Source organism: Enoplosus armatus, chromosome 1 (assembly GCF_043641665.1).
Source record: "Enoplosus armatus isolate fEnoArm2 chromosome 1, fEnoArm2.hap1, whole genome shotgun sequence".
NCBI classification, from domain to species: Eukaryota; Metazoa; Chordata; class Actinopteri; order Centrarchiformes; family Enoplosidae; genus Enoplosus; species Enoplosus armatus.
The window spans coordinates 13,425,246-13,569,424 of record NC_092180.1 but is presented as its reverse complement, the minus strand read 5'-3'; the positions used below and the strand labels follow the sequence as shown (position 1 = coordinate 13,569,424).

At 39.7% G+C, this 144,179-nt stretch overlaps 5 protein-coding genes across 6 annotated transcripts; 2 read left to right on the top strand and 3 right to left on the bottom strand.

Annotated features, from left to right (window-relative positions):
* Positions 1–10,071: 10,071 nt before the first annotated feature.
* ric3a (RIC3 acetylcholine receptor chaperone a) lies at positions 10,072–15,415 on the top strand. The gene is made up of 6 exons (XM_070910876.1): positions 10,072–10,189; positions 12,727–12,944; positions 13,196–13,271; positions 13,671–13,767; positions 14,320–14,477; positions 14,664–15,415. The coding sequence occupies exons 1-6, from the start codon at positions 10,072–10,074 to the stop codon at positions 15,413–15,415; spliced, it is 1,419 nt and encodes a 472-aa protein (XP_070766977.1).
* Positions 15,416–19,757: 4,342 nt separating this feature from the next.
* tub (TUB bipartite transcription factor) lies at positions 19,758–38,115 on the bottom strand. Its single transcript, XM_070906934.1, has 12 exons — positions 38,078–38,115; positions 32,283–32,334; positions 29,567–29,729; positions 28,643–28,780; positions 26,578–26,733; positions 25,540–25,661; positions 24,396–24,587; positions 23,977–24,089; positions 21,695–21,809; positions 20,860–20,958; positions 20,571–20,742; positions 19,758–19,891 (listed from the first exon to the last, which is right to left on the bottom strand). The coding sequence occupies exons 1-12, from the start codon at positions 38,113–38,115 to the stop codon at positions 19,758–19,760; spliced, it is 1,494 nt and encodes a 497-aa protein (XP_070763035.1).
* Positions 38,116–60,819: 22,704 nt separating this feature from the next.
* Positions 60,820–88,782, bottom strand: rras2 (RAS related 2). The gene is made up of 6 exons (XM_070907913.1): positions 88,416–88,782; positions 67,165–67,252; positions 66,877–66,979; positions 65,191–65,299; positions 63,686–63,804; positions 60,820–62,907 (listed from the first exon to the last, which is right to left on the bottom strand). The coding sequence occupies exons 1-6, from the start codon at positions 88,515–88,517 to the stop codon at positions 62,820–62,822; spliced, it is 609 nt and encodes a 202-aa protein (XP_070764014.1). The 5' UTR covers positions 88,518–88,782; the 3' UTR covers positions 60,820–62,819.
* A 2,951-nt stretch (positions 88,783–91,733) lies between these two features.
* Positions 91,734–101,189, bottom strand: copb1 (COPI coat complex subunit beta 1). Its single transcript, XM_070921622.1, has 22 exons — positions 101,077–101,189; positions 99,135–99,290; positions 98,744–98,973; positions 98,174–98,343; positions 97,968–98,082; positions 97,766–97,858; positions 97,507–97,644; positions 97,242–97,361; positions 96,739–96,846; positions 96,449–96,595; positions 96,162–96,307; positions 95,446–95,542; positions 95,176–95,336; positions 94,937–95,057; positions 94,610–94,837; positions 94,040–94,219; positions 93,538–93,682; positions 93,321–93,440; positions 93,071–93,216; positions 92,747–92,836; positions 92,295–92,450; positions 91,734–92,027 (listed from the first exon to the last, which is right to left on the bottom strand). Exons 2-22 carry the CDS (start codon positions 99,223–99,225, stop codon positions 91,968–91,970), a joined length of 2,862 nt encoding a protein of 953 aa, XP_070777723.1. The 5' UTR covers positions 99,226–99,290; positions 101,077–101,189; the 3' UTR covers positions 91,734–91,967.
* Positions 101,190–104,956: 3,767 nt separating this feature from the next.
* On the top strand, positions 104,957–143,882 carry pde3b (phosphodiesterase 3B). 2 transcript variants are annotated; one of them, XM_070917170.1, is made up of 16 exons: positions 104,957–105,915; positions 133,383–133,433; positions 134,368–134,616; positions 135,288–135,439; positions 136,981–137,081; positions 137,195–137,426; positions 137,520–137,611; positions 138,068–138,228; positions 138,599–138,733; positions 139,278–139,389; positions 139,553–139,666; positions 140,253–140,452; positions 142,085–142,288; positions 142,481–142,642; positions 143,118–143,376; positions 143,478–143,882. In XM_070917170.1, exons 1-16 carry the CDS (start codon positions 105,028–105,030, stop codon positions 143,690–143,692), a joined length of 3,327 nt encoding a protein of 1,108 aa, XP_070773271.1. In that variant the 5' UTR covers positions 104,957–105,027; the 3' UTR covers positions 143,693–143,882. The 2 variants fall into 2 exon arrangements, with proteins under 2 accessions (XP_070773271.1, XP_070773191.1); XM_070917090.1 differs by having other exon boundaries at positions 138,065–138,228.
* The last annotated feature ends 297 nt before the right edge of the window (positions 143,883–144,179 follow it).

The following is a 144,179-nucleotide window of genomic DNA, read 5'->3' as shown; positions in this document are numbered from 1 at the left end:
CGGAGTGCCTCGCGTTTTTGCAGGAGCACTCTGAACGCCTCGAGTTGAACTCGAAGCAGAAAAGCGCCCAGCGTCATTTGCGTTTATTAGGCTAAGGACAGGTGATTTGGTGGTTGCCTAGCAACAATAAAAAAAACTCAGCAAGCTGCTCTTTTTTTAAATTGTAGGCTTCAACAAAAAAGGCAGTGTCACAAATCTGAGTTTGATTTCTTTTGTTCATATAGTTTCCTAAATGTGAAAATAAAGTGTAAAAGAAGATGGATTTGTACGAAAGATGTAGCACTACTAGTAAAAACAGAAGGTTACAGGTTACACAATCCTGAACAAGAGACAATGCAGAGGACAGATGGCAGGAGAGGACACAGAAGCCATTCAGTATCACAAGACCTCCATTATACAGGATAAGACACTGAAGTACCCAGGACAAAGTATAGGCCAGGACACAAACTGTTCCAACCATCTAGTGGCCAAGCCAGTGAAAAAGTCCAAATGTACTTTCCTCCTGTTCTTGGACTCGGTGGTTGTTCATAATACAACTGTTGAGACAGGTCAACAGCAGGCTCCGTGGATGTATACACTCGATTATAAGCGGTTTGTTGGTCCCCACAAATACTCCTGAACCTATAGTTGAAAGGTTGCCATTGGACTACCTATTTTTTTTTTGTAGCCAACACGCACATTACCCTAGTGCGCTTTATCTATTCAGACCTGTGGGTCTCCTGTAACATAACCTGCAAGAGTGAAGGAGGGGTATTTAAGGCCGTATCACCACCACAAAAAGAGCCGCTTGTTAACAAGAACGAGACAAGCACATTACGTTCAAACAATGCAGCACTGCCTCCAATCCTGTGCTCTCTTTCACTCACTACAACCCACCCCCTCGGGGTTAGCAGACCTTCCTTCATGTTCAAAGATTATCTGTTAATCCAAAATGTGCAGGAGCATGAGACGGCAGGAAAGGGACCAATACTCTGGGGGGGTGGGAGGGATGCGTGGCTTTATTTGTTTGTTGGCTTTCATATTAATCCATTGGAACACAGTGCATTTTCCCTCTCTTTTCTGGGCATGTGTAAATGTTTTAGAGCCATTAAATGGAAGATGGAATTTTCAATGGATAGCATGTAAAAGTATTAATTGTAAAGACCATTATTTGGTGTCCATGAGGCTGAATCAGCTTAGCCACTCCATTCCCCCATTTGCATACAAAATGCTTTATTTTGGCAATCAATGAAAGTGCTCCACTGTATGTGTGGCTTATCACATGCTTGCAGGAAATGGATTCCTTAGCCATCTCGTTAAATTCTGTTGATGCAGAACAATTTGAAACATGGCACAGGCAGCAATGACATTTAAAGATGCCTCGGCTTAATTATATTTTGCAAACATTTGGGCTGTTTGTCCTCGGGGATAAAGTGCCTCCACTACAAAGTTAACTTGTTAATAATTCAAAATGAATCTCTCTTTTTGTTGAGCACCAATCATTATCTCCTATTAGTGCTGGTTAAGGGCATTCAAGGTGCCTGAAACACACAGGGGAGACATGCTGCTATTTAATACTTCAAATGAAGCACACACATGCAGCACGGTGAACTTTGTAAATTTCCACAGAAAAATTCAACCACTAATGTTCAACCTTTAAGACAGAGTAGCAAAAATAACTAATTGAATATATGTTTTAAATAAACACATATATACAGTACACACACATACAAAAATACAGGAAAAGGAGATGTTAGCAGACCTTATGTGACCTAGGCGCTAAAAGCCGGGGTATGTTTGAAACAAATTAGTTTGTATGATGCGTCAAAAGTGTTTATAACTGTTGCAAATGGCCACACTCAAAGGTAGAGCAAAAGCCGGCCGCCATAGAGAGGGACAGTGAGACACGATGAATCGTTCAATTGGGGATAACAATGCACAGTTTAGGACAGTCTCTGCTTGAAGGCATTCTTTTCATGTATGTAGACAGGAGACAATTATTCGATTAATTGATTGGTCGATTGAGAGAAAATTAATAGACCACTATTTTAATAATCAATTAATCATTTACACCATTGTTGTTTGAGCAAAAATTAAAAACATTAACTTGTGAGGATTTGCTGCTTTTCTTTGTCTCATGCTAACTGAACATCTTTGGATTTTGGACTGATAGTTGGACAAAACAAGACATTTGCTCTGAATGTATATTCTGTAGTGTTAAACAGTTTTTTGGGGTACAATTATCTGCTTCAATTTGGACAAACTATTAATCGGAAGGAAACAGTTGCAGTTCAGTATACTGTTTATGCTTCACCTACGACAACTTTAAGATAACAGAGAAAAGTACTACAAAGATTTGTTGAGCAGCAATGTACTCTTTAAACTGCCTACACACATTAAGAAAAATATGTTGCATACGTTGCAAAGGCTACAAGCTGTATATGGGTTTTCACAAGAAAGAGTCCACATTCAAGCTCTCCACAGAGAGAAGTGTGCATGTTTTGTTCATGATAGTTCATAAAAGCAACACAAATTTAAATTGCATCCCTTGGAGATAGTGTCTGTCCTTCTGATACTAATAAATTAAAGTGTGTAGACTGGCAGCCATACAACTAAAAGACAGTCAAGGTCTGGCCTATATTGTAAAGCATGTTCCGACTCCATTAATCCACCACCTTTTCACAACTGTCTTTCTTCCATGAATATACAGGATTCAAATTTGTGACAGTGTGTCCTTCATGACACTCAAAGCCAGGTGCATCCCCATCAATATCAGCAAAGAGAGGAAAAAAATTAAACCTTCTCAAAATACATACTGTGGGAGTGCATTGATTTAATATACTGCCATAAGCCCTTGCTCCTACACTCGACATGCAATTTGGAAATAAATTGACTGATTTAGATAGAGGCACAGGGAGGAGTGGGAAAAAAACCCTGATGTAAACCTGGTGCGCTACTATTGAGTAAGGTGACATTGCGCAACAAATCACTTGCATGAATAGAGAAAGAAAACGATTTCTATTTCTAAAAAGTAATTTTGTTTGGGGAAGGTGCGTTGATTGCCATGTATGTGAATCTATTCCTCCCTCGACTCTAGGAGCATGAACATTTTATAAAAGTCAATGTTATATTTTGCTGTTAGCATAATAATCAGAAAGGCCAGACTTTCATCCAAAGAATAACAGAATCTCATTTATTCCAAGTACATAATAGAAGGCCAACTGCAACAGCCTATCTCTCCCGTGCTTTGTGTACTGCTGTGCAGGAGCAGAAATAGTTGACTTTTGCAGCAGCAGAGTCCATTGTGTTTTAATTGAGCCCAATGAAGAATAATTAAGTAATTAAAGGCTTGATAAGAGAGAGGCACAGTAAACAGATAAAAGACAAGTGCTGGTATTAACAATATGGTACACTGCAGAGTGAATTGGACATACCTCCAGTATGGCATCACTAAAAGAAGACAAAGCATCAAAGGCACAACCCAAAATGGGCCAACAGTCTGTATGTCATTTCTTAAAAGAGCTTGTGGCTGTGAATGTGCACGTGGTCAGATTCAAAATTTAATACTTCCCAGCTGGATTTTTGGAATGGGAGTGCACTGTGATATTTTCACCACTCTGACATTAGCGGGTTTTATTTTTTGAGTAATTGCACGGCTTGATGTGTACTCAGGGGTTTCCATGAGAACGATGAAAGTCTTATTTCAACAATGCTGCAATTATGGGGAAATATGGGAATACATTTTGAGCCAGTTCACAGTTGAGTTGACTGGAATAATAGGAACAGAAAACAGAAACAGGGAGCAAGAGTGGAAATGGCAATTCAAAACTCAACTGTCTTTAAAATACCAGCCCGTTATGAAATAGAATCCTTACAGCTAAAATCTCTAATACCCTCTATGAGTCAAATACTGCAGCACGGCCGTATTACTTTGAAGTAGTTCATGGTGCCAAAATTTCCCAAACAGTGGTATCTGCTTTATTCAACATACAGCAGCCATAATCTCTGTTGGCATCATATGCTGGTTGGCAGTGATAATCTATAATCCATTCATCCAGAGAGGGTACACAAATGCATATTTGTTTCCTAGGATTAAAAGCTTATAGAGGGTGTATGGCATGGCCAATAATGTTCATCCATGCCAGCTACGACAGAATTTACAGCTGTATTGTGGATACAGGGGTTTTCTTTTTAAGTCACAAGGCAGTATCCCAAGTATTTGAACACAAAGTACAGACTAAAATGTTCCAATATTATTAGGGTGGGACAATCAAATGTAAATATTCTGCCATGACAATATCTGTTTTAATGATCATTTTTCTATTCTGCAGAAAGCAAAAGTGATCATTTTGAAACAGTCACTTGATACCCCTGCCTGCCAGCCTGCCTTGTGGTCAACAAACGAAGCTGTCAAATGAAGGTCACCAGTTCATAGTCCAAGATGGAAAAGGTCTAAAACCATTGTTTGACTGAAATGAAACCCTACATCGCTGCAGAAATAAAATGCCAGTCAGAACACTGAAGAAAATGTGTCATTGACCAAAACACCAACTATAGTTTCAATACTAACAATGAAAAAATCATCATCATACTCATCAGTGTATCAAGTCTTCTTACTGTTTGAACAATTCAGTATCATCAATTGTTGTTGTCATCAATTTATTACTTTTTAATTTAATTTATGATCAAAAACTTCTGAAAAGTATAGCAAGGTAAGCATGATAATTCATTTCAACTATCCACCCTGGAGCAAATGATTTGGTGTGCCTTGACATTCTTCACTTAGCTTAAGTCTCCTTGATGTCTGTCTATAAGCACTACTTTGACTGAGAGATTTTCAATGTGTTTGAGAGGGGTAAACTAGAGTGTTTTTTAGTTTCCCTACATTCAAGAAAACTAAAGTTCACAATAATCCTAGTAATGACTACCAGCATATCACACATGAAAAAAGACTTAATTGTCAACACCATTTAATAAAGCCAAAGCACAATGTTATGAGAACAGTTTGCTGGTTATCCTTCATGAGAAAAAAAATAACTTTTAATAGATCATTAGACCATGCATGATTGCTGCTTTGTATAGTCACAGTAAGCGAATGAAGTGCTGTCCACTCCCTTAACAATTGAGCTAGACTAGAATAGTAGTTAACATGCATGTGGGTGTAATTTGAGTTCTATTTAACAAGTTCCACTGCTAGTTTGTTCCCTAAGGCTCAGTTTCAGGACAATTAAATAACTTGTAGCACTGACCACCCAATCAGATGGTGGCTTGTCCTATTTAAGAGCTGTACTCGACTCATTGAACTTTGTAGAGCAAGAGACCAATGGGCATGCTGTTAGAGGGCTACGTCTGTACTCACAGAATTGCAGTTACATCGAGGTAACTATTATTTTATATGAGTACAGACCTCCGCCCTTTGAAAGTGTTTGCTATTGGTGGAAAACCATGGCCAAAGTCTGTTAGGCAAGTAGTGTACTCAAAACAGGGCCTGACGATGCAACCACAACTTCCAGCCCAACTTCTTATGAAGCGGAAATGTTGGTAGTATGTTTTGGTAGTAGGGGATCAACCAACAAGGACTCTCACATCCCACAGCATCTTAAAGATAAAATAGACAGAGGTGCCCCAGGTACCCCTCCTCTCTCATCTTGCAGCACAAGCCAGCTGCAGGCCAGACAGCGCTCCTCTCTCTACAGCGGAAACCACTGGAAAAACAAAAGATCTGGAGGTCATAATCGTCAGATGCTACTGCACAAAAGTGAAGCCAGATTCCACCAGGGTACCAAGCAATAGACAGTAGGCCTCAGCCTCCAAAGCACCTCTTAATAATCATTTAATTAGCAGATGGCTTCTTGCTGTAAGGCATTCATAGCCTTCGTGGCCAGCTGAAATTGCTGCCACAAAACGTCTAACATGGGGAAACACAACCTTTCTAAAGCACTTCCTCAAGAGGTGTACTCGCTATATGGAGTCTATAATGCACTAAGAGCTTAAAAAAATCAATTCTACAGGTAGCTAATGACAGGATACAAGAATTTTAGTGTTCTCTTCATGCCAGATAAATGTTTAGCTGATGCATCTGCAACAAGAAAGAGGCAATAATGGATTTTTTTTTGCCAATTTCAGAATACAGAGCATTACAGTATGCTAGGTGAAATATGATACATACATAGATAACACATTCCATATTTCAAGATATGATTGTTTCAATCTTGAACACAACTGCATAACGCTTTTAACATGCTTGTCTAGGTGGGGGCTACTGAAAAAAACAATTAATATTTGATAACAATGTGTGTGCGTTACTTGATGAATTAATGACTTTGCATTTTCATAATAAATGACAAATATTTCAGTTTAATTTGCATCTAGTTGGAGGAAATATTGAGCCATCCACGTCTGAATGTCTCAGAGATGGTTATGATGACAGTCAAATCCCTGTAGGTTTGAGGATTGCATAATAGCTGGAGCTGTATATCATCTGCATAATGAAGAACACTGATGGTATGTCTATGCTATACATGGTCTAAAGATGACATAAATAGAGAACAGAACTGGACCGAGATATGACTCCTGGGGAACTCCACTACACCTTTTCAAAGCAATTGACAAGTAAACCCAATGCTTAAGAAGGATTGCATGATTAACAATGCCAAATACAGTATTGAGGTCAACAAACCAAATTACTTGGTGAGCCCTAAAACCTGACTGGACTGATTTAATAAAAGGATTATTTTCATTCATAGAAGCAATCTGCAATAAACATTCTCCAACGTGACAAGAAAAAGGAGATGGTCTATGAATCAAGATATTTGCATCTCAGAGCTTGTTCAAGGACATTGGACATTGGCATTTTATCTATGGGTGCTCTATCCATACATCAAACATTCAAGTACAAGTAAAGGGTAGTAATGTAACAAGCTAGTTTAAATGTGCTTGTTGAAATTAATCAGGCATACATAAAACCCATACAATTTTGCAATATCACAATTGCGATAACTGTGTAGGACCAAAGACAGAAACTATGTAGTGATAGTTGATAGTGGCACCATGAAGAAAACAAACAAATAGCAAAACATCAAAAGCCAATGAGAATCTGTACAAATGACGATTATCTGTACTGGAAAGTTAGTGATCTGTCGATGTTAAAATTGAGGTACATAAAATTTTTGTACAGTATATGTAGGTCAACCCCAAGGGGGTATTAACAAAGCCTTAACACATAGATGCATAGTTGAATTTTAAAGCAGGATTTATCAGCCTAAATCTAATAACAAGGACTTCAAAGGACATTCTGACAGGTTTGTAAACATATGTTATATATATATGTTTAATTCAGAAAACTTTGCATTTGCTTAGTTAACTCTACGCCTTCATTTTGCTCCACTTCTCTTCAGCCTTCAGCAGTCTCTAAAAATGTATGCCTAAAGTCTTTCTGAATCTGTTTGTGCAATTGGTTGTACTTCATCATTTTATCTGTGTTTTTAATGTTTTTTTTCCCCCTCGTGAATGCACAATGGCAGCTACTGATGATTGTTGCTTGTTTTCCACTCGACAGACAGATATGTAAGGTGAATTATACTCCTCTATCAAAGCAAGAACCATTAAGCCTAATCTTTGATCACATGTATACCATCAATTATACATCTGACCCCTGCACCAACTGGGTATTTCTGAGGCTTTAATACATTGATCACTGTTTCAAAAAAAACTTGATAAATATTCTGTGAAATATACACATGGGAGTCGTCATTCCTGCCATGGTCTTTCTGCTAATAAGTCCTCTAGGTCCCACCTGCTTGACCTTTGAGCACGTTGGTTTGAACTCAAGTGCTAAACTGGACTGCTGCATCTTTAAAATGGCAGGAATAAAGCCACACACAAAAAATACCATTACAATTTAAATCTCATGATAGTTAATCAAGTTAGCCTTGCTTTTATCTGATTTACATAGCGACATAAATGACTGACGGCAGCCGGAGAATCCAATACAACTATCACAGCAGAAAATAGGACTATTAAATCTATTACATTGCTGAATGTATAGCCTACTTATGCGTCTTTCACTAACTCAATTTTGAACTTGCCCCTTTCATATTTTTTCTGATGACTTTGTTTGTCCGCTATTAACTGTCCACATTCTGGACAATAAAGTTCAAAGCTAACTAAGTAACAAACTAACTTATAATAAAAAATAATTATTACAATGTTGCTATTATTGAGGGCCACACAGGCGTCCCAATGGTGATGGTGAAGTGACGCCATATTAGAGTGGACTAAAAAGAGAACTAATATTGTAGCAACGCACGAGCTGTACCATCTCTAGTGAGCTTCAAATGTGGTAAACCTGCACATGGTTTTGGGGAGAGAAAAACTAAACAAAACGGACTAGATTCTAAAATTGTTTGACAAATGTATTAAACACCATAAATTACAGTTACTTGACTGTTGGGACTCTTAGGTGATCTTCTGCCTCCCACGTGCCATACCTCTGTATCTGAGCCTGCACTGCCATCTGCTGCTCTTTGGTATGAAACACACGCCAGAGGATCTACAGACTGTTGGGTTGGTTGATAGGTCATGTGTTGCATTCAAGTGCTCATCGTAAATACCTAATTTGTAAATGTAAGTTAGGCATTCAAGGCATTTGCTTGGAAATAATTAATGAATCCTGTAATGTTTAGTGGCTGCTGTCACTAAAAAAACAAATCAATCAAATCAAACAGCACAAAGCTAGTTTGTCCTATAGCAAAGGAATGAACAGAAAGACTTACATATCTGGGGTGAAATCTCTTAATCTCTTTATAATAAAAACTACACTTAACTACAAGTATTGTCTTAATGTTAATGTTACAAAGCAAGCTTAGTTTTAGCATTTAGAAATAAAAAACACAGTGGAAAACAATAAAATGGCTTTTTCAGAAAAAAAAAAAAGTATCACTGCTCCTCACTTTTTCACTACCTCTCTATAGCACACCACAACTTGACACGATAAGTCCAATGAGAAATGTCAGCTAGCAGGAATAACAACGCTAACCCAGACTATTTACCAGATCAATATCAGATGAGACTGGCACACTTGTGAAAAACTTACAACCTCATGTCTGCTTGTGTTTCTCTGACAAATCACAAAGTGATGCACTTTCCATCCAAAGCCATCAGTCTGCCACTTTTATCAAAGCCCAAGATTCAAGTAGCTGGCTGGGAGCTGTCATGAAGTCGCACACTGGAATCCTACATTGACTCACATGTCAATCAGAAAAGCACGGATTGGCCCGACACCGAGCACTTCTCATTAAACCACCCATAACACACAGTAACACAGTGAGCTGCCTTACCTTAAACCAGGTATATTTTCCTCACCAGTCTCTGGGCAAAAGCATCCGTGGCTTTATTAAAATTCAGGGCTGTGACTGATTTTCCAGCTTCAGCATGTCACTGCGATGACCCTAGATGATGGCAAAATAATACAAAAAAAAGGGCAATCAATTTGGAGAGATGCACTTTCTGATCTTATGGAGCCTCCTAGGGGCAAAATATCCCCTGATTTAGCCAGGTCAAGTTAAATGGCTTGGTCAATCACGTTATTAAACTAATTTTGTGAAAAGTGGATCAAAATTGAATGCTAATTTAATTTGTGTTTGGGACAAATACTAATAGAGAATCTTGACTGAAATGGGGTTAGCATTCACAGAAACATGCGTCTTGACCCGAGGAAAAGGAATTTTGTTGGTGTTTGGCTCACATGTACTTGACCATAAAGTAAAAGTGGTGAGTTAATGCTGATTGTTGTGCCTAAGTAGTAGTCAACCCCATCTTTCTGTTAAATTAGGTTGCTGTAGGTGCTGTAGTTTCTGAAATCAAGGTATTTTTAGGGTATAATAATAATAATGATAATAATAGTGCATGGACTAGGCCAGTTGATTCGCTCTTTGGGGATTTGTAGTCAATATTTCAAACAGCACTTGAAGGCAGCTGCTCTAATCTGGTCTAATCTGGCCAGGAACGTCACCAGATGAGAGATGACATCTGTGGATACCAGCTTTACTGCTCAAGTGAAATAAACACACGGCTGTCATTTTCTGAGACAAAATGTCTATAACAACTTGCCAGAAGGTTACCCTGATATCATGCTCTGTTCTCTGTGTTTCTCTCTTCCTGCCCAGAATGCTTTTACCCAGAGGGAAGAAGGAGATGGGGCAGCCTGAGGGTAAGGCGGCTTATCAGATCATCATCCATCCGTCCGTCCATCTCCATCCTGCTCCATCTCCAGTGTCTTTTTTTTGTTGCTGCCGTTGTTGTTGTTGTTGCCAGCTGTTACTCTGACTATACAGAGTGCGTCAGGCCTAGAGTCCCATCATAGTGCACACATGTTCATCATAATGTTACACAATGTCATCACAGATATTGAAGGATATGTTCATGGTATATGTTCTAAAACTAAAAAAAATATTAACTGTATTTATACATGCACATGTTCAAATATGTTTAGGCCTATTCATTTATATTTTTAATATATGTCTACACTACATTTTAAATAGCCTACCTATATTAAACACAGTACTGTAAAACTGAAATGATTGTAGGGTTGTGTGTTATTGTTATTGTTTGACATTGATATTATTGATTAAGCTGCTGCGTCTGTTGATAAGTCAGACCTAAAGATGGAGGTGGACACAAATTTAGTCTATTCTAATGCCTCTGCTTGAACATTACATTTTTGAGTCTCCCATCATGTATCTGTAAATGTCTGCAGCATTAATAGATACTTTGCTTCTTTAAAATGGTTCTGTATTCCCCCTGAGAAGGTTTAACAGTTTAACATGGTGACATGCACATGACATGTCTGGAGGTGTTGTCAAAACCACTCAGTCATCACTATAGGGACACCTCTTGTCACATATATGATTTGTCACTTGACCAGGACCTCTGATGTTTCACCAAGGACTGTCTTTCAGCCTGTAGGTGGAACAACTCTGTATAAACAAAACAAATATAAGAAAAATGATACTTTTCATGTAAAACAGTGGTCTTATGTAAACAAACAATATTGAAGTCAAAACCAGAAAGATATTTGGATCAAGGATATTATAAAAAAAAACAAACAGGGAGACTCTTTTCTATATCACCTCATGTTGAAAATGCAATTTAGTTCACCTCTGAGTATTGGTTTGATTTCAGAAAGTAGAATACCGTTTCATTTTGTGAATTTTAATAAATACTTATTTTATAACAGCCTAGTAATAACTAGCCTATCATTTGCTGTAAGTTCACTGTTTGAAGGCTGATTCAGTTAAAAGCAACATGCTGGCTGCCACGCACAAATCATGCAGCGCTTTAGACTCCAATTTCAAAAATTATAATAGCATAGAATAGAATTCTATTATCTATTATCAATAATAGATGTATCTATTATCAACAATCCTCAAAAACTATAATGCTGATCCAACTACTAACAACACAAAGTAGCCTAACAGAAATAATCAATAACTACAAACAAACCAAGCAAACAACCAGCTATAAATGTCACACACACGCCTGAAAAAAAAACACTTGAAATGTCACTCCCTCCCAGTGTCACGGGGCTATTTCCAGACTGTGTTGTACTGAATGCTTTGTTTTTTGGAGTTGTAAAACTGAGCTGACAACCCAAACTACAATGATACATCTGTAAGAAACTAAGTATTGATCGCAGTTTCTTACCTTGTGACTCCAAACAGGGATAAGTCTCTCTTCTCTTCCGCCACGTCTCGTCGGTCCAAAGTTAAAGAAATGATGACTTTGCTTCTGTGTTTGGTAGCAATCCAATAGTTGTCCATGGTGGTCTATTTACGTCCATGTTAACTGACAGTGGTAGCATGCTAACATCCTCGCGACGCGTTTTCCTACCAGCAGATGGCGCGTTTTGATTGGTAATGTTGGAGTTATGAGCGATTGTTTGAGGTGTATCTCCCTACTATATAGTGATAACGACGGTTACTCAAACTTATAGCGACCATATTAAACTTTCTTTGCGGGCCAGTGCGCCAAACATGGTATGCAACGCTAACTTTACCGCACTGCAGTAGCCTGCCTACTTAACGGCTACGTCTGCGTGTTTATAAGGGCGTGAATGTAATTGGTCGAACAGACTGTCGATCATAAGCAACAGCATATGATTGGTGCAAAGAGGCGCTGAGGGCGGCAAAAACGACATATCAGGAAATATTAAGCTTTATCCTATTGCCCACTTTATCCATGTAAGTTCTCAATATTTAGCTAGAATATTAATATTGTTAAGACTAAAGTGCTAATATTTTCAAAGGACTCCCTAACATGTTATGAAATGTAGAATGCAGTAAAATAATGTCTCACATTTTCAAAACACGTACACCAAACAGTACTCACAGTAAACTACTGTAAGTTTCTTTAGTACTAACCCTAAGTTCTGAAACAGTGTCTTTCCTGACTGTTTAATCAGAAGCACCAAAATATTCCCAGATGTTGACCTGATACCAGTGAATGACTTAATTGGGCCAAATGGGAATTCTATATAATTGTGGGAAGTGCTGCCAAAGCAACACAAATAATTTCAAGGATGTGAGAGCCGATATACTCTCACTGCTTGTGTGATTAATTTCTCAAATGAGAAAAGAAGACACGTGTATTACTGGTCGAGGAAGAGATCACTGTGAGATATTTGCAGGGGGAAAAATGCTCTAATTATTGGTATTGATTGATTGACTGGCTGGTTTTTGTCTCCTCCAGTTGGGCCCGGGTTCTACCCTCCTGTGATGCATCAGCTGTCATTGCCAGCAGACCCAGAGCAGTGGGGTGTGGACCCTTCATACTCCATGACACACAGTGCTGAGGCCATGGCCAAAATAAAAGGCATTGGACGAGGCAAAAAATACAACCTGATGGCTCAAGCAATACCCATATATGGCTTTGGGATCCTTCTTTACATCTTCTATATTATATATAAGGTAATTACTATATGACTGGTTGGCAGGTTGTATGAGTATAAACTACTATATACACTTTGTATAGAGTACCGTGTATGAATATAAAGTTTCATCATGCAGCTTTACTACTATAATATGCGGCAGTATACTTAAATACAGCATAATGAGAAATATGGTGATCTCTGTGACAATACTGACTTTTTTTTTTAATAAACTACCATTATTATTGCTATGCTCTATTACTCTAATCAAAATCAGTTTTATGTTCACAGCTGACATGTAAGGGGAAGACTACTAAATCAGGAAACTACACTACAGTAACCAAGGAAAATATGGAGAATAAGATTAGTAAGTAGCCTTCAGTGATTGACAGTATTTGTATGTGTAATTCCAATTTTCTTGATACATTTTAACAGCCCTAGGGTTCCTAGTAATTGAATTTGATCTTGACTTGGCTTTTTGATATTTAATAATAATTAGTGGCATGAAGTTCTTCAGTGAAAGAATAGTCAAAGCCAAAAGTACAGTAGCAAAATACGTCAGTCATTGTAAAGGCAATTTGGTGTGTAAATGGCACTTTAGTATGTATCAGTACAAATCACAAAAACCACACATGCCTTAAAATATGCGTGTGTGTCAGTGTAATATATTTATACACAGCTGCATATAATTTGTACATGTACTGTTTACATAGAAATGCAATATATTATGATATTAAAACACTATGTTCTCTTACAAATCTTACAGTAACCGATTATGAGTTAGCCAGGCTTCAGGAGAGACTGCTGCGAACAGAAAAGATGATGGAGAGGATTGTCTCTGGAAAGAGTCGTGGTTCTGGGAGGTAAGACTTATTTTTCTCTCAACATCCTACATTTCACTGCCCATAGCACAGAAGAACCAGAAAAATTACTTCATACTTGGATAAATCAGCATAGACTTGGCATGGAAATGAAAGGGCTAAAAATTAAAAGAAAAAATATTCAAAGGCTGGTGAGGCCACTGGCATATTTTACTTAACAGCTACTGCCTCAACTTTTATAACTATTTAAAAAGTCATATGATAGCATAAATTGTCTAGAAAATGAATTTATGTGTAAGGAGAGGGGAAATTATCTAGTTGCTAGTTTGTTGGAAAATACTTGTGTCCCTTTTGGACACACTGATGCTGAATAATTCTTTTTAACAAGCAAATAAAAACTCACATTGAGACTCACAGACCCAGTAATGTAGTCGAAGTGACTTTTATTAGTCACAATTGACTGATATAGAAAACATCTCTAATCTGGGCATCATCTCACTCAGTAAGGGCTTTGAGAAATCAAGAAGAATCAGAGTGATGTACCATAGCCTTGCCGTCTTGCCTGACTGCTTCCATATCTGTGTTGCTCTCTAGTGGCAGAAGGAGGAAGAGTAAAACTACAACATCAAAGAAGGAGGAGAAATTACTCCGGCAACTTAGACAGATCACACAGCTGATGCAAGAGAGTCGGCTGGAGGGAGCCTCCCCAGAGATGGAGGCTGAGGAGGTCCCCTACACTGCAGACTGGGAAGGTACACATCTGAATCTCAATCTCCAAGCTCCTCACATCATTTCACAAGATGTATTTGTTGCATATTATAGTTGTAGATTTTGTCCCCAGAGCAATCAAATACATTTTTAATCATAAGAAGCTGTTTTATGCAACCAAACTCTCATACTGTTCATGAAATGATGTTTCTTTTTGAAAACCAATGCAGGCTACCCAGAGGAGACCTACCCAGTGTATGATGATAACTATGACCGATGCAGATTTGACACCATTATGCTGGAGGTACCTCCCAACCAGCCCACCGCCGAGGCCCTGGCAGAGAGGATGGAGCAAGAGGAGGAAGAGGTTATGGCAAGGAAGCTATCCATAGTGCAAGAGGAGGATGAAGAGGAAGAGGAGGAGGACGGAGCGCAAGAGGAGGAGGAAGATGAGGACATAGAGGAAGAAGTGGAGGAAGTGGAAGAAGACATAGAGGAGGAGGAGGAGGAAGAGGAAGAGGAAGCAGAAAAAAGGCTGTTGCTTAGTCTTCCTTCATTCCAGCCGGCTGCAGAAAGAAAGCAGGAGAGACTTGGTTTGGAGGTGAGCAAAGAGCTTCAGTGTCTCAATGGAGGGAAGAAGCAAATCAGCTTCAGTGACCACAGAGATGTGTTCCACTACCCTAAAGAGGATACTTATGAAGAGGAGGAAGAGGAGAAGGAAGATGAGGTGGAGGAAGAGGACGAGGGGACAGAGGTGGAAGAAGAGGAGGAGGAAGTGTATGAAGACGACCCAGTGATGGAGGCAGAGAGCCTGCAGTTCAGTTGCGAGGGCGGCCCCAACCCGGAGGAAGAAGCAGAGGAGGATGACGAAGAGTATTTGTTAATGTCAGCGCCTGTGGAGGGTGACGGTTCCATCCATGCAGACGTGCCCAAGGAAGTCGGGGTGAGTGGGCTGAGGATGCGGAACAGGAGGGAGACGTGAAGGACTTTTCCAATTACCTGAATTGAGTTTTTAAACATACAGTGAACTCAATGTTTCTCAAATTGTGCTTTGTTTATTACTGATCCCTTAAATGTGTAAAATGTAGAACATGAGCTTCTGGTGCTTGCTATGTATATTTTCATTTACAGTCTTTCTATTTCCAGTTTTGACTTGATATTGACAAACAAACGGTGAAAAGAAAGTTTCAGGCTCAAGGAGCATTTCAGCAATTACAATTGTATGTTTTCTTTATTTAGAGGGCTTCTCAAATTTCCTTTTTCTGGCATAACAGATTTGGAACAATAACTTTTTCTGATATACATCATGCTCAATGACCATGGTACACCCACACAGGTGTTTTTACTGAACATAATTCCGGGCAACGGTCCAATCACTCAGGTGAATTAAAAACACCTGTGTGTGTGTGTGTGTGTGCAGAGCCTTTAAAACTATTGAAAGAATTGAAAATTATTATAAAGTTAGCGACTGCTCATTTGCTTTTTTTTCTTTCATCGAGAAAGGCTCTCCAAATGTAGTAGTTTGGTGACCCACAGAATGTTTGCACTACTATTATAATCCTATAAGATGACTTTTACACGACACTATTGTTATTACATTTGAATCAGAAAATGTGTCTCATGTTCCACAGAAGCCATGAGTGCTCACAGCAGGTGCAGAGTGTGCAGTGCCTGAGACTGTCATGCAATATCTGGCTCCATCTGGTGGTGCAATGTGGTTCTACTCTTGGGGATGCTCCCTGTTGCGGTAATGCGGCATAACAGCTTAGAATACACGGCACCATGATGCATAACGTCCAGGGATCATTGCAAATAACCCCCCAGCAAGAATTATCATATCCAGGGTGCACACAAACTGAGTAGAAGTAAAGCATGTGGAGGCTGCAAATTGGTAGTTGTTGTAAATAGCAGCAAAGCTCCTGTCAATATACGGAGTAAACGTGAGCATGAAGATTTATGAATACAGATCAGTGCAGAAACATGGGAAGGATGTGGTAAGATAGATCTCAGGTGCCACAGCAGCACAGACTTTGACTTCAAGTGGCCGACATTAAGTCATTAGCTGCTTTTTGCATTGCTGCCTCTAGTGATTGATGTGATTAAGTTACACTATTAAACGCTTTAGGGAGATCCATCTTCTGCACTTGATCCATTCTAACTGTTTAGGAGCAGTGAGCTGTCACAGCACAAGGGCCAGGGACTAACTCTAGTAGTTGGGCAACTGTGTGCCATGGTCAAAGGTAATGAAGTGTTTCAATATTACTGAGAAATAGCACAAAATATCCCACTTGTAATGACATTATGACAGACAGTACAGTCTCAATCTTTCAATAGAAATGGAGGGTGATGTTAAAAGATTGTTTCTTTTAATATTTGTCACAACAGTTTGTCAGCATCAGTCCCATATCTTTCTCAACAGCCTCAGTATTCTTGCAGCTGACATCTCACTGTGGACATTAGATACACCTGTGCTTCTTCTAGTATGACAAGGCAAAATGTCAGCTGTATGAAAAGGTTTTTACTGACATTTGTAAGGAAAATTACTTTGCCATTTTAAAATGATTTTGAACTTTATATATATATATTTATATATATGGCCCTTTTTAGTTAAATATTTAGGATTACAGTTGTTACAAAATCCATTTTCTATTGTAATTATATTGTTCAGCAGGTTTTCTGGTTGTGACTTAAAAAAGATTATTTTTTGTTCAAGATGATCATAAAAGAAGGTGACAACTGAGCTGAATCTTCGTCTCAGAGGAATAGAGGTATTGATGAGTTGATGTAATGGTAAGATCAAGCAGCAACAACCATGGTCAGAGGTCTCTCTCTTACAGAAATACAAAGCAGAAAAAAAGGATCAGACAAGAAAGAAAGAAAGACAAAAAATATTGAAAAAAACAACAAGTGATGTGAAATGTAGCTTTAGCCATTCAGAAAAGGATGTAACATCTGTCTGTTTTTAATGCTTGATTATCATCCCAGACATCTCTGTAATGTTGGAACTGTTTTGTGTCGAGTGCCAGTGTAGCACTGAACAATGGATCCTGTTTGCACATCACACTGCCACCCCTGAAGTATTAGCTAGTAGGCAAGGTTGTAGGCAAACCAGTTACTGCAACGTATTGTAATTTAAAAGCCATGCAACCTTTTTCTGTTCACGCTGTTGTAAAAATACACACAATAAAGACAGCATTGCTTGTCAACTTCCAATACAATCTTTCTGGGTGCATTTTATGTTCTTCCACTTCACGCATCATGTGGGTGTTTGATTCTCCCCTCTATAAACAATCCACAGGACTTGGCGAAACGAACTGATACACCTTGCCACTGGATTTCAGCATTACTCTAAATGTTACATTAACTGGTCTAATTAGGAACCACAAGTGTAGTTCAGAAGAAGGTGACTGATACCTGAAAAGAGATGGTATGTTCACTGTTTGAAAGAGGAGCAAAAGGTAAAAGACTGCATCAAATTCATAAACATGTAACTCAAAAGAGTTCAGTAGTTTTGAACAGAACACATATTTTGACTTAAGTTTTATTTTTTTCCATGATCAAAGGACTGTGTCTATACCACCACAGTAAATTGTACACCATTTACTGTACATTACAACGAGAGCACTAAAAACAGAAAGTGAAAGAACCTTTGGTTCCTGGACACATGTATGAAAAGCAGACTTTACAGCAAGAGTATCAACAATTTTAAAATAGAAATTTAAAATAGTTAGAACACAATTGAGTACAAGAATAGCACATTTGATTTCCTCATAACCCACAGTAACAATATCGGTATCAGAGATTGTTCTTTGCCTTCATTCAGCATTTTTTAAAGGTCATAAAATACAAAATACTGTCATATATTTGAGAAAGGATACTTCCCCATAAGGAGCAAGAGGAATAATATTTTGAGTAAAAATGTGAACAGCAATAAACCACGTGATATAGAAACGTACAGCCAGTCAGATGAGGAATGTATCAAACTCCACCTCAGTGGAGCATAAAATTAATCAAAGTTGCAAAGAGCAGGAGATGAACTATGCAAGTGTAGAAGCTGTGGCAGATTCACACTGTTGCTATGTGTTTGTTGGCAGTAAGTCAATCTGTGTTCAGTTTATTTTTTACAGGTAGGAGACATCAGAAGATATGAGCACAACCTTAAGCCTGAGTGCCTTCGATATTATATCTGCTGCAACGTAAATAATTATTCACCTCTTTAGTGTAATGTGTTGTAGGCCTTACTGTAATTTAAATATATCTGGACAATTGCTAAAATGTTGTCCGATGATATGCACTTTGGATTATTATCTCCCGGAGGTTTCACAACTCCAGCTGTTTAATCAGTCTAAATTAACTCCGCACCAGACAACTGAATTCAAAGTAGCTACAGAGAAATATCTCCAATGCATGTGAAGACAGCAAGAACAGCAAAGACCAATTCAAGCTCAGCTCATTTTATGGCCAAAGCGTAACACTGGAATTAGTCTTCAAAGGCACAATAAAGTATGTACAGCTATATCTCATCCACTACAGACTTCAAAGTAAAGTGCACCATCATCCTATACATTCACATACATGACACTGTCACACGATTGTGTATATGGTACACAGCGCAGTGTAACATACCTTCGCCCTGTTCATGTACAAGTCGCTAATTGTTTTGCGTGGATACAAGAGATATTCCTTATTGTGATGCTAATTTATGTGCTTGCAGCTCCATGGAGCCAATACAGCCAAAATTGTTACAAATGATAACAGAAAACAAAATTAACATGTAATAAATACATAAATAACAAAATAAATATATCGTGACGTGCATGTTATTTTGAATTCAGTAACTATATAAGCAATATTCATGCTTGAGGAAGAGTGTGACATTGTGTTTTCTTTTTTTTTTTTACATAAAAAAAATCCAGTCAACTTTTAAAACTTACAGATGTGTAATTGTTAGTTATAATTTACAGATAAAGAAATGTTAAATTTCTCTAACTACTACATAAAGGAACAGTGTTTGTTTTTAGAATGCCATTACAGTACAAAAGGACTATAGTTATCAAAACAAATGAATTTGATTTTGAAAGTGGATCACTCTTTGTGCTTGTTTTCTTCCACTGACCAAGACCATCCCGAGGTGCCCCCCACCCAACCCCACCCCTCGACACACACATACACACAAAACTTGAGGCCCATAAAGCATTTTGGGATATGCAGGACTTCCAAGGTACTGGGTGATTTGGAGATCTCAGACCAGCCCCAGGGAACATTAACAGCCCTTGTTGAGAGGACAGATGGACCAGTTCTCCACTGAACTTCAGGCTGGGAATCTATTCACAGGCTAACTTGCTGTCAAAGCTGGAGAGGGCAATGGCAAAGGCTTGCAGGGCACACATTGGGTAGTTATAGTCCATGGTGAAGACATCTTCTGCCACACGGCCAAACTGCATCACAATGTAGTCAGCTGCAGGAGAGAAGAACCAGGAAACACATTTTGGTCAAGCTGCTTCGAAACAATATTCTCCCCTGCCTTTAATTTGTATTCTTAATTATGAAAACAAAGTTGTTATGAAACAAATAATTAATCCATAATGAATAAATGAAGGCTGTGTTTAGGACTTGAAATAATCATTTGTTGCTCTCTCTCTCTCTCTCCCCTCGTTTCCTGTCTGACTCTTTACTGTCCGCTATCCTAAAACTTTTAAAACCCCAGCCCAATATGAATGAATATTATGTTATGTGATTGGCTGTTAGTTCATTCAAACCGATCACCTGCCATCACATAATTGGCTCTGCCCTGTTTGTCTTGACTGAAAAATAAAGACTAAAAAGTGAGATCATGAAATAAAATTATTAGGATTATTATTGGGGAAAATGGTGTTTTATAATATTTTTACTGTGAGAAGAAGGAGGATGAAATAAAGTTTATGTAATGTCATATTCATTATTAGTCTGTACTTGTTCATATGATTGTGCATTTCACAATGTCTTCCTTGTTCATTTAATATTGAGCACTGTGGGTCTCCGCATGACTTACTACATGACAAACGTACAATGCAATCATGGCAAAATGTACAAAAACAGGGATCTGTTAGTTGTATTTAAAATGAAACCATGAAACAGTTTAGAGGTGTGGAACTCACGGTCATTGTCGTGAATGATTTGGAAATTCTTGACGGAGGCCTGAGTGACTCTGCCATGGAAGTTGAGCACATATGATTGTGTGTCATCGTTCCACACAGGCGTCTTGTTATGAAGTTCGATCACGCTCTCTGTGTTCTTGTTCTGCCACCTGGCCAGCAGTGACTCATGGTCCTGTAATGAAGAGTCGAGGACCGTCGGACATGGACACCAGATCAATTATGTATTAGTATTAGACGAGGTTGAATTGGTCAGCACAGATGTGGCCATTGAGAAATGAAGATAACATACATTTCGTGGGCGAATAGACACTCTCTCATGGTCCATGTTCATTCCAGGAATGATGACACTCATTTTGCGAGGTCCTTTGAATCCTAAGACATTGGTTTCCTAGATTGAAAAGATGATGAACTATACTGTAAGCATGTTCACCCAACAAGCTTGCTAAGCTTTAATAACATATGACAGAATATTTATATATCAAATATCCATTATGTCACATTATATCTGAAACTGCATTAAATACACAGCAAGAAACAAATGTACATGTATCCATCTGAAGAATTATACACTGCACTATCTACTTGGTGCAACGTAACATTTTCTACAAAGGATATATGTTCTTTGTTGAACTAATAGCTACCTCCTAATTAAGCAAAGGCTATGTTATTGTGGATTATTGAAAGTTATCTCTGTCTGCAATAAAAGTTAAGGCCGTTCTCCTTTATAAATACTTGAATGGATTTATACACGCATAGATGATAACTTGATTTCAACCTGATCATGGCAATGCCCTGACTCCTCCGTTCGTTGCATGAATGTCTTTATCTGACTGTCTGAGCCAAACTCTCTAAATGGAACTGTGCATTTCAAAGGCCACCAGACACATTAACCTGGATGTCGTATTTTCAAAGCAAATAAAATGACATATACCTCTGATATTAAATCATTCCAAGTAAAGTGGCTTCTTAGAAAAATGACATTACTTCAAACCATGTAAGCCCTAATCATGTATTGTATTTCTGTATATGTAATCACACTGAAATATCATGTTTCTTATTGCTCAACATTTGTGTTTAAAGATATGAGTACATCTTGGGCTTAAGGAGCATTTTGACCAACTCACATAGCAAATGGCTGCTAGCTCTTGACGCAGGTTGCTAGCTTCGAGGCTGGTGGTGCTCTTCATAGGGTTCAGTCCGCTGTCGTATACAGTGAACTTAGTTCCCATGAGGTTAGACCTGCAAAGAAAACATAACAGACTGAAGAGGTCTGATGGTTGGTGGTGTGTGTGTGTGTGTGTGTGTGTGTGTGTGTGTGTGTGTGTGTGTGTGTGTGTGTTTGTTTGTTGGCATGGTGGAGAGAAACAACACGTGAAGAGCATTGTACCCAGTGTGTCTCTGCATAACTCATGTGTATCCAGACTTTGCAATATGATAGTAATGGTTGCTCAGGTATAAATATGAACGGCTATGTTAAAGTACCAACCTTGTGATTATCTTGTGAAATCCCTGTTGATTGATTCCTCTCATTAATATTTTAAAGTGACAGTCAATAAAATAACAGTAAACAAAAGAAATGTTCTTCTGATCCTGTAACCTCAAATCCTTGACTTAAAATATCTAATACTGCCTCTAGTGGGGAAAACGCTGCACTGTAGCTCTGCTACTCTATGTACTGTACAAAGGCTGCATTAAAAGTATCACTATGACAGTCTCCAGTTGCTTTATGCACAGACATTATTAATTTTTGTACCTGTGTAAATTATTTCAGAACATACAGTACGTCATTTTATTAGTCGAAGATATGCTTTTTCAGTGCACAGAAGCTTCTAGAAGCCTTTACACGTCCTATGATTTCTCACTGTGCTACGTTACAGTATTTACTGGTCATTTCTATATTGTATAGTAAGTTTCATTTGTAGTTAATAGCAATCTACACACAAATGAGTCATTCAAAAGGTCATGATTCTCACATCATGACATCATTTCCAACATGTTTTGTATGTTAAAAGTAATTTGATTTGCAAAAATGTGTTGGAAATATTACAGAGTTAGCGACACTTTAAAAAAGCAGCATTACTGATATGTGATCTGCAGGATAAATATCATATCAACACAAATGGATATTCTGTTTTTTTTCTACACTTACACATACACCTGATATGAAATCATTCTTATTAACAATAATATTATAATATAATAATACTAATACAATAATTCTTATTCTAATTTTGCTCTGTTTGCGTTTCTCAGTTACATTCATATTAAGGCAGTGACTATGTGAACCCCACCACTGCAGCCTTCATCCTCTGACATCCTGACACATAGTCATAAAAACACACAACAGTGCAACCCAGAAGTTGACTGCAGTGGTTTACATTTATGTATGCATCGGAGGTAAGCAGTATGGTTTTGCAACAGTTTTTCACAGCCACAGCTTTAAACAGCTGACTGTGTACTTCTGATAGCCATACCTCATTTAGGCCAGCCACTTCAAGGACTCTTGAGAAGCACTAGATGAAAGGTCACTGTTCATTTAGATTTAGATCTCCATCTATCAAGTGGGATTATGATTGTAAAGGTTTGAGCAGTGCATCGACCAATGGTCAGGCCAGCTCTGAAGATTAAAGGCTACACAGAGCCATATTTGATTAAAATCCCCAGGAGTTTCCATGGAGCCACTAACGGTGCCTTGAGGCTGTCTCTAAGGATTGTGTCACTACTCACTTCCTATCGTACTGTGGCCCTGCTGGAGTTTACAGCTAATGTACATTTAAGAGGAAGGTATATACAAGACACTTTTACAAATGAGTGGTGAATTACAGAAGGTTCATACAATAATATAACAAATCTGTTTTTCTAAATTATACATGAGGTGAAGCTAAAACTGTACAGGACATTAAGTTCTTATACTAAATGGTGCCTAATGCTATATATGTGCATAATAATATAAAGGTACGGTTCTAGTACTACTTGTATAACTATTCATATATGAGCAGTTAGATCTTGATTTGTTCATGATTCATTCCATTCAAACTACAGTACGCACAGTTTTCAGAACTGTACTGTAAAGTGTTACTCGTACCATTTTGTCAAAGAATTTATAAATGAATTTATAAATGAAGGAATGGGGCCAGACTCCAAATTTATTTAAATTATTTACACATGAAAATGTATTCTAGTTGGATTAAATATCCCTTAAATATTCATACAAATTTGTATCAACACAAAATTCAAGGCATAAAACAAAGTTTTAAAAAATAGTATGGGATTAAACACGAATAGCAGTGACAGTTCAAAAGTTAAATAAGGAATCATGTACAACACTTTACATAATTTCTCAGTGTCTATAATTCCTGGTGTGGCGCACAGAAATGTTTCATCCAGCAAAGTCACTGACGCTTACCTCAGTTTACCAATGAAGCTCTCTCCACCTCGAGACAGATCAGTGGGATCAATGGAGATGAGGTAATTTGATGTTTTACTCTTTTTCCTCTTCCTGCCTGCTAACAGGAACACCTGTAACAAGCCAGAAATCAAAATAGTAAAACATGAGCTTCACTTGCTTGAGCTTGAAACTACGAAACAATCTCTTTTGAATATTTCATGTTATACAAACTGTTCAGCGGACGAAAAACAGTCTTAACGAAATGATTATATCCTACATGAAATGTCTGTTAACCTCGCAGAACCTGTGCTACTTATTGTGAGAAAATATTTAATCTTACAGAGTCTTCTTAGTGATGAATACTCCATAGGTGTTTGGATTAGTAAATTCTGTTGCTGTTTACAGTGACAACGTTTCCGCCCCCGGACCCTTCTCACCTTCTTGCCGTCCTCTCTCTCCAGGTGAAGGTAGTAGGTGGGATACATTCCTCTGTCCATGCCCTTCTTGTCTCTGGTGATTCTGCACTTCACTCGGACCCCCTGGGGTGCAGGTCGCAGAGAAAACTCTTCAAGGTCATCTACATCGACTGCGGGCTCATTGACTGGTGGAGTGGGTGCTGACGCCACCTCCTGTGGGTGAAAACAGCCCACAAAGGGCAAGACACCTCGTGAGATGGTGGACTGGTGAGTGATGCATTAGACTTGACTTTCATTACAACGGAGTAATGAGTCTGAAGATCAAATCGTCCGCAGGGGCTGAGAATGAGCACACTGTGTCTAAAATAAGTACCCGGTGTAGAGACAGAAGATTGAGTCAACCGAAGGGAAAGATTAGAGTGGAATGAGGAGCAAAGACAAATGATGGTTATCATAAGTACAATGCCAGCCGGGGTTTCGTTCTAAACGGAGTGTTGAGGCTGCAAAAGAGGCTGTGTTTTTAAAGAGGGTTACATGGTTATCGGACCTGAGTCATCCATTATCACGCCTAAAATGTGGAAAAACAGAACCTAAATTCCCTATCTGTAACCTCAAACACTAATGCAGATCCAAAGCTCGCTGACTTCAAGTGATCAGAAGTATACAAAATAAAAAGCAGCTTACTGACTGCCGAGAACAACACATATTTTCAAAATATTTATATAGTATGTTTGATTTCATGAATTGCACATTCATTCTTACAATGGCCCACCTGCGTTGTTGTACAGTTTGCAGTATGTTCCTTTCAAACTCCTAGAGGCACATAAGGTGTCTGTATGAGATTATTGTTCCACCACCTGCATACAGTGTCATCCGCACTGTAACATGCACAGCAAAATTACTTTGAGACAGCATCTGTGTGGCGATTAAGTAAATGACAGAAATAGCAAGAGCCCCAAATAAATCCAATGTTGTTTGTATAAGAAAAAGAAAAGCCTAAGGGCAAAAGCACTTTATCACATGAAGCCATAATGGTCTATCACTGTACTTTCAACTTAAATAGAGTTTCAAATAGAGTCCAGCTGAACGACTAAATTGAATCACTGGATAGAATGCACTGGTTGCTGGGCAGAATAAAGAGAGCACAGTGTGTGCTTCATTTTACCTTGCATGACTTCTTGCTAGTGGCGGAGCCTGGTCTCGTGTTGCTGTTGAGCTGCGAGGAACTGGAGCTAATTTCGTCTTCATCGTCCTCTTCTTCGTCAAAATTCATACTGCTGGATATACCTATACAAACAAAAAAACATGCAAAAATATATGTGCTAGTAGTTTAGTGAAATAATAAATGTGGCTTGTATCAGTTGAACAAACACTCCACAGTCCAGTCATCCACATTAAGGAGGCATAATGTTACTTATTTGGTGACTGAACACCAAATTTCAAGCTGGTCCACGTGAGGCTGTGTTTTCTTTTGAAATGTGGAAAGGAACAAATTCTGCTCATCTGGTGTTTAGTTACAAATTACACCCCTGCATAATAAGGAATATGGTTGTCGCAAGGTAAAAGCAATGTAATGACTCAAAAGACTGAACTACTGTGTCATTATAAGATAGTAACAATACTTAACATATCCAAGATGTCCCTATCATCCCTGACATTCAAGCCCAAAATCTAATAATTAGTGTCTAGTTTTGCAAAAACAAAACAAACAAAAACTGTAGCTGTGTCTGAAAATCACTCTCAACTTTGCGCACTATATTAACCCTGTGCCATTTTAATAGAGTGTCCAAATTGTAGAGTACAGTAAATGCACCAAATGGTTTCCTCAAAAATTGTCATACTTTGAATTTGAAAGATGTGTAAATTACAGTTACACAACACTATGATTTATAACTGTCCAAAATCACAATTTACTGCTCACGCAGGATGCATGAGTGTACTAGTAATCAGTGCATACAGTAACTCTCATATTTTTTTAACAAACAACCTTGACAGTGACAGAAAAATATGTCAGCATCATTCGCTGGGTCTTAAAGTGGCATTTCTATTTGCAGCTACAAGCTCTAACATGATTCAGTGTATTTCACCCTCCTACCAACACACCACAGCAGTGGACCAGAATGCCGTGGGTGTAAATTTGGACTCAAGGTTGTGCTATTATTTCAGATGCAGTGACAGAACCTTTCGTGAACGCTGGCAGTACCTTTCTTGAGCATGGTGACGCGCAGATCCTGTTTACTCTGTGACTGAGTGCAGCTCATGACAGGCTCTGCCTCGCCCTCCTCTGCAGTGGGGTGACCCACTGTCAGGATCTGGATCTGACCATCGTCCTGCTGGGAAGTCAGGCCATCGATCGCTGCTGAGTCACAATCCCACAAGAACAGACTCCATCAGAACGCAGCTGCACTACTGTTCAATGTCTCATGTTAACATACAGTAAATGACCAAATGAATCCCAGCAAAGGAAAATAAAGGCAGTGGTTGTCATCAAAATGTAACAACAAATCAGGTGTGTAGTCAAGGCTCGCCTGAGTCAATGTGATAACATTTAAACATCTCCCCTTTGATGAATGTGTGGATGTTTAGTGCTCTGTTCTTCTGTTTTAGTAATTGCTTCCCTAACTGTCTTTACTATTCAATTACCCTCTAATGTGTCAGAGGGAAGAACATTATGTCCGTGCTGCTCCAGGCATTCGAGCACAGTTCACTACAGTTTCAAAACAACTGACAAGCTCTTCTCTAATCATCCTTTTTTTCCCCCCTTACACAGTAGAAGTGCAAAAAAACAGATAAAGATGATGGGAAGGCTGAAACACTGCAAATGGACATTTTATAGAACTGTTTTAAATGGAGCGTTTTTTGTGGAAATCCCAGATTTGGTGCAGTGTTGTTGTGTATACTGAAAAATATTTTTGTTGAGTATTACAATTTTTAGCTAGTATAATCAATTGGCCACAGGTGCATAGGCAAATTGTAACTTTGACATATTTATGATTAGTCGATATCAATCCACAACTGCTGTATTTTATTCCATGATTAAAATAGCTGCTAAGGAGAGGTGAGCATGTAGGAGGCCAATCTGTATTTGTTTTGTTTTTAATCCCAGTTATTAGTATTTAACCAGTCTTTTATTAAACACTTAATTACAGATGTAGATTTGTTATTCATGGAGCAACTTGAATTGCTCCTTCTGAGTGAATTCAACAGCCTATACTCATCTATTCTGCAGCCTTGATGCAGCAGATGTTTTTAGTGAGTGTACAGTAGCTTTGGTAAAATAGCTCTCCTGAAAGTGTGCGCTCGTGCTTGAGAGAACCAGAGAGTGAGACAGACAGGGAGTGAGACGGGTCCATCAGTGGTGAGTTTGGCTCTACTGGCCTGATTAATCTCTAACCCCAGTGGAAATTCTATTATCTTTTTTCTTTTTTCTTTTCTGGGACAAAGTCAATCCAAAGATGAGCATCTACTGTACTGCGCTAGATCAGATGACAAACATCTGTAATGTTGCCTTCATAGTATGACTGTGCTTTTTGTATCAGTCCCTTATTGCTCTGCAAAGATGTCTTTGTGTTTAAATCTCATGGCAAATATTTTGACTACTGCACTGCATGGAGTTCAGTCTGTTGAATGTGAGAAGCAGAGACGCAAATAGAAACAATCAAAGCCTTGTAGTTGGAGTACACCATTTCAACACTCAGTTTTTCCTCTTCCATCTAAAGACTCATTTATGTCTCCACTTGTGGTGTGTCAGCAGGCTGACAGCACTCAGACTGTCATACATCATTACAGACAGTCGAGCTCTGACAAGCATGGCACCACAGCGGTGGCTAAGAGGGCAGCTTCACTGGCTGTGTTTGTTGCCAGATGTGGCGAACCTTGTGAGGATTGCAAAGAGGGCTTGAATAGGCAGTTACAGCTGCTGGATAATAAGGATTATTCCTCTTCTCTTTCATACTGTGGACTGCTTCTAATGACTGAATTTCATGTTTAAACATGAATCCGTAAAGACAAAGAACAATATGTTTAAAAGCAGTAGGCCTATCCTAATTTTGTAAAACATACATCTAAAAATGCCTTTGGTGTGTTTTTACTGTAAATATCTCCTGTTTATTTTGTATTTTTCAGTGTCTTTTACATTTTCTGACCCCCTTTCTAATTCATTCAGTCTGTCCATCTTTCTTGCGGCGCGCCTGTCCATGTATCTCAGTTATTATATCTCTTCATCACTCTGTCTGTTTACCCGTTTGTCTTAATACTGGCGGGCTGACCTTTGTGCTTCCCCCTCCTCTCCTTCTTGTCGCTGCCTGTCTGTGGAGTGGAGCTGGCCGATGCTTTGCCCTTTTTGGCTGAGCGAGGCGGCTGAGTGTCCGCTGTCACCTTGACCTCCTCCTGTTCAGCTTCTTGCACTAAACGCAGGGTCATCGGGGCAGATGGACAGATAAGGAGAGAAATGGAAAACAGGGTTGAGCACAGTTATAGTTACACTGACAAAAAAGAAATAAGAAATATTATGTTTATCAGATGATAAAATAAATATCATAGTATATAACAGTTAATACAGAGCAGTGTTGTTATATTAAAATAGAAATCCATAAATGTTAAGCCACAAATTATCCAAAATTGTCCAAAATATTACAATTAAAATAAACACAAGAGAATATGTAAATATGCGATATAACGCTGAACAGTGTATGGAGGTCAGATGATAAGGTTATTATTTCCCTTCTTTCCATCATATTATTCTAGTGCAGGATAACATTTTGTCAATATACAGTATTTTCTCCTCTCTCTGCAGGAAATGTGACTGTTCATGGCCTTGAGCCCAGAAACTGGCCCTCAGAACTGGGGATTAGATGGCTGTGTGTAGATAAGAAGACCTCATCAATCCCAGTCCTAACATTTCTGCTCTCGAGTGGATACATATGCTACACAGTGTAATAGATGGCAGAGTATGTTGTATTAGTTCTACAGGGGTCTAATTTAAAATGGTAGTACAGTTTTCTAGTTCTTTATGTGTTTGGCAGTTGTGCTACTTGTAGCTTACACTTCTAATTGAGAAAAGAAACAAAAACTGCATGAGAGTAAAATCTCCTTCAAGATCAAATACTTCCATCCAACAAGCAGTCTGACATCTTTAGCTGTGTCTCTTAAATTCTCTGTTTGAGCTCTCTGAATCAAGTGCTCTTACTCACCATGGTAGATGGTGCTGCTGTTGCTGCTGAGGTAGGATTCCACCAGCGGGGCCTGTTCCTCGCTCTGTTTGGTCCGACGAGTGCGAGATCTCCCGTCCACATTAGACTGGACCATCAGAGGCTCCTGCCTCTTCTTCTTCTGCTTCTGTTCAAGGAGCGCCCGCTGTTGTGGAGGATAGAAAGAAAGATAATGAAGGCACAGTGAAGTTACACCCTCCTATTACACATCATTATAAGGAATGAATTAAGTTAAAACTAAAATACAGTGGCACTGAGGTCACTGAAGTAAGCACCAATGATCAGAATTAAAGAATGTTTAACCTGACAGTCACCAAACATGAAATGTCTGAAAGGTTTTTGTACATGCGGTACTGCATGTGATAATCCAACACTGCCTCACTGAGGGATCATGTAATAATTTAGCTGCTAAATGTTTAAGACCATCTCAGTTTTGTTTAGTAAACCAATTAAACATCTTCAAGAGTCAAAGCTTTACTCTCCTCTTCCTGTGAAAAACACAACTCCTCACACATAATACAGAATACAAAACAGCTTTTCATTTTAAAAGAAACTTGTTTGTGATAATCACTTATGACACATCACAGATTCTTCTTGTAAGCTATCTTCGTACTGTAGGCAGAGGGTCACGTTTCAAAAGCAAGTGGCAGTAACACAGTCTCAGATAAATCTGTTAAGCCAGGAGAACAATCGGAAGATGTTTAAGGATGTGCTGCCTAAACCACTTTGACCTGAGGCTGGATATAGCTATTCATCTGGACTAACTGTCAGCTACATGCAAGTCTTCAAACCAGAGCTCATTAAATATTGAAGGTTTCTATTAGTGGAGAATTCAGGCTGGAGTTCTGCAGTATCCCCTCTAAAGCTCACATCTTTGCCAGCAGCCGCTTTACACAGTGCATGCATTTGATGGTTAAGGCTTTGACGTGCGAGTAAGGCACCCAACATAAACTTTGGAATAAAAGGTTTGAAATGCACAGCTACATGAGCTTCTCTCTCTTTGACTTCTATGTTTCTTATAAACAACGAGAAATATGTTTTGTTTTTACATCACACTGTTCTTTAAAATCTGTGAGTCTTCGAAAATAACAGGAACCAGTTGAGTGAAGAGGAAAATACATTTTCATGCCACAATAAGTCATTAATCTTTATTGTAATCACAAGACTATCAATCAATAATTTGTTTGATGATTTTTACGTGGCTAAAGTTAGGTTAAGTGAGTAACTAGGTTGGTATTCTTCATCATTTCAAGCATGGATGAAAAGCAGTTCAGTCGCATGTGAAACAGACCACCTGTAAGGGCTTCCCATTGATTGATTAGGAAAAGACTGCAGGAGCGTTTGATGCAGCTCCGACTGCAGAAGAGAACATGAACGTATTGAGTAGAGTACTCCACTCATATTACTCAGTTCAGGAAAAAGGCTAGACACCATAAACAGGAGATTACACTAGAAAATAACTAAAAATTGTTGAACTGCAGACGGGTCATGTCTGTTTTGTCTGGGTAAAGTGTTGCTGACAACAAACAATGACAACAGCAGCATCAGTGAGTGTGAAGCTGCCAGGCTTCAGTTTGACTGAATGATTTTGTACTCTATAACTCTAATGCATGATTTTCCAACAGTAGGTCTTTGAAATGTGTGTCATTAATGCAATGGAGGAAATACAAAATATATATTTAAAATAATTTTTAAAAAAATCATGTGCGCCCGCCCGGACATGTAAAGAGCAAGGTAACTTAACATTTGATCAAAATACACGCAGTGAGATGTTTGTCAGTGAGAACATCATGACATCACATCACGCATGAGTATAAATGCTGCTGCTGATCTCATTAAATTTGATGCCTGGTTTTTAACAAGATAATTGTTTTTTAGTTAGGTCAGTTTTACATTATTTTATCAACTTTATTTGGCTGCTAAAATATATTTAAGAAAAAAATTGTAATATATGCACATGCAAGGTAATCTCTTCAATATACAGTAACTGAGGTCATAGAGGATAAACTGCACCCCACTTCTGATGGAGCTATCTATGTAAATCATTTTTCAACCTGTATGATTAGCAATACTTTTCATCCAATGGACCTTAGAAAACTTGCATTTCGTGAGAATAGGGCTCAATCACAATATACAATCTATATATTATAATCTCCTAAATCTAGATTACCACAATGTCAAATGATTTGAAAGGCAGATAGCTCTGTCAGGTACTGATGGAGTAGTCTATTTTCATTTGTTTACTTTTATTAGCATGAAAGATTTATCCATTTTTCATCCAATGGACCTTATAGCATTTATAGTACATAACATAAAGGTCTAATCATTATATACTATACACTCTCAATATAATCTCAATATAATAATATCCTCGTTGTCACAATGTCTAATCATTTCAAAGACAACTTTGTAAGGCACTGCTTAAAAAATAAAAATCTGTTGTATTAGAATGCCAATGTACATTTAAAATGTTAATGCCGCTCAGCTTTAGGCTTTATACATGTTATTTACTGGACTTCAATCTGTCAGAGCCTTACACACCCTCTCATTAAAGCAGCGCTCAGGAAGATAACAAGTCCTAGCTGGCCATTTGTGGAGCAGCGGACGTTTGTGTCATGATGAAACTGCCCTGTTATAATTAATTTTGCCCGCGTGTTACTCTGTTATCAGAAATGCAGGAAGAACGGCAAAGACTTGCCTGTCTGTCCAGTTTCTGCTGTCGGAGGTTGGTGCCCTCGTCATCTAAAGTGCTGCAAAGACAAGAGCAAAGAAAGGTGTTAAAATGCTGCAGTGTGCTCCTCAGCTTTATGATGATGAGACTTTAATAAAGACATTTTCCAAACTGCTTTAGTTAATTCACTTGCTATACACGGCTGAACACTTGCAGTATCTGACTGTATTTTAGCTTCATTGCCTATAATTTAATAATATATATAACAGTGCATTTGTTTTCACATTGAGAACTAAATTACCCTCTTAACTACTGCGTACTCAAAATGCATTGAGTCATCATTCCCTGAAAAACTAAATCTAATAATTCATGGAAAGCAACCATTTGTATAAAAAAAAATTATAATAGCTTTGTGCATTCTTATCTTGAACTCTTTTACTACAAAGATGTTGGACGACAGAAGGATTTAAAGTATTAGGGAAGATTTTAATGTCTTTTATTTTGGGGTAAATAACATCCTGTATGTATGCACTTATCTGGTGCATGTTTTTGATACTTACAGTTGCTTATGCACTTAATGAATATACAATAGCCTGCCACAAGACTCACGGCAGAAAGTGTATAGCACATTACAACATTAGCTTCTCATACAAAGTCCAACAACAAAAATGCACCAGTCAGTTGCAGAACAAGTGTAAAAACGCGAGGCCACTGAGCTAACAGTGTCACAGCATCCTGGGTAAAGGTGTGTATATCTTCTGGGTGGCTCATCAAATAGGCGCTGAGGCGGTTTAATGAGAGCATGTGTACTTTGATAGATACAACCCTTAAAAGACTCCCCTTCAATAATTAGAAGGACTCTCACAAAGCTGTCAGTGAGCTTCTTCTCAGTACAACAGGAACATAACCAGAGGCATCACCTGAACAAGATGCTGTAAGTAATGTCAGGAAAAAAAACATATTATGAAGATGGCTCAGATCATTAGCGAGAGAAGAGGAACAGTTTGAGAGGAACCTTGGTTTCCATCGCTGAGTTAATTTATGGTTTTACCGGAAAAGTGCTACAGAGTTCTTTCTTCATCTCCCTGTCTGGATCCCTCTCCCCTTTTACTAAACAAACTCCTTTCATTGACACACTGCTTTTTTCCATTGAGACCCATAATTTGGTTTTAGGATGCATCTTGGTTTTCCCAGCAGTAGACAGATAATGAAATGCTAAATATTCCATTGTATTCTCTGTAAGTTCATTTGCATTTGCTTTAAATAGAGTTGCAGCTGAAATGATTTTGCAAAGGTAACAAGAAACCAAGACAGACTGTGACTGGAAGTACATGAAGATCTCCTCAACTCTGTCAACAGAGATTAAGTTGTACTGCAGCAAACAACATCGTCACTGTTTTCCTTTGAATCCATGGCTCACGCTTCAGAAACTGTACCAGTGAACATATGGACAGCAGCGTCAGTCACAAGAAAGGCAGAGACAGAGGGTCTCATGATAGCAGGTGGCGTATGCTGTACAGATTGCAAAGCCATTGGAGGCACGTTTATGATTCTGGCCTATATAAATAAAACTGACTTGAGTTGACTTGACATTCCTTCACACAGAGCTTTGAATGTTCACCCAGTGTTAGCAGAAAGGCAGCTGTTAAAGTTTATACTTCCTTCATTCGCTAAGAACAGCACCTGTGGTCAGCTTCACGGTAGCAACAGTTTTCACAAAGGAAAAAATATCTAAACATCTACAGAAACTTCTCAAACCCCTCTTGCTGCATGATCCACCTCTCTGCTGTCCACACGCTCAGTATGTTCCAATATGATCTCATTATAACCAACTGAACTGCAGCTGTTCACCTGCACACTTCACCTTTCAAGAGAGAGGATTAGATAGATGAAAGAGACTTTGTGTGTACAGCATCACCACAAACTAGATAAAGGGACTCCAATGTTAGCTCCTTGTAGTGTCTTTTACCAGGTTATCCTGTTGGTGATGCTACTACCTACGTGTACACTGATTGCTTTTTTTATATCTGTCAAACGCAGTCTTGTGTCCTCTGCGGACTCACTGATTGTTCCTGAAGCTTGTGTGGCTGGGCTTCTCAGAGACCCCTGAGAGACCTCAATGGTTCCTAATTAGAGGGCAACAAGAGGTTTTCTCCAGAAGAGATGGAGAGAACGAGCTACAGCAGATGAGAAAAGGATGAAAGATGGAGGGGGAGGGGTGTTTGCTGATGTGTGATGAAGGAGAAAATTATGTTGTTTTTCCAGCTTTCTTAACTATGACTGAAACTGCTTTGTTTTATAAGCATACTTTTTTTTTTTACAAGCAAATGCAGATTGTGACAAGGTGTTTCCTTACGCTGCTTATTCCATTTCATAAATTCTGCCTTTTAAAGGATATCGTTTTACTATGTGCAGCTTATGACACAGACACCTAATGATTTTTCTGCATTTTCTTAATTAATGCACAAACCATGTTTTACTCTCAACAATTCAAAACCTTTCATGCATACTGCCTGAACATGAATACGAATAATGTGACATCCAAATGATAAATGCCCATACAGATGACTAGTAATTGCAGGGATGATAGTTACAACATAATTGAAAGCAGAATGCATTTTCAACTTCAGTTACAAATGTTCAGTTTTTTACTTGTTCATTTGTTATCTCTCAACTTGATTAACGGAAACTGCGTCAAATCTCTTTTCATTTCCCATTGAGTCTTACTGGTGCATGATAAATAAAGGCAACAGGTGGTTTGTTAACGTGGCTGATGAGCATTTTTATACTCTTCATACCTGCATGTGGCAGTGACAGTGGATAGTCAGTCAGAGGCAGCTACAGCATGTAAGATCAGACAATGAATATTCAGTCTACCTGTATCTCTGCACTGCCGACTGTAAATGACGACAAAGGCCCACACAGATGCAATAAAAATGTATTTACCTCCCACTCTCTGTCAGACATACAGACAAACAAAGCACTCCATGTCTGCAATCAGGGTAATCAAGTGTGTGAATAGGCATCGGACAGGAATTTAATGACACAAACAGAGCTGCTCCAGTGGAGGTCAAACAGCTCATTATTGTGGAGAGTCTCTGGCCACTCTTGTCCTGCAACACACCGATGGTGAGGTTTACAGGAGCTTTTCTTCTATTTACTGTAATGCAGTACAATTCAAAACTGGTGGAAATGTCCTTTATAATGACCAGCTATAAGACTGAGGTTGAATTCCATCAACCATGACAACATTTGAAACTTCCCAATTAAATCCTGCTTCAGAAAACCTGAGTAACACGTCGACATTTTCAAAAATTCAGAATGTGTTGAGAAGATAACGACACTCACGAAACAACGCAAAGGGGCAAGATGGATGAAAACATGAAATATGAAGAAGGAAGGCTCTGCACACTGAGGTCCCATGAAGGTATTCATTGATAAAGCCTTGAAAGAAACATTATGAAAGCAGAAAATAAACTATTTGTATAGCTACATGTTTTGAATTTTGTTTCAGTTGTGCTGTAACATAAGCATTATATTTACAGTAAACTGTACCTTATACCATAAGTTTGAGACCGTTTACAAGCTGATGCTGTGAAATTTAGGACTGATTTCGATCTCTTCTTATCAGAGTGGCATTAAAATGCTGCCGGTTCTAAATGTAATCTTGTTCAACATAAGAAAATAAAAATAAATTGAATTGGTTCGGACTTGAAACTATTAAAATCTTGATTTGGAAACAAAATAGTGGATCTTTCATTAACTCAGGCAGCCACAAGTGAGTTTGGCACTCAGGGGAGGGAAGGATTCGACTATTATCAGTCACTGAGACTCCTCTTCACACTTTTAAAATAGTTTTATGTGCATCACCAGGTTTTATATGTGTGACAGTCATTGGCTGATGATTCTGCAGGAGCACCTGACAACGCTGGAGGACAATCCACACTAAAGCATATTTAATTTTCATTTGCATGGTGCAATGCATGAAATTTGATTGTGAGAAAATTAATCTGATGAGCACTACACAGACCCAAACTGACCTTGTAAGCAAAGTAAATAATAAAGCTGATATTGACACAATGTGACATTATAAGAACACTAATACAGATCATGGCATTAAACGCCCTATATTAAATTAAGCAACCTCAGATAAGATCTTCTGAAAAAGTCATGTGGAATGATTGTAAAAGCATTTTTGACAATATACCAATTGCACCATTTCTTTTGTCAAAGGCTCACAAGGTCTGCTCTCCTCCCTGGGTTCCCATGTCAGAGGAAAACAGAAGGAACAACTGCACAAGTCTTCCACTGCTGAAATGCTAATCTGGTGAGTTTTGCTCCCCACGGAGAAGAACTACTGTACAACTGCTGTTTCTTCGTGGATGTGTGTGTGATCGTGAGATATGTCTCCTTCATTTTGTCAGTTTCTGTGAATGCATGCGCTGTATATATCTAATGAGATGAGAGAGGCACACGGTGCAGCTGTCTCCTCCAAGTCTGCGCAGAGGCCCATGCATTTTTCATGGCAGCTTCACGGGATGAGAAAAACTGCTCATTGAGAAACCACCAATCTCTCGGCCCCCACCACCCTCTCTCACTGACACTCAAACGACATACTTCAAGAGACAATTTTGGATACTAATAGTGGTCAATGTCTTGTTTATACTATTTTGTTGTCCACCATTCAAAAGCAGCTTTTAACACATCTTTTCCAGAACAAAAAGTGAAAGGGTGAGAAGATTTGTTCTTTCCACTATACAGCATCAGTCCATCTTATGATTTCATACAATGCTTTTGTATTTGTAACTTAAACCTAAAGATCGGTGTCTCTGCAGTCTTTTTCCAGAAGTTTAAAATAAATTCCACACAGATCACTTCGTCGTCCTGATGCAGTCTCTTTCTGAAATTCGTGGATGGAATTGAATTGGCCACCGTAACTTATAGCAACCGTGAGCCAATAGCATCAAAGTAAGCAGGGAACCATGGCAATGGGTATTCAATCAGAGGAAAGAGCCAGCAGCATTAGTACTCCACTTGAAATGATGAAAGCAGATATAGGTTTTACAGCAAGAGCCTAAACACTCATAAATGCTCACCTATTTGTTGTTTACAAAAACAAATACTTTGCTACAAATGGCAGGATGATTATTCCCAGCATCATGCAACACAGATCATCTCTGCACACGTAAAACACACACATTCATCACACAAAGATGGGAAGTTCCTCAGTGATATTTAAAGTGAAAATGTGTACTACATGAATGTGATCCTCCATCCTACATTCATAATGACATTCCAAAGAGAAACTACTTTTGAATCCAATAAAGCAGCACTATTTCTGAATCAAATGACATGCAGTTTTACACATGAACAACAACAACAACAATAATGATAATAATAATAATAATAATAATAATAGTGTAAGGAAAGAGAATATTTTTCTGCCTGTGAACCAAATTGAGACTTCAATAGTTTATGCAGCTGAAATTCTGGGATTCACTTTTGCATAATTCAATTATTTTCTGTGGTACTCCTTTCAAAAACAGCCCCAGTCTAAAATACAAATACATATGAGCAACATTTTGTGATTAAACACATTCACCTTAGCGAAAACAAGAATATTATGCCACTAAAAGAAAATCCAGTTTGCATCCACAGTGTTTGCTTTTATTGTACCAATTCAATGTTACCGTTATCAGTCTGATCTCCTTGTCAGACACTCACATGACTGAACACCTGCTCAGACACACAACCATGCACACACTGCCTCAAAAGATGAACACTGTGCCCTTTCCTGTGTTCTCAGGAATGTGGTACAGTACCTGTAGGGAATCCAGTCGGAGGAGTGCTTGGAGCTCATTCTGTATCAATCACTCTGACTGCTGCTGCCTAACTGCGAGGCTAACGGCCTGCAACAGCACCAGTGCAAGTGGCTAGGGGGGTCTGAGGACAACGATCACAGCCAGAGAGCCCACATCCCCTGTTCATCCTCTGCACGCAGCCCTATATCCCAAGCCCGCCTGTGTGTTTCTTCGTATGTCCTCTAGCTGTGGGGCAGCAGATAACTAACAATCCAGACAGACAGCCGCACGCCTCACTCATGCACGCCGAGCACATGAAATAGCCGTTTTCTTCTTTCCCATGTGTACGCTTCCAGTCAATGCCTCTCCTCTTCTCTTCTCCCATCCACCGCCTCTGCTCCTGTTCTGTGCTGGCTCTCTTCCCTCGCTCTCACTCTGTAGGCTCTATCTAAATCTCCCTCCGTTTCTTGCCCTTTAAATCCCCCCCCCTCCCCTTCTCTCCCCTCTTTTCCTTCCTCTCTGTCCAAATCTCACTCTGTGCCTCTCTGCCCAATCTATCTCTCGTTATCTCTTGTACAGCATCATCTACAGCAGCAGTGCACAGCCTTAATCAAAAAAGGAAAAAAGGTGATAGAGAATCCCTTTTCTTTTGTCTTGCCTCTTTGATGTTCCTTCTACGCTATTTCTGTACAGTGCCACCCCCTCTCTATAATGGAACCGCACACACACTCTCTCTTTCCAACACTCTCTGTATCTTTCTTGCGCACTCTCTGTGTTGCATGAGGCATGTAAAACAGGGACTCAGATGTGTCTTCTGGACCATAATTTATTTATTCTCTCAGAGTAAGGGGGCATTAGCATATGACTGCGCAGACTAGTGTTAACAGCCTTTAATTCAACGCTCTCCACAGCCAGACAAAGGCACCCTGTGATAGTGCCACAGCTCTGAACCTCTCTCACACACATCTGCTTCCGCCCTCCGTCTGCCGGCCCTCACTGTCACCACACAAACACACATCACTCACTGTGCTCCCAGGGTTATTCAGGAGTCCATCTATAGACAGTTAAACCAAGCAGCTTCCTTGTGACAAAACTGCTTTACAAGGAGTCGATTCATGTCGACTCTATCAACACGCAAATATCTCAGTTTTAAGTGTGTGATCCATGCGTGTGATGTTTTTAAGAAAGTGAAATCATCTGAAACAATCGTGAGGATTATTTGGGGAAGAAAACCTATGTGGGTGCATCTACTGAATCCCTACAAACCAGCCTCAGGCAAACTTGTATTTGCTGTATTTCATCATCCGTGTGTTGCACCAATTCCTGTTATATATTCACATGTATGTAGGGCATTCAATGCGCCAAACCATTCCGAAATACACAGATGCATTCAAGTGCGCTCACACACACACGCACACATTTATTATTGCTGAGGCATTTGTAGCATGTTGAAGCTTTCAGAGCCAAGTTCATTCTCTCAAGGTCAGAGCTCATATCACGTGCTGATCAGATTAAACACACAGTGCAACATAATGAAGCTGTAATATAGCAAAATGTTATTTAAGCAAAGACGAGTCAAACAGTGGAGTCACTATTAAGGGCTTTCAAGAATCTTCCCTCAATTATTTATTGCACGCCTTAAAAAAAAGCATCACAGATAGAGTTCAGTGGTAGACTGCCAAGCTAAACAGTGCAGTCTACCAAACAGAGCAGTGAAGTCAGTATATATATATAGTCCATGTCAAAAAATATATTACAGATGTGAAGATTGATGTGTTAAAATAACGAGACCAAAGACAACAGAATTTGCCTGCATGATAAATGAATGACTTACATTTAATATTCCTTGAAAGCAGTGCTGGGCTTGTTAGTAGTAAGATTTCCCACTTTATATCTTATTTCATATTTCTTAACATATATTCTGTATCCCAAGGCATAGAGGTATTGTATAGTGATAGAAATCAAGAGATTTTCAATAGATTTTAATATATAGGTCAATATGTCACTTTTAAATTGCTTTCCACAAATATTGACAATCATGTTAACAGATAATGACAATCAGCCTGATATGAAAATGGACAAACAATGACAAATCTCCAGGTAAACTGGTCAACACACTTGATGTCCCATCCACAACTATACATAAGAAATATATGAGAAATATAGCCATAACTTGATTTTATTCTCCTCCAGAACCGACAGCGTCAAAGCCTTCTGCAACTGCTTTACTGAAAACATAATGAAACATTGATTGCATTCCCTAATAGTATGGCCTTTCAAAAATGTCAAGTCACAAAGGTGTTTCACTTCGACTCGAATAGAAAGAAAGTGTTGACAGAAAGGACAACGGTAAAATAAATCTGCTTTCATAAAATTCCAAACAGATCGATCCCTCACAGTGTTTCTCCCACCGTGTCACAGACCACCAGTGATTCTAAATAAAATGGAGGACTGGGGAGTCGAGTGGATTTTTTATATGAATTATATATACATGTATTTGGTCAATTTGGTGGTGACTTATTTAATACAAGTATGAAAATAACAAGTGTTAAGAAGAGTCAAACATGACTGTATTAAATTGCTGAGAAGCATGTTAAAAACAGTTACTATTTTACTGAAGTGGCCAGTAAAGTCAGTGATGTCCCTCCTACACAGCTCTGCTGCAGTTTGTGGAATCGTAATTCCACAACCCAAGACAAATCCTGGTCTTCCCCCATCAAACTCATACAGACTAAAAGAGAGATGCTGTAGTTTATGTGTCACAACCCAGGAGACATGTTATTTTGGGGTTTTGTAATTTATTCTGTAATGCCATTATTATGATGAGTAAAGAAGCATGAAGAAAAACAACCTGCATCATCAATCCTCCTAGGTGCAATTATCACCGTATTTCAGAAGCAGTACGGCACAGTAATTAGGGAGACATCTCATCTAACTGAGGATGCCAACAAGCATCAGCTCTGCCCATGTCCTTGAGCAAGGCACTGATAACCTTCCCCCTCTACCGCCATATGAAGTAATTCTACAGTACAGAGATTCATTAAGTATGGAATGAAGGCAGAGGACAGTCAATAGATGTCGCCTCTGTGGCTAATGTTGTGTATACCCTGCATACCAACTGGTGTGACATACGTGGAAGTAAATGGAACAAGCCACTCCACTGAGGAACAGGTGTAAGCACAGCACCCTGCTTAATATTTGATGCTTTAGGGAGGGCTTTGAAGTTTGGCTTTGGTCATGAGAGAGTTAGAAGAGGGAGGGAGGCTGACTTTCATATGATTTCATGAAGACAAATGTATATTGTCCTTCCTCCTAGACTCCTAGCAGAGTGCTTTCTTTCTCCTTTTCCCCCTCTGGCCTAATAGCCATTACAGCATTAAACAGCAAATGATTAGATCCTCTTGACAAATTTGATTTTTCCAGTCCAGAATTTGTACAGTTTTCCCAGAGGCATTTTATTGTTGGTAACAGGAGGCCAGCAGTATCAGTAATTATAATAATGGTCCTGGCACAGAAGGCACACATTGATGTGAAAATGGATCTCTGGCTTGTGTCTGCCTGTCTTAGTGAGACTGACTGAAACACAGCTGCAGAGCACACAGCGTTAATAATATAGCAGCCTGATCGGGCATGAAGGACATGTTCCAAGTGGTGAGTGACATTTACCTCTGTATGAGTCCGTATGAATATTTGTATATTTTTGTCACATACAAATCAACCAAAACTCATGCTGCTACACAGAAGCCACAGCTCTGAAAGCCTTTCCTTCAAATCCTGAGTGAGCAGGTAAGCCATTCCCAAAAGGCAGAAACAAATGAACATACAGTATATTACCTGTGTTTTATAGTAGGCACTACATAAAAGTGGCTTCATCTTTTTTCTAGTTGCTGTTGCCTCGCTTTCGTGATTCCCCAATCTTCACAGCAACTATGTGCTGCCGTGCATCCTAATTCAGGGGCTCTGCCTTCGAAGGAAGAGGCCTGTAAAGTTGTTGCTCCTCCTCCTCATGTGCGTCCTTTAAAACGACAATTTCTCACCCATAGATATCAAAATGAATGGTGCTTGGGCAGTTCTCATCAATTTGTAAAGATATAATTCACAAGTTTGCCACTAAGAAGTTGCCGAACGTAAGAGCTAATAATGTGGTAAATACCAGTGGTAAAGTTCCATGATATCTGAGTTTATAATAAAAGTTGTGACAGTGTATGTGATGGACATTTTGAAGACATTTTACCAGTTAATGGCAAATGTATGCATGTTTCAGCATTCATGGTGTGGGAAGGATTGTTACACCCTATGTAGTGATCAACGATACCTGGCTTTCATTATTTACATCTTACAGTGGCTTTTTCTGCGTTTATCAGGTGATATTTACCAACTTAGCGAGTTGGCAAGAAATGCCTGAACGCACCACTAACAATAACCACTGCGCAGTGGGTTTGTGAGTGTAAGTTGCAACGGATAAACCGGGTGTGTTCTCCAGATTCAGGCAAGAGAAAGCCGCATTTCTCTGCTGCATTTGAAGAAGCCTTGACGGGACAGCCTCTTATGACGTATTCAGCCTTGAAATGCAGATTTCGAAGGAGGCAATTAAGACAAAGGGAGTGAGTCACTGCTAGGGTCCACATTACGTCACATCACACACAGGAGCTAGCTGCACTTCAGAGTGACTGGAGGTGAGCCAAGGGATCCTGTCAGCAGTAAATTGATGTAAGCTAGAAAAGCCCAGCCTGCATCGGGATTAAGAGGTGGACGGTATTTAATAATGCTCACCTGTTCAATTATGCATAAACAAAACAGTTGAGCCTCAGAGGAATGAATGGGCGACAACTGAAATGGTGCAACGTGATGTCGGACAGAAATAAACCACTTAGTCGCTTAAAATCCCTTCTTTTGAAAGAGCTTTGTGAGTAACAGGAAACTGATGCATTTACGCATTAAGGCGTGATCATGCCAAGATAACAACGAACTTATTTTTACTAGTGTATATGCTGGAGAAACTTTCTAATAAATAACAAAAACATGCAAGCAAGCTATTTTCCCTTCTCCACAGTGGCCAGAAACACAAGCTGAAGTTACTTAATGCTTTGAAGCCCTTTCAAAACTATGATTACATTGCATATTCAAACTACTTCTGTCAGTCTACTTGAGAAAGCGATTTCAAATCTCATAATCAGATAACATTTGATTGTTCAATTCATAATGGAGTGCCAGGCTACCGCGCTGCTTCATAATTTTACAATAAAACCACGCTGAATTAACCATGGAAAATACAATATAGCAGAAGCTGATTACACATATGGACTGGCACATTAAAAAATCCCACTTTCAGCCAGAAACAGCCCACTGAGGCCTTCTATGAATCAGCAGCAGTCTGACATCAATTCAGCGGATGATATCATCATTTATAGATGGAGACCTCGAAAAATGTCTCTATACAAATATTCAAAGACATCTATTTGGGAGCGATGGAAGGTGGCTAAAAAAGCCAAACAGCCCGCCTTTGAAGGTTGCTGTGAGGCATAAACAGTGGCATCTTTATTTTAAGGGCAGTTGTAAATCGTTAGAATGAGAGAGCCAGAGATTGAGAGAGAGACAGAGAGACTATGTGTGTTTGCGAGTGTGAGTGAAAAGTAAATCTCACAGCCTCAGAGACAGCGAGCGAGCGACTGTGTGAGAGCTTGTGCATAAAAAGAATGAAAAGTGAATGAGAATATTGGCTTGTGTCCGGTATTGACTGAATCTAATGTGTGCCCTCTATTGATTCCCTCTAATGTCGGCAACGTGGTCTTTTTCGGTAATGACAAATTGTGGAAAATTGTAATTTATAATTCAGTTACATTTTCAGGGACCACTACTTTTGTAATAGCATCACATCAGACCAGGTGCACCTGAGACTGTGTTTGTCCGTGTCTGTCTTCAAGACATAAGCACAGTGTGAAACTATGCAAAAGAATCAACAGGTGGGTGACACACACACACACACACACACACACAAACACACATACACAGTCCTTGTATCAACAAATATCCCTGTATCTCATCTCTCAGTGGCCCAACAGAGGGCATGCATAAAACATGATTTGGACTAGAAAATGTCACGCTGGATGAAACAGTGTCCCAGTGTCCCAGTGAGGCAACCAGATGGACTGCTTCAATACACCAAAGTTCCTTTGCATCCTCCTTTCCATAACACTGCTTGATCTGTGTGTGTGTGTGTGTGTGTGTGTGTGTGTGTGTGTGTGTGTGTGTGTGTGTGTGTGTACAGTACGCTGCAGCACTGCCACCTGTAAATGTGATCATTAGAAAAGCTAATAACACACATTTGCACTTTCTGGAAACCTTTCTGCATTTGTTACTGCCATTCTGATCAAATTTAAAAAGAAAGTTGAATACAATGTTATACAGCATGTTATCCTGGTCTACGGTCTAAAGATAACACTGTCTCCTCTCAAACAGTTTCAAGGATATACTAATTACAGCAAATAAATCATTTTTAGCCTGCATTACAGCACAATCATACATCCAGAATGGGGGATGTTACAGATTTCACTCACATATAAAACCAGCATAACTGTCTTGAAATCTGTGACAACCAAAAACTGCACTGACAAAAACAATGGCAGCTGCAAGCTGAAGCTCACCAACAGAAACAGACACACATATGATAAGATATTTCCTAAACATTACATAAAGACTGCTTTAATCACACTCAGAGATCTGAATCAATCCCTCAGTGTGACAACCTGAACAAAGCCTTTGATCATTTTGTGTTTATGGTTTCCAACCACTTGTATCCACGTCGGGCAACAGACAAAGATGCACAGCTTAGTATAATAAGAGGCACAACACTCAATATGGACTGATGAGTCATCTCAGTTTCCCTCCGTATATACAGATGTGTTTATATTTCTAGACAGCCAAATAATGCCCTAAACTTGCATTGTCAGTTTCCGGCTGTTAAAAGTTCAGTTACCGTCAAAACAAACTTCCCTCAGCTGTGAACTGTGAAATGTAGGATTTTGCTCTACCAAAATCAGGGAGTTCATCTTTGCATTCACTAAATCTACATTGTTTCTAACATTATTAGGAGTGCATACTGCATTAAATATTTTAATCTACATTATTCATCAAATAACTTGGCTTTTCTGCGGCATACAGTTATTTGATGTTCGCTTGCAGTGAATGTATAATTTTATATATTATATATCCTATATAAGATATTGGGATTTCATGCTATTTTATATTTGTACATAGGTTTATAGGGAGTCTTAAGACAAAAGGAAGTACTCAGCGAAATGTTTACACTCCTTGGCTCATGATACAAACAGATATATTCATAGTATATTGCAAAACTCTCACAGTCCTTTCTTACACAATTAATTTTCATCACACAGCGGGGGCATTAACAGACCATGAAAAGTAAAAGAATCAAACCATAATTTGTTCTTTCAGAGGTTCACAGTTCGAACAGGGGATAAGAACTAACACCCCACACAGACTGACGCACGCACATTGTACCTCACACCCTGCTGACAGAAAGACAGCAGAGAGGCAGAGATGTTAACTGAGAGTGTCGTCTTGTCAGGTGCAGCAGTGTGCGAGTCCTGCATCTATCTTCAGAGGATAATATGCATGTGACTCACTGTTTCTAAGCTGTTCCTGCTCGTATTTATCTGTCCTGTCTATGTTTTATGTTTTATGTTTTTGCAGTGCCACACACTCACGGCCATCATCTCTAGTTTGGAAACCTCCCAGTAATTACAAACCATGAATCAAAATGAAATACCATGAATGAATACCATGAAAAAAATGACTGCAGATAAAAGCAGGAAATTGGGAGCCATGGGAATGCCGAAAATCAAATGCAGAAGGACAGCAGGCTTAAATGGCATTGTTTACACAGCACATCAGCAGTCAATCAGCTTGTTCACTATGGAGCCATGTTCAAGTGAAACACCTTTTCATGAAAAATTAAGCTGAACGTGAGATTCTGACTCTCAGGTCATTTCATGGATGAGGGAGCAGTGCTAATGAAGGTTTTTAATTCCACGGACATCAGCAGAGAGATGGAGGGAGCGCTGTGGTACGGATGTGTGCAACCCTTGCATCCTAACTCAGCGTCTTTGCGAGGAGGCGGCGGTCACGCTGCCTCCTCTGACACACGCTCCTCTGCTGGTTCGCTCCCGTGACCATGGCAACAGCGGGGACTAATCATCATTTAAAAGCTCACCGGTAGGCTATTTAACCATAATATCTGCTTCAAGAAAAGACACACATGCACAAACACAAGCACATTACCACCTTGCCAGTTGCTATAGCTGTGATTAATTAACATCTGACTGTGCCCGCAGCATACAGTAACAGCACTGTGGTGCTGCAGTAAGTGGCTGTGTTTATTTTTCTTGACCAACAGGGGGACTCGTTGAACAGTGACAGAAATGTGTAGTGATGACTCATGGACACATGGAGGTGCTGTACAATAGCACAAGATTTGCATTCACGGCTTCCTACAATAACAGGCTCCACACTTTCTGTGTGTGTGTGTGTGGGGGGGGGGATTCACAGTTCACTTCAAACACACATCTTCTGCAAGAGCTTACAGCCCGACTGGTACAGAAATGTAGTTACTGGACACCACTTTCCAGTCCCATTCATGTATTTGTCATGTTATTGTTGAAAATGTACATTTACAGAGATGTCTTTAAGTTTAGAGTGCTGGACCGTGATGTAATGATGACATAATGGATAAAAGCCATCCTAACAGGCTTTCTACCATCATGTATCTTTTATGCTTTTATGATTACACATCATGGTCATAAAAACAGATTTGATAGACGAATATCAAGAAATATATTAATGATATATAATATTTATATATCATTTTAATTCTAGGCCTACATGTTTTTGTTTTATTTTTCTACCTAGTCATGCTGGTGGCTGTGACAAAAATATCTAATTCACTGAGTCATTACTGAACAGTGTGCTCTGTATTTTTGGACTTTGGTTATCAATTTATTCAGTGAGAAACTCATTAAATGTTCAGGAATTTGAGTCAACAGAGGACAAATTGCTCGAAGGGAAATGAAAGAGACACAGTGACAGAACAGAAACACTCTGCACCCTGGCTCTACACAACGTACTGTGTTTGTGTGCACGTTTAAACGTGTTTGTTCCTGCTATTGCCGTAATTACACATTTTTAACTATTCAGGATATTTTATTTTTAAACAAATGGGATCTGCACCCTGTTTTTGTACCTCATTTTTAAATCTTGCAATTTCATATCGATCTTCAAAATGCCTCGGCAGTCAAACAATACAAGATATCTTGATTAAACATAACGGACACAGTGGGGACGGTGGGTGCATACAAATTAATATATCATTGATGATCGTGTAACAGAGCTAAGTTATATGGCTGGGTGCCAAGCTGTTCCTAACAATGTTTCCCAGTGGCTGCTCAGCACCTGTTTAAGTCTTTAAGAAGGCCAGCTGCTTTCTCCATGTTTAACAGATCGAAGTAATCCTCCAACTCTCTATTAATCACAAAGAAATATGGTTTACGCTCCCACCAGTTCACCAGGAAATAACTGAGAGGCAGCCCAGTGTGAATCAAGACACCTGTCAAATCACATGAATCAGGGTTATTGAAAATTGCAAATTATAAGTGATAGTTGCAATATCAGTATAATTTAAGCAAAAAACTGTTGCCAATTTTTTAGATCATATAAAAAGAGAAACATCAACATGACAACATGCAATGAGGATAACATTGTGTATATTAACAAATTGCTTTTGAAGCCAGTGTTCAGTGATTCTATATATGATATATTGAAATTGAAATGAATGTTCATTTCCTAATAAACAAGTAAGACATTATTAATAATCAGGAGAAACACGATAGAGCCAGTTATGTGATTGGATGTTGCTTTGGTCTAACTCAACAAATGGCCAATCAGATAACTGTCTCTGGCCTGTTTGTCTTGATTAACATAGAAAAACTTAATGATGAAGAGTGGCATAATGAATAAAACTCTCATTGAGAAAAACAGAGTTTGTAAAAAGGGCATTTTGAAATAAAAACCTTCTGGAATAAAATATAAATGACCTGCATGTAATAAACGGAAAAGATTGTGAAAAGTAGCAGGATAATATAACATTTCACAAAATGAACACGAGTTAAAAATATATTGGATTATTTTGAAATTTCATGGTTATTTTTGTAGTTCATACATTGCATAATGTATTATTTATTAATTTTATATTGAATTATTGGGGTGTCCAAATGCTTGAACAACAAACAAATATTCGGTGTCTCTGCAATGAGCACGTCCAACTGCTTTACATGTTTGTTTTATCTCCTCCCCATTATTAACTATGATTTGTCAACATATATTAACATCATTAATCAATGTATTCAAAACAGAGCAGCAGAAACCTCTGAAATCCTGCAGTACCTTCTCTCAGACATGGCGAGACAACAGTATGACGTTCATTCTCTCCCATGTGATGAAGGGACGGAGGGAGATAAGACCGCATGTGTTCACACTTACAGCCTGCTCAGGGATGGGGGATACATAATTACACACTCCACACACACACACACAACCTTGTTTCTCCAAAACTTAATGCCACTTCTCAATTTTACGCCATGATGTTTCACCATAGCAACCGGCTCAAGAGGCATATCCCACACACATCCACCAGTGTTGCAGCGCTGTGGAGGAGAGGATGGAGATGAATGAAAGAACAGCAAGAGAGAACTGAATTAACATATTTTATATTTATGGGTCTTTTCAAAACAGTGTTCACAAAAATCCTTTAAGAATCCATTAAAAAAATGTAAAACCCATACAATAAAAAAAAGGGTGAGATCCACAGTAAAAAGATTAAAGGCATTTTACCTGAGCCAATAAAAGCTCATTTTTAAGAGTGATTTGACAGAAGACTAGTTTCCAAAATCTCCTGAGAGCACTTTTATCTTTCAACTGAGGTGTTAAAACATATCACATGACAAACTGAGGATATGTATTTGCTCATCGGAGGTCAAATAAAGATCTGCCATGTATAATGTGTAGTCCACGGTAGTCCACAGGTAATGCTGGCTGACTGCAGGTCAGAGAATTCAATGGAGTAATGAAGGACAATCATAGGGAACAAGAAGTGAAAAGAACAGTTCAAGAGAGAGTGAGATGAGTTAATTAATAGCTTGTGGAATGAATGAGGATCTTGGTGCAATTATTCTATAATTTCATCACCTTTCTTGGTGCCAACTGCCCACAGAGACTCCACAGTGTCAAACTTCTCTCCTGGTGTCTGCAGTGTGATTTCTCCTCATATTCATCTATATTAAGATCACATTTCAAAATCTGCTAATTTACTGTATAGTATTTGTTTATAGAGACTCAAGTCTATAATTACAGTAAAGCCTTTAAATGCAGTTATAGCAATTAAGTACTGGCCAGCATCAAATTAAATCATGAAATACATGTATATGAGTACTTACATATGTATATATGTGTCAGACATCAAAATGACTCTGTGTTTACATGTTTATGTCAGTACCTGCGTACATGTACGACTTTCACCTTTGCAGATGTGCCTCTGACACTAATCCATTTCAAAGTGTATCTGATGCACATCAAGGTGAAACAACAGGTCACATGTGGCTTCGGCACAGATTGCAGGAGGCTGCTGTGCATGCCGAACATACATTTTATTAAATATAAGACAAATTATGAGCAGGAAAATGTAAGGAATTCCTGGTACAAACATATTGAGAATAAATTATGCCCAACGTCTGAGTGAAAAAAAAGAACTGCTGATGGAGCATCACATGCAGAAAATGAATATTTACTTTGCCTATGATTGCTCTCCTATCACGCATTGGATTTATAATATGGAATTAAATCTGGCCAGCTCTGTTCAGCTTGGTAAATGCCAGGGAAAGGCAAAGGGTGCTCATCTACTCATGGTACTACTCATATAAAGAAGTATCATTGTGCAATTTTTGCCATCTCTTCTTAATGTTTTTTGGCCGTCTATAAGGACACAGCTGGGTTTTCACGCTGCTCCAGACTCTTGCTCCGAAGGCACACCTGCTGCTGAAAGGGTAATTCAACACAAATCTACTTTGATGTGAAGGAGAACCAGCAACCTCTCCTGTTTTAATAAGACAGCAAAGGCATCAAAGTGAGGAGGCCACAAACACCGTCATGACACTCGGATAGTGATTATGATTTATGAACTGAGGCGATGCTATTCCTTTCATGGAACTGCCTTTACACGCCTAAAAATAGAGCATTTGTTTTGGTCAGAAATGCCAAGCTGGCAGAAAGATTATCTTTAGTGGTGGCATTTGGTAAAAGACTTTTACTTCAGTCAGTGCAGATTTGAAAAATGAAGACCTTTAATATTAGTGCATTAGTTTCTACTGACTAGCATTTCATATATTTAATGATTTTCACAGTAGGCTTTTTTCTTTGTGAAAGCATTTGTGACATGAGTATGAGGTTGTGTGTTGACGTTTCTGTTCATGTTAAAAACCTTGAGCTTAGAGACAAAGTCGATTCTAAATTCAAGGCTGCTTGTAGGTAATGGCTGCCTGACAGGCTGGGAACAAATGCAATGTTTAGAGCTAATGAATAAGGCACTGTTATCCATTTCTTGTCACACTAGATATGTATTACTGAGAAATTCATGAAGCCTTGGAATATTGTCCCACAACACCTCCACACCTCTAACCTGCATCTCCAGAACTCTCTCACACCTCAAAGATCATCTTGTCAAACTCTTCAGAGCAAAAAATAATCATCAAGTGTCACTGGAGGACATTTAAGAGGCTCTGTCCTGGACTGTGCAGCTGATTGTCATCTGCTTCTAAAATGCATTCATGCACTAAAGCAAGAAGGAGAACAACAAAAAGAACAATTCAAACGACTCCTTTCTCTGAGTTTGACATTTCCTGGGCCCAGATTGATATATGAAAAAGCTAAATTAAGTTACTTACAGAGTAAGCAGAGTTATATATTGCACGTACAATGTTTTTGAAAATCATCAGGGCATCCTATTGGGTTTATTCTGTTTGAAGTTATACCAAGTACGTCCATCTAAATAGTGGATAAAATGTGTAAATAATATATAAATATATTATGCTGTGGATACATAAGGATGTCTGAATAGATAAATATGTTGGACTGTCATATCTACTTCAGAGGTACCGTAATTATATAACTAACTGCTCCTTTACCAAGGAGATCTTTATTTTAACAATTATAGAGACCTTTTGACCTTGTCAAGATTGCCAGTTCCCACATCAGGCACCTTTGCTTTCAAAGCTCATGGCCTGCCAGCAGGCCGCCACCACAGGAGGCGCCGACCGCTCCCTCACAAAAGCAGAAAGCCAAAACACATCCGGAGATGTTAGAAAGGAGGCTTCTCCACCTTTGCACCTGATGTCAGTCCCTATCTGTCAGCAACATTTGAAGAGATACAGGTTCAAACCACAGAGGCAGGTCAGCTGGCGTCACTGTTTCCTGAGACAATGTGAGTGTTTTCCTTTTTACCTGCAGAGGAAGGATTAGACTGACAGGCCGGCTGCCTTTCTGCCACAGCACCCTCACCAACTCCGTCTGATCTCTACCTGAAAAGCCTTTGAGCTTCACCTTAGTAGATCCTGAAGCACCCACATCCTCTCTCTCCTTACTCACTAAACTCTCCCCTATCTGTCCACCATATTCACCAAGTGTATTCACTGTTTTGTTGCTAACCGATACTCCTAATAAAACATAAATTGAAGTTATCATATGACGACATCAGAAAATCAGAATAAAATCTGGCATTAGGTGTAAATCATTATTCACATCATGTATTCTGTTGTCTCAGCCTGTGTTTCTGTGCCTTAGTTTGGAACCTGAAATCACTTTAATCAACCTGGTTGGTGCAATACTACAGAATTTGCATTCAGTCGCAGTTCTGGCCATTACCTGTATTGTTAATATCTACTAATATCTAATAGCTGTACAGGAGCTTACCATTAACAGGCAGTACATTTAAAACATCTGTTTGTTTTGCATTAAATTAACTTTAACTGGAAGACATTTGTGATGGTTTTATGTGTCTGTGAAAGGTGAAAATATGTGGACAGTTTAAGTAAATGCCAATTTCTGCTTTGGGGCCACACTAATGATGACCAAAGAACATTTCTTAAGTGCCTGATAGAAGACACAGAGATATATATATATAAGGCGTTGACTGCTTAGAGATTTTTAAATCCATCCAGTTTAACATCACTAAATGTTTCACATTTCTCAACAGTTGCGGCGACAGCTACAAATCATCTGCATTTGCTAACTGCTGCTGGCAAAAAGAAGTGTAGCAGCATAGACAAAAGCCTGAAGGCTTTGTTTGGTACTCTGCTTTTTCTATCTGTGGTTACTACAGAAACAGGTGGACAGTGACTAAGCTATGAACTGCATAATAACAGCAGTGTAGCGGAGGAGTCGTTGACCTGGAGAATTAGGAGGCCTGACGAATAAGACATGACAGGCCACATCAACAGAAACAATGAGAGGTAGGAAGCTGCAGTTTTAGTCCAGGTTAATAGTTTGCAATGGTGAAATATTCCACAAGCTTACCATAACAACAATACAGTTAAAATAGGTTACAAAGCTGTTAAATATAAAGCTATAGTTATAGCAGTAAATTGCAACTTCTAAAGATGCGTCACACCGGGGAGCTGAATCCTCTAAAATCTATCAGTGGTAAGGATTTGAGGCTCTCACAGGAGGCGGGGTGGGCGTCCTGACACTCTCTGGACACAGCTGTCACTTCAGATGCTCTCCTGCACTGCACTGTAGCCGTCATGGAGAACTGCATCAAGCCTGCTTTTCCAGGCTCATCTCTCTCCATAACGCTGTGCAGGTAACTATTACCTCTGCAGTTCAAAACCTAAATATTTCCACTAGCAAAGGCACAGCACTAAAACAACGTGATTGCCATCCAACATATGCTGACACCATGATGCACATTTCTGAAGATAGGGAGGAACCTGAAGAGGTGGGGCCAAAATACTTTGAACATCAAATAACTGTGTTGTGTGCTCCTTAGTCACAGTTCACTTCAATAAATAACTGACAAGGGTTTAAAGAAGTGCCCAGTCAGACAGTTACGGGTAATGGCTCTGTTTACTAAAAGAGGAATCTTAAGGCAGAGAAATCTTAATCTTAGTCAATAACTTTGGTTGGTAAAACACAGATTTAACACAGTTTTTGCCCCACGAGTAACACCACGGCTCAGGATGGTTGTTTGTTGCTCAGTTCGTCAGTTTGTGCGTCTTATACTTCGGTTCAGAGCAAAATATCTCTATAAACTCAGACCATATCAGACTGTCATGACAACCACATTCAACTTTTTTTCTCCACTCTACCTTTGGCCCACTCTCATTTCTGACGTTTTTTTGACCTGTAAAATTTTGTTTGTTTATTTTATAATGGAAGCAACAGTTTCCTTGGCTGGAGACCAAACCTTTTGTTTGGTTGTGTGCAATCTCTAACTAAGGTACATGGTTCTTTTGGTGACTCATTTTTAAAGCCACCCACATTGGCCTCAAACACACGATGGATTCCCACTTCAGGGGCTCGCAGTGTGTATGACTTCATACGCAGCTGACAACCAGTGCACATCCCGGTACCTGGGACTGCTGTGGCCAATTCACACCTGCATCACAAGCTGAACAGACAGAGCACACCTCAGATCAACCCCTCTGATCTGATCTGAAACCAGATTCACGCCTAGTAGTTGTTCGGAAGCGTAAAACAACACAATATTCTATGAAATCACTTCTTCCTGCATGTCTAAATCAGTTGTTAAATGTATTAATGTCGGCTGCACAGATTCCAAAGGAGCACAGGTGAAAATCATAGACAATAATAAAGGCTTGACAGTATGGCCGCTGTGCAAACAATGCAAAGCGTCCCAACAAACACAGACTAAGACTACTTCCACACCAAAAAAAACAAACAAGACATCACAGCCAACATTTGGTAAGGAGTGTGTCAGTCACAACCCTTAAACCTTCTGAGCTTCATGTTCACATACTGTGTTAATACAGCTGAACTCACAGTTTAGCAGTTCTCCTTTACATACAGTATGTTCTCTTACCTTTATGCAGATAAAATAGGCCACTGTGTCTGCTCTCAGCTGTCAGATAAATCACGGGTTAGACTGGCATCAATACTAGCCTTGAGCTTTTGTGTGAAACCAAAACTAATGAGTAGCTTTTTTCCTTCATTTGACACTGAAATCCAATATGAAACAAATATTTACAAAACATAAGAAAACAAGCTCAGGAGGATTTGATTCAATTCCCATCTCTTCTAACAACTGCAGTCATCATAGATGTTTTTAATTCGTGAAAGGTTAGTTAATTATCCTTTTTTAAACCCCCACAGTCATTGCTTTCAGGGGGGTCAGGTGTCTTTTCACCTAATCATCAGGTCCCATAATGAAGAATGAGAAATTAAGCAGAAACTTACAATGCATAATTTCCACTGCTTCCTCTTTTCCTGTTCCCCTTTATCCTGTGCAGTTTGGTGGAGGCATCACAATGTACACACGGACATTCAAACTAACCTTTGTCTTTAAAAACATGAGATTCTGGTCTGAGCTCCGGAGGCTCTGAATTGTATCTTGTCAGCCCACCTTGTCCCTCCATCTCTAGGATACAGTGTTGACTGAGTGGGTGCCAGGACACAGTGTGACTATACATACTGTATGTCCAAGAACGAACAGGCTCCACCATGAATTACAAAGGCTGCAAAAACACAAATATACGACGTGGCTATACTCGAAACTATAGGTGAGTCTTTTGAGTATGAATAGACTTATATAACTTACATAATTATCTGCAGAGCACTCAGTATCAAAAGAAAACAGTAATAAACAAGTATTTAGATTTAGATATTTGAGTGGGACTATTCATTAGCAATTATTAAACTAAATTGGCAAGATTCTGCACACAGATCTGACAGTGTAAATTAAATGGAAGTTTTATTTTCCCTTTGGTCAACATTTCAACTTGGTGCTTGTTATAACCAAAGAGGGTAATGTTTCTAATTTCTATAATAATAATAACACAAAAAATAACACATTTTGCTGGCAGACTTAATCAGCTGTTAATTCCACGAGTTAGCCAAACTACTAAATGATACTTGGCTAATAAACTCACTTTGGCAGTGCTCCTAACATTCTGCTCAGTTAGCAGGTAGCCCCTATTTCAACAACTTTATCAACTTGATATATCTGAATAAGAAGCACATTCAGGGCTGAGCAGCAGCTTGTCTTGACAGTGTGTGTGAAACTGTAACATTAATGTAGTATCTTCTGGATTATTATCTTTATCTTTATTATATATATCTTTTATCATTGTCAGATGTGACAACCGCTTTTGAATATCAGGATGAATATTTTTGAGTACAATTACTACAGCTAAGTACACTACTGTTGTTGTATCTCACTTCAAGGCCCCGAACACCCACACAGGTGCTCTCACTTATTCACCAAAGTTCATGAACCAATAAGAAAGATAAAGGTGTAGTCTCTCCTATGCTAACAGGTGCTACAAATCTAATAGGAGGGTCAGACAAGCACAGTCTGTACACCCACACAGTCCTTAGACGAGGTTTAATCAAGCAGAATAAGTGACACCTTTGTGGGTGGACCATAGGTGTGAACAGTATGAAGTAGTAATCGTCATGGATGTTACTTTGGGGCTGTGTTTGAAATCACATACTAACAATCTATTCAAATTAAGACGTCAAATTGTTCCAACTGCATAGTATTTGGATTTTGTGTATGCGAGAAATACTGAGATGTATACTAGATTAGCAAGAATTTCTGAGTATGCGACGGGGGCTTACTACTCAACTGGGCCAAAATGCATTGCGTCCCTTCAGACTGTGCAAAGGCAATAAAATAATTACGAATGACGTGAAACAGAAGCTATTCAGGAACGAGGACGTTAAGAGGACCAACGCGGGCTCAAGCTCATATATATAATGTGTTGTAGAAAAAATATTTAATACTAAAATATTGAATCCTTATAATTTGCCTTAAAATTATACCGGACTACATTAAATGTAGTGGCAGATGTTTCACGGTAGCTGGGACTGGTCATGTGATCGATACAGTTGTGATGCAGAGAAGATGTATTGCTTGAGTATTTCAGTGTGCACATTAGTACGTAGTATGTAGTACATACTGATTGAGTATGCAGTACGCAGCACGTTAGTATGCAATTTTGAACACACACTCAGACACGTGTGTGTCTATATTTCCAGCATGTATTTACTCACCCTGCAACTCAAGTGGGAGAGATGCCATTTTTTAATGTTCACCTCTGCCCCTTGGAGAATCTGCACGCCTCTGGAGGCCTCAGTGCTCTTTGACAAGAATCGGCATATGAACGTGCCTCTTTTATGTTCCTACATATTACAAATTAGTGGGCTAGAGACAAGAAAAAACAACAACCAGCAATAATGAAAAGCTGATAGAGGTGGCCTTCGGGTTTATTGAGCTTCTAGACTGAAAATTAGCCTTTTTTTTCTCATGCCATAACTGCAGTGTATTGTGTGTGGTATTTCAGTAAGAAATCATTCCTTCAATGAGATACAGGTATAAACCAGTGACCTAAATGTTAATGTTTTGTGCCTGCAAGAAAAGTGTCACATTAACATCAGAGTTTAGTCTCGGTTGGATTGATTTTTGCCACAGGAAAGAGTTGGCAATATTTAAATGGTCAGTTCTAACTTAAACCCTCCGGTATGACTGTTGAAGCAGTACATTAGCAGAGAAGCTGCTTATTTTCACACCCACAACAATCGGTTCACCTGTGTGTGGAAAAAAAGCACTGGGAAGTGAATCCATAAAACTAAAGCTTATGGTTTTCTGGGGGGAAAATATCAAAACCAAACGATACTTCTCCTTTAATACACAGACCCTGGTACCTCTTACAGCCTATAACTGGTTGCACACAGTAAACATTATTTTCCAGCGCTGTGAGAAATCTTAGGAGGCTGAGAGACCACTGGCTCTGGCAGCAGTCTCTCGGGATGTCCAAGCACAGGTTCAGAATACCAATTATACTGTCTGTGCAAACATACAGTATATATACAGTGCTGTCAGGGTAAAACCTCCTCTACTGGGCCTCTGGTGCTCAATGATACAGCAACAGTATCTCCAACCATCCATTGTATTCCAAATTACTGGCTGAGTATGACTAAGGAGTTAGCTAATGAAGAACTGTATGGTTTGATGTGTGTTGAAGGTGATATTGTCCTGTTAACTGGTGGAGACACACACAACAACGCATTTGTGTACTACAGTGTGTGTGTCAAGTGTACTACACGTTTTTTAACTGTATTTATGCTCATTAATATGATTCGGTGTACTTCAGCATACTTACAGTGTGTTTCCTCCATGTTAGACTCATTTTCACTAGTCATGGCCATTCAAACTGAACTGACTCATTCACACTCATGTCTGTCATTGTGTGGATGACATCACACCCACACAAAATGGACATTCTGTTCATTTACGATATTATTTAGAGAAACACAAGAGTGTCATAAATCACACCTCATATTTTTAATTCCTTCCAAAAAATCTGTATTCGAAGATGCAGCTGTGGTCAAGCGAGAGAGGACCACCACGGCTCTACAGGGTGGTTTATATCAGCTATGCTCTCTGCAGTCATTCTCCACATGCTTGTTTGGATTTGTACCAAAATGTGAGGTCTTGATCACATTCGCCCTTACTGAGATATACCCTGCCTACACCTCCAGCTCTGGGATTGAAGCACTTGAAGCTAGTATACACAGATTCTCAATCACTTAAAACTTTTAGTATAATGTCAAATAGTGTCAATAGATTTTAGATAGATAGATAGATAGATAGATAGATTACCTTACTGCAATAACAGATTAAAAATAGCATTAAGTACCTTGAGTAACATAAACACTCAACCTGTTCCTATAGGGATGTTTTGGTGATGGTCGGCTGATTTGTGAACCTTCACCATTGGACATAGTCAGTAGAGTATAGTAGACAGTGAAGCGAACATCCCGTATGATGCTTAGGCTACTTAATACACTCACATCGAATCTCTCATTTCCAAATCCCTTGCACCTGTCAACTAATTGCGCGGGGGGGGGGGGGGGGTCCCACTAACCATCAAGCTGGAGCCTCAACCTTTACAATATCGGCCTCGCATGACAATACAAACGAAACGCAATAGACTAAGATGAAAACAAGCGTTTGAAACGTACACTTGTCATTATGGGGAAGCTCGCTTACCTGTCATAACTCCATCTACTGTAAGACATGCTCCTGTTGCTGCTGACTCCCTCCATGTCTCTGCCGGACTGGATGGACCTGGACTGGACGGCGAGACGGCAAAAATCAAAAAAGCGTAGACGCTCTCCTCTCTCCTTCCGCACTAATGCAAACACACGAACTAAAGGAATCGCCGTTAAGTGAAGGAGCAGAGAGGCTGTGCAGAGCCAGACGCTCTCCTACGGGCTATACCACTACAGAGAGGGGAGCGCGAGCTGTCAGCCAACGGTGCACGCGCGGATGCTGGTTTGTTTCATTCACGCGGAGCCACAACGCTGATTAATTTTGCTGACAAAATCCCTACTGCGTGTCAATATCCTCGCACGGACTTCAGTCTAATTGAACAGGCCGTATCAATGGAGGGAATTGGATTATTGGCATGTCATGACAGCTGAGTAGCCAATGGCAGACACTGAACCTTTTCACTGCTGATCAATACAAAAAGGCACATAGTACACACAGTTCTGCTCTTTCATTTTTTAAATACTGTGTGTGGATTTGTATGTGCACTCTCAAGAAGTAATTTGCCGTGGATGTCATTTCACGCAAATAAGAATAGGCCTAATATTTGTCACAGGATCAGGCTCCCACACAGCTCATTGCTTATTGCGTCAAGGTTAAGACTGGTGCTTCTCTATGGTCTTTAATTGGACGTCTGCACAACTGCAAGTTTGTGCAAAAATGGAGATGCTTTAAAACAACGTATCATTAGGTGAACCAATCCAGAGAGGGGAGGTGGAAATGAAGGCAAAGGGCATGCAGGAAATCCTCTTGAGCTGCCATTTCAAATAATAATATCTTTAATTTAAGGCAACTAATGAACATTAAGGACACTGGAGCAGTGGAGGTCCTTCAACCTCCCCATACTCTCCACATTTTCTCTTGTCTGTCTTATATTCTGTCTTTACCACAGCCAAGGCTGGAGGACACGTAAATCCCACTAATGAAGGAATAAATTTTTTCTTTCCATGTTCACTTTTTTGAAGGAGCAAATGTCACAGATGTCACTATGATTTGATGAACATAACATAGCATTTTGAAGATCTGGAGGATAAGACAAATTATAAAACATCACCACAAGCTTCCTGTACTCACAAAATACATAAACAATGGCGTATTTGCTCATTACAAAGGGTTACACATCTTATTGATTGAAATGCAGACATCGATGAGTGCATTGGGATTGTTGGTACTGACTCATAGTAAGGAGTAATAAACAGTTGATTTAAGACCATAATAGGTGGCCCTTTAATCTTAATTCTTGATAAATGAGTCAGGATTTACTATTAATGGTTTGATGAGGATGAAAATGGTGTGATTGTTGTGCAACAGACTTCATAGTCACCACATCTCAACCCAGTTGAACACTATGGGACATTTTGGACTGACGAGCTCTCCATCACCATTCATCTATATGTCACAATGTTGTGTGTTTCTTATTTTAACGCCTAGTGGTTCAAGCATTTAATTACATTTCCTTGGTCAAAACAACCCCCGTGTGGTCAAGCATATGTATGCATGTGTTGGGTTTGCCTTTACACAGGTGTGTGAATTAGATTGTTTTTTGGTGTGGGTTCATTGCGTGCCTGAGGAAGTGCCAGTAGATGCTAAGATTTTTTTTATTCACAGCCATCCTCTTGGGAGCCTGGAATTAGTCACCCTCTTTCCGACTCTTTATAAGCACTCATGAAAATATTGGGCTGAGGGGTCATGAATGCACATTTTGAAGTTTTATTTAACATCCTGATTTGGTTTTACCATTTATCAAACTCTGCAGCTCCTGGGTGAATTAAGGAGTCAGTATCTGTCAGTGATGTCAGTAATCAGAGAACATATACTGTATATTTTCAGTGTCTGCTTTTGCTCTCAAAGGCTCTAATTTGGAAGGGGCAGAGAGAGGACTGTAGGTAGGTAGTTCTGGCCAAGATGTGTGTTTAACATTACATTGCCTCCCAAAAAGGATGTTTCTCCTATGCAGTAGACCTATGCTGTGGCAGCAAAATTCAACAACTGGCCAATTGTCTTTTGGGAATTCAGAAATTACAATAAATGTGGTCCCAAATCAAAAACAAAAGCAATAGAACCCAGAGAGAAACATGCCGTTTATATGCAGCTTAAACCAAAATAATGTAGATTTGGACTAACCAACCGGATTGTAAAGAGATGGTACAAACATCTGATCAAATCCAATATTTCAGAAAGTCCTTATTGGATCCTTATTCATAGTAAGCGTCATACTGTGAAAAATGATGGGATTCTGCATCAAAGATTGACTGCAGTGTTAAATCTCACTGACATAAAGTTCAGTATGTAAGATTCAGGCCTGATGTGCAGCTTTTTGAATTAAAAAAAAAAGATTCTCTACCCAATCTGGCTCAATGACAGATTTTATTTTAGCACCAAAAGCTACACACAGGGCAAAAGACACTGATATGGAGGAAAAAGGAAAAAAAAACAGTATGATTTGGATGTACACTAGGATTTGCAATAAGATGGGAAGTGGGTATTTCAAATCTCAGTGATTATAATAATTCATTTGTGTGGTTTAAAGCGCCTACGTAAAGACCAGAATCATTTCTAAAACCCTCTCCCACCTGACCTGGTATTTTACACTCTGAGCTGGTGGCGAACTCCTCAAGATAAATATATTATCCATTACTAAGCCACAATAATAAAACAACATTCTTGGTCATATCTGGGTGAAGAATCCAATTTTTCAAATTTGGGCCAACAGTCATCTTCAGTTTAACATAATCAATAGTTTTTTTCAAATTAAATATTCCTCTTTACATATATACACAGCTGTGCTGTGAACGTGTATTCACTTATAAACATATAAAAATACTTGTCAACTAGTTTGATAAGAAAATAATGTATAAAAGTAGAGTAGAAACATTTAATCAAGTCCGTTACTTCCATCATCTGATTTTCTTGTTGTTTATATTACAAGATGATGATATGAAAAACAAACTGCAGTACTTCATTTGTATGCCTGAACAGAAGTACAGAAGTGGAAAAGGGAAGGCAGAACAGTATTTTGTGTCTGTGGTGGTGATGATAGCTCCACAGGTGGCCGGCCCGCTGAGTTCATGTCCCATTGGAGAGCGGTTGTTTTACAATGAGCATCTCATCTCAATGCTGCCACTGGTCTTGTTTTTCCAACTCACAGACCATTTGAGGGGGAAAAAAAGTTATGTAACAGAATAATTCAAAGACACAACAAATACATTGCCACTGTGTTATTGGAATGATATAACAGTTATTTGAACTATATCGTAGACTATAATGTTTGACAGAAAAGATGCGTCACATTGGAATGATCTGAACTGAACCGAGCTCTGAAAGCTTCTTGATTTGCAACAAATTTGTTAACATTACTAGTCAAAAGTTGAATATAGAGCATACAGTGTTCAGTGTTTTGATCTGAAGTCATGTTAGTTTTCAAATATACACAATGTGCTACCAATAAATTCATCTACTGCCTCATATCAGAAATCTGAAACAATGTATGATGTCCAATTTTGACTGAATCGCCACCTTTGAGGGAAAGAAATTCAGACAAAGTTGCTACTTTCGGTACATTGAGGAGATAGGATAAGAATCCGTCAATCTATAAGACTTTAAAAAAAATCAAATACAGTAGACACTCCATATTTGGCAATTGAGATGAAAGCAGAAACCACAGACAAATTAAAGAACCCACTGCAGAATGCCAAAAAGTTCTATCATTGTAGCTTTAAGGGCTGTCTAGGCATTATATTTATATACATACTTATATATTCACTTTCATATATGCAAAACCAAACTCAACCTCACACACTGTACTGTGGTGATTTAATAGGTCATTAGAAATACACTTTGAAAATCACAACAAATGTCACATATGTACAGTAGCAGATTAGCACATGGGAGTAAAGGTGGATATGGCACAACATACACAAAGCATCATAAGATAATCTCTCTGCTCTGGTCAGACACTGGAAACTAAAGAAACTCATTAACATTCTGGATATATAGTTTTCATTCAATCTCGGTAGCAAGTACAAATGTCACTACAAGGCAAGAGAAGTCCTTCAGAGTACAAAACATTAATTTTGTCAGGCTGATTTAGAAGGCAATGTTTAGTGTTGGGACTCTCTCATGTGAATTAGATTACGGCTGAAGGTAGAGTGGTGTTAAAATTTGGCATTGTCAGTTGTCCATAGTGATGTCCTGGGGACAGCAGTTCCTGGTCAAAGTATCTCAGAAAAGGCTGTCTGAAGTCATGCACGTGGAGAAGGCAGCGGTCAGTCATCCACTTAGGATGTGATGTCAGGCAGAGTGGGTGGGGTGGTTGAGAGCAGCTGCATGAGTTACAGTGATAAGGCCGACTCAGACGATCACACAATGGCAGCCGCTCTTGTCTTTCTCTTTTCTTGTAGGTTCTGGCGACGGTGGACATTCCTGTTCTTGGAATTTCCTGGTAGTTAGGAGAGAGCAAAACTATCATGAAACACTGGACTGTGTACTTTTGCAATGTCTTTTTTGCAATTTTCCAACCAAATTGAGAAGAGTTTTTGGTTATTTGTCTGGAATTTCTGTCTGTGCTGTTTTGTCTGAGCTTTTCTCAGTGGTTTGTGGGCGGGGCGCAGGTAGGAAAAAGGGGATGTCGCATACTTCCATGTACCAATCTGTATTTAGCAATATTTTAATCAAAACATGATGACATTTGTGGGGTTGTTCGCTCTTGCTGCTAGGCAACTGTCAATCAAATCTGATCAAACCACACCCACGCAGGCTTTGATGAAGCAGATTTGCTGAGTTTTTGAGTGTCAAACTCTTACTAAATAATACCTAAAGATATTCTTTATCAATTATTATTATTATTTCTGGGAGGTCGTTTCATGCCTTTATTGGCAAGCTGACAGTAGAGAGATGGCAGTAAAAGAGGAGAGAGAAATGGAGAATGACATGCAACAAAAGACCCTAGCTGAACGTGAACCAGGAGCGTTGCACTTCATGGTCGGTGACTTAATCCCAAAGCCACCAATGCGACACCACGGCAACCGAAGTCATGAATGTTTAAAGTTACAGCAACACGTACAAAACCTTCACTGTATTCTACATTGTCCTCAGTTATCATAGTGCCCTGGTCATAATTTTAGCCACTATTATACCTTTGAAAAGCTGCAGTTTTTGACTCACTGAAAGATCCACATGATGACAACATGTAAAAGATGCCTTTATAAATCACCTACCTGATTACTCTAACCAGCTCGTGGAAAGCCTGGTCTACGTTCATACGGATTTTGGCTGAAGCCTCCATATATGTGACCTTCAACTGTCTGGCTAGCTGCTGGCCCTCTTCCTGGGTTACCTGATGCAAATGAAAGAAGAGAATAATGATGGGCTGAAATGTAAATTGAGGTCAAGCACACGTAAAAGTATTTTCCACAATCACTCAATCCCTCTGTGTTTATGACGCATTGGTATCATCTTCTGACAACAAATGTCATATTCATGTGAGATAGCATACGCTGTTTGTGCACGTACTCGTCTTTAATGTAATACTTGCATACAAACAGTGACTGGACTGCATCCACACTAAAACATCACAGTGTGAGCCAAAGTGCTCCCTTGACTAACTGTCCATATGTTAACTCCCATCATTTCCTGTTGCAACGTAAGTGAGCATATAAAGAAAAATGTTGTATCCAGAAAAGAAAGCGGCTGCTGAAACTCTGGCTCCTATTGGATTTTGATCTCAGCTCATTGATAAAATGTCACTTCCGGGTGTGCAAAGATTATTCCCTTTTGAGCGTTGGCTTATTGATGGCTTGATGCTCAATATAGTCTTTAAATCCACTGTTAAAATCTTCAGAATTGTGTTAACTAATGATCCCTGCATGAACAAAGACTAACAAACCAAAATCCAAGCTGTGGTATTTACTGTAACACTGCTGCAGTGAGTGCTACATACCATTACTGCATATGACTTAGTATGTAGAATTCAGTATGCACTGCATAACACACATGTTCAGACATCCAAGTGAAAGTGCCCCTTAATAATACTGAAAGAAGAACTTTTTTTTCATTTCATTTTAGTTCCTTTTCTCAGCTAATATTAGATTCAAGCATGTCTGCAAGGAAGATGTACAAATGTGTTTGTCAAACAGCCTGAAGTTTAAAACAAGTCTATTCAAGGAAAATATAACATTACTTACACTTAAAGAGTAATTATGTCTTATGTTTAGGCTTCTATTACAGAGTTATCGATAATGTCTCTAGTATCTACATGTCTCATGTAAATAGAATGAATAATAAGTAATAAACCAACACAAGCGCATGTCACATGAGGCTTGAAATATTAAATGCTGATTTCAGTGAATAAAACCCGATGATACTAATCAGCTATATGTGCTTGTGAGGCTCCTTTTCACCATTAGGGGGTGGTGTGGATTCACTGCAGGAAGTGACGAGACACTGCATACCAGCAGCCAGAAAATTCATCATTTCATCACACTCCCTTTTCTCTCCATCCATCCTCCCCTCCTGACACCACCATTTCTACAGCCTCTCTTTTATTCTTTCACTCACATCCTGTTGTATCTTAGCAGCTAGCTGCAGCTGCAACGCTTGCTTCCACTTTCAAATATGCAAATGCCAGTCCTCCAGAGTGGTTGATATTATCTCTTCAGATGATCAAACAGGGTATGTGTTTGTCAGTGAGTGGGTTTAGATCTCTGCAATCGGTTGGACTTACTTGTCTCTGTAGTTCCAGGTCTGCTTTGTTTCCTACAAGGATCATAGGGAATTCATCTCTGTCTTTCACTCGGAGGATTTGTCTTTGGAATTTGTAGATTTCTTCAAAGCTGTAAAATATATTACATGGTGTTATGTGGTGTTTTCTGCACAAACAGGTTATATAATGTTTTTACCATACATTCATCTAAAAATGCACATGGGCCCGACATAGCAATGTAGCTAAATGACCCACAAACACACCCATCACCCAGAAGCTGGGGTCATCACCACTGTGGATCAGACTGACGGGTTGAACATATCAGCAAAGAGGGAAAAGTCAGCCACACTATTACAGAAACATAAAATATGTTTGTCTGAGGCTCTGCCCTGAGCGCTGACTTGACCGTTGTCCCACTATAATATAAATGCCATGTGCACTTTTTCAACCAAATAGCAAATAAAAATGTCAATCTGGGAAGAAAAAAACAAGGCAGAATGCAACCACAAACCCAGGACGGCATTCCAGCCATGGGCACACAGACAGCTTGGTGAGCACCTAGTAAATCTGGAAAGACTTGACTAATATAAATGGAGGAAGGAAAGGCTGTTTACAACATAAACATTGGGAGGGGGCTGTGGGTGGGGGCAGGGGAATGCAGCTCACTGCACTGCTGGGCAGGGACACAAAGACAGGGAGGACAGGGTGTGACTGCAAGGAGAATACTATAGAGTGTAATGTGAAATATTTAACAGGTGACTTAAGACCTGATACATCACATAGAAGTAAAATCACTGAAAATCAAACATTTTTAACCCCTTATCATCTGGATTTTCATTAAATCAAACCCCATTTTTGATACTATTGGTGAATTTGGTCGGCATTTTTTTTAGTGGCAGTGGTGGAGGCCGCCATTCGTGTGCTGGATTCAGATTGCCTACCTAAGCACGATTTAAAGGAAAATGATGCATGTATGTAATCCAGCGCAATTGTGTCCCTTTGATAACAGCCTCACTGTTTTCTGTTCACTTTACTTTATTAAAACAACCAGGTTTTGCTTGGTTGTGCCGTAGACAGATACACCAGTTGCTTTTCTGTTTTATTTCTGAGAAAGTAGCAGATGTAGTGGAAGTGTTGGCTATAGCATTAAACGGCACTTGCTGTTACCACGGTTACCACAGGTGTCACCAAATCAACCAGCACTGAAATCTTAAGGATTTCAATTTATAATCCTTAAGATTTTAGTTTTCAATTTGGAAAAATCATCTTATTCCACACCGTTTGACAGCATCATATATTGTATATTCTGTATTGGCCTGTTTCACCTCTTTATGGAAGCTATTTGATGTTTACACGGTGTGAAATTCTCAAACCCAAGACTGTTTTTACATGATTGCACCATTACATCAAGAGGAAACATTCTAGATATCAGCTTTAAATTGAAACTAAGGTACACGAATATGTGAGTTCAAGAGAACAGGATGAGGGAGGAAGTGTTGAGAACAGAAGAAAATGACAAAAAGAACAACAGCCGGAAGTATGAGCGGGTATCGGTGCGAGATTTATGGTTTTAGTAGAGTGAGAGGCAGAGGAGGAGAGACAGAGAGTGTGTAGTTGTGAACAGATGTGCAAACAGAAAGAGAGAAAGACGTGAATAGAAGGGAGCATGTAGCTGTGAGTTTGCACATGACGAGAACTGTCACTCACCTTCCTCTGTCAGTGACTGAGAAGACGAGCAGGAAGCCCTCCCCCGTCCTCATGTATTGTTCTCTCATGGCTCCAAACTCTTCCTGTCCAGCCGTGTCGAGGACTAGAGAGCGTGTACACACACGTCGACACAAATCACACACGCAGAATAACTTGCGGCAAAATAGACCTTTGCAATCAGTTCCTCAAGTACAATATAATACAATAGAAACATACAAATAACCTACGTGTGTGTCTTTGTGTGCGCGTATTTACTCTGGTCGTGTTTGTTCAGCAAAGTGCACTTACTGTCAAGCCTGGCTGCCCTTTCGTCAATCACACACTGCTTGGTATAGGAGTCTTCAATCGTGGGGTCATAGTCAGTGACAAAGTACGACTGCAGGAGAGAAAGAAGAGCACAAAAGAGAGAGAGAAACTGTGAATATGTCTAAACATTATATCAGGTTGAGACACAAGCATACTAACTAAATATTCACTACATACTGATCTTTGCAGTGAGTGTACAAGAAACTAACAAGCTTTGCTGTTTTATAGTAACAGGAAATACAATATGTGCCAAGGCAATCAAACTGCGACTGCAGATTAATACCGCCAATTGCACCTTTTAGGTTACGGTTTTGCTAGCTTATCCAAAAGGTGACGAGACGACCCAAGGCGAGCCGACGAGAATGCGCATCAGGGACACAACACTCTGTGTGACGCAGGACATGAGGCACCGCAGCAGGGTGTAAAACTGTAATAATAACAATAATAATAAAAAGGTTTTAGGGAGTCCCGTTTCGTCACCATCCACAATTCATTTTTTGGAGCTGTGAGTAGGTCTTCCATTTCCTTGGTGCATGGCATCGTGGGAGAATATTGTCCATCAGCAGGACACTTAAAGATATACATATTAAGCTGCTATACTCTTAATATGGATCCTGGTACTATGGATTTGATACACAGCTATGGTGACTGAAATCAGCTGGCTTCAAGATGGATGGATATGAGAACAAACAGCCACTCTGTCCTTGTGTTTTTGGTGAAAACAGCACAGACAGCCTTACTGACCTCTACCTTTACTGCCGTACTGCAGACGGGAGGTAAACACACTGTCTGCAGGCACTTAACATAAAAAGTGTGAAGTAAATATTCCCTCACACAACAACCGCTGCTTAGGTTTAGACAGCAGGCTGCTTTTCATGCTAATAACACATTTACAAGATGTTTCCTCAGTTGCAACAGTCCCACCAATCACTCCTGAAGGGTTTGATTCTTTCATTCTGGGGCCAATATCTGGTCTCCTAGTAACCTAAACTGGAAGGGTGGGGCCAGGGGGCAGGGAGCCGGAGGAGGAGGAGGAGGAGTCATGCATTTTTTACATTTTTCCCATGTTTTGTAGTTCTCGCTCTCCTCTGGGACTAGTTAAGTGGTGACAGCTGAGGGGAGTGCTCGGGGAATGTCAAACCAACACCCTAAAACACAGGGCGATCACGAGAACATAAAATCCAGACAAGATTCCCCCTCATTCTTACAACAAGGCAAATCAAACGTTTACAGTTGCCGTGATGCTGTTTGCGTGTGAAGCCGTGTGTTGTTTCACACAATGACACAGGCCGTATACTTCTTTTGTGCTGTTATTTGCCTGCCAGGGACACAAGACTGAGCTTGCATTATGTGTGCTGCATGTCACATCTCATCTGACTCTTATAGAGACAGCTGATGCAGATCAGACAAAAGAAGCACGGGAATCACTTCCTTAATTCTGATTAGAGTCCGGCTTATACATACACCAATATTATGGAGAGATTTTATCTTCTTACAGAGATATCAGAGTGGGCTTATGTGTTGGCTGATGGGTAACAAGTAATTGTCGTAGAGAAACGCCTTAGATATTTACAAACTGTGTCTCAATTTGTTGTTTATCATATATGGCAAGGAAAAGCATCAAATCCTCACATTAGAAAGGGAAGAACCAACAAACGTTTGGAATTTTTGCTTGAAAAAATGATCATTGATACATTTTCTGTTGTTTTACTAATTGTTGCAGCACTGACTATAAAAGATCCGGCTCAGAACATACTTTATGTTGGTCCAAATATCATTTATGATCCCATAAACCTGGTTAAGTGTTCATATATTGTATAATACATGTATATTGTATAATATACAGTATGTATATAAGTAACTGTATATATTGTTTACTTTTTTTATTCTAGTCTGTTCTGTGTGTGTAGTGTGAAGGCGGACTTTAATTTCATTGCGCGGCCCTGTGTTGTAGACAGACTAACAAATGTATCTTGAGCCTTTATGTCATTAGCCAATATGTTGTAATCAGATTTATTTTCATTTTTACACTCAAATATTCAACACCAGTAATGGCCTGTAAAATCCACTGGTGGTCCAGATCTAATTCTGATATGTGAATGTTTATAATTGCAACTTGTGTCTCTTGCATCCTCTGCATACAAATTCTCTCTTCTCACCTGCAGCTCTCTGTTGTTGCAGGTAATCTCTCCCTTTCACTCTCCTGTCGCTCTGCAGCATGCAAGTATGCAGGGCCTATGTCACATCCACTCACCACTGTTCAATAATTCATCAGTATTACTGTGCATCCTAGAACGCGCTCCACTGCACTGCACTCCACTGCCAGTGTGCCTTCAGACGACCAGACATAGACAGAAAGAGAGGGGGGGGAAAAAAAGCTGCTTGTGTTTCTTGTCCCTCCCACCACCACTCTCCGCACGTGACCTCGGCTTCCCATCAACCTCTTATTCCTATTCTGTCAACCTCGGGCAGCCGCATTGAGCGCCGCACTCCTCTGGCCATTCCTCCCCTCCCTCCACATGCACGGGTAGTGTAGCTGCTGAGCTCTGTTCTGGCTGAGCTGATTCTCTCAGAGCCGTTTCCCGTGATAGATGAGGCTGTTTTGCAGTGCCAGCAGCACCAGAGCCAGCACTAACAGGGCTGTAGCTCGGCCTGGCCGGGCAGAGCGACGGGCTAGGTGAGGGAGTGCAACATGACTCAGGAGGACTACCCATAACTATGCTACATAAGCCAGCATGAGTCATGTCCAGTAATATGACCTATAAATCCTTATATTAGTCCATGACTTCATCAGATGTAAGAGGCTCCTCAGACATAATGCTACATCCACCACCTGCAACTAGGGCTGGGCATCAAACCTCAGTACTTTTTGACCAGTGAGCAAAATGAGTCATATATCAAAAACTGTCCCAAAAGACAGGATTGGCTGCTTTGTCATGATTCTTTTTTTTTTTTTCATATTCTTTGATCAGATATTTCCTGATTTAACTTTGCCCATTTTAAGCCCATTATACTGACATTTTCATTATCAGTCAATCTGCCTGTTTTGTTTGTTTGTTTGTTTATTTGTTTTTAACAATTCATTGATTAACTGTTTGGTCTATATAATGTTTCTCCCCAAGGTGACGTCTTCAACTGTCTTGATTTGTTCGACAAAAAGTCCAAAAACCACAGATGTGTTAACTTCACAATAATATAAGACTATATATAAGACTAGAATAGATAGCAATAGAAAAAACAAACAATCATTACATTTAAGAAGCTGAAACCAGAGATGTTATCAAAATGTTTTTGTCAATCTCCTAGAAAGCTCTAGAAATTCTGCTTATTATTTTGGTATTGACACAGAAATCTAAGTATGGTATTGACATAAGTAAGAAAACATTTCAGATGATATCAAACAAGGCGTGACGTCAGCGTTCTTACTGTTATCTGCCAGACTATCACAGGTACATACCGAGGGGGAGACGGATTCCGAGACAGATTTTCATGAAAACATTGGACAGCTGTCATGAGGAGACAGCTGACACTCACAGTGAGGTCAACAGCTCAATTCTTAAAGTGTGAGTGTAGTTTGGACAGTACATACAAACACACACACACACACTCCAACACACAGATGGTCCACAGTGGCCTGTGTGCACTAGATCTTTAAGAATTCACCACTATGCCCTCCTCTCAGATAAATTATCCAACTATAGTGCAAGCAACAGAGGCATTTACAGCAGAAGCGCTCTGCAGAAACTCTGCAAAGCTGAGGTAAATTACTATTTAAACAGAGCCAACTTGCTGTATGACAACTTGTACTTTGCATGCAGCATGGAATGATGCTAAAAAAAACCCGAAGAACGAACTCAAGCTCTGCTCAGGCAATTATTAGGCCAGTGCTGACATGACCACCATCGTGGGCGTGTGCATCTGCGAGCTGTAAAACCAGGATTATTAACATCCTTGGATTTTCGTCTCTGTTCAGCAGCAATCAAAGTCAAGTTAAAGTTTATCCAAAGCGGGCTATCAAACCGAGATGACCCAACTTAACAATATAAAAGAAACTTAGTAGGAACATAAGCACTCTGGTAAACATTTGCTAAATTGATAGATCACTATAGAAACAAGAACAAAATAAAACAGAGAGACAAATCCAAAAGCCTTCAGAACCAAGCTACAGTACAGTTTAGATGTTGGTGGCAAGGTGGGTCAGGCCACACTCAACCCCGGTCAGCTCAGCAGGAAGGAAACTCCACCTCTGCAGCAGGCAGCTGGCCCGAGTCTAGCCTTTGGGTGGTGGTGATGTCACAGACGACATGTTCCCCTACCCCACCTACCTACCAAAGTCCAAACCTGTCACTCAGTTCCCCTCCAGCATTCCAGCCATACATCCCAGCCCTCCACCCACACACGGCACATGCACGCTCACACCAGGAATACATTAGAGGCCTGTGTTCACCATGAACACAGGGCCGGTGGATGAGTCTCAGCTGCAGCACAGCTTTTTGTGTATCTGGATGCTTTCTTTGTGAGACACAGGCCGACCAACAGTCCAGTATGCAGACAAATTCAATTGACAATGATGTAATACAGAGGAAAGCAGCAAATCATCCTGCTTGAGAAGCTGGAACCAGAAAAATTACTTAAAATGATTGAATGATGAGAAACTTCATGTGGATCAACAATCAAGTGACGAATGCTTTAAGCAATTTAGCCATAACTTTACCATCAGTCATGCATTTTCAGATCTTTGCTGAATAAACCACATCAAATGCCATATGTGGTCCAGCTAGTAGTGTTTCATATCTTGAATATATACACGCATTTATTTCAAGAACCTGGTTGGGTTGTTTTTTTTAGCCGACTGCTCTTCAGTCGAGACATAAAGCAATGAATCCAGTCTCTTTCGACTGCTTGTTGCCAGCCTCAAGGAAAGCAAGAATGGGTGATATGTGTAGGCGTGTAATCAACATCATGCTTGCACTATGCACCCACTTCCTCTCCGCACAAACAGCTTTACTGACACTAAATATAGATCCTTTTCCATCTCTGTCAGTTATCCTACTTATTTGGTTAGAGACACTTTTTTTTTTTTTTTTTACTGTTAACCAATACAGCATCATTAACTACATGAAGCACAAAACCACTGATTCAGCACCAACGCACAGAAAACCGAGATTTTCACTGAAAAAAATTAAACCTCAGGCGATTAATTAAAACACACAGCATCTAAACAGATGAGGGGAAAGGGTGCGCCTGCCTACTAGATTTTCATAATGAGAGGGAATGCTGAGATAAAACAAATAGTCATCAACACGGTTAGGAGTTAATTACCTTCTGCAGATGGCCCTATGCCCAATGAGAATTCACTGAGCTTGACTTGAAAATCATCAGCCGTAGTTATTCTTTAATTAAAGAAAAATGTAGATTGAATGCCATTAAATTGTGTTATTCTAGGAAAAGATTCTGTCTGAATCTGCAGATTTATAATATTCCAACCTCCTCATTCCCTGCACCAACACACCACACCCTTCCACAACACTTTCTTTGCAAGACCTAATACATGCTACAAGAGATTTTTTTTAAACTGTGGGAGTAACGTCAATCTTATGATCTTATCTTACTTTGACAAAGTACTAGCATCAATAACCCAAGAACCATCTCCAACCACCTCACTTGTTTTGTGCACATTGTGGACTAACAAATAGTAAAAAGATGTAAGAATAGTTCTGGATGGAGGAGTGGGTGTGAAAGTGAACTGATGGTGAGCCACAACATTCCCAGGACTCATGCTGTTGTTTGTTTAATCAGTACGCTTTGTTCATGAAAAATGTAAGAGGGTCATTGTGTTCATCACCGCACGAAACCATTTGAATCAGTGAAACTACTTTTTAAATTGCACCATTGCTATAAAGTAGTAGGACTCAGCTCTCATTGGATATTGATGGGCAATTCTCCCAGAGTGACACAAGACCAAGACGCATGCCAATTAGGGGCTATCAAACATGTTTGATAGGATCCCAGCTGAACTATAGGTGTGTGAAGACTGAAACCTCACAGTAGAAATAAAAATCTAATCAGATTATCATTTACTATGAGGAAATACCTCTACAAGTGTCACGAGACGCTGAGGTTCTCTTACAGTTGAGTGTTCAGCTTAAGCTTCACCAAACTGGTCCTCGCGCTTAGTCCTGCTGACAGAGCAATACAGACTGCTACACAGACTGAGACATCAGCACCAAGAAGCTGGATAGGAGTGGCCACCACACAAGCCCTCCAGCTGACAGGTGAAACATAGCATTTGTAAGACTTGTTCAGTTGGCCAGAGCCAAGTGCAGCAATTTCAATTAAGGACACAAACTTCATGCCAGACAGTCTGGAGCTTGCCAAGTCGCAGCCTCAGCTAGACAGCAGCAGAATGTGACAGATTGAGATGATCCATTTCTGATAACACGTCATGACATGACAAGACTCATGCATTGTACATGCTTATAAAACACATCAAAAGTGTATAATGGCATACATATTCATGCCTTTCTTTCTTTTCAAGGATGTCGTCTTAAGGTTTACTGATATTTATATAATTTCAATTGTGTCAGTATCATAGATGTTGCAACCACATGCACACACATCAATGTAAACTACACTTTCTAAAATATCTCTCTTCTTTTTTTATGACTTTATACTTGGAACCTTTCAGGACACTTCTCAGGCCACTGAAATCTACTCTAATCTGAGTCTAGGTGAAACTTTTCTTGATTACCTACACACTACACACCAAAGCAGAGTAGCATTGAGCATTGATCTAAGAAAAGAGAAATGTGACTGGAGGCATCTGTATCGCTTCCTGTCCCCAAACGAGCGCAGGTTTAACCTTTGCCGAACCTCTGGGGCTGGACTCTGAGCAGCTGTCAGTAATCAAATAGCCACCATAAGGTTTTAATGTGAAACAGACGAGAGTGAAGACCAATTCCTTTGCATTTTTACACTGTGTGTCCTCCTCCATCATCACCCTCCTTCTCATGCTTCTCAGGGTTTCACACAAGTGACACAGGAATTTGTGTGAGGAGCATTGTTTTGTTGAGTACTTGAGCGCTTGAAGTGAGAAATAGTGGAAAAAATAAGATGGAGTGAAAGGTTTGAGGGGGAGGGAGACTGTGGGCTACACGGAGAGGGGGAGAGCAAGAGAAAAAGAGGGGGAGGGAATAGCATTAACTTCCTGTGGAAACACCCACTTTTCCCATGAGCTCATACAAACCAGAAAGGTCACTTATTCAATACCTAATACACGAGGAGAGAAAGGGAGCACACAATGTGTCCACTGCCTTAAAGGGCCACTGGGGAGCATTCAGTTAAAGCTGGGAAAGCTTTAAGACACTCTGCTGAAGAGAATGACTTGAAAATAACAAAAAGTTTTGAATGACTATTAGTCATTTCCAAAACTCTTAAACCGCTGCTGTAAAGCAGAACGATCATATTGCATGCTCAACCTCCACGGTAATAACACTTGAATGTTTATAGTTAGAGAATACAGTCTGGGGGTAGCACTGAACCTTTGGCCTGATGCCAAATTAAATGAACCCATGCACATCACTCCTACAAGCTCTCTTCCTCCTAATGCGCAACAGATCAATAGCCTGTCCCTTTAATCATTGCCTTGTCCTTAAATGCCGGCAGACCAGTGAAACTCTCCACCAGATAAACCCTTGGCGTAACGCTCACATTAATCCAGTACCATGACCTCACTGGAAAGGCAGATCCTGCAACTCTAAAGTTAACAGGTAATTAAACTTTTATTGTAAGCAACAAGAATGATGGCCAAAACTACAAAAATAAGGTCCACGTAGTGAAGAAAATTTAACAATGTATTTCATATAGAGTCTCGCTAATCAGTGACGGACAATTCTGTTATCTTTGGACTTTGGGGCAATCAGGAGGCACACGCATAATCCATATATTTTCTACAGGTGTTGGGTGACAATAAGCGGCACAAATTCAACACAGAAAGTACCCACACACTGCTATCTTGTTCCCAGTTCTTCTTTAATTCTGCATGGACTTGACAAAGTTTCCACCACAAATGGTCTTCCTCAGGTCTCACCTCTTTCCTTTGTGTATATTCATGTTTTTACGGTCTCGGTGCTGCAACACCCCTGTAATATTTTAAGTTTTTGGTGTTCCAGTACCCCTAATAATGTTCAATATTCAATGTTTCTATATTTTTTTGGGTTATATTCTATGTGGACTTTAAATCATATTAGTATATATATTGTATACCACTACTTTGGGATTTCCTGCTCATTTATTTTTTTTATTACATTTTGGATGTGCTAGGTTGGATATGCTAACCCCTGATTGTATATTTTTCATTTTAAAATGTAATGAGCTTACATGTGTGCTATTGCCTTTGAAATATACGTAATCTTTGGACTTTCGGCAATCATTTTGTTTGATTGTGACAATATTCCAATTCATTGCGGATATACCATATTCCAGATTCCTCTAGTTGAGCTGGAGAGTAAAATGTCATTGTGACAGACAGTAGTACTGGCCAAACTATTAAAATGTTTTATATACATTTCTATTTACGTTCATGTTTTTCATTCAAGTTGCCATTTACTTGTGTATTACAATAAAAACAACTTAGACACAGTATGTGCTGAATGGCCCAGCTAGCAATCAGGGCTGTAGAGTTGGGGATAGCACTCATGCAGAGAATAAAGCAGAGGATAAATGTCCCACCAAGTAGGCCAACTCCTGGCACAGTCAACCCCCTGCTCTCTTCTAACCTCTCTGGCATTAAGACTTCAATCACCCTGCTAAATATCAATGTGTGCTGGACTCTGAACACTTTTGAACCCGCTCAAAGACGCAGAATCAAAGAGGTGCCATTTAAAGGCCTTTTTCCACCAGATCACTGGGCTCAAAGCCGCCTGTCTCCTCTATAGGCCACACTACCAACTATTTCTTTATCTCCATTTCATAAGAGCGTTTTGTTGCATTATAAGTGGAGACCTGTGCAAATACTTTAGAAGCCTACAAACTGATTAAACAGAACAACACAAAGACGGAGAACTGTGTGAACCGCCCTTATTGTTCTAGCTGATCATGTGACATCACTAATGTTCCCCTTCCCTGCATTAAGCCTACCCTAAGCCCAGCCATTGTTGGGTTATCGATGCAGTTTTCTCTATGGCCCTTCCTTGTTTTGCTGGGAGGGACAGAAAATAAAGACTTATTTTGATAAGAGTTAGTCTCTAAAAAGACATGGTGAGTCCTCCTAAATGAGTTTTGCTCTGGTGAATCTCCATCAATGCCTGCTTTTGTGAAAGTGGGAAAACATGTGACTCTGTATCAAAATCGACACATATTAAGTGGAGGAGATGAAGAGGATAAATGAAGCAAGGCGCTGACAACACAGCGAGCAATACAGCTGTGACATTACCGTAGTAAGGGAGTGAGGATTATGATATAAACCAGGTATAGTAAAATATAAAAAGCAATACCTGCAGTTCCTAAAATCGACCCAAAAAGCTTTTAAAAATAAAGTACACTGTAATACACTGAGATTCTCAAGCCTTGTTATGACCCATTGTCTAAGACAGTATAGTGTTTGCATATGTTTTTGTTTCAATCTACTCTTTATTGAATTGTTCTTCCTCTGCTCGTCTTCTGCAGAAGTAGCACTGCAAATACTCTCATCAACAAAGCATTACTGTGACGGCTCAGTGAGAGGACACCAGCTACTGCAGTGGCTGTGTGGACAGAGAAACTACTGTAAGACTTTCACAAACCCATACAAAGTCACTCAACGGAGTGTGGCTCACAGTCTGTAGTCCATGGTTTTCAGGGAAACCATATGACCTCCCAAATAATGGGTCGATGATCAGCGTTGAAAATAAAGAACGGTCAGACGATCCAAAGAGTTGGTTTACCAATTAAGATTAGAGAAGATTAATCATTTATAACTAAACTAAACACTGTGGAAATGCCCATAATTGACATATTACACCACCATTTTCTACTGCTACCTACTTTAAAATGATCAATTCTCTTCCAAACATCTCTAAAAAGACTTGACTGTACAGCACCTGCAGGGACAAATTCATCTCTTCGCCACCATCTCCCCTCTCTCCTCTGGTACAAATGCTGAGTGTGTATTTCTGCACCAGTGTACTCTGCTGCAGACTATAATTCTTAGCATGGGGTGATATGTCAAAGGAAATGGGGCCAGTCACTGGCATCATGTCAGATACACAGCATCATTACTGTTGTGCTTTTAGGCCAGCAGTCTTACAACACAGGCAGCAGAAATGGTATTACTTTATCAGGCAGCTCCTCATAAATAAGACCTAATGGGCTCATCTTCTCTTCTCTCTCTGGTGGTTCCTCCCTGGTGGTTCCTCCCCTCTGGCTCAGTCGCCATCATTAAAAGTCATTTTACATGGGGATATAAAATGATCATAATCAACAATTGTGCATGTCACAATTATGATTTCTCATGGGTGAAAACTTAAAAGACAAACCTGAATAAATGACTGGAGAAATGAGGGCACGACAACTTTAAAAATGATGTGAATCATATGCTACGGCCTTCAAAGTCACCACATCTGAAATGAGTTGAAGTGGACTGACGTATTAAGGCCCAGTCACACCAGCATTTAAACAGCAGAGTCAATTTATTCTGATAGAATTGTATGTTGAAAGCTGCAACTGTGCGCCGTTGACCAGCTGTAAGGTGCTAACTGACAGTAAGCAAGCTCACTAACTCTGAGAGCTTTTTCCCCACTTGAATAACTCTTGAATGAAATTATGTACAATCCTGAGAACAAAATGCCAGCGGGAGTAAACAGCACAGTACAGAGGAAATAGTAAGAACCCGCTAGCGTGTTCCCAGCTGGCTATCTTGTTAGTGGTTTGCTTGCCTGCTACAGTAGTTTACCAACTAGCCCTGTGAGTAGTCACTACATCAACAAGTTACTGGAACCAAATATTTGGCAAAAACACAAGAATTAATGTCCTGTGCCACTTCCAGGTGTGACCAGGCCTTCAGACACCACCATCATCAAAACACCTCATGAATATCCTTTGGGGGAATGATGTTAACTCCTCCAGCAGTGAAGCTGTTCTGGAGGCTTGAGGTGGTCTAACACACATCAAGTGTACTAAGAATGTAACTTTTAAAAACTGTCCCGCTTGTCAACAAGGTGAATGTCTTTTGTGTGTGCAGGAGCCTGAGCTCCACATGCTTTAACTAGCATCGAGAGAGGCCTGGCTAAGAGGTCGATGTTTTGGTTAGACATACCAGACACACTTTTTAGGCAGCTGTTGACTCGGTGTGCACTGGCGTGTGCCAATCTCAAGTTCTGCATCGGGTTTTCCGACACCAACTGGTGCTGAAGACAGTCGCATTTGCAGCGTGTGTTAGATCAGTACAACAGTCAGACGACAGCTGTGTCACTGACTCAACCAGACTCCTAAATATTCCTAAATGTATCTACACATGTACCTAATGCTTACTGAGCAGCCTTTCTAATTATGATCTGGTGTCTTATCAGTGACTCAGAAGCTCATTTGCTGAGGACACAAGTCACACTTGGCCATTGTCGTCAGTACATTTGGACATTGAGTTGTTCTGTACTGTCACCTGTTGAGGGGTTGTCTCATTCCATGCCTCACCTCCCCCTGATGGACAGCAGGTGCCCCACAGGCCTCTGGACAGTGTCTGCATGAGACGTGCCAAATGTCCACCAGCTGCCTGGCAGGCAGCTCAGGGCTCGGCATCGGCGACAAGCACAGACATATAAAAAGAACCATTCATAGTGTTCCATCAACTAAGTTGCATGAAAAAAGTCTCCTCTACATTTGGCACACTACAGAAGGCAGTACTACTTTAAATAACAGCGTAGACGATGTTCAAAAAGGGACACATACCGATGACAAAATCAACACTACATATATTCAACACTAGCACCAGCAGCATGCCGATTAAATATAGGCGTCTAATAAAAAGGTGTTCATAAATTTGGAATACTGAATGTTTGAAGGTGGTGGGAGTGGTTTGCTAAAATAAGCAGCATGTCAGTTTCCCATAGCCAGAGTTGTTGTTATATGACTCTGAGATGCGAGACCTGATACTGTGGCCAGTTATTCTGAAACAGACAGATGTGTGAATACAGAACAATAGCCAAAAAACAACACAGAGGAACCGGCTGCCCTCTGTCTGTCTGACTATCTGAGGAGCAGTGACCGGAAAACAAGGGGGGATATCGCAGGTGAATATAGGATTTTTTTTTCTACCTATCAGAGGGAAATGCTACAAGCACACATAAACAATTGTTGTATGCCTCTTATCATTAAAATATAGTCATAGTCATATTTAGCATATACTGGCTCTATATAATTATGTAATATTACATATAAAATTGAAAAGCAGCATGCGAAAATCTGTTTAGATCAGCTTCTAAGAGAGAAGGTTGTTTCCAGAAAACAGCAACTGAGTCATTTGTTTTTCTATTACCAGAAGAGATGCACACGATAATAAGTATTGACTTTTCAGATTTTAGATTTAACGCTTTTTTTTTTTAAGTCATAAAGACACTTTATATTAAAAACATTTCAAATGTGTTCTTTCTCTTCATAATCGTAAATAATGAAGATAATAAACTAATACTATCACCAATGCCTCCTGAAAAACATCTTTAAACAAATGACAAATGAATAACTCAGTTAAAACTAGCAAACATCAATATTATTTGTCATCAATGAATGGCCTCTATATTGCCAAAGTCCTATACAACGTGGGGATGAAATGCCTTGCTCATGGGCACATCAGCAGCCCTTGTTACTGTATATGATTGATTAACACACACACACACACACACAGACTGTCTGACTACTGTCCCTGCTGTTGGTGAATCGCAGGGCCTATAGTGTGTATCCATTGGGCTACCTGCAGGACCTCTCTGGTCAGATCCCCCAGTGTTTTCTATGTAAACAACATACATGTATATAGGAAACGTACCGTTGAGGTGAAATTTGAGACAGACCGAGGAGACAAAGCAGAAAGCTTTAGTTGAACAATAAACTAGTCTGGCTGAAACATAGTACTGCCTTATTTTTCTTCTTCTTTCTTATTAAAAATTCAAGGGGGATGGACATGGCTGCCAACATGCCAACATCACCTGATTTCACATCAACGTCATTCAGTTAACTGTTTACCTTGAGAATTCATGTAGATTCCTGTGGTTGCTGATGATGTTAGCGGTAATTAGTGTTACAGGCAAATAAAAGTATGAGTGAATGTTTGTGAATGTCTCCATCCTATTGATGCATCTTATTGATTTACCACCATCATGTTCTGGTTTGAAAACTAGGTTTAAAAGAAGCTCTTACGGCTCTTATATATATGTTTCTATATTAGTAAAAGAAGTTCTCAAATGTGAAATGCCCTCTAAAGTCTAAAATTGACTAAATTTGAATTACGTTCAGTAATTATCAGATCAACGAATAAGTAAACAAGATCATAAATACATCCTGACATTCGATGCCAGCTTTCAGACAGTTTTCGGTAGTTTAGTGCTAAGAAACTGTTAGAAATACTGTTGATGCAGCACCAAGAACAGTTTATATACACATGAACCACAGGAAGTACTTCATTCAATCAACCTATGAGTAATCGTGTGTATATAAGAAGTACCTATAGTTCCGATTCATCTTCATCCTCTACTGTTTAATCAGACTTTAGTTTTCTTTAGAATCAGCATATTACTGCTATGTGTTGATCTAAGTAACGCCTCAGGCTGTTATATTAGTAATCATTTGGATGTAGTCATTGTCTCCTTCCCTGTTATTAGTCTAAGAATGGATAAGTGAAGTTGGGTCCTACCTTTCTATGAAATGTATGAAGAATATGTTATTTACAGACTATTCTGCACTATATAGTGAACCCACCCCCGTTCAAAATGAAGAATTATCCTACAAGAAACTCATGTCAACATTTCTCGAAGATCTCACCAGTTTAATAGGCTGCATAAGTGAATGTGCAAATAAAAAATATATTGAATACAATCTGCATGAACTAATACCTCACTAATAAGTCACTTCATTGACATGCAATGCCTTTCAAACTATTTCATTACTAACATTTACTATTGTGGAAGTATAAGCTATGGTTTTATAACCCACTGAAGCACAATACATACTTATCATCTGCATCCACGGGCAAGTTCACAAGTTGACTCACACAGACTCAAGAATGCATATTAGCCAACTGTGCCATCAGTACACAGCTATCAGTGTATGATTATAAAAGATAAAACTCTTTAGATAAAACTAGTTTCTTACTTACTGACTTGTACATACACGCTACAGAATTCATTAACATTACTCTTTCTCGTGGCTGTTGGAGAGAGACAGAGAGACACAGAGGGAGAGAGATAGGGGCGGCTGAAATTATCATCTGATCTCAGATCTGTAATGTCTGGTTGGAAACATTGCAGATCACACCCTCGCCTCCGGCTACCAACTCTACTTTACACTGCAGAACAGATGCTTCAGGAAAGATGAATGGGGGCTGGTTTAGAGAGCATCTGATCACTGACACCATACAGCTTACAATTATTATCTCATCGCCTTAAAAAAAGATTATTCTTTTGATATAAGCTTTACAAAAGGTTGATAATAGTTCACTCGAGCGTCTCTGTAATGGTTCTCACACAGAGCTCCTCTTACTGTTGCATTCAAGGCTGCATATGAGTCAGGGTGTGAGTGGATGAGCTGGATGGATAAATTCTAATAATCACTGAGGAGGGTGTCATATGTTCACCCCTGCCAGATAATAAACATGGTATAGCCCAGAGTCGGAGGTAAAGTTCTTCTTTCACTCAACTAAGAAATGATCATGTAAACGTAATTCTTCAAAACCAATGTTCAAAACTACTACAAGAAATGACAAGAGCGACAGGAGTTATTTTGGAACAGCAAAACAGAGAACTCATTTATAACAAACGTACATGATAAAAATACACAGAAGAAGTATGCAGAATGAGGAAGCACACTTACAAGAGAAGGTGAGCTATACCCATTGTTTTTTTCAGGTCTAAGTATTGGTGTATGGACAAACATCTGGACATGGACCCAAGCCAACTTTAGTCAACATGCGTAAACAGGTAAAGGCCATTGAAAGTCATACAAGAAACAGATGGAAAGGGGAGTGAAATATGTGTGTAAAACCATTTATGTAACAGCAAATCTACTCCTATTAGTTCTTCTAACTGACAGTGGATCTACTACTCTCTCTACTATTATACACTGGTGCAACATATATAATCAGAAAGGAGTCAACCACAAAAATACACATTAATCCAGTCGTGCCTCGTGCTGTAATATCTCTATTGTACGTTTAGCTATTGCTAATTAATAAAGTAAATAAAGTGGCCTTCCTCCCCGGATAGTCATTAGTTTCTCGTTAGCTTGGAGCAAAAGGGATGACCTGCTAGTCTCTGGAGCTTTCCCAGATGGGTGGGAGTGTCTTTGCAGATCCCAAACTCCCTTTTGCATGAAAATTCCAATGGCGCACTGCGTGGCATTTTGCCAGATGCAAGAAAATTACCTCAGTAACAGGATTGTATTTATCCACATATTCAAAAATATAAAGCCTCACTTTTGTGATGCAATGTCCACCACATCCCACAATACAGAATTAACTAACTATTCTTGCTGAGATACATAGAGGAAAGGCCACGGGGTTATTATAATCACAGGGGTTTATCTCCTTGGAAGTATGAATGTACTATTACACACAAGGCTGCCCATTACATTATAAGATATCTTCTGTAAGAAGTTGCCATTTTTGCCCGAGGGTGGCACAAGAGAAACAGTGTCTACATTAAAATGGTTCAGCTTCTGGGTTGCAAGAATGTTCTCAGTATCTCTGACAGTCAACAAGAGCATTAGGATCAATACATAAACTGAAATCTGGCCTTTCATTTTGAGATACTTTGATCTGGCGTAGGTCTTGGGCACGTCTGAAAGTGTTTTGCTATTACAAGGAGGACAAATGTTTCTATAATAGCAAGTATTAAGTTACTTTAGAATTACTAAACAATTTCTACAACCCTCCTGAACAAGTTGGTTCAAGCTCTCTTAAACATAAATTCTGCTCTTCTTAATCTATACGCAGCTCAAGTTGTTACATAAGAAAGGGAAAACAAGGCACAGGAACACCGACTTTGTGGTGCTCAATCCATGTAAGCTATTGTTTAAAATATTGCTGTTATGCTATTACTAGAGCGCACTAACATGAAACAGATATTCATGTGAGTGTAGCGCTGGCCCCTTCTACTAAATGTAATCTTAAAAAGTAACCAGAATGACAACTACCTATTATCAAGGTATTTCATTTTTCAGCTATGATATACACACTCACATGCTGTTTATAGACACATGCAGAACACAAGTGGTCTTCTTTCATTTTTGTGCATGCTGATATTGTCAACCGCATGGGTGATTCTCAAGCAAAGTGACTGTGAAACCATACACAAAAACGGTTTTCTCCTGCATCTTTAAATCCAATAATTGTTATGTATTTACACGAACATTTGTTTTACTTTATGGTTTAGATGTTGTGAAAACCAATGAGGGGCTTTTTGCTCTCATTGTTATTCTACTCTGTGAGAAATCAACAGGTGACCCTTCAACAGAGCTAAACAAACTATGTACTCTTGTCACCTGCCCTCACATACACACACACACACACACACACACACACAGAAACACACACACACACACCTGCCACAGCTGCAAACCCTACACTAAAAAAAGAGCTTACTGCCATTTGGTTCAGTCTACCATTACAAAGAAAAAGATATTAACTCCCTTAAAGGAAATGAAGAAACAGCAGTCAGAATATAAATGGAATTGTTTGCACTCAGCGGTATGGCATGTGACATATCACTGAGCCAGACAGAAAGTTACAAAACTGCCTGTATCCAAAAAAGGGCTGAGAGTATCCTGTGTGTGGCGTTACCGGTGAGAAAAACTTCTAAACTAAATCACAAACACACGTGCACAAAAGCGTCGCTGCAAACACTTTTGTCTAACCACCTGTGGCTGTTTCTGAGAAATGCGCATGAAATGGCGCCCAACGCATTCAACTCCAGCACTACTATCATTACCACACCTTGCCTCCACATGCCCAAGAAGGGCTGCCCTTATAATCCATGTTTATTCTATTGAATTACAACTTATGGCAACATTCCCCCGAAATGAGCTCATATCTAAGTAATCAAAGCTAGAAAATATGTGAGATATGTGGGAAAGGGAGTAGGAGTGTAAGAGAGAAAGAGAGAGGTCACTTATATGCTTTAGCTGCAAATCCAGCTGAGGTCTACAAAAATCCTCAGCTAATCTGTCTGGACATGATCAGTCAGGATGTTTTGCTCTCGTGCATGAATCTCCACCGCCGAGGGCCGCCACCACCACACTAATATTATCAAGCATGTGAGCAAGCAACACCACACTTTTCAGCCAGTAATCAGGACACACAATCATCTCATTCCAGTAGCTACTTTAGTTACTCCGTCTAAATGAAGTCTGCCATTAATTCTGGGGTTAAAAACAAACTACCCCACATGCAGTCTTCACATGGCCAACATGAGTCATGTTTTCCCTTACTTGGGACGCTTCCTCCCTCACAGACGTCACATTAAACAACACACTGTGTTCCACAACTTTTGTCAGATGACTCAATGTTATGTCATCCCAATGCTATTTCAGTTTGAGTCAACTGCTTGGCATTAGGGTGGCCAGCAGCTCCATGGGACCTGCCACTCTGTTATTGCTAGCGACATCATCTTTTATCCACCGACTCCCAGAAATCCCTGCTTCAGCACAGTAGTCTGTTTTTTCTGTCTTTAGACCAAGATTAGCACTGGGTGTCGAACCTCAGTACTTTTGAGAAATTACTGAAATGCAGCCATCAAGTATAGAAAACTGTCAAGTACCAGAAGTTGGCATCAAATGATTCACAGTCTTGTTTGTTTATTTGGTTACTTTCCTGATCTAAATCATAACTTTTCTATGTTTTTTTATTTTATACAGTTGCTTGTGTTAAGACTTTAACTCGAATGCATTGATGAGTTTGGTATATTTTGCTACATTTAAAAAGGGTTTTGTGGAGAACATTTTTCTATTCATCAAAGTATGGCATTTAAAAAAAATGTTTCAGTATCGAATTGGCTCCAGTATTGAAAAGATTTAAATGATTCAAACGATTGAAAAAGGTTGTTTAAATGGTTAACGTGTCACGGTTGCCCACAGCCACCCCCATCACACTCACATTCCTGCACACAAAAACTAATAACACGTGATGCCACGAAAAAAAACCTACAGGATATTCAAACTGTGGGAGCACTTCTCCTATATCAAATCATACTTGGACAGAAGAAGTAGACTGTTTGCAAAACTACCTCAAGCAGCCTATTTTTACTGGCCTATTTAAAAAAGTAACTGCTTACCTACGTGATGGCAGGATATCAAATGATAAATTGTCTCACAGTAGCCTCGTAGACAACATTAAATTATTTTTGTTGTTGTGAAGTTGGTGGAAACCATAAGAAATAGCAGCAAATACTGTGTTGCGAGAGCGTTTGTAAGCAGTCGCTGCTAACCAACAAACCAACCAAGAGTTTCAAAGAAAGGTTTTCGGGTTGTGAAGAGACTTTTGACACTTAAGGTGGAACTGTTTTATTTAGATGTGTACTTATGGGAGGCCTGGTCTAAACTGTGAAATGTGTTACATTTTATAACACATGTCATAAAATTAATACTGCAATAATTCTTGGTGAAAACTACAACAAGTGCTTAATATTTTTGGCAAAACACATGAATCTAATACTCTGTCAAGATTTCCACTAACACACACGCACATACACACACAAACGTAGCTCCAGTGATTCAGGAAGCAGGTCATGTTTTTCCATACAAAACTAGAAGGCCCTAAGAGCAGCAGTAGAGGGACTTCCTTTACCGAAGGGCCAAATTCCACATGGTCCATGACCATTAACCCACCCAAGCTGACTCAGACCCCTCACCCCTCCAACCTCACCACCTCCCAACACTCAACATAGTTCTGGGGAAAGCCTTGACTTCACAACCAGCTGTCAGGTCTTTTCCCTTGGCAGGCGACTTCTAGAAACTTCTGAAGAGGATGTAGGTCCTCCTCCTCCTGTCAACATCTCAATCTCTCTCACTTTCACGACACCAGATATGCCAGCCAGCAGCAAGAAAAGTGTGAGTGACTGTGGGCCACACTGAATACAAAATACATACAAAGTGGATGTTAGAGAAAAAATGACAGTATACACTGATGCTCTGTTTTACGGTTACTTCCCAGATTAAATTAATGGCAAGATGCAGGCAGCCTGATAATAAACTGTAATGTTTGAACTCGCTCAACCTACAGAAATAATATACTTTAGGTAATTCAAGAATGGGCTTTTGAATTGGTCGACCATAGGTATGGCTGTCCATTATTCTGGCAGGAGAAATGCTTTTGGTAGAGGCTGCAGCTTCATTGCTACATCTCTGTTAGCATGTAAATCCACCTCAATGTAATGATAAAACAATCTTTGCAAGATCATAAAAAGTATGTTCCTACAAACACTGACATTTCTTTTAGATAATTCTGCTATTATCAGCAACAGCATGATGATTTCACACTACAAATGAGAAACCTCACATCTCCAACATTGTGTTGTTACCATGAGCACATTAAACCAAGTGAAATGTCGTCCGAGAGTGTTTCATATTCAGCTTTAAATGCTCCCCTGCCTCAGGTCAGTAGGGTCAGCAGGCTATGGCAAATATCTGTGCCACAGCTATCTGATCCCTTCTTACTTGGTATGCAGTTAATGAGCTTTTTGAACCCTCATTAGACACAACTCCCCCCAGCACACACACACACACACACACACACACACACACACACACACACACACACAAACACTCACAAGCTTTTCACCCCCACTCTTAAACGTGTGCCAGCCCACTATTGTCTGACAGTGTGGAGACATGCAGCTGCCTGCAGTCTGGTCAGTAACACACTGACACGAGGGGGAAACACACAAGGCAAAGGGCAAAGTTTGTCATCTCTTTCATAAAGAGTGTGAGTGTGTGTGTGTGTGTGTGTGTGTGTGTGGGCTTTTCGGAAAGGAACCCTTGCCTAAATGACCATTATGAAAGCCTGGAAGGTCAAAGCAAAGCAGGCTATGTCTGCAGTGTGCTGGAATGCAACCAGGGATAGATAGGCGGTAAACTGTTTACATGCCTTTTATATGTGACCCGGATTAGTTTTCAAGTAGGCTGCTATAAAACTGACAAAGACATTGTCTCTCAGGGTTAGAAGTAAACTTTTCATTCCTAAAAAGATCTATATGAGTTTAGTTGTTTGCCTTAGGTTACTGGAAGTGCTCAGAGTGAGGCTACCCAGCAGCTTGCCTTGGTGAGAGTCTACATGTGAACACAAAAGTTAATCATCTTTCAATGGACATTTGTGTGCCGCTGCTTATTTTACAGTCAGTCATCCCTAACGGATTTTCTCTGTCTAGCTCACATATTTCTAATGAGATTTGGGACAGTTTGTTGGCTCTCAAAAATGAATACAGAAGTGCTTTTTCCCTCTCTGAGTCCAGACTAAAATGATATTCTTACAGGCACTAATGTGATTTTTGTGCAACTTTTCTCTGCACTGTTTTCTCTCTCTCTCTCTTTTATAGCTTGAACACTCTCCTACTGGAAGTTTCTGGCTTGGAGGGCCATTACAGACTAAATCTTAGAGCTGCAACAATTTAGCACGGACTCTAAACCCGCTGCTTTACTTTGCAGCAAGTTAATAAAATAGGACGACCCAGGAGCTCCGTAGACCCACTTTCCTTTCTCTTTTGACTGGCGGCTATAAACTGCAAAGTGGAAGTGGATCTCTCGGAAATCGTCGTGTTAAAGTGACAGCCGTCCCTCCTCGTTTAATTCACAATATAAGGCTTCCCACCTCGCCCTAACATCTTCTAACAACCCCTCGGTAAATAGTTGCAGGCCTCGGTAAAGTAGTGGAGAAGAAAACAGACCCGGTATCCGCTTACGGGGTTCCCGTGTCTGGCCCCCCCCCCCCTCTTACGCCGTGTTTTCGGATAAGCAGGGAAATCAAAGCAAGGGCTCAATTCAAGGGTAGGGTGAACGCTACTGACCTGAATAAACTGGATAGTCAGAGCTGATTTCCCGACACCGCCACCTCCGACCACAACCAGCCGATACTTCTCCTGCACCGAGCCGTCCTTCCAGCCTGCCATCGAGGACACTTCGCTGCGCTCGCCGCCGCCGCCGCTGCCGGAACACCAGTGAGCAGCAAACACCCACTTTTTTTTTCTCCTCTCCTGTAAACTGAAGAGGCCCTGCAGTGGAGAGACCGGAGCACAAGGAAGGAGCCCAGATAAGTGTCAAAATGAGTCGTCGGCGCAGTCCGTTTAGTGCACGGAATGATAGAGCGGGGGTCCCGGAGCTACGCGCGCCTGTCCATACGCCTGACCGTGTTTCAGCCTCGACAACACTGCGATGTTCAAGCTGAGGCTCGGATAGTGGGAGTAATCAGCCAGGCCAGTACTAATGTCTGGCGCTAGGGGCTCTTCTTCTACAGGCGGTGTGCGACTGCCTCAACAACCCTGCCTCCACCCCCCCCCCATGCACACACATACTCAAATCACACACACACACACACACACACACACACACACAGCCCTAACCCACTCTGCAGCCTTGTCCTGAGACTAATACCACACACACTAAAGCAATGCCTGCTTACTGTAACTAATTACAACCAATTATACAGTCATAATTAGGGTGTCCTGCAGATATCATTATAAGGCGAACCTCCAGCAGCATGAACTGTATTTTGTTTAAGTACTAGTGTTTCTTCACAACATGAAGATTTGTACTTTGGTGGACTACTCAGTGAAAGATGCTGACTTTATTAATACTGTCTCTCTCTCTCTCTCACACACACACATACAAACCAAACACACCCAGACAGGAGCATATCTTACAAGCAAAAATGATATGCCCAATACTGAAAATGTTCATCAATATATCATATGTCTAGTTCCCACAAGTAGAAGTTCCCCATTATACTGTAACTGAGACACTTTTTTGAGGATGCAGAAATCTAAAAATCACTGATTTATTGTTATATGTCCTAATGTATTATACCACACTGTTTCTGCATTGCTCAGTGGGATGAGCACAAATTGATTTAACACATTTTGAGGACATTTCACATTTATTTGTGCAGGATTTTTTATTATTATTATTTTTGCACACTGTCAAAAACTCTTTCAGGTACTCAGGTAATGAGGTACTTCCCAGTGAAGGCCATTCATTACTGTAAATATCCAACAGGGTAAATCACACAAAAAAACACATTAATAAGCAATACAAATAGGCTAATAAAAAGGCTAAAAAAAATATCACTGCACAACATATTTTATAAAATATACAATATAAAAAAAAGTTTAAACTCTGCTACATCTTCATTGGCATATTGTGTGAATGGTTCATTGCAGTGAAGTTACAAGTTCCCTTTACAAAGGCATAAGGCTTTGTTATTCTAATGACAAAGAGTTTGATATGGTGATGTTTATCTTGTACTTTGAAGTGGTGTCATGATAACTCACTGAGGTGAAAATAAAAAGTGAGGGGCTCTGATTTTCTTTCAGATTTCAGCAAGTTTATCGGGAATGACAGACTTTACTTCCGTGTGTACAAGCATGACTTGTATTATGTCAACATAATATATTATATGTCATGTTATGACAAATCTTAGGACAGGCTAATACCATGCAGAACACCACCACACTGTCTGCTTTGACACCTGTGGCGCCACCTAGTGTCAAAAGAAAGAGGCTGGAAGTGTGACTGAGCACTTCAGTGTCCTTCAAAGTCTTGATTGGGAGCGTTAAAGTAAATAAAAAATGGTTTCACAGACTCGTAAATATTAATACTTAATTCATATCTACAGTACTGATACTGATGTTGCTAAAGCTCCAGTCTCACCTACGTGGATTTAAAGTGCTGAGGGCAACCTTGTAAGCAGCTTAGAAAAATAATTGCTAACAGCAATTCTTGTAATAAAATGCAGGACAGGCGTCTGTAAAAACATCACCGTAAAACTGTCCAAACAAATACAATATTACACAGATACCTCAGAGGAGGAAAAGCAGAAGTTGCTTTGACACTGGCCTCGATGCAAAATATAATAAAGCCACCATAAATTCACTATTCCACAGACACAGTGTGAAGCCCTATAAAAAATAATATGACGAATTAAAGAATGTAACAGTCATCCTTAACTGAGGACAGTACTTTCTACCTACATGATAGCTTGCCAAAAGAGAAAATCATTACAAAAACATTGGGTACTTAAACTTAGGTTATGGAGTTTAGCTGTGAATGTAATAATTGTGGGTATATCTACCCTAAATCCAAAGAGGCTGCACAATGCACACAGTAGCTTGGCTGTGACAGCTGCCAGATAGCCAACTGTTTATTTTCACAGCTGAAGCTCTGACCTCAAAGCCACCTTTTCTGCTTTTATCTAACCCCCTGGAGAGACAGATTTCACTGATATTGTAAATGTATGACCAGGGTTGTGACCCTTTAATCTGGCATATTCCCAGATATGTCCCTTTACTCATAAATTATAAACAGGAGGGCAAGTGGAATAAGTAGGTCTGTGCCAACACTAATCCATCTCCATCTCATTATCGCAGTGACAGTAAAACTTGCAGATGGCTTTGAGCGTACTTTTGACATCACGGCAATAGATTATCCTAGGCCAAAAGAAATCATGTCACTGCCAAGGATATGTATGTATCTCATAGTCTTCATGATGTTGTTGTCAATTTGGGAGTACTGACGAAAACAAAATCAGTTTCACACTGTGCAAGATATCACAAGAGGCATCTGAGGAATTCTAATTAGAGCCTGGAGCTATGAGGCTGGACACAGCAGGAACGCCTTCACTTTGGGACATAACCACCTTTGGGTAACAGCAACAAACCTTGTTGAAATCACTTACTAAACATCTACTATCACACCACATGTGCAACTTTTTAGGGGAAAACACTGTTCATGCATTCATTAAAACTTCACCCTTCAAACAGTTATTTAATGAGTAGAAGAGGAAATGTTTTGTTTGGTGATATTTCTATGTATAGAAAAATCAAATGATGTTAGATTAATTGAAGTTCATCAAAATTTCATGTCACGCTACTACACATGAATCAATTATGACACTTAAAAGGAACTTAGGTACAAATAATATTAACAAGCTCTTGTACAAAGCTACTGTAGATTTTCATCTAAACTCATTAAAATTGACAAAATAACAACAGTTTACATTAATGGCTTTATTTCAAAAATAAAATCAAGTGAACTATAATTAATGAAGTGTCCAAAATTAAAAAATATGAAAGGATATGACTCAATGAATACAGCATGGAGCAAAGTTTTGTCATTCTTTTAATACATGTTTATTGAAAATTAAACAGGACAGGGAAAGAACATTACTGAGATGTAGTATTCAGACAGAGGTGATGTAAAAAAAAAAAAAAGAAAAAGAGCACAGAAGCAACTGACCATATAGAGTTCTTAATTTGCTGTGATGAAAAGGCTGTAAAATGGGCAATACGAGAGAACAGCAGGTGACTTTTACAAAGTCAGAGGGATTCAGTTGGATCAGAGTTGTCTCAGACATTCGTCTTTTTTTGGGAGAGGTTGATCTTGTCACCGAGGCTCAAGGCCATCCCCTGTGAAATGAAGGAGGGAGGATTTATTGCAACAGACTCTATATATTAACATATTTGATACATGCTGGTAAGAGTATTACACTTTACCAGTTACTTCATATATTCACTTTCCTTGTCCATTCAGTCCAATTCTTTCAATGAGGTATCTGAGTAAATGTTATCCTTCCAAAAGATTAATTTTGTGGCATTGCTTTAGAGCAAATAAATTCAACCGAGCCTTTAGCTCTCAGGTGCATAAGGGTTCATGGTGCAGCAGCTGTGACCCACCTGACTTTTGGCTCTAATGCGTATGTGTCCGTTGACAGGTGCGTCAGGCCCCAGGTGGATGGGCTTCTCGATGCTGACATTAGCCAGGGCGTCTTCTCCAAAGATAGAACGAGCATAAAGGTTGGCTGCCATGAAGCCGCAGAAGCCAGAGAGTGCCTGGTTTTGTAAGACAAAAAGAAAAGAGTTGAGAATATTGCACAACAACAACAATGTATTGACGCCCTTCATCTCATATGATGGGCTTGGTGACGACTTGCTATGTTACATAGACATAATCATGACAAGAAAGTACATATTACGGACAGTTATAATCAGACCACAAAGACCACTTATGATTCTTCCCAAGATGCACCAGCACCAAAAGTTTTAACTGTGCATTTCATTTAGTTACTGCCAGCTTTAAAACCTTATTTACTTTCTTTGCTCTGCTGTATGTAACGTCGCATACCAACCTTCTCAGGCGTCAGACACTTCATGTTGGTGGACTTGAGGATATGCTGGAGGTAATCATTCAGATCAGTGATGTTGGTGTTCACTGTCACCTATAACAAAGACAGATTGCTTAAGGACCATCTTCAATGTTGACGTTTTTTTAATTTCCCTAAATATTGTTATTGATTTGCTGAATGTAAATCAATGTGTAACCTTAAAAAAAGCAAGTTGAGAAAACTACAGAACAACATAAACATGTCTGACTCATGATGCCAAACAAAGTCATCTTTGTAAAGCCAGTCAGTTTCGGGGAACTGGCCACAAAGTAGAAATGCAAAGCTTACCTTGTTTTCCCACTCAAACTCTGCCCACATCTGTCTGAATTCTGCATCGGTGCAGGAAGCTGGCTGGATGTAGTCCATGATGTCGATGTGGATGTCACTGAGGACGACACAGTTTCTGTCGCTGGCAGCCCCCGACACATCATAGACTGGGAAAAACAAAATCCCCACAAATATGAAAACATGCTCTGAATGAACATGTCATTGAATTAAAGTTGAATTACAGTAAACGGACACAAAATGATTCTCTTACCGATGTTGCCAAATATAATGCCATTCTCAGTAGAAGCCACTTTGACATTGGCCTTGATGTTGGCAAAATCGTGAGGCGCCAGAGTTAGAGGCGAAGGCTTCTCAACCAACTTGAGATCACCTGCAGGACGGATACATTTAGTGAAATGGTGCAATGGCTTGAATCAGCATTACTAGAGAAGAAACCTGTACTTTTGTGATGTGGAAAATAAACTAACCTAAAGTGGCCAGCTCAAGGGTACAGTTCTGGAGAGTATCACTGGTTTGGTTGACCACCAGCACGTCCAACACAATGTCATACTGGTTGACATGAACATAGGCTTCAGCATACACTGGGTCTGAGAAGCCTGTTAGCTGGGTCACCTAGATTGGATAAAATTACATTTAATTATCAATTATAACTGAATACAAATATTTCTTCATAGTAAGAGATTCAGGGTTTCTACAGCACGACGAGAAAAAAATGACTTGTAGTTGTGTTTCCTTGTATGAACAATTATACCCATAGTTATAATACCCCAATTATACCCAATTAAATAAATAAATAACACTAAATAAGAAAAATGTCACAACTAAAAAACAGACCATTTTTAATATAAAACACATACAAACAGGAATAACCGTTGTCCAATCGAAAATGGTGTATAAAATATTAAATATCTGTCCATTATAACTGCAACAATGAATGGGCAAGTTCTCAAAACAAAACATAAAAATCACCTTGTTGAGTTTTGAAGCCAGGGGATCAGCAGCCTCCTTCCTCTGAGTGTTGCCCATAGCAGCCAGCAGACTGAGCTGGAACTGGTCCTCCTTAGAGGCCATTTCGTTTTTGGCTGTCAGCTGCATGAAGGAGATTGGGTCGTCTGCCTGCACTGTTACATTACGTTTCTCCGACTCTTTCTGTGGTGAGAATAAGAAACACGTGGTTATTTTAGGAGGAATAATCCAACCTACAGTCAGAATCAACACACCAAAAGTACCTACAGTAGTAAGCCAAGATGAACAAACAAATGGCTAACAGAAAAAAATAAATAAAATCAAGAAACATTCAGACCAGGACCCTCATATTAATGTTGCAAGATAAGGTAATAAATTCTTAAAAACTAACCTTTTTGACTTATACACAGTTATCACATGTTCTACAAACACAAATGTGCATTTACAACATTGAAAATATGCAATTAACACCAAGAATGTGTTCACTTTCTCTACTTGTGATGATACTTCAGCTGTGCTCAACTGTCAGCAGGTAAAGCATTGAGTTCAGCCCTCTGAGTCGACTGTCATTACCTTCTGTGACAGCTTCTCTTCCTCCAGTCTGACAGTCAGCATATGTGACAGGGATTTGCGGCACTCCTTGTTGAAGATGTCATTCATCAGTGGTGAGCACTCTGACAGGACCTTGAGGCACAGCGAGATGCGGTCCACATCATCGTCTGTAATTGGCTTCTTGGGCAGAGAGGACTTGCCCAGGTGCAGCACGGTGACCATGATCAACATGGCCTCTGCAACAAAGGACTGAGAGGGACAACAAGGCAGCAGGGATTAGAGGAACAGGCTGGTTTGATGATTTTTACTAAGGTGTTGCCTTGCAGTGAAGTGAAGAAGACATCTTACATTTTGTTTCTTTTTGTCTTCAACAATAGCAACATAGCGCAGCGCCACTTTGGTCAGTGTGGTGGCCAGGGAAGCTGCCACATAGAAGTCTCCATCCATCAGGAAGCCTCTGAGTGGAGGTCTGGAACAACAAAATCAGTGTTTATAGAGTGAACTGGGTGATAAGATGCCAAAACTCCACACAATTAATGGAATATCACAGGAAAATAACTCTATCCACAATGTGCAATTTTTTTTACCTATCCTCTTCTTTCTTCGAGGGCCGGGAGGAGCTAAGGGCACTCTGTGTCACGTAGGTGCCCATCTCTGTCACCAGCTTCTGGGCTGGAGCTGCACTCACTTCATCCTCTGGTTTCACCTCTCCCGTCTCTTTCTTTATCTCATTGTCTACAATCGGGATCTGTCCAAGCAAGAGACAGATGTCAGATATGTGTGACAATTTCAATGAAGTTGGGACTGTCGGGCAAGGTTGTGTTACATCAAATTCTGACAGTAATGGACAAACATACCTCTCCCAAGGACCTGCGTACTTCTGTCATCACACTCTGGATGTCTTCCTTGGTGCTGCAGTATTCTCCCAAGATCCACAATGCTCCCCTGTAGATCCTGAAATATGACAACGATGATGAAGGTCATGAACATTCACAGTGCTAAATATTCCTGAATTTATGTACTACCCAGCAATAATAGCATAACTCAGCCAAGTCGAAGAAACAGTTGACAAACGTGACTACAGAGGAAAAACGTGATTCTCAGAATACAAAGTTTTATAGAGCAGAGCAATTGACCAAATCAAACCATTTTCATTCATTCCTCATGTAAAGTAACCAGCTGCTAAAACTTAAGAGTCACACTGTTCTGCACATGTTCTATTTTCTATCCTCTTGTTTCCTTATTTATCACATCATTTAGAGCAAAGATTTTGAAATGAAATTGAAAGAAATTGTTAACCACTGAAATATGTCATTGTGCCTCACAGCCTCTTCATTTCGATAAAAGCAAGTGCCCAACAGACAATGGAGAATACTGAAATTGACAGTTCACCTTACATTTGACTTACAAAGTATTAACATCTCATTAGCAAAGACTGAATAAATAACAATTTACTTAATCGTTGATCGACTTACCTATTTATCTAAATCAAATAGGCTGAATCAAATTTGACCTGCTGTATATAACCATTAGGGTGCATAATATTCCCCTCAATGTGCTTATAAAGCCTTACTTGACAGTTTTGATGGCGTGAAAGACTTCCAGCATCTTCTCGATGACAAGGGGTCTCAAGTTGTCAAATCTCTGAATGGCCTCCCGTACAAACTCCAGCACATCAGCAGCAGCTGCCTCATTAGTGTCACTTAGGAATTCCATCAGCTGAAAATCATATGAACACACAGAAAAGTATATATATACGTGTATAAAATACACCATTTGGGTCTCTCTCAAAAAGCTATGAATTATAACAAATTTCAAGAGCATCTTTTATTCAATGTGCTTAAATGATAGGAAACTCACCACAGGTATGACATTAGCTGCCATGTCAGGGAAGCGCACACTGCAGGAGTGGAGAGTGCGCACCAACAGCTGCCTGTACTTATCAGTGTCTTCGTGTTCCGTTACATTGTTTGTCTTAATCACCTCTTTCTTCAAAACAATCACCAACTGGAAAAAAAAAATAGATGTCACTATATTTATATTTTATTTATATTTATATTTGACACTATATTTACTCCCTTTTTTCTCTGTGTCTATGCTTGGACATGAGAACAACAACAAAACACGGATATACTGTGCATGCCACTGACCTCTTCTACATTGCGGGATGAAACGAGATCCAGGGCCAGCTGCAAGGTCTTCTTTCTGACTTCCAGGTCAGGAGTGCTGAGAACACGCAGGATGTCCATCACAAGGTCCTGGATAAAAAAAAGGAACCAAAAGAGTAAATACACTGTAGGTACAGCAAACTGGTACTGTCTCACAATAAAAGTGCTTTTGCCAGATTCTTTGTGACTTTTTCTGCTGCTTTTGACTCCATAAGCTAGGCTAAATAAAACTTAATTCTGTATATTTTCTTATGGTCTCATACTTGATAATAATCATTAACAAAAAGATAAAACTTAAACATGAATACTACTACTAACAAGTTTAAGGGATAAGAGTTGTTATATTTTCAGTAGGGCTTACATTTTGGTCAATGTTCTTTTTAATAAGAAACCTTTTGAGATATACGGCAATGGTCTTAGTGGTTAATAAGGCACTAAATTGTAATTGTTAATTAAAGCAAAAACACAGCCATAATTCAACATACCTGGAGTACACGCTCGTGAGTGGGATGCTCCTTCAATTCAATCAGACGATCAAGAACAATGAGCTTCACATTGTTGTCGCTCTCCTTGATAATCAAATCAATGTAGCACTGGGCAGCAGCCTGGAGTCCAACAAAGCACAGAATGCATCAGAGACTGTACTAGACCAAAGACAACACTGCTATTGGGTCAAGTGTGTACAATATCAGCACTGTATAAACAGTATAGGACATACACAAGATCACTGACAAAACCTTGGTGATGTACCTTAATGGCTGTGGGAGCACTGGAGAGGGTTACAAGAGTGCCAGCAGCCTCATACTTAACAGCCGGACTGGAGGACTGCAGCAGGTTGTAGATGCACCGGATAAACCGGGCACGCTCAGAGGGGTTAGCATGGCAAACCTAACAGACAGAACAAAAACAGCAAGAACTCAGACATCGAAGCAGCTCTTCTGTATGCAACAGCAGCTGTTCGGTATGCTGTTGTGCTACAAAGCTTAAATTAGACTAATAAAGGACTCACTTTGTAAATCAGCTCCACAATGACCAGCTGGAGAATGTCACCAAAAGTGTGAACTTGGTCAATACATGTGCTGAGGTAATCCAGAGCTCGATCCTGTGAGATGTGGACATGATGTAAGTTAGGCATTTGAGACAGGCACTGTAGGTCTAGCGGTACATTAGAAACAGTAGAAACAATAAGAAAAAGACAATCTGCTACAGACCTGATCAGCATGAATCAGCATCATGAACGCATTTCTCTTGCAGCTGGCATCTTTCTCATTGACAAGAAAATCATGAATCAACTCTGGAGCATCTGGGATGAGATGTTCAAAGTTCCTAAAACAAATAAACATCATCAGTTGCTTGTTGTTCACTAATGAATGGAGTAGAAAAGGGGAATGAACATAAAATATTTAACATATTGTACCTGTAGATGGTGTAAATGGCCAGGACAGCATTGCGGCGCACATAACTGTGACGGTGCTCCAGGCAGGACCGGATCGCTGGCATGAGAGGCTCAAGCAACTCGGACTCCTTCAGCTTGCACAGGAAACGCAGAGTGGAGCCACGGATGAACTCATTGGGATGCTGCAGGTCCTGAAATTGAAAGACAGACTTCACATGATGATTGCTGAATTACCTTTTTAATTTTTAACATTAAAAATTAAACCAACATATTCTAGCCAAGTTACTATTTCAATAGTTATACTATTATTACATTATAGATAAAGTAAGCACATAATTCAGCTCTTGGACCAGAAATTAGTGGAGGCTTACTGGAAATGATGTGTCACACAAACATCTCATATGACCAATTCAATATATGTTAAAAATAAGCCGATCTTCTCATTTTGTTTTCATACCCTTACTGTTATAAACATGGTCTCTGCTGTTACACATATTACAATGAAGAGAACACCTTATGTAAAAATATAAAGATTGAGTTGATGAATCTTGGATCAGTTGATCACAACCGATAGTGTGTCAGTTAGCTTACCTTTCTGTAGGCGTCACAGACCAGGATCATCTCCTGAAGCAGCTTGCCATCTGGTGTTGTTTTGGGAACAATCTCCCAGAACACCAGCAGCAGCTTTTTGATGGTGTGGTCTTGAAGTGGCAGCACGAAGCGGATTATGGTCATCAACAGTCCTGGCAACTTCTCACCATTCAGGATCATAATGATGACCTTCTTCAGGGCTTCAGTCTTTGCCTTGATCTCCCCCTTTTCTGTAAAAAGATTATCATTATCATTTCAACTACTATGAATGTGATCAGCATGCCCCTAAGCAGAGAGAGAAGTTTTAGAACTGAATATCTCCTCTCTGCATAGTTTAGTAAGACAAGTGAGGAAATCTGTGTTGTAGCAAGTTATCATTAAAAATAGTTACCTAGATCAGCTTTTAGGCTGACTTCAGATGGGGGCTCTGAATCAGATGTAACATTGATCAGAGTGTAACAAACGTTCTCTGCAGCTGTCATTTTGCTGCTGTGCTTGTGTTGTTCGTTCAGAAGAATCCCAATGAATGTCGCTCACCGAATAATACCTATGAGAATCAGAAAAACAGTAGATTTAGTAAATGGTGGAGAAAACATTTACACAGACTCATAAATATAAGTGCAGTAAATGTGGGATATAACTACAACGATGTCCACACAGACTGTACTAAATCTGCAGAAACACGATAAATCTACTGTACAGCATTATGTGTATACAGCAGAATACAGCACTGCAGGGTCGTATTTCATTTCCTTTGCAGCGGCCGAAGAAGGCATGGGAAACCATTAATAAAATGGGAATGGACAACTCTTCTTATGAGCTTTTAAAAACCCAGAGTAGTCATCCAGGTATCAATCACAGGGCTTACTTTTACTGGAAAACTGTCAAAAATAGATAATTAAGTCTGCAACGCATGATATACCAAATATAACCACTTCTCATTTACTGGAATTTAACTGCAAAGTTTGCAGCACATTGGCTCATTGTTAAGCACTGTTGCCTCAAAGGTCCTTCCAGAATCCCTTGAAAGAGATGCATATCAGATACATTGGAAACTGTGCGTAGTTGTGAATGTGTTGTTCTGTTGGTGTTTGCCCTTCCATAGACTTGCAACATGTCCTGGGTGGGACTGAAAGCTTATTCAGGCTGCTGAAAACTCATGAACTTCAGATACTTTTTTGGTCGTATTTTTGCACTGGACAAGGACTGAACTTTGTGCCCCATTGCTGACATTGGATCAGTTACTGGCCAGTAATAAGAGGAGGAATTATTATGGTTATTACTACAGGGGATATGAGTTTGATTAATATTATATTATATTACTTTTCTCCTATAGTATTTGGTCACAAAACCCATTTGTTGCATCGCATCATTGGATTAGGTCTGCGTTAGTGTGATAATAATAAAAACCTGGTCAACCAGGTTAATAGATGAAAACTTAAACTGTCTGTCTGCATTAAAGATGTAAACATCACTTGCCTCTCAAAATGTCATCTGGCAACTGGGCATGTATCTATCTTATTTTGGTAGCAGTGGTCACCACAACAGCAATTAATTACAAATACAAGCAGATAAGTAGATCACCTATATGACGCAGATACCTGTGAACCCAAACAATATAGACAGGCCTGTATGATCTCTTGCAAGTATAAAACAAATTCTCAAATGGATTCGGTAATAAAAAATACTTAAATAAAAAGTAAGAGAAGAAAGTAAGGGGAGAAATAAGTAACATGGCCGCTTTTTTTGACTGAGAAAACAGTATAGTGTGTCGAGGCTTTAGTTAAAGCAGAAGGAGGAGCTCAAATATTGCTGAAATGTCTTAAAATAAATGTATAGTTAACTAGCTACACATGGGGGGGTATCTTCCTACCATTTTCTGCTGCTTTTGACCGTAAAAACTACACTGATGTCATCACAATAACAAGAGTTGTCATTGTGACAGCAAAAGCAGCTTAAGTTACAATGTTACATTAGGTTAATAAAGCAAGTCAAGAAAGTGTGACACGCAGCGTTAACACCCTCGTACAATACAGGAGCGAACTACTGTTACAGCGTTAATGGCGTTACCTGCGTTAGCACCAACAGTTTAGCAGCAAAACCCCAAATGAAACGTTAACATCAGTTAGTTAGCCGACAATTCGATTAGTTACATTAAGTTAAATTATATGATCAACTGCTAACTAGCGACCGTTAGCTAACGCCAGCGTAGCATCTGCCAAGGCTAGCAATGAAATGGAGGACAGTAATGTTAGCTAGCTGTCTTAACAGTTACCAGGGGTCAGGGAATAAAATATCACTCATGCTGGCTAAAACCAAGTTACATAACCTACCTAATTGCACGACTATTACCCTCCGAAGTGGCCTTCGATATCCAATTTTGGATATTTACATCTGTAAAAATTATCTGGAGCCCCCTTTGGCGAGCTGTCTCCTCGGTTCCCACTACTTCCTAGTGACGTGGAAGATTACTTTCTGAGCCACATCACTGCTACCGTGCCCCGGAAGGTTCAAACTCGAGAGCAATAACACTCAACACGAAACTCACGGGATGATCCATATTATCTCTTTCCATTCGAAAACAATGAGATAACCACTATTGTTATATTCTAACATTGTTGACGCTTTAAATTCGTTTATGTTCGTATGCCACCTGCGAATTTAAGAGCCTCAATCAAATGCATGAGGTAAGATTGTCCAGATTCCCTGTGGATTTTGACTCCCTTTACAATTCTGTCTGGCCTGGGTCCCCTCAAGATGAACTGGAAAAGAAAAAAACATCTGGACAGCTATGTTCACCCTGTTGCCAATGCGACTGTGACCCACAATAAAGCTGATTAAATGCTACAATGCATTGAGCACACAAGAGCACTTATGACTTCACTGCCTTATGACTTCACATTTTTTATGATGAATAATGAATAGTGATCATTGCAGCAGTTATGTATTTATTGAACACATGTAAGAAAAGAGACAAAATATACATTCAAAAACACTGTACAACTAGCAATTATAATGTTAGAGATAATCAGGTATTATCAAGTTTTCAGTATCGGTTTTAAGTAGTTGAAGTTTTGGAGTGTCCAACATTTTCCTCGGTGACTAACAACTTCCACTTCAAGGTTTATGGGTTCATAAGGCCTCTCTGCTACAGTCATCCACAAGCTTGGCCCTGTGTCCCAAACGCAAACAAATTATCTAAAATGATTTGAAAGAGAGAAAAATGAAAGAGATATAAAACAACCCCACACAGATTTTAATGGTATGCAGCACCCTCCAGTGGAAGCTTAGCCGTAGTGACACAGTGAATGTACAGAAACTTGAGTGAACTGTCATTCAGGCATTATCTTTACTTACCAATATACTGCAATGCAACAACCCATAGCCAAATGCCCCTAAGCAAACAGCATGAATGGAAAAGCATATCAATGGAATATTTTGTTTTTCCGAATACTTAACTTCCAAAACTGAAAGTGATTCTTTTTTTATGGCAAACCTGATAAATCCAAACAATGTTTTGGCAAACTATATTTTCAATATGAAAAGTTAACGAGTTGTCTTACCATTTTATTATCACTATCAACAAATCCCATTAAAAGACAAAAACCAACAATTAATTTATCCCATTAACAAGTGTTGTCTGTGCAAGGACAAACTACACTGGCCATGTTCATCATAATTATAGGATATATAGGATATGTTCTGTGGAATATGGACTTCTATGGCACAGAGGCATAAGCTACATCTGGCTGTGCCTACACAAACAAAACTCATTAGTCGGTTAAATTAACTGTTGGTTGTGGTGTCTTCAGGAAAAGTGTTTATTTTATGAGTTTTGCAAACCTGTCAATTGAATTGTATTGATTGGTTGCAAACACCACAATAAACTACATTCATTCTTACTCTGATTAACACCCACTTCCATGCAAGTCTTTTCATGGGCATTCATGATAAGGAGGGTTTATGGTTCAAGTCAAGAGCAAAGTGCTTGTTTACACCACTGATCCTTGTCAGCCAAAGAACAATGGCTACACAAGGGCTTCTATTTACTCAATATGCTTACTACTAAAATGATTGTTAATTATAGGACTCTCAGATCGTTCAGATTACCTCAAAGGAAGAAACACATAAAAGGACACTGATGGTCATCTTTATAGAATAATAGCTCTTAAAGTGTTGTCATGGTGGTGTGTAGACATTAACTTTAGGCCCACCTGAGGTCTCCCAACAGTAACATCACTATCATACTGGCTATGGAACTAAAGGAGAGGCAAAAGACACATATTTATACAAGTTTATTTAATGTAGTAGCAGTGTTATACACATTGACAAAATCATATTTTATATATGCTATTAAATGTAGACAAAAATGTCAAGATACCGGCAGTAAACACTGAATGGGAGTATCAACACTCAAAATGCTGGTGTCATCAGGTGTTTACTTTTTAGAGACATGTCAGGTGACACCTCTATATATACAGTCTATGGGGGACACACATTTAGTGACATGTGCTCATAGAATTTTTATTTGAGGTATTACATCCAAGCTAGCTTTTAATGAATGCAAGCAGGCCATCCATAGAATCCATAGTGTAAATCAGGAAATGTGCAATCCACATGGTATGCGCTCAGTGTCTTTCATGGCCTGAGACAACTGTGCCCAAGTTAAGCAAGCTGAAAACCTTATTATCACTTTCTTGGGCTTCATAGATTATTGCTCTGTGTTTGTGCGTGTATGTGGGATGGATGATCTGTCTCTTTTCTTTTGTTGCTGTTTGTACTTGTATTTTATTTATTCTATTCTTCTGTATGTTATTGTTGCTGTATTAAATGTAAATCACACTGCGTTTACCTGTGATGAAATGTGCTATATTGATACACAGCAGACATTTTGACTTGTCATAGCAGCAGAGACACAGGTGTAACTAATCAAATTAAAGATGGCTCTGTTCTATTTAAGAGCCCAGTGAGCCAACATGCACAATGCAAGGGCTCTGGAATTGGCAAAACTAAATGCTATGCAGTCGACGTTAATATTATGTATTACACCTGTGCTTTTCCTGCTGTGACATGCCAACACTTCTGCTGGGAAAAAGGTCTCTGAGCTGTCCGTGGCAGCTCCAAGATTAGTCTGTAATGACATCACCACACAGTTTGCCTCCTGCTGTTGTGACTGTTTAAGTTTATACTACTAGACTGGACATCATAAAAAGAACAGGGCGTTATCTGAAGAGTTTTCGTTTTAGGGTAAGCACTTCTTTGCTTAAGTGGGCAGTTCTAATGGAACAAGTATCAATACTTATCTGATCTTAAGTTCCAAAGAGTTAAGTCTTGTTGGTCTATCATGCTAACAGAATGTTCTAACGTTAGGATGTCAACAAGCTAGCTAGCGCATCCAGTGTTTTTTTTTTTTCTGCCAGTCATGAACGATGACTTTAACTGTGCATTACTTATCTCGCCCAAGATGTAAAACGATACTTATTAGATATTATAGCTACCACTACTCGGCACTTAACGCCGGTTACAATGTTATTCTGATCCATTTAATCGGCAATCGTCCACTTTACCAAGCTCAGGGCAGGCGAATCAAACGATCCCAGAGCAACATGATGCAGCGACACACATTGGCGACACTTTGACCAAAAGGCCAATTCATTTTAAGATGGTAAAAGATTACTTTAATTATATAGTTAATTTGACTATGGCCAAGCTAATTTAAACTATATGCATAGGTGAGAAACTGAGTCATGGGAAGTATTCAAAATTGTAGTAAACTCTGGAACGGTTGTCTCAGCTCATATTAATTTGTCTCAGTTTTAAACAAAGTGATCTTCAAATTGTGTACAGATTAAATTAAGTCTAAAAGCTACCCAACACATACGGAATGTACCTGAAACAAGTAAACTTACACGATTGGAGGATAAAACTATGGAAATGTAACAGTCAGATTTAGTGATACTTGCTTGATTAAATGAGAACTTTGGAGAAAAGGTGCTTATTAACTGCACCCTCAGAGTATATTGATTATATTATATTACTGATGCAGTCCAGGATTGGTTCAGCGCTCCACATTACACCCTGCTGTCTAAGTTGTGGCCCCTAGGCGGCGACAGAGAGCCCCATTTCTGTAAAAACAACATCTCACCTTCTTTCTTTAGTCCAAGTGCTGGAGCACGTTTGAGTGACCATGGAGTGCATTTGCTGTCATGTAGTTCAGCGTTAATACGGCGTGAATATTAGAAGAGAGGGACTTTTGCGTGGATACGAGGAGCCACAGTCGAGCCATGGCTGCACGGGAGGAAGGAGAGGTTTTGCACAGTAAAATAAGGCACCACGACGGAGCTGGAAGTGTAAACAGCTCAGAGGGCTTCAGGAACGGCTATGTGAAGAGCTGCGTCACCCCTCTTAAACAGGACCATCAGAGGGGATTTTTGTTTAACGTGTGCAGGTTTTGCAACGAAGACGTTCTTAATTCAAAATTGTTAAAGGTCTCTGCCCTGTACGTCGGCGCGTTTGTAATCTTCGCGGTTTCTTTTCTCATTTCTAGGAGCTTGCAAAGTGACTCGCTTTGGGATTTGCGGACTTTCTTGTCGGGCTTCTCCCAGTCCATCAGTCCTTTATTCAGCATAGGATGTGCTTTCTTCTTTTTAACGTTTTACCTGAGGAGGAAAAAGAAGGAGAGCAGTAAATGTTGGCTCGTGTCACTGCCAGCATCGTGTTACCTCGGGGATTTTTTGGTTTTGCGGTTTTTGCAATGGGGAGAGGACCAACACCAGATGCAAATGGTGGGCAGGTTGTTATTCGTGTTGGGATGTGTGGGTCTGCTCACACTGATCCCCACTCTGAAACTCAAACACAGTGTTCTTATACTGGTTTTTGCCAGCGTTGTGTGGCTTGTCTCTTTCACAAGTTTGAGCGGTCTGCCTGCACTGCTCAGACCGCTCTTCGCCTGCTTTGCGGGGGTTTCTGGCTCCCTGTTGGGGCTCTGCTTTGACCGTTACTACCCGTCGAGGGAAGCACCGAGTGGGATTTCCACGGCGGAGGAAAAGGTCCCTGTGATCAGACCTAGGAGAAGGTCTAGTTGTGTTTCACTGGGGGAAACGTCGACCAGCTATTATGGCAGTTGTAAAATGCCTCGCAGACCTTCGTTGCCCTGTATATCCAGAGAACAGGTAGGTCTTCCCCTGCAGGACCACGTCTGTTGTTAGAGTTCAAAAGTAGGCCCACTGATCATGTGCACCAGAAGAGGAAAACACCCAATCTTATGACATGAAAAAGCAAATCAAACTACTGACCTGCATAAAAACATTCCCTCAGAACAAAATCAGTTAATCTGTTTCACCAAATTATCAGCCCAACATTAATTATAGATATTCAATAAGTAAATTACTTGTAGTTAAGGAACACATTTCTGGTAAAAGAGAACATTGTTGTGTGAATGATTTAACAAGGTTATTACAGACTATTCCAGGCTGCAGGCAATCTAACATGTTTTGCAGTGTTATTATACAGCAAGGGCTTTGTCCAAATTTACTCTTAAAATTAAAATTTTAGCATTTCAGCCAATTATTACAAAAGTGTTTCATAGCCTATAAATACTTTTTTAAAATTTCAATATCAGCACTCAACATACCATGTTGTGTGCAATCTGTCTGCCCACAGCACTTCTTGCCATCAGGACATCAGTAATGTTTATCTACATTGTGTTGGGAATATATTAATTTAAAATTTTACATACTAGATAATCAATGAAATATGAGTGTCCATCTACATCATTCTGCTAGAATAACAACACAACCAGCAGCATAGCAAGTGATGTGGCCTACGGTCCCATCTGACTGTAGCAGTCAACAAAACAAGATGATGGTGCGCACACGCAGGGATTATTCAGTGTCTACAGTCCACATTCAGCGTGTGCTTCTTTTCCTTTTTGTTTACTTGTATACGCAAGCCCATACAAGCTTTACAAAGCCAGCCTGTGCACATACAGTAGCTAACAGGCCCATTGCAAAGTGATGCTCCTTTCTACTTTGCATCAGTTTTGTAAACCAATACACCTATATCGAGTGATATCCATACAAAATGAAGACTATCATGTTGCACACAACATGTGGGCAAAAAAGCTGATGCAAGCTGTTGCCGTAATATATATGTAGACAAATGGCAACATTATTGTGTATATAGTATTTTAGTAGTGGATTTAAAAACAATGTTCTTTAGTGGATGCCAAGACATCAGCTCACATGCATTGTTTTTGTGTCCTTCGAGCTTTGTTAGAAATGATAAGCGAACTAAAAATGTATATCCAGTTTGTCTCAGTTGTGCTATTTCCAGCAGTTGTTTTTCCACTTCATTGTGTTTTGGGCTATTAGCAGATTAGCAGTCACATTGAGTTAGGCCTTAAACAATGCATGAAAACTAAAACAGAAAAACAGGTTAGATCATTCCAGACCTTGTGTGAATATGACCACAGACTTTAAGTTTGAGATTACTACATCCTTTCATCTTTTGCTTTATTCTGTGAGATACAGAAACATAAGAATGCACTTTATGAAAATTAGCGAGAAGTAAACCATGATATATGGAGGCTGTAATATCTAGTAAAGTTGTAAAGGAGGCCTCAACATTTGCCAAGCTTTTCATTTGGAAGAGAAAGACATTGACTTGAACCCAAGATGAGGTGTTTTTAAAACCACAGACTTAAAATATGTTGCCCCGACTTTATTTGCAGAAAATCTGTGATTTACTAAGATTATTGTATATTAGTACAGTCCCAAATAAGAGCATTCCCATTTGACTCTGTAGACATCCATTGTAGTTAGTTACTTGACTTGCAACCTCAAACGTACTTCAGTGTTGACATGTTCAGGGACTGGGCTTCAAAACTATTGACAAATGTCTTGAGTACAACTGAACTGCTCCCCCTTTATGTGCCACAGTTAGTTTTTCAGGTACACTAAAAGCACTGCACCTTACCATTTTCAGTTGGAAAGTTGAAACAGGACATTGGTTTTGTTCTTAATTACACAAACCATGTATTTTTTGAATTGGTAATCATTTCTTTCATTGTTTGTTTCGGTTGCCCTGTTATTTGCCTCCCCACATCCCCAAACAGATATCATTAAACCTCTTTTATACAGTGTAAAATTTCATAAATGTAAATTGTAGAAAATGTGTAATGAGAACAACAAAAGGTTGTGCAAAAGTGGTGGATAAGATGTTTCTTCTTGTGTATAGTCATGCCATTTTATCAGCTAAATATGTAACGTACATCGAAATCCATATTGAGTAAAAAGATAACAAAAATGACAGGCATGTATTATCGCCAGCGTCATCGTCACACTGTCCTTAAAAACATATTTGGGAGCCTCTCTGCCAGTAAATATTTATGTCAAATACAAGTTTTTCTTAGTAAGTAAAAGAGACAAAGAGACTAAATACACTCCATAATACACCTGTTTTTGTGGATTTCATCTGTATCTGTAGGTGTCAGCCCTATGATATGATGCATCTTACTGGCAACCTGTCTGGGCTGTTGTGCCCACTGCATGCTGGGATAGATCTTATTCACTGGGGTGGTGTGATGGCCTACAGTATTAGCTGTGTAGCCCATAATGTAGGGAAGATAGGGTAGATGTTCCCGTATCTTAAAAAAAGTTGTTTTCATTTTACTCAAGCTTTTGGAAATGTTTTCAAATTTTAGCTACTGATGGCACCAAGCCTTTCTTTTCCTGGGTTTGATAATAAGGAAATACAGTTGGTGAAGAAGAACTGTAAACAGAGCATAAGAAATAATATTTTGTAATATAACTTCTCTATTTATTATTGAGCGATTTTATAAAAAAGAACCTAACAGTTTATGTGTCAGAGGCAGGCAAAAAGAGGCACAAAGGAAGACTTTGAAAGGAGTCACTTAGGGTACACTGGTGATGTCACACGTGTTCTTCGTCTTCACACATTTTACGCACAAAACAAAACAGTCAACCCTCCCTTTCTGCTGTCTGAGAGGGTCAGTGGTTTTCTGCCTTTCAGTTGCAAAGAGGGGGCTTGTTTTTTGTTAGCAGCAACACGTGGTTTTATATACTGCAGGTTCATCATCACCATGGAAAATGATTGTATATAATGATTGTGTGAGTTTTGGCATCACGTAGATGAAAGTGAGGTGTTGTTGTGAGGACGCAATGTGTGAACTAAGTCTTGAAACAAGTTAACCTAGATATTAAAAAATGCTGCCATCAAAACAATTTAAACAAAACTTGAAATCATTGTCACAATTGTCAGATCATCCTCAGCCTGCTACACCACGGTTATGGAAAATACAATTTTTTTATTAACTGTCACGTGCTTGTTAAAATCGTGTAACAGGACACCCCAAACAAAGACCCTGTCAACAGGTTAACCAACAGTTAACCAACATCCTTAATTTGTGTGGATTATAGATGAGGAAAGGCCAATTGACACTTTACATCGTGAAGTTCTTTGCCTCCACTACATCTATTAATGTTATTTATTATGACACTTGTGTTTTAACACTCATGAATATTCAAACTGAAAGTGCTGCTTTGGACAAAGTGCCCCATGGCTTGAGAGACACCAGGGCGAGAGTTGTGCGACCACACACCGAGCTTGTATACGCGGCATTTAAAATATTTAGCTTGTTTTTGTTTGTTAGGCTTGTCATTTGTCATACACACGGGGGAATTATAGAGCTGCAATAGACCACGTCAGAAGCTGTAATACCGGAGCGATACTTGCACCTAAAACTACAAAAATGTCAGAAAATAGTTTGTAGACATGGGTATGAATATTTTTTCTTAAACATTCAAGGTTTCAGATGTTTTGCCACAACCACTTCTTCACACACCAGAAGTAATTGTTGACAGAACCTTGAGCCACCTAAAGGTAGTATTTGGTAGTACACCAAACACCAGTTAATTAACAGTTGTTAATTGTGTATTACTGTGTAGACAAAGACATAGAATATAACAAAGCCTAGCATCACCATCAGATCAGCATCTCTTATGTTTGGACAGATAATACTGCGATTGTTTTTGTTAAAGGTAAATACTGAGGAGTTTTTGGCCTCTCGTGGTGCTGTAGAGCAACGCTTTGATGAGACGGTTTTTATATTGTACTGCACATGCATGCCAAATGTATTTATCGGTTAGGCTAATGAGGCTAATTTAGCTCCTACTTTTAATGCTTTTTGGACACTGTAGTTATTTCAAGTTAGTTAAAAATTATGTTTACCTTCAGACTTTTTAATGGCAAATCCAATGGATTCATACAATTCTACATATTAACAGTTCTTGGTAATGTGTCCTAAAGGGCAGCTATGTGCCAATAAATTAGCAGAATGAGGGCGCAAGCAGAAATGTCAAAACATTAAAAAATGGCATTGTAGATATTTTATTAGGTAGTAAATGCATCAAAATATGTGTTAAGACATTCATAATGTGTAGTACATTTGAGTGAGAAATGCCGAATGTAAGTACCTGTAAATTGCCATAGACCACAAGCTTTTCAAGAGTTTAATTTTGAAAGGCTGAGTTTACAAACGAGCGCTCCATGTTGCAACAAATAGACACACACACTGCACAGCTTCACTGATCACATACAGAGTTGGAACACCTTATTCAAATGCAGCTTTGTGATGGCACAAATTTCACCAGATACTAGTCTGTATACAGGTTCAACACATTGATGCCAGTCTCTTATGTCATTCTTTTAACACCAAGATGATATAAGTGTGACATTGTTAGAAACGCACATACCAGTCAAGCAAATATTACCAACTACTCTTAAGTTTTTGTTGTTGTTATTTTTTTAAATACTCTTTTATGTTGTTGTTAGGACAAGCTTCTAAAATTATTTTTAACTGTTGCGAGGTCTAGCAGTGTTTCATGAAATAATGTTTGCATCATTTTGACACCATGGTCACCATGCAACTTGTCAACATCAACTTTGATGAAAACTTTGTTGTTTGCCTATGCAAGCAAAAAAAAAAAGACATTAATTTTCATGTCATGTTGTGGTCACATTATGAGTCAAAAGATTGCTTTATTTTTATTAAAGATCAACTTCTCAGTTTTCTTTGCACGTACACAGTGTTGTGTTAGTGTACGGAGACAGTCTCTGTAGCTGAGCACATCCTTTTTATTGTAGCTGCGATCCTTAAATGTGCCAGACTGACACAGAAGGAAAACCCTTCATGGTTGCTGCCAATAGTCTTCACTATTATACACAATGTATGGGAACAGTGTTGAGCCTGCTCATATAGAAGTCATGAAACGGGACAAAGGTTTCTGTCTCTGTAAACGTGCCAACACGACCAAACTTACACATGAAAACAGAAAATCTAGTACAACACAACCTTTTCTGCAGTGTTGGAGGTAGAATTGTCTCATTTAGCCTGTTACAGTTTCACTTCATGTTAATTTTTGCTCTGATAATTCTTAGTCTCAGATTTGTGTTTTGCCAATGTAACTCAAAACCTCTTGCACAACCAAAGCTTTATGGATTGACTGCAAGTGCCAGGGGTCAGGCTCACTGAATCCTAGATTTATTGCATTAACCGTGTCGCTCTCTTGTGTTAAATTCTTCTTTAATCGGATATCTAAATAAGTCAGTGAATCGTGTATTTGTGACATGGTGAAGGAGCTGTGTAAAACTTTGTATTTGCTCATTTTACTGAGATCACTTTGCTGTTTGAAACTGTCCAATAGACACAAGGGTCACAAACTGAGACCCAGATTTTGGTTAACACTGTTTGCGAGTGAGAAATATATTTACAAATTGTCTGCTGCATATTTGGGTGTGAGTCTTTGGAATCATTTATTTGAAAATACTGTTTTCCAAAACAATGATTTTATCCCCCAACCTGAATGGCAGCATGTTCTCCCCCAATATGATGTCAGCATGTGTCTTTGAGACCCTGTTAGTTTTTTGAGATGAAGAGAATAAAGTGGACATAATATTTTTTAAGTAGGATTATTGTATTTGGGCTTTCATGGCAGAAATCTAAAAGCTCTACTTCCCGAGTAAGACCTTAGAGGCAGTTCTGGCGGTGCAATGTTGAATTCAGGGAGAAGGCCCTCTTTTTGTGTGGTTACCACTCCACAGGGGGCAGGCAGGGGTAAATAATACACTTAACTAACCCCCCATTCAGACAAGAACAGAGAAGCAGACTGCAGAGAGAAAGGTTGGAAGGGAGAGCAGTGAAAACGCAGAGCAGCTCTCCGCTGTCACGTTCGCTTGCTGTAAAGCCATGTGGAATGATATAACATTGACGTCACAACCCAGTGACGTACCACAGGGTGATTGCAAAGAAGAAAAAAATGCCAAGTCTTATTAATCGCCATGTAGAATATAGTGTCTGCCTCCAGCAGTGATGAGAAAGGGAGAAATTGTTCGTCGTCAGACGGTGTGCAGCAGAAAGAGTCTTTAGATGGAAAAGTTGCCACGGAGAATTGTATTTCAGACCACTTAGCTTATTCATCCAGAGAACCAGACAAAGCTGTAGGCTTTTCAAGTTTTTATTCATTCATTCAGTTATATTTTCCTAATTTATAATTTGATATTTTTTGCTGGCTTGTATACAGCATTTTAACTGAAACCATCAGCACAGTGTATCGAACTAGTTGTGTAATGTTCACTTTGATTGAACAAATCCTCCCTCATCAGTATTATTTTAGTACAGAGAGAAACTAATTGGTGTAAAATCTAATAGATTTGTGGTTTAGAAAAATAGGCTTGTATATGTTAAAGGACTAGCACTTAAATCAGTTTCAGCCTAAATGTAAAAGTATATAATAATATAGTTTTTTGTCAGTGGTCTAATGAGATAAAATCATGGCCAAATTAAATTGTGCCTTATGTTCTGTTTATACTGTTTACGTCCTCAGCCTTATCGCCTCAGCCTCATCTGTATCGTCTGTGGAGATGAAAGCCTCCGTGTGTTTAGTGAAACTGTTAGCTCCTTTGCCTTTGGTTCACAATCATCAAAACTGAACCACTGTCTGAACAATGTGTGTTCAGTTCACGAGTTGTGTGTGTGTGTGTGTGTGTGTGTGTGCTGAAACAAGCATTCAGTTTTATTTTCCAGTATACAGTAAATCCTCCACAAGCTGGTCACAGCATCCAGCTTGCTTTAAACTATTTAATGTATACAGGATAATCAAATTAAACCTTATTGAGCATGCTGTGCCACTCTGGACCTCTTACATACATCAGGGTGTGTCATGAACACTACAATCTAATTTTGCATTGTTGCTCATATTCTTTGTTGGTTATTTTTTTAGTTTGTTCATTTTATACATTTTTATAGAAGTTGGAATAGACTGTAGCTTCCAAGGGTTGTGCTGACAGAGAAACAGTGCATTGCCTTAGAATAAAGTTATCTGCAGTTAAAAGTTATGTGTGTGTTTTAAGGAAACTTTAATCTTGATATTATCAATGTGGTGAACAATTTCTCTCAGTCCATGTGAAGGTAAAAGAGCTTGAAAGTATTAAGTCTTATGTGGCATCTGCAGTTTCATTTATCATACAGGTTTTTGATTTTGTTGGACCTCAATAATTTTTGGATTCTAAATTAAAATGGAAATATTCTATATCTTTAGTGAAAGTGTTGTTAATGTGGCTGTGAGCTGTTGTTTAACTGAAAGGGAATGACGTGTGAAGTTAACCTCCATGTTTAGGAGCTTGTGTAACAGTTGCGACATCAAGAGCAAGATGTCCTAATTCATTGCTTAGCAACTCCTCATCGATGCCACAGGTAGCTTTGATAGTAGGTAAACATTTTATGAATGCCAAATCAGGAGCTGAATCAGCATTTATGAATGTTGCCCATATGTGTAATGGAGCTTTTTCTAATCCGTATTTGAAATGTACATAATCATTATTTTGGCAGTTGTACTGATTAGAATTAGTCTTGCTTTTATTGGATCCGGATGGACAGCTTCTGTGAATTATATCCCACTTTCTTTAATGTCTGAACTAGTTTGCATAGCTGCTTTAAATGTTTCATCGGCAGCAGCAGGACCGGTAGAAAGGGTTAAGTTGAGCGAGGTACTGTGTGTTTGGCTGACTGCAGAGTGAAACAGGATGCAGCGACTGCATTGTCAGCCTGCTGGTGTGAGTGCAAACAGATGAGGAAATGCTGGAGCGGGTACTCCAAAACTCGGGTTACCCTGGAAACGGTTTGCGTCATGATCACCAGCAATTAGCTTGCAGCTCTTTAGTTTTCATGATAGGTCTACCAGAGCTTAGCCTAATGACTCTGGTGTCTGAAGAGACACCATCAAAAGAGTGCCCACAAGATATTCATAGATGGATTTATTTTGCTTCTTCTTTTAACATCTTGTTCATGAAATAGTCCATAAATTACTATTATTCGAGGACATAGTTAGGGTTATGGTTTTTTGATACTCTGTTTTGAGCCTATAAAGAGCTGTGCAGCGTGTCCCCTCTTTCTTATTTTTCTCTAATGAACCTTGATGTGATGTCCTGACCTCGTCTATCTGCTTGTATTATTATCTGTACAAAGCTTATTCGTGGCTGAGTTTGTGTATTGTTGAGGCCCAGAATGTTGGACCGGAGAGGGGGATGCCGAGCCACTGCCGTCAACTAAGTTTGGGCTAATTAGACTGTTGTATCAGCCTTCCATACTTTGCCTGTTTCCTCAACATGAAAAAAAATGGCACATGTGAAATGGCTAGATAAGATAAGTAATGACAAAACTGTTCCGAGAGCTGCTGGCTCTATTTGCAACACAATCAAGCTTTTTAGTTTGGAGATTTTCTTGCACAGCTCGTCTCAAATGATTTTGATTACACCACAAGGTTCCCAACAATGCAAACATCTCAGGTGGCTGAGCTTTTAAGTTCAGGATGAGGTTGTTGAACCTTGCATGTGTTGACTGTTTGTTCAGTCCAGTGAGTAGAGAGAGAGAGAGCGTGGTTAGGTTCGGTCGAGGGGCGGTATTGTTAAATTAGAGTGCTATGACATAGATGGTGTGCGCCCATGCTTAAATTGTTGCTGTGGGAATTTAAGCAAGGAGAAATAGAGGTGAGGGATGTAGTAAATGCAAGTTTTATTTAAATGACTACCTACCATAGGTTTTACTGACTGCTAATAGTCTCCAGACGACTTTATGGACATAACATCATCTTTTCCTTCAATATTTAGCTTCACGTCATAATTTGAATTGATGGTCCAACAAGAGTGATTTATATTTTAGTTGCCCTGAAAATGCTTACAATTATCATTTTTGCATTGCATTCTCATCGAAACATTACACAGCTATCTCACCCAAATTTTGCTCACTTTCTCCCTCCACTTTTCTCCCCCTCGTTTTATTCTCTCTATCTCTCTTTCTCATTCTCTCTGAATTTCTTTCTGTCTCTCTCTGTGCGCCTCTTTTGAAAACGGTGTCAGCACTGCTGCTTTTACACCAAAAGGCTGTTGCTAGGTGACGGTTGACGTCAGCCGCAGCTACAGAGGAGGGCTTGTGTGTGTTTAGCAGCTGAGGGCAGATCCCACTGAAAAGGGCAAAACTGAGAAGCACTATTAGTCACTGCAATGAAAACCCTAACTTCAACCAACAGGATCGCCATTTCCAATAACTGTGCACAATTTATTCTGAGTGACTTATGGTAAAAGTAAATCTTTCAAAGTGGAATGATGAGATTTAGGCAATTTTTTTTGGGAGAAACTGCTCCCGGCCAATCCCCACCCCCTTTTCTTCACTTTTTCTTTAGTCTGTCGCTGTCTCCTTTTCTTTCTCACTTTAACCCCCGTCCGCCCCTCCCCCAGCACACAAGCACACACACACACACACACACAGGCTCAAATGCCAGACCCCCCCTCCCCTTCCCCTCACATAATATAAGTTAGATTTTGTAGATAGATTTCGTGTCTGACGAAAGTCTCTGAGCTTCAGTGTGATATCTCCCTCATCCGGTCAAGGTTGCTCTTGATCTGCTCGCCATTGTTCAGTGTAATCAATTCCCAGGGACCTGTATCATCCTCTCCCTCCCCACCACAACAATCCCCCTCTCCCCCCAACCCCCCCTGCCTTTCTCTCTCCTGTGACAGCACACGAAATTTGACCTGTTAGAGAGGACCAAGCAAAAAGCTTATCTCCATTTCAGGTTAAAATAATGGAGCACTTCCTCAGTTTACAACTCATGAACAGTTATTTGTCACTTTGCAAGAATTTTGTACATTTCTGTCGCAGTGTGATACTTGTTTTGTCTGCGTAAAAGCTACAATACTGAACCAAAATAATTTGCTTGTGCTTGCTTGGCACACAAGAGACAGTATCCTTGTTTTTTACGTGAGAAAAGTTAGAGAGTGATGACGCAGTAATTCACCAGCCTATACACAGTAGAAGACAAGAAGTCATGTCTGCTGCATCTGTGCTCTGAAGACTGTGTGCTGCTGGAGATAAACCAGCACCAGCAGAGACCGGGGATCTATGGGCATAGATAGGTGTTTGCAGCAGTCATATGGAGCTCACTGATGGCAGAGTGAGTGAGTGGAGAGCACAGGGTTTTAATCGCACACCCCCTCTGCAGCTTATGCACACTGTGCTGTTCAGATACAGGTCAGAGCTGTGGCCCGCCCCAAACTGTTATTGCTCCCTGTGAAGGCCTTGACATGATGTGCTCATAAGATTGTTTTAAGAGTAATATTCAGGGATCAAGGCCTGATGAGTAGTGGTTTAGTGACCAAAGAGGCTTTCCTTCAAGCAGAAGACCAGTTCACAAGACTGAAACTGTTGGACGTGTCGTTTAGCAGGACACTGAATCCAGCTTCATGGGCACACCTGACGCTGTGAAGTGAAGCAAGCCAAAGATTTACTATATTGATGTGTTTATACACTATAAAAGCTTTGTCTATTTAAAGTTGTCTCTTATACTGATACATTCTCCATTGCATTGGGTTGCCTGCTGCAGTGGGGCCCTCCTTTGTCCTTATCTGTCCCGACCCTGTATCAAAGGATCAACTGGATCAACGGTGGACTTGATGCCACGTATCAACAGCAGGCACCCTGGCCTGGCACCATAGACACGGGGCATTAGGCACCGGGTGCTCGGCTGCATACACCAGTAGTTGGCCGAGGGTAGGCATGGATTAAAGATGCAGTATTTGCGTCATAAGGTGAACTCTACTGGGCATAGTGTTCATATAGAAAGTTTTGTGTTACTGTTGCTAAGTGACTAAAAAATGCAGACACATCAGGTTGGCTGTTTGCATAAGTAGCAAAAACACAGGCTTAAATCAAATTGGGAACAAAAAGAGACGCAAAATACTTTCGTCAGTTTTCTAGGCTAACTGTTATGTACAGCAGTTGTTGCCTTTCTCCTTTCCTGTAAGTCTTTTTCAGTGGCAACTGCTACAAACCACGCATTGACAAGAGGTTCAGAACAGTGATGTTATTGTTCACAAAATGAGACTCTACACATTTACTAAAGGCTAACTAAAGCACCATCATTATAGTCAATATTAAGGTCATTTATCACATTTTTTCATCCATGTTTGGGTACAAAATACAGCAAAATTATGCAATTATAGTTATATTGCACACGTATTTGAAATTAAAGAAAAGTGCAACATTGTCCTTGATATACTTTAACATAAAACTTAACACAAATGTGCTCATCTTGTAATCACAATACATTTTTCTTCACTTGGCCTCACTGAGCTGAAAGAATATCGATGCATATGAGTAAAGTTGGACTCGTGCAACAAATAAAAACTAATTTATCCTCACATTGATAATGTAGTTACTACTTGCAGTTGCAGCTTTCCACTAGAGTGAAAATGCTCTTGCCTCCTGACACTGCCACATTCGGGAACAGAGACCAATTAATCACAGTATGCTTCAAAGAGACACTCATAATCGTCATACGTTTCACCTCTTAACAAGAAGAGCAATCTGATGTACCAGATTTGACATGGGGTAAAGCATCAATGTGGTAACTAATCACCTTTAATTGCTTGTCGAACCAAAGATTGCCAAACCTAAAAAACTAACTGTGCAAAGGCTAAAAGTATCATAGAGGTAGTCTGTTGAGCTATGTATACAGTGCAGATCATTAATCATGTTTTGGACACATTAATAGGCTGTCCAAGCAGATAATGCTGTAAAGTTAACTGTTAGCATGTCATGGAGCAATAGGGCTGTGAGAGAAGCAAACTAAAGGTCACATTCAGGAGGACATTCAGGCAACGCTACACTCCAAAGCAAACCTCAAAGTAACAACTGCAGTGAAATGTTTTGTGGGTGTCCCGATATTATATGTAATGATACTTTAGATACTGTCACAGTTCACATTTCTGAGAAAATAGAATTAAAAAGGCATTTTAAAAATAGAATTTAAAAGGGATTATGTAGATTGTTATTTCACAAAGCGGATTGAGTTGTCTGAGGCAAAAAATAGTGTAGAATATATTGTGTGATGTCAAATGGATGCCACATGTGTCTTGAGGATCATTTCTGTCTTTAATCTAAACAAATACTTTTTCTAGCTCTCCCTTATTCTTCCCCTTAGCAATCACTAGTTTGCACTATTGTTGATATTCTTTTAGAAGTCTTGCCCTTTTTAAATGTTTATTTACTTTATTTATGAACAGGAGTGCTCTTTTTCAGCAATGCCACAACATCTTAATACCTAGAAATGTAAAGTTCCGCCAAAAAGATTGTATACTACACAAATCTTGGTGAACTGGGTACATGTAGGCCTCACCTTTGCTCTCCTTAACTCTGTTTAGTAAACCTACCTCAGGTTTGTTTGTGTGACTCTGACTCATCTGACAGCCAGTGCTCCAGTATTTATGCCATGTGGCATCTGTCTCAGGTGATGTAGGCAGAGCTTGCCGAGCTCTACGTTTATACTTACATATGTAAAATGCTGATCTCTGGTGGTTTCGGCATTATGTTCTGACCCGCTCTCTGTCAGCACGGCCTGCTGAGTCTGCTCGTTCCTGAGATGGGATATTGAGGGGAAAGTAACTGAAGACCCCAGACACTCTGAAAGCCACCTTTCCTGTCTGGTGACACTGTGTTTAAACTGTAAACTACATGATGCACAGAAGGAAGTGTAGATTTGTCACTTAAAAAAGATAACAAATATATGAGTCTGTCGCAACTGCAGTTCTTTTTTTGTTTTTGTTTGGGCAGTGTTGGCTTAGGGATTTATGCGTGTTGAATGCATCAATAACAGAAGATAAGTATCTACAAAAAATAGATATCCTGTGTTCAGTTGTTGAAATAGGACTCATGTGACTGCTGCATCCTGTGATGAAGGTCACTCCTAAATAGCCCAGAATTGGCAGAAATATCTATTATATTTAGATTCAAATATTGTTGATTGGATCATTTTTAAAGGCAGGTTTTAAAGTATTGTTTTTGCTGCTGAATGTCATTGATTGTGGTTATAACATATTAATGTGCATCTATTTTCCCTGATCGTATGTCATAAAGAATGTTGTACAGACTTACAGCATAATTTCATGAAATTTACTTCTTGCCCTGGACACATGTTTTGTTCAGTCTTTCTGGAACTTAACTGGTCGTCTTTACTTTTCTCCTTTGATTCATGAAACTTGTAGCGTCACACTCTTACTCTCTCTCTTTCTCCCTTTTCTGTGTTGCTCCAACAGCAGGTTCTCCATGTTTGTCTCTGAGAGCATACTGACCTCATGGCAGGATGACAGTCTCACTTCATTATGTGTGTGCTAAACACCAGGGACTCCACAATGTGAAATACTGAAACACCCCACCCCTGTACCAAGCCAGGGTGGATTATTCTCATGAAACATCAATTTATGGCTCTTGGACGTTGAAACAAAATACTGGCCTTTTCAAAGTTGTAGCATTTAGTCCCTGACCTGTTATAATACTGCAGAACATCAGCAGGGTTGCTGTAAAAGTATGCCCACACATTGTAGTAGAAAGCGCTCAGTTGTCCATTGTCTGGCCATACCAAGGGAAGTGGATTGTTGCACACTTGTGGGTTATTGCCTCACACTGAAGAAGGGCGTTCTAGCCCGAAACATCTGTGCCGAATAAAATGACAGAAGTGTACGGTCTTGAATATTTTATCATTCAGAAATGTCCAGAATATCCAAACAAACATGCCATTAAAATGTAGACCCAATGTTTTCTAAACACAGACCTTTGCATTTGCAAGTTGCATTCTTGGATTTGTGGCCACTAGAGGGCCGAAGAACTCCAAAACCAGCGTACAGACACACAGCTTTGATGTATTATGGCCTTATAAAGTTGTATTGGTAAATATGTTAGAAAACATTTGCCTACATACACATCCAACAGACACAGAGTAATATTTTTAGCTCATGTTTATGGCCTTCTGATGAATTTAAGTTCAATATTCACTGTTTTGGTCTCCACCAACTCTTTAATTGCTACATATTTTGCTTTCTTCATCAGCTGTATAGCTATTCGCTAACTTTGTCTGTCTGTCGTTATCAGGTAGTGTACAGTTGTTTCAGTCAGAGCTTTTTGACTGAAAATGGCCTCCTGCTGCTGCTACAGTTGGGGTTTGATGAGACAGTGAACTGTACAGACTGAACCATACAGTAAATAGATGACTGTAAAACCAAAATATTGACCTAAAATAGGCTAAAAGGCTCCATAGAGCTGCAGAGTTTAGTAATAATTCTCTCTGGGTTTATGTGTGTGAGTTTCTTGGCGTGTGCAGCTTTAAATGTTTTCAATTTATATTTACAGCTACTTAATTTATCTTATCACTTATCAAAGTTTCTGCAGGCTATCACTCCTTTTAAAAATATATCCAGCTAGAATCGCCTGACAAAAAACCTGGTGGCTGTGAGGCATTTTGAAAGGTACATGTAGGAACCCCGTATGATACTGACCTTTACCTCTGTGATCCAACCCAGGCCTTCACACCACGATCAGGAGAGTAGGAAAGGACAGGCTGCAACATGCCCTTTGTTGCTATGGAGCACACAAACAGACTCACTGTGAATTTGCGTAGAAGAGTGTATTGAATTTGGTTTAATGACTCTCATACTGTATAACCATCAGTTATTTAAGTCTCTTCTCAAATTACTTTAACAACAACTAGACTGACAGATGTTGAGGTGCTTCAGAGTGGCCAAGTCCGTATTGATTTTGATCCTTAACTTGACAAGTGTACAATTGTAAGCTTCTTACAGATTTTTTTTATTTGACCCCCTGTCACCTCAGCTTTAATGGCAGCTTTGTGAATGTGATACCTAAAGTAGAAATGAGAAGCTGCCTACAAGCAAGCGTTGGCTTGTAAATGATTTACTTAACACTCAATTTATGTTGTGGTGTCTTTTCTCATTGTTCTTTGTGTCTGTCTCACTCTCTCTACTTCCCTGTTAACTCCTCCTCCCACTGCTCGGCTCTGATGGATGGCGTTTGTGTTCACATGCTTGTTATTGGCCAGAGCTCCAGGGCTCAGGCGTTAGGTTGTGTTTATGAGAGGAGCCTGCACTGATTCCATGATAAAACCAGATGTTCCCTTACAAGGCTTCGAGCCTCCCTCATCTAGCTCTCATGTCCATATCAGGTATAACCTTCCTGTTGTACTCAGGCCTCCCAGCCTCCAAACTATAGCTTGGTGTTGAGCTCACCAGTGGTCAAAGAAAGTTGCGTGTGAAGAACATACATGTTTGTACTTTGATAGAAAGAAAAAGTCTCTCCAAACAGCTAGAATATGCTGGGAATGTGGACTATATAAAATGCAAAATATTCTAAGCATGAAAAGCTGAGCTTATTATTAATAACAACATTGTTTCTTTGACATAATGTGGTCTTTTAATTCACATTGATATTAAAAAAGGAAAGTGTAGCTTATTCTCACATTTGAGAAGTGGGAACCACAGAGTTTTTGGCATTTTTGCTGGATAAATGTTTCTACCAGTCTTTTTCAACGAAGTCTCAGTATAGAAAACATTATATGTAGGCTACTTAAGTGAAATGAAAATTGCCGTCCTATTCATCTAACAGATTGTAGCCTCACTGTTATCAGATCGGCTCCATGTTAACATACTGAAGGCCTATCAGATTCCAAAACACCAGACAGCAGGTGATAGCACTATGATATGATATAGTATTGTGACGTACACACCTGAACTATGCTGTTCGCATTACAAAGTAATCTACCTGGAATGTGCACTTGCACATATTTGATTTGAGAATTGAATGTGTTGCCGTGTGACGTCGTATTGCATTGTTGTAAAAGTTGAGCCAGGTTCAACATTTTCACTGGACTACCCTGTGTGTTTTTGTGCCAGAGTCCAGAGTGGTCTCATTGAAATGAATGGGGAGGTTGCAGGTTTTGATGCAGCGCCATCGTCAGTCTAAACACGGCAGTAGTTTAGCCAGTACTCGAACTCATTGAGTACTATCGGGTTAGTTTCTTTTCCCTACAGCCCTTGTGTGCATTACAATTTTAGTTTCATACCTCTATGGTGAGTGGGTGTAAAGGAAGATTGTAAACAAACATACGTAAACTGTATGGACAAATAAAAAGCCATGCAACCAAAAATGTATATTATACCTCCATGTGTGCAGGATGTAAGGATTCTTGCCTTTGACAGTAAGGCCGTCTGGTCCAGGGCTGCCTGGGCACAGATTCAGCAGAAAACATTGGCACTGAGATTACCTTTGTCCCCTGGCATATATTGAGTCTTTGATAATGCTAACTTTAAACGGCTTGTTGGAAACCAAACTTTGGCCTGATATAGGGAGAAGGAAATGAAGCTGTAAGATAAAGGGAAGCACAACAGAGAGACCAGTCAGAGATCTGGTTACTTATTGTACCTTAATAAATTGCTGCTTACATTTTTTTGATGACATGAAGCCCTCGTCAGGCTCTGATTGTACATTCTGTGCGTCACAAGGTCAACGGTCCTTTTAATAACTACTTGTGTTAACACTGGGTAAACCTGTGATATTTATATGAACCTGCAGATCAGCAAACCAATGTCAGCAGAAAGGACTTTGAGAAGTACTATTCAGAGTATTTACACTTGGGCTCTCTGCCACCACTCTCCAAAGGTCATACATGCCTATATTCTTGCCAATCTCTTGTGATAGTGATGAATTGCTGCGTTCCAGGTCAACAGAAAAAGCTCAGATAAAATGTAACCTGTATACATAGCCTGCACTGCAGACTGCATGCAACTGTTTATACATGATTTACTGAATGGTTTCTAGTAAATGTGGGGCTGAAGTCATGCATGGATTAAATCTCTTTACGCAGAATATGTTTTGTTGTGTAAAATTGTGTTGTAAATGTTGTAAAAAGGGCGATTCTTCTTCTCATTTGACTTGATTTGACATCTGGAGGCCAGTCTGTTTGTAGTTACCAGCCTGAATGAAACAGGTGTCATTTATTGCTTGAATCACTTTTAACAAGCTGAACTCTGTTAATGAAAACACATTTTAAATATTTGTGTGTAGTGTAGACTGTGTGACAAGTCCGACACGAACAGTGAAGACCTACTGTATACTTGCAGTATATCTGACCAGCAACTCAGCTGTTAATATAAGGCCCTCTGTTTTAAACACAATTTCCAAACAAGTCTGTCTTTTATCAGTTCATAAGATTATATTTTTCACATTTTCTAGATTTTTTACTAGATAGCACGCAGTGGAATTAGAAGAAAAGGGAAACATAAAGATGCATGTTGTCAGTCAGATTCAAATACAGCTTCATCTGTTTTTCTTTTTATGGTTTTGTAGGTCTTAAAAACACTGCAAGTGGTGTGCAGGTTTTGTTTTGCCAGCATTGCTAGCTGCCTACTGAGTTGTGGTGTTGAGTACAATCAAAAAGTTACGGGCCGTTTGAGCATGAAACATACCATTGTGGGAAAAAGTTCATCATTGACGTACGAGGGTTGACCTTACTCAGATTGTGGCAGTGGCGTTGACTCACACTTCAACTGGTTGAGTCAATGCTGAGATTTTTGTCTTCTGTTAAGCTACAAATTCCTTGTCAATACACCTTGTCATTCACGTGTTTATCTTCAGTTCTCCTAAATCACAAGCGTGCAATAGCAGACCAGTCACTTTGTTGCTGTTGTAGTGTTTACTTTTAGTCTATGAGAGGGTTAGGTCAGTATCACAATAACTAGACCTAAATTTCTTTATTTTTAAATATGCAACTACTACTATTGCTGTGTAATTCTACTAATGGCATTTTGCACAATCCTCATCCATTTTTTCTTTAAAAGTAAAAAAATAGAAACAAACAGAATGACTTAAAATGAAACATTAAACATTTTCATAGAGTATAGATATACATAATACATCTCGTAACTTTTAATATAGATAATCTTAATGAAAAATGAATGTGTCTATGCAGCATGTTTTTGTATGTTCATGCTGCATAGACGCATGCAGCTTGACATTTTTTCTGCTATTTTTGTGGCTTCTCCTCAATATCAAGCATGACAGACACCAAGCAGCTGCTGCCCCATTTCTTTAGAAAAGGCTCCGTCATGACCTCTTTGGCTTTCCTCCCACTGGTGTACATGTATGAGGCGCTGCACGCTCTGCTGTAATTTTTTTTGGGCACTGTGGCTGATACCATTTCAGTTTTCATTTTTTTATTCTTTATGGTTGGGACGTGTCATCAATCAACAAAGCTGGCAGAGCGCTGTGACTCCTCTGTGGTGGTGTCTGAAAAGTGTGTTTTTACCATCATTTTATATCAATATGGATATTGTAAGCTTTGATGAAATGGCCTTACAAAAGGTTTTTTCTTGGTTGTTTTCTCGTCAGCATCACTATTGCTTAGTTACTTAGAGCATGTTATGTCATGAACTCTGAACTGTCCCTCTAAATCCACCTATGTAACTTTTGCTGAACAGTGGCTGCTGACGCCATGATTGTCAATTATGGAATAATGCTATATGCCACAATGTAGTGTAACAGTTGCACATGTAGAGAAGAGCCATCAAATTAACTAACTGACTCAGCGATGTCCTTTACACAACAATATGGATCTAAACTTTGCTAACATTAGCCACCATAAGGTACTGGTCGTACCAGACCAGATAAGCAGCTATGTATGTGTAGCAGCTAAACCCCTGAGTGTATTGAATTGAGAAAGTGTGTTTTTTGTTGCTTATAATTTGTAAGGTGCTTTATAAGATATTTTGTTCTTTCTGAAGTTACAGGCTCTTGCTTTAACTTATGCAGGTGTGTACTAGCCAGCTCTATGTCATCTGCAACCAGTAAACCTGAATTGATTTTTATGCAGACAGGATTTTTTAAAATGCGGTTGTGATACATTCCTGTTCTGAATGTGCATCTCTAAACTCATTGGTAATAAAAATGCTTTGCTGACAAACATCCAAGTCAGTCTGGGATGGGCTCAAGAATCCTTTTAGTCATCACCTGCATTGATAGCCATCTTGCAGCACATGACATCTCAGACTTTGGTTGTGGCCTTTAACAGTGCTTTCCTCTCTAACAGCTATAACAGAAGGGGCTGACAGTCATGTTGCTCAATCTTGTTGCTTGTTCCACGTGTTGATCTTTCAAAGCATTTTCTGCAACACAATGCACCCAAACAAAGTACTGTACCGCAAGTGACCAAAATAGGTTGAGCCAAATGAATAGATGAATATAAACGGCTCATTTCTTGTCACACTAACTGTTAAATATGTGGGTTCTGCTGCCATGTCTGTCTTTTATACTGCCATCGCAAAACTTTCTGTGGACTAGTAAACTAGTAAATATGGACAAACACTGTCTGACTCTATAAATTGTAAAATAAAAATCCATTGTCAACCAATACAGCTCTCACCGATCTAGTAACCCATCTATATTCTTGGCCTTCCTGCGTATCTGTCTGGAGGATACTAAAGGTTCCTAGGATCCTAGGTCAAGTGAGAGACACAATAAATCCAACTATGCAGAAGGTCTGCTGGGACCATGAAGTATCTTTCGACACTTTCTCTTAAAATTAGGACACACCTGCAGCCTCAGAGCAGCCTGAGTGATGTCTGGTCTTGCTTTCCCTCCCTGAGCCTCCAAGTGTTTTCACTGTTACTCATCCCACACTCATGCTTTCGCTTCTACAACTATGGCGGATGCAGCCTTCTAGGCCTCTGTACCTTTTTCATCCTTTTTCCCCTAACCTCATCAACAATAACGCAAGGTGTTGGCAGCTGCAATCAGACTTTCAATTCTCAGTACACCCTCACCTCTCAGAGGTGACAAAATTGGACCCTTTCTTTACCCAGGTGTCCAGAACATTTGGCCATACTGTATGGCTGATAAAAGCACATCAGCTCCATGTCTCTTGGACTTGTTCAGTCTCTTGGCCTTCATGAAATAGTAGTATTGGGAGGGAGCATCATTCAAAGAATTTTCCTGCTATTTCCCAAATGGCTCATGGTGCACAGTTGTAACTCTTCCACTCAGTTTTTCTGTCAGCCATGTTCTGGTCCATATACTTTTTTTCTGGGGACACAGCTGGCTGACAAACAGCCAGGAAGCAGACAGAAACTGCTATCTTCCCTGCTTCAAAGGAGTTAGTGGGTGTGCGTCTATAGGCCATGTGCTGTATGTCTCCTGACTCATGTAAACAAAACTCCATAGTAAAACCACATGCTATGCCCCTGAGTTTGAAGATGAGAGAGCTGTGTAGGCTACTCATTCTGCTGCGACAAACTACGACCTTTGCTGATGTAAACCAGACAGGCTTGGATGTTTGATGAGTTGATGTTTCAGCTGATTCAGCTGATCATTTGGTTTTGTCCAAAATCTTTTGGCCTATTCTAGTGTTATTTTTGCACCAATTTTCTGCTTTAGATTTAATCCTGAGATCACATGTTGCGAGTTTCAGTCAGATTTAGTTAACTTCATTAGCTTTTTCTTGTTGCGTCTCTAGGGACAAAATACCAGATCTCATCACAAAAAGCGTCATTGTACTGCTTTGTCTTGCATGTGATTTTTTAGGACTAGTTGGTGAAATTCTCTTTTCTATCTGACTACTGAGAAACTATTTTTTACATTTATACAGCACAGAAAATCTTTAACACTGATTGTGGCTGAAAAAATGCTTGGAAAGTCATCCACTAAAATTACAACTCTTGAGCAAAAAATACTTTTTTGGAATGCACTTAACATCACCAACTGATGATATCTTGAATAGGTGTTGAACTTACATCAGAGCTAAAGATGTCTTGTGAATACTCACTGTTTTGTTCACTTTCTTACGCCAGTGGGGGTGCATGAAAAGGCATCTATAACTCAACTCGGAAACTGGAATTAAAGTAGCATAATTCTCAGAGAACAACAACTATGGCTGTCTGGAGAGAGACAAAGGCTAGGAAGGGTTAGGAAAGTTGTCTCATATCTTGCATTGTAACAAAGGTCAGGCTTATGACCTCGAGGTGGGTGTGTCTATGTTGAGGTTTTGAAAGCTCACTGTATTACGAGATAGCAATCACACATTATTTGTTTAGTTCACAGGTTGGTGATAAGCATACCGTCCTCATGTAATGTGACATGATGCTGGGAAGTGAAGAGCAAACAGATGAGTTTTCTCTATTTTCTAGAAAATCGATTTCACACTGTGTAATAGTGGCTGAGAGGAATCCTGTAATATGATGAAAACTCACCATGAAATGATGTAAAATATTTTTAGGAATTCAACTCTCAGGGTGGTTTAATGAAACACGTGCATGGCACATGTCAGTGTCATTACTGACAGCTGATCTATTTATGTTTATGTGGCACAAAGTTGAGCAAAATACCAAAGGTTCTGCTCATCTGTCCTCTTACCTGAGTTCCCCTTGTCCTGGGGTCTGCTGCCATTAATTCAATGTTGCTACTTTGTTAGCCTCCTATGACACGTGGGAATGTGGTTTCAAGTAACCTAATGCCAAACAGATAATGCACACACGTTGGGTTGTTGTTGCCTGACCAGTATCCTGTACGACATTGTGCTTTAGTGTCACATGGCATGTGATACTTGTAGCAGGTGATACGTGTAGCGGGGGAAACTACTATGTAGAAGGCTAGCTAAAGACAGCCCGTATGGGTTGATCTTCAGAATGGATCTTTAAAGCCTAACAAGGTTGTCAGTTTTACTTGATAAAATGGGAGTCACATTAACATGAGGCCAGCTGATTTCTCTCACAGCCCCATAGATGTAGAGGAGTTTTAAATGTTTCAATTTCATTAAAACATTTTAAAGCCTTTGTTAAAATGCCTTTTTCCGACAGGTAGGAAGTCACAAAACTCCCTTTCAAAATCTGGCAGTTAAAATTTTGCCTTACTAGGGGCAACCATCATACAGCATGTAAAACACTGTGTGTATGATATTTTCTTAAACATGTCTCCCCATTGAGCACACGCTGGCGTCTATGAATACCCATAAACTTGTCCACCGTGAAAATCTTGGGTGCCATTCAAAGAATGCTACTTTGTTGGGTGAAATGAACACATTATGTTCTTGGTGGTGTAGTTTCTATAGCTCCACCCCCTAGGAATTTGATAAGAAATGTAAAATTTAGAATGCAGTTGTTCACTTTCTTGTATGGGTCTTTTTTAGGGGCATTTTGGCAACACATAGAAAAAGACTGTGACAGGTAATTAAATGTTATATAGAGATAATAATGAAAAACTGAGTTAGCCAACGGTGGATTATTTTTGTTTAAATTCTGTTAAATTTTGCAGAACTACAACCAGATTAACAAGACATGAGACAACTGATAAACAGAGATATTTGTGAACTTGGTCATTCCTTGGATGGTTGGATTTTTGAAACTATTTTTGGGAAGAAATTTAATTGGTAGTATTTGTTTTTGAATTTACTGGATTGGTGCCAAATAGGACAAACTGTACGCAGTATACAAAGAAACAGATCTTGTTATAGAAGTCCTTCAAATGACACTATTGGATGGTGGCTTTTGCAGGGCAGACGCAGAACAACACCAGTGCAGTGAAGTGGTAGATGAGTGTGAAAGAGAGAGATGACATTTTGCACGAGCTCCTTTCCCTAGTCAAAGAATTTTCCATGGTCCTGCCAGGTTGCCCTGACAACACTGGTGACAGCCATAGGCGGACTAGCCATCTGGAGTACCTTTAGTTATCCCGTTGGGCCTGTTGACCTGTGGGCTGGTGGTGAGCCAAGCCACACAGATGCAAAAAGATTTTTACAAGTCTTCGGTTCTCTAGATTGTCTGGCTGGTTACACTGGGAGGAAGTAATTTATCTTTTCCCAACTTTCACAGGCAGTTCATACTTTAGTCATTAACCATTTCATTTCATTTTTTAACCACTTGGAAAATCTTTACGCATGATATCATACTTAATGCAAACATTTTGAGTATATTTTTAAATATATTTTAGTGAAGCAAAAGTTACCAAAAATCTGTCTATAGTGCTGCAAGATTTGGACAAAGAATATTATCAATTAAAAAAAAAAAAACTATTGATAAATTACAAATGTATCAATTGTTAAATTTCCTTTTTTTTTGTCAAGATAAATATTTTCTTACTATAAACTTAAGATAAACTTAATCTTGGGAAATTCTATGAACTCAATCTTGTGAAAAATTAAATATAACTATGACTAAGCAGAAGTTATTGTGAATAGTGTTAACATGGCTTTTGAATTGACTCATAAAAGATGTGCAACACAGTTGGGAAACATTTTCTTCCTGGGAGTTTGTACTGACAGTCTAGTGCTGTAATTACTGTTCTATGTGCATTTTGCTCAGAGACATTATGCCATAAAAGTGGCATAATGAGAATAATTAGTCACATGTCCTTGTTGCATATTAAGCTTTATTTTGTATACAAACCCAGGACACAATTGCTTGTTGTTTAGGATGAGCTGCAGTAATGCTGTTGAATGTTAAAGAAGCAACACTACTCTGTCCATTCGCTGGTATAGAACATTTTAATTGTCTTTGTCTGCACATTTTGTAGTGTCTTTATCAAAGCCTTATTGTCACTTTAAAGATATCTTAACCACTTCCATATAATTGAAGTTGTTTGACCTTTTTTGTCAGTAACTTCCTCATCTTTGGCATGGGGTACATGGAAGTTCAGTCTTTTTTTTTTAAATAGAGAATTGATGTTGAGTGATTATTTAATTGCCCAACGTTATGTTTCAAACATGCAAACTCTTCCTTCCAGAAGAGTTTATCATATCAACATTTGTGCTACCTTTAATGATGTCTGTTTTATTTACTGAGGTTGTTGAATTTAATATTTCAAATGTTTAAACTAGTATATGTATTATATGGGTCCGTTTGAGTGTAGGATGCATCTTTGTAGTGAGTCAATCTTTGTCAAAAGTTCAGAGACGGTGTTTTTAATCCCAGTCAGCTCGTCTCAGCTGCTGGCTGACCATCAGCTAACCTGCCTGAGCTTTGGCACTGTGCTACACGCCTAGCCATATCCTGGCAGTTCAAGCTATATCCAACCAATAGGCCACACACACACACACACACACACACACACACACACACACACACACACACACACTCTGCAGGCCTCTCATCTGGTTAGCTGTCTTTCCTGAACGGGCTTAAAAGAATCAAGCCAGCCCGTGCTTTCTTTTCCTCTCTCCATATCATCTTTTCTTCCCGTGCGTGTCTTCACAGCCAGAGCCCAGTCCTCATTATCAGCATGTGCATGTGCAGAGGGCTGCTGACACGATGTGTGTCGCTGCAGACTGACGTCAGCAGTGCCCTGCTCCTCTCCATACAAATGTCCTGCCTGCCTGCCATTGATACCTTTTCTCTGTCCCCCACACTCTTATTAGCGTGTTTTTATCAGTTCTAGCACCTCTCACACCGCGGAGCTCAGCTAATATGACACGCAGGTGTAACAAACTGGCCGTCTAATAGCTTGCACAGGTTTATTGACTCCTGTTAGGAAATATTTACGACTTGTCTCATGTTAAATAACTGTGTGTATGTGAAGTGTTATTTTAATGTGTACTATATTTTTCCTGTGCGTTTCGGTGCATGTTTGTGTGTGTTTTTAACCTGTTTTCTCTGTGTGGGTCTCTGTTTGTTTTGTATCTATATATTCATGCAGGTGCGCATAAATATAGTGCAGTTTTTTTCATTTTGGAAATACCTGCACCATAAATAACCTTCATATACATGCACGTGTAGGTGTGCACACAGTGTTACACAGACTGACAGACACTCTGGATATGGCCAGTTGTACAAGTCCAACAAGCTCTGTCTGTGCCTGTGTGTTTCAACACTAGCCTGAAATAAATAGTAGAGAAAGCAGTCTGACATTGTTGCAGATATGTCAGCATATTCTCACTGTAAATATGAAGTTCTGATATTGATTGAATAGTAACTACTAACTGTCGCTATCGATACATTTAGTGAAAAATTACAATATATATAATAATATATAAAATGGAAATACTCTGAAGTGCAAAATGATTGTACCTCAGTGTACTTGATAAAAAGTCACCTAAATGTCTCAGAGATATGAAAATGTGTTTTGCGGTATGTGTCTGCATGTGTACAGGTGTCTGAAGTGTCTGCATCTGAGTTGTGTGTCTCTATGTGTCTGCCCTCATGTCATGTTTTCATAACATCAGTGAAGAAAAAATCTGCTGTTCATTGAAAGATTTTAATCTCATCATTGGCAGAAGGCCCTCACTGTAAATACGTTGTTGCTTGGCACACGCTTTAATGGTGGTGCTGGTGGTGGTGGTGGTAGAGCGCATTTAGCCAGCTTTTCCTGTTTCTGTTCTGTGTGAGAGTCAGAGAAGACATCCATTTTTGTGCACAGATTATGCAGAGGTAAAGAGCTTACTGTAATGGTGAGGTGTAGACAGATTGTAGACTATATTGTGCGACTTTTTGAGTGTGTCACTGGGTGTGTACTGCGTGTGTGATCAAGAGGGTCAGTAGAAAATGGAATTGTCAACAAAACATGATCCTTTGGTTGACATAAATGAAAGCCAAGCGCACATCCTATGTGGTTGTGTCTACGTCTGTAGTTCTCTGTCCCTTTACTCTCCATCCCCTCCTTAATGGCATCCTCTCTGTCAGCTTTTACCCGTCTCCCTCTCTGTTTCAGCCCTTCTGCGTCTCTCCGTAAACAAGCAGAAGGCCAACAACTCTGTCCTCCGGCCGTCTCCCGCCATCCCGTTGCCATGGTGTATGGAGCATTGTTTGCTGGCCTCTATGTCGGGTTGCCATGGCAGGGCTTATTTGCCATATTAAATGTTTGGCAGCATTGTACAGATGCTGATGACAAACACCCAACATCCCACTTTGATCAATGAAACAGTTACTGATTGGAGGAGATGGGATGGAGCCACTGATCTATTTGTCAACCTTAGTTATAGCTTTCATGGATGACATGCAAAGTAAAACATGTAGAACAGTACTGGAAGAGTTTTAAATTGTAACTATAAAAATCTAATTTATAGCTATTCCCTCAAATAAAGTTAATTTGTTACACTAAATTAAATAATATTATAGTGCCTTATTGAAGTTCTTGGCATTGTTAAATATGACCGGATGATTAATCCAATGTGATGCACATTTTTAATGTGATATGATGTGCTTTAATTTTTTTTCCTGACGATATGACGACTGGCTGAGATGTTAAAAGGGTATATGAGGGTGTGTGTTTACATGTTAAGGTTGATGGTGTTTGTTTTTGAGGTGCTTCTCAAGTGAGGCTTAATCCTCTGTGCCCCCCCCCCCCCCCCTTGTGGTGTGGGGTGAGACAGCATGGTGGCTTTTTAAAAGAAGTGTATACTGCCTGGATTTTACATGGCACACTGCTATATTTCTCCCCATTAAAACATGAAGGTAGACCTAAAATCATTGTCCTTTTGTCGCCGTCGTCAGATTAGACTCACAAATAGTAGGCTTTATGATCTCAGTTGTTATGCTGTCAAAAGTAATAGATTTCAGTGCTTAAATGTGCATGGCCGAAAAAGTACATAAAATGCACATGTTAAGAAAATCAGTGAATGTGCAAAAGTATAATTGGAAAGTGAAACAAACCTAGTTAATTGCTATCTTAACATTACATTGTATGTATACTTGAGCTAGAGGATTAGGTTATATCAGGTCCATCAACTTCGTGTTACACAACCTGCACCAACTTTGACTATACACTGCTGTAACGTGTGAGAGCTCCTGTTTGGTTACCAACAGATAGCGTGGAAATGCTGCCGATTGACGTAGTTGGAGCTAGATAAGATCTCATAGTTCCATTGTAGACGCACCATGGTGGTTTTAGTGGTTTGCTTTTCTTCTTTTGCTTTCAGTGAACGGCCTCAGTCTGCTGTCGCTAAGGCAGTGTGCATTAGCATACCTGTAGTAGAAAGTGCATCATGTGGTGCAGGAAATCCTTAATGTAAACTGTTACTACACTGTGTGTGTTTAGATAACAGGCAGAATAGACTAGCAGTTAGTAGCTAGTTGCTGACCTGCTCGTGCCCTCACTGAAGTTATAAGTGCTGCAAGTGGAGCACAGGTCAAAGCCTGTGCTCTCTCTCTGTGGAAATACATTTCATATTCTCTGTAATGCACAAACACATATACAATGATGACATTTGACTGACAGTTTGTGTGTCTCCCTTGTGTTTTTCAGATGATCTTGTGGGACTGGGATCTGAAACACTGGTACAAACCACAGTATCAGGTCAGTGTTTATTTCAGCTCGCATGTTTTTGGAGCGTAAAGGCACATGTGCATGGATCATTCAGGTAACACACAGATAATACAGACCCTCAGATAGAGTGGTCTCTGATATCTCTCACCTTTAGGACATTCAGTTCTTTTCCTTGATATTTTTGGTTAGGCAAAATACACATTGTGTAAAACCTGGCATACAATGACCTTGGAATAGTTGTCATGCCACATTTTATCTAACTCAGACATTCTTTGTCTTGTTTGAACTATGTGTGTAATCTGAAGGAATTTAGGTCCCACAGACCAAAAATCATTATTTGTTCCTGTTAGAGAGTGCCGACCCAGCCAGAACACTTTCCCTCATCAAACCTGCCCTAAAAGAGCAAGTATTACACCTATTTTGTGTTAGACTGCTCTTACAATTTATGGGACTTCACTTTAGATATTAGCATAGCACTACACTTCTCATATGGGCTGTAGAGATAGTGTATTTTCTGCCTAGTATACGGTTACTGTTGTGTAAGAGGCTATAGGAAAAGAAGAGGGGGTGAGGAGACAATAGGAGAGGACGCTAGAAATAGTAAATATCAGCAAAGTCAGCTGTAGGAAAATAGGATTCCTACAAGAAATGAAGATGGAGCGAACAAGAGAGAGACAGAGAGATGGGCGATCAGCACTGTGTACCTGATTCCGCTGTTCCTACCACAATACCACTCACCCAAACAGCCTTTTAAGTTAGTGACATGAATCAGTAGATTGTCTCACCCTGTCTGTTGTTGATATTACAGTACACTCTGGCAGGAGGCTATTAGACAACAAGCCATGAGCCAAAATTTGGGATCTGAAAACTAACAAAACTTCCCCTCAAAAATTACTTTTGTTTGTGCAAATGATGTGCTGCTCTGAAGTCGCCCTCTGACAGTGCCTTTGTGTGCATATGGCAGGGCGCAGTGAGCGGCAACGGTGTGGATCTCTCAGTCATCAACGAGGCCAGGAACCTGGTGTCAGACCTGCTGATGGACTCGTCTCTGTTGCCACACACCATCTCAGCTCTGCGCAGCATCTCCAGCCTCATGGGGACATTTTCAGGCTCATGCCGCCCTAGGGTCAACCCCTTCACCCCCTTCCCAGGTTTCTACCCCTGCGATGAGGTGGAGGACCCTGTAGAGAGGAGTGATAGGAAAACAATTAAGGTGGGTTCAAGCATTACAACTGCTCTAAACTAGTATGGATACAAAAGAGATGAGTGATTGGCCAGTCAAAAATCCCAGTATGAAGGAGCTGCAGTATCTAAACTTAAGAACTAACTCACACACCTAAAGTTCCTTCAGCACACTCCTCTTTGCACTTTATTTTGCACTTTTAATTATGCAATATTAAGTAAAGCAATTAGTTTTATTTCTTTTGCATTGACACTGATAACTGCCTCTGGGTTGTTCTGGGAAGGGCGTTGACTGACAGGAGTCGTGTGAAATAAGATTTATTAGGGCTCCTTAGACATGAGGAAGGATTTTACAACTTTGGAAAGTTATCATAGCGACAGTCATGTTATCGTCTGTCTTGATGATCGCAAGGTAGATTACGCCATTCACATATTTGATTGGCCAGGTGACGTGTTGTGTTACCAGATACATACACGACATGACGCATGGCCGTGTGTTTTTTTGCTGGAGCCTTCTGCTGGCATCATTGAAATGAATTAATGAGTTTTTCTGACGCTGTGTTATTGTCAGTCTGAACATGGCCAAAGTTAACAAATGCTTATAGCTTTTAGGTGTGATAGTGTTGTTTGTGTAACATGACCAGCATCTTAAGTTTGTGTGTAAAACATATATCTATACTGAAGACTTCCTTTCCCCATCAGGGTTTGAGCAGCAGAAACAGCCTCCCCACCCCTCAGCCCAGACGGAGTTCCACCTCCTCCTCGTGCTCCGCACTCCCTCCTCTTGACTCCGCCTCTTCACGCTGGGAACGCAACAGTGGCAAGAGACCTCACCCTGACCTCAACTTGGCCAGGTACCAACACAAACACAACTGTACACTTTACCACCTTCCAGAGACACACACCATCTTTAGAACTATACTTTACCCTGAATCTGCCCAATTTGGGATCAGATTAATGGCTGCAAGATCTGAATAATGTGACCATGTTCTCCAACTATGGTCTTCCTCAGGTGGCTCAGCGGCACCTGGGCACAGTGAAATCAAGGGTCATTTTTTATTTTGCTCAGCCTGAAAAAAAGTTATGAATGAGCCTTAGTGAGTTCTAAATAAGCAAGAAATCATCTTCATCATAGAAATAGTAACAGAAATGGTACTCTTCACTGGAAACCAGGTCAGCTTGTATTATACATGTATATTGAGAGGACCAGGTGAGAATGTAGATCACATTTGGTTTTGAATAGAGAAGCAAAATTTGACAGTTAAAGCTGTAACTATTGTTCTCTGGAGTTTACTTTTGCCTTATTCTTTTACATCCCTCCTTGTCTCACTACACGTCCACATCATGCTACAGTGTTTCACAGCTATATCATCATATCACTGAGTCTAAACAAAGATTTTCTACTCATCAAGTCGCCCCAGAGTTGAACATTGGTTGCACTAAAAAAGCATTTAATATATGTCTGATTTGATACAAAACATTATCATTAAAAGCAAAGTTATTCTAGAATTTTGTAAACATGTCATTCTGTTATCTTTAGTGCTTGTCACTGTCCATACTGTCAGGAAGTCATTTTCATATTTTGAACTGTGAACAGAAGGTCTGCTGCCTTTGTTGTGGTTTGAAGTTGTGTGTGTGAGAAAGTTAGCTAGCTAACCGACAAATACTGCTTCATGGGACAGACCAGACCTTACTATCATCATCAGCTGAGAAACAAATAACATGTAAATATATGTAAAAATTTATACTGTCACAAAGAACAATACTGATTGTGCTTCTGTGCTTGTTTTATAGCAGTCTGAACATTGCAGTGTCGCCCACAGACAAGAAATTGTGTTCCACCACTTCCTTTCATTGTGTTTCTGCCAACATCTAAATGTATCTGTGAGCCCCTGTGTGAGTTTCAGCCTGCACAGAGAAACCAAAAGCAGAAGGAGTTGTTAACGTCATAGTGTCATCTCAGATCCGTATTTATTTTTACAGGAATGAGTTTAAGCAGATTATAATAACGGTACCGACTCTTTACATGCATTGAGAGGAAATGAGGTTTCTTTTGTAACTGATAACAAATCCATTACACAGTGTTTAATTTACTTGAACAACAAACTAACTGTGTGGACACTGGGGTGTAGTGTATATATGTCTCCACAGGATGGCAGTAGAGGTCTAGCTGGCTGATGAGCTTTGAGTTGAAGATCATGTTCGTTACAGAAGTGTTAGATGACTGACCCGACAGAGGATAGTGTAGCCTAGTGCTTTGTGCACAAGATGAGGTAAAACATCCGACAGAGAGACAGCCTCAAAAGAGTATTCCTCATTTGTGTGCAAAAAGCATGGTTAGAGTTGGAAGTTATGTTTCAGAGCCACTGTTGAATATATGTGTTTTGTTCTTCAGCCCAGGTCTGTCTAATGGGCCTAATGCAAACCTGCTCACCATTCCCAAGCAGAGGTCTTCCTCTGTTACCCTCACCTACCATGGAGGGCCCAGGAGAGCAGGTGAGACTGAACCATAAAACTTCCCAAAGATGCTACATTTTAGTTAATTGCGCAATCTCATCGACTGAATCCGATGCCTTTCTCTTTTCCTGTTCTGCCTTCGCCCTCTTTAGGCACATCTCCGAGCCTGAGCCCAGTCACCTCACCAAGCCACGGTCCTCTCGCAGTAGGTGCAGGTTCTTCATCGTCCCTCGTCACTCGACCGCCTGTGGAGTTCCCAGACACGGCTGACTTCCTGACAAAGCCGAGTGTCAATCTGAACCTGCACAAGTCCTTGGGCTACACCCTCAGCTCACCTGATTTCCAGCAGGCCTTCCGTAGCTCCACCTTACCTCTCTGCACCAGGTGAGACCTGCAGTACTGTGTCTTTTATGTTAGTGGTTGTAACAATAAATTATGTACTGTAATTGATCTGATTGTCGTGTGTGTTCATTCCAGCTGTGGTCGGCAGATGCTCAAGGGAATTTCCAGCGGTGATACGGGGGAATCTCATCAGCCATTTACTAGTGAGGCCCAACGCAGGCGCTCAGGTACATACAGTTACATTTAATGCAAATTATAGAGTGTAATGGAGTGGCGGCAGACAATCTCGACCAGTGCTATTGTGTTGGGGATTGAAAGAGAAACACTTCTATAAGTAGTTTAGGGGGTTAATGCTGCCCTCTGCAGGACTCCAACAATAATACAAGACAGACAAACAGGTGCTCACACACGACAGAATGAACATTTCACATCGTATATATTTTAAGTAAGTATTGCATTAATAAACAAATTAATTAATAAATACATTTGTAAATGTAAATTTTGTCAGTGGTTATCTACAGTCACTAATAACCATGTTAATAGCATTAGCCACTGTGCCTTCTGATAACCAGCCACCAGTTTTAGTTGTACTAGTACCAAAACATTTTTTCTACATGTAGGTGTGTTTGTGTCTGTCCATATAGTCATGGCTTTCTATTCACTGTACTCTGTGTACCCAGCAGGTGAAGGACTGGAGTTCACAGGAGAGCCTCTGATCAGGGAGGAGAGCGTGGAGGTGGAGGTGTCTGGGGACGGGACGCCAGACGTTGCAGGGAACCAGGGGCAGGCAGAGGAGGAGAAGGAGAAGAGCCCGAGCACAGACCAGCAGACTCAGGAATCAGAGGTGTGCTTGGTCAGAGGGCTTCTAATTACAACATGAGTGTATGACTGCAGCACAGTGTGAGAGTTGAATCCACAACTATTTAACTTATGTATAAATTGAATTAGCATCACTTGGGTGTCCATATCCAGCCGACAATTCATCTGACCTGTCATCCGCCTTCATTCAGCAAACAACCTTTTGTTGTTGAAACTTTCTAGATGTGACAAATGCTTCATTATATTCTTCATTTGTATTATATCTTACATATATTCTTATGTAGTCTATATGTCAGACTGTTTCAGTGTTCAGAACATTATGTGTCAATGGAAATAATGTCTGAGATCTAATATCTAATATCTCTACAACTTGTGCATTTTCGGATCGTCTCCAGGGTGAGAAGGAGTTCAGACTAGATCCTATGCTGGAGGACCATGAGGCTGTCATGGAGAGGATGAACACCTGGAACTTCCAGATCTTTGACCTGGTGGACAAAACAGGAGGGAAGACCGGAAGGATACTCAGCTATGTTAGTACAGCAACCACCAACCAATCATCTCCTGTAGCTGTAGCAATATGTGTTTTAATTGGTCAATCTGTCCACTCCTGATGAATCTCATTAGAAAAGCAAAGAGTTCTATTAAGTCAGATATGATGACCATTGCAGGCTTTAGGGCCTGCTAGCAGGACTTTTAGCCTATTAGTCTAAATTAATATGCCAGTGTCTGGTTGTGTAATGAATTTAAGGGCTCAGGAAAGATATATTGTTAGTAGACTTAAAATAGTACACAGGTGGAGTTGGTGTGGACTTATAATAATAATAATTAAAATAATGGCCAATCAGCTCTTCAACAGCAGTACGGTTTCCTAAAGGCTAAAAGGCTAAAGAGACACCTTTTCTAGATACGTGTGAAGCCACAGATGTACAGCATTACAAATGTAAATATGCAACATTTCAGTTTTAATTATTACAATGTTCATTGTATTTTAATGTTCTGCTAAACATCATTGGTGGTGCTGGTTACCTTGTGTTCTGATTGGTGTTTCATTAAAGCTGGCTTGTGTTTCCCCAGGTGACATACACCCTTTTCCAGGATACGTGTCTGTTTGAAATTTTCAAGATCCCTGTGAGGGAGTTCATGACATACTTCTGTGCTCTGGAAAATGGCTACAGAGACATTCCCTGTGAGTGTTCAAGAAATTCAGAGACTTTTTTATGTTATCCCCGGATGTGTGTTATTGGATTAATTAAGTAGCCGTTAGCTTTAAGTGATCTAATGTCGCAAATTATTGCTGGTGTACATGGTAAAATAAACTGACTTAAACTACAATGGTTACAAACACACAGATCATAACCGGGTCCATGCTACTGATGTGCTCCATGCTGTCTGGTACCTGACCACTCGACCAATCCCTGGGTTCCAGCAGATTCACAGTGAGCATGTGACAGGAAGTGACACAGGTGGGCTCATAAACTCACAGATCGTTGTTACAGTTTGTGGTTATAATCCGGACACATGGCTGCACAGCAATCATTTCAGGCTAAATGCACAGTTGTCTGAAAATATCTAAGATTTTTGCAGTCTAGTGTGCAGTACTACTTTTTTAAGAAAGCTTGGACCAATTATTATTTGGCCACCCTCTGTTGTTAGAATTACAGTAATTCTGACTGATTTTGTTTGTGGCTTTTAAAAGTTTCTTCTTTTAAGGGATGTGGCCTTTACTCTGCAGAACACAGATGGTTTGGTTTTAAAATCCGAGATTCCCAGGCTCGTCTCTGCTGATGATATTTTAGCTCCATTAGAAATTACCTGAGGCTTATCCACTGACGTCTCCCACTGAGGCTGCCAGAACAGCTGTCATTTGATAAGAGGGGAGAGAGAAGGAGATGAGAAAATGGCAGTGATATGAGGAGAAGTAAGGTTTTGCTTAATGGTGGAAAAGCTACAATTAATAACCTGATTTTACAATGACAGCGTAGATCTACACCTGACTTTTTATCACTGTGACATTCATTGACATCCATCTTGTTTGTTGCCATGTTCCAGATTCAGATAGTGGGATCTCTCCAGGCAGGATATCCTACGCCTCCTCCAAAAGCTCCTCGATTTCAGATGACAGCTACGGCTGCCTGGCCTGGAACATACCTGCCCTGGAGCTCATGGCCCTTTATGTAGCAGCTGCAATGCACGACTATGACCATCCCGGTCGCACAAATGCCTTTCTAGTAGCCACTAATGCATCTCAGGTAACCTGCAGCATTTATTTGTATTTGAAAGTGTTGTAGATTGAATCTTATTTCTGCTCAGTGGGAGACATAAACACACTCATGTTTACGGAAACAAAGGATCAGATGTTCAAAATATGGGTTTATGCAAAATGACATTTCACCACAACTGTTGAAAATGGTGTTGGAAGATCGAGTGTATACATAAGTAACTGAAGGACAGTCAATCTTCCACTGTTTCGATGACCTCTGCCAGTCAGCATACATACCCAGTAAGTTGATGACACCACGAACATTGGTCCTGCACTTTGTGTACACCTGGGCAGTCCTGGACTTCTCGCACACAGTGCTGCCTTTCAAACTGGCCACCTTCACACTAAACTGAACTACATGAGTTTTTACTTCTTATATTTGTAAATCGTCTCAAACTTGGAGACCAATATCCCAGCTATCCTTTTTAACTTTTCATTATACACATGTGTATGTGCCCTATTATTGCAGTTATATTGTTTACAATCAGCCTTCTAACAGGAAAATTTGTTCTTTCAAGACCAACAGACCAAGGGCAAATATCACAGCTGACGCCTTGCCCCTGAGACAAGCCCTGTGTACAAACACAAAATCACATGGCTACATGTCTGAGTGGCCCCTGGTGGATGCTGCATGTCTGTTTTTTTCCACCCGACCACAGAAATACTGCCACTCAACACTAGTATTCATCAGTGATCAACCCACACATGCACTACATGGGGAGCCACACACATCTGGCTGACTGCATGTCCCACGCCTCGGCTGCCTCACGTTGTATTTGTAGAACTGAAAACAACACACTGGAAATGTTTTTTTGTCCTCATGTATTATTAGTATCCTTCAGAGACCCTGTGTGTCCAGTTTTATGGTTAATCTTTAACTTCACAGTTAACATTTTCCTTACATGACTTTTACTTTCATGCTTCATAGCTTCATACCGCAAAGAAAGCCAAGCTATTCATGGTATCATTTAAAAAAGGTTTCTGCTATACAATCGTTATTTGATGTCCCGAGACAAAGTTAAATTATCTCTACAAACTGTGTCTCAATTGGAGATCATACATAAGATTAACTCCACACCACATGGCCAGCTAATCCCATTGTGCCCTCTCATTATGGTCAGACACGTAAATGAGGGTTGAAAAGGTTAACTGTGTGCCCCAGTTTAAATATTGTATTTTCACAACATGTTCAGTGATAGCACTCACACTGTCTGGGTTTTGTAAAAGTCCCAGGAGAGTGGGTTGAAAGAAAGGAGAGGGACCCTGAACCTATTGATTGTTAATGATGTTGACAACCACCATGTCTGTTAAAAGGATCTTTTAAGCCCTCCGTGGTATCTGATGTCCCTCTGACTGCTTTTGACCTGCTTCTCCTTTCAGCTATACTTGCGCTCGAGCCTGTTACATTTCTACTTTCATAACCAAATACCCTCATGTCCTTTTTATCTCATTTATTGAGTGCTTGCTATTTTTAAATCCATTACAAATTGTGTAACACATATGCAGACGTGTTATGTAAGCAAATGTATTACTGACATTTTAGAGGAAATTGTAGGGATCTTCTTAGCGTGCCATCTTTCCCCTCTCTCACCACTTGGCTTTTCCCTCCTATGCGGTGTAGGCGGTGCTGTACAATGACAGGTCAGTGCTGGAGAACCACCACGCTGCGTCTGCCTGGAGCCTCTACCTGTCCCGGCCCGAGTTCAACTTCCTGGTCAACCTGGACCACGTGGAGTTCAAGCGTTTCCGCTTCCTTGTCATTGAGGCAATACTGGCCACAGACCTCAAGAAGCACTTTGACTTCCTGGCTGAGTTCAATGCGAAGGTCTGAGATGAAGAAATCTTAACAGATTGCTCAGCAGAATAGATCATTATCTATTTATTGAGCCTTTAATTTTTGGCAAAATATTGATTGAAACATTAGGAGGATGGTACATTAAAATTTAGTTGAGCAGTGCACAGCATAAACCAGTTGACCAGTTATGTAAGGCATTCATCTTTGTTTGTCTGTTACCAGGTGAATGATGTGAACAGTCCAGGAATTGATTGGACCAATGAGAATGACAGACTGCTGGTGTGCCAAGTGTGTATCAAGCTGGCAGATATCAATGGACCGGCCAAAGTCCGTGATCTGCATCTCAAGTGGACAGAAGGCATCGTCAATGAGTTTTATGAGCAGGTACAGGCTGCGTGCTGATGTTGCTGAGTGCATTCAGTTAACGAGAGCATTTCATTTTTCTTTATATTGTTTTTTTGGAAAAACTTTAGTAAAAAGCAATACCTTAAAAAAGATTCCCACCACAAACACCTTGAGACAGAACACGTAAATGACACATCTTTGTCTAATCCCCTCTAAACATCAAGGTTACAAAGACAGTAAACAAGAACACATAAAAGAGAAAAGAAAACCATAAGGGACAAAAGAAAGAGCAGAGATTAATAACGGTGACATCTGTTGGTCCCTCTAGTATATCCCAGAGATGCAAACTTAAAAAAAGATAAAACAAATATCAGTTGGAGTGTGTGACAGTTGGAGCGTTCTGCTCCTCTGTGATTGTGATGTAGTTTGACTGAGTATCAAGACTCATCACTAAAGATCTTTGTATGTGAGACTTTTTTTTCACCCTAATCTTTCTAATCTTTCTAATCTGCAGGGAGATGAGGAGGCTAGGTTGGGATTACCCATCAGCCCCTTCATGGACCGCTCCGCCCCGCAGCTGGCAAAACTACAGGAGTCCTTCATCACTCATATTGTAGGTCCACTTTGTAACTCCTACGATGCCGCTGGCCTGCTTCCTGGCTACTGGATCAATGAAGAGGGATCAGATGAAGACGATGAGGAGGGGCAAGTGGACACGGACACAGATGAAGATGAGGATGAGGATGATGAGCTAGAGGATGAGCTGGCACCAAGTAAGACACCAGCAGCTCGTCAGCTCTGTCAAGTTTACTTTGCAAAACAGATAGCCAATGTGGATTTCCTGATCCATTTCTTTGTGTTTTGCTCGTTGCAGAAAGGAGGAAGAGCCGCCGCAGGTTGTTCTGCAGCATCATGCAGCACCTGACCGAGAACCACAAGGTGTGGAAGAAGACCATCGAGGGGGAGGAGAAGAGCAAAGAGCTCGGCAAACAGCAGCAGCCCGACAGCCTGCCAGCCGGCCTGCCCACCTCCCCATCAGATGACATCCAGGTCATCCAGGAGGAGGAGGAGGGAGAGGAGCGTCAGTAGCAGGAGGACGAAGGAAAGAACAGAGATGAGTGAAAAATAAGAGGAGAGGCAGTATAAGGACATGAGTCCCTCGACCATCTGCCTTTCACCAACATTAACCTGAGAAACACACACACAGACAGTTGACAAATGCACATAAAACACACTTTGCTCCCACTCTTTCTCACACACACACACACACACACACACACACACACACACACATATTGATTCACTGTGCAGACACTCAGATGCTTATACAGTCACATTGTTTTTGGAGAAACAAAACGGCCTTACTACTGTGAGCGGATCCTTGCTGCAATGGTGGGAGCCCAACTCCTATGCACTTTCACCCTATGGAGAGTCGAGTGCAACCAGTTTAAAAAAAAGAAAAAAAGCACCAGAACTTAGGAGGAAGGTGCAGAAGAAGAGTGTGGACGGGGGTCCAGCATTAACTCGCCCTCCATGGTGACCTGGCTGTGATGCTGGCTTGAATGCAAAGCGCTTA

Excerpts from the sequence above, each read along its gene's own strand:
- ric3a (XM_070910876.1), top strand. The coding sequence starts at position 10,072 with ATGTCTATAACAACTTGCCAGAAGGTTACCCTGATATCATGCTCTGTT. Across the intron at positions 10,190-12,726 it reads GGAGATGGGGCAGCCTGAGG|TTGGGCCCGGGTTCTACCCT; the intron begins GTAAGGCGGCTT and ends TGTCTCCTCCAG. Across the intron at positions 12,945-13,195 it reads TCTTCTATATTATATATAAG|CTGACATGTAAGGGGAAGAC; the intron begins GTAATTACTATA and ends TTATGTTCACAG.
- copb1 (XM_070921622.1), bottom strand. The coding sequence starts at position 99,225 with ATGACAGCTGCAGAGAACGTTTGTTACACTCTGATCAATGTTACATCT. Across the intron at positions 96,596-96,738 it reads CATCCCGCAATGTAGAAGAG|TTGGTGATTGTTTTGAAGAA; the intron begins GTCAGTGGCATG and ends TTTTTTTTCCAG. Across the intron at positions 95,337-95,445 it reads TACGCAGGTCCTTGGGAGAG|ATCCCGATTGTAGACAATGA; the intron begins GTATGTTTGTCC and ends TTGCTTGGACAG.
- rras2 (XM_070907913.1), bottom strand. The coding sequence starts at position 88,517 with ATGGCAGGCTGGAAGGACGGCTCGGTGCAGGAGAAGTATCGGCTGGTT. Across the intron at positions 66,980-67,164 it reads AAGGGCAGCCAGGCTTGACA|TCCTCGACACGGCTGGACAG; the intron begins GTAAGTGCACTT and ends CACGCTCTCTAG. Across the intron at positions 62,908-63,685 it reads GAGCTGGTTAGAGTAATCAG|GAAATTCCAAGAACAGGAAT; the intron begins GTAGGTGATTTA and ends CCTAACTACCAG.
- pde3b (XM_070917090.1), top strand. The coding sequence starts at position 105,028 with ATGGCTGCACGGGAGGAAGGAGAGGTTTTGCACAGTAAAATAAGGCAC. Across the intron at positions 138,229-138,598 it reads AGCAGACTCAGGAATCAGAG|GGTGAGAAGGAGTTCAGACT; the intron begins GTGTGCTTGGTC and ends GATCGTCTCCAG. Across the intron at positions 139,390-139,552 it reads TGGCTACAGAGACATTCCCT|ATCATAACCGGGTCCATGCT; the intron begins GTGAGTGTTCAA and ends ACAAACACACAG.
- tub (XM_070906934.1), bottom strand. The coding sequence starts at position 38,115 with ATGAGCTCCAAGCACTCCTCCGACTGGATTCCCTACAG. Across the intron at positions 28,781-29,566 it reads CAGCAGCACCATCTACCATG|TGCAAGAAGCTGAACAGGAG; the intron begins GTGAGTAAGAGC and ends CCCTGCGTTTAG. Across the intron at positions 20,959-21,694 it reads AGCTAGCAGCCATTTGCTAT|GAAACCAATGTCTTAGGATT; the intron begins GTGAGTTGGTCA and ends TTTTCAATCTAG.